The sequence below is a fragment of the Anomalospiza imberbis genome, chromosome 1 (assembly GCF_031753505.1).
Source record: "Anomalospiza imberbis isolate Cuckoo-Finch-1a 21T00152 chromosome 1, ASM3175350v1, whole genome shotgun sequence".
In the NCBI taxonomy this organism is placed as follows: domain Eukaryota; kingdom Metazoa; phylum Chordata; class Aves; order Passeriformes; family Viduidae; genus Anomalospiza; species Anomalospiza imberbis.
The window spans coordinates 122,739,616-122,868,665 of NC_089681.1; the positions used below are offsets into that span (position 1 = coordinate 122,739,616).

At 39.3% G+C, this 129,050-nt stretch overlaps 3 protein-coding genes and 2 long non-coding RNA genes across 5 annotated transcripts; 3 read left to right on the forward strand and 2 right to left on the reverse strand.

The window, feature by feature from the left end:
• Positions 1-60,568: 60,568 nt before the first annotated feature.
• AGR3 (anterior gradient 3, protein disulphide isomerase family member) lies at positions 60,569-69,616 on the forward strand. Its single transcript, XM_068209675.1, has 8 exons — positions 60,569-60,739; positions 62,399-62,528; positions 64,794-64,857; positions 66,132-66,184; positions 66,824-66,900; positions 67,158-67,221; positions 68,185-68,268; positions 68,994-69,616. The coding sequence occupies exons 2-8, from the start codon at positions 62,423-62,425 to the stop codon at positions 69,041-69,043; spliced, it is 498 nt and encodes a 165-aa protein (XP_068065776.1). The 5' UTR covers positions 60,569-60,739; positions 62,399-62,422; the 3' UTR covers positions 69,044-69,616.
• An 8,195-nt stretch (positions 69,617-77,811) lies between these two features.
• Positions 77,812-83,976, reverse strand: LOC137483391 (uncharacterized). The gene is made up of 2 exons (XR_011004457.1): positions 83,776-83,976; positions 77,812-78,063 (listed from the first exon to the last, which is right to left on the reverse strand). It is a non-coding gene; the product is annotated as an uncharacterized lncRNA (long non-coding RNA).
• Positions 83,977-94,165: 10,189 nt separating this feature from the next.
• On the forward strand, positions 94,166-99,498 carry AGR2 (anterior gradient 2, protein disulphide isomerase family member). The gene is made up of 8 exons (XM_068209791.1): positions 94,166-94,284; positions 95,978-96,115; positions 96,434-96,497; positions 96,571-96,623; positions 97,546-97,619; positions 98,004-98,067; positions 98,491-98,574; positions 99,171-99,498. The coding sequence occupies exons 2-8, from the start codon at positions 95,986-95,988 to the stop codon at positions 99,218-99,220; spliced, it is 519 nt and encodes a 172-aa protein (XP_068065892.1). The 5' UTR covers positions 94,166-94,284; positions 95,978-95,985; the 3' UTR covers positions 99,221-99,498.
• Positions 99,499-103,702: 4,204 nt separating this feature from the next.
• LOC137485326 (uncharacterized) lies at positions 103,703-104,782 on the forward strand. Its single transcript, XR_011005279.1, has 2 exons — positions 103,703-104,397; positions 104,431-104,782. It is a non-coding gene; the product is annotated as an uncharacterized lncRNA (long non-coding RNA).
• TSPAN13 (tetraspanin 13) lies at positions 104,598-120,940 on the reverse strand. The gene is made up of 6 exons (XM_068209782.1): positions 120,759-120,940; positions 108,554-108,721; positions 107,359-107,439; positions 106,414-106,527; positions 105,976-106,086; positions 104,598-104,801 (listed from the first exon to the last, which is right to left on the reverse strand). Exons 1-6 carry the CDS (start codon positions 120,819-120,821, stop codon positions 104,727-104,729), a joined length of 612 nt encoding a protein of 203 aa, XP_068065883.1. The 5' UTR covers positions 120,822-120,940; the 3' UTR covers positions 104,598-104,726.
• Between the last annotated feature and the right edge of the window lie 8,110 nt (positions 120,941-129,050).

Genomic DNA, 129,050 nt, shown 5'->3' on the forward strand with positions numbered 1-129,050 from the left:
TTCCTTAAAGTAGTTTTAGCATTGTCTTGAAGCTTTCTTATTAGTGTAGAGTGGCCAGTCTTTCCCACATGAAATTTCCCTTAAACTCAGGCAAAGTATTTCTGTGTTTATGGCAATGTTCCCTCTCCATAGACAGAGCATTAAGACAAAACCAAAAAGAAATCAGCCTTTGGAAAAAGAACCTCTTGCAAAATTATTGCTAAAGAATAGTTAACAATGTACAGAAAAGCCATGTGAGCATACTCCAGGCAGAATTATGCATATTTTTCAGATTTATAATGCCTTCTCTGATGAACCTTAAAAATCTTGGTTCTCCATTTGTATCCAGGCTTTGAGTCAGCAATCAAGAGAGAATAATTCAGAACTGACATCACAAGCAACTTCACAGTTTAATGTCAATGGATGACAGGGAAAGGAGAGGCTTGCATCAGGTTTTCATCAAACTGTCTTTAGAACTTATCATGGGTTTCTAAACATAGGTCTGACCAGCCTCACATTTGGCACCAAGTGCAGCCTTTCACAGTCTGCTCTGGAAAAGATTTTAGTGACTTGATTTCTTCCTTGTTAGAGGCTGTAACCATTTTTAGGTAACTAATGAATATTTTTATCTGACCTTCTAATCTCCAAGCGTGTTACATGCCAAAAAAATAAGATAGGGGAGAGAATGTTGCAAAAGAGACTATTTCACTGAAAATCAGAATCACTTGCCAAATTTCACTCTAGATTAAGTTCTGCAATATGCCAGAAAGATCAGGTAGACAGGCACCAGTATGATTAATTTTCCTCCTATTGCCTTTTCTCCATCGAATGGACCACTGAGGTCACTAAACTGGCATGTGTAAGCACACACTTTGCATGTGTTAACTGATGTGTTTGTCAACAAATCACATACCTTTCACCATTAGCTGGTGTTTGGTCAGCCATCTTGAGCTACTCTACAAGAATTAGTATCAGATGAATGGTTTGCTTTTGTTTTTCCATCCGTGCCAAACTGAAACGGGTAAAGAAGATTCAGAGTAGAAAGGGAGTTTTGTTTACCAGATCTAGTGTACAGATTTTAGTTCGTTGAATCTAAACTCCCTTGAGTATCTCTTGGATCCAGAACCATTTTGAGTACTTCTAGGTTTTGGATCTATTTTTATCTAGGATCTTGCTTATAGATTATGACTAATGAGAGGCATTCATACCCCATACCTGCCCTCTGGTATACTGATGTGAATGTCACTGGTGCCAGCTGAAGTTTCATCCAGATTTCAAGGAATGAAGGGTAAGCTCTGGCCATTGAAATCCCTTGGCAATTTAAGTAACAACATTAAACTGGTAGACAGCTCAGGTTCAGAATAAAGGTTTGAAGCATATATGAACTGCTTTTTATTCCACAGTACAATGAACATTTTTTTTTTTCAGAGCAGTAAATATAATCCTATCTTCTATTTAAAGCATGCAGTTTATTATCTCATTTTTCCACTTAGATTTTTCTATGAGGTCTCTTAATCCATTTCACTGAAAAGGGGATTTAGCATGCGTAGCAGATATCAGATTTCCTGATAGACAGATGGATTTTCTGTTTTTTTTCTTTCATTAGTGAATGCAAAGCTATTTCATTATGAAACCTTTCATAAGTGGGAGCTGAATGAAGAGCTTTTCTTTTTTTTTTTTTTTTCCTTTGACTACTGTACAAGAACCTTGTGTCTACAAGTGTATTGGAGAAAGATCAGAGAAATATTCATGTAGTGTCACGCATATGTACAAAATTTCTAATTGATTAATCACACATTATGCAAACCTGTCAAACACCATGTTAAAATGTATCCCAGAGTTTCAAAAATGATGAATTATTGTTAATCCTTCTGAGATTCCCAAAGCAGGTAAAAGATGATTGAATTACTCTTCATGATGATTATATAAAACAGGCTGTATCTCACTTTGAAAGACAAAAATCATTGTTTTCTTCAAGGACTTCTCAGTTACAATCCTCAGTTATAAACCTCGTAACATGACTTTTTAAGAGGTATCAAGAAGCTAGAGATTGCAGGATGTCAAATAGAGAGAGCTGTATAGGTTGTCCCTATAGGAAAGGAAAGGAACAGCCTTTGTAACCACCTGAGCAGGCACTCAAAAAAACTGACAGAATTGAAGTATTGACCAAAAAAACTGACAGAATTGAAGTATTGACCTAAGTGGCTTTTCCAACATCAGGCAAAGACCCTGAAACAGTTCAGCTGAGAGGTCTGCCCATCCAACCCCACAACTTAAGCAGGAAAACATAATTTAGACTATGCTACAATCTATCCTAGGGCTCAGAAACCTCCATATTGGTCACACCTTCCTTGCAATAGTTCCTTCCAATATTACAGTGTTTTATTGCAAAATACTGTTTTTTACCATATATCTGCATCATCCTCCTTCTTTACACATGGTCTTAAGATAGTTGCACTGTAACTTCATTACTCAGTCACTCACAGAAAACTTTTCAGATCCATACCCTAAGAAACACCGAAACCTGCTTTTCTTTGGCCTCAAGTTGCTGTCTCTGCACATGTGAAAGTAGGGAATGGAAACAGCAGTCTCCAGAGGAGTCTTGCCAATGTAATTCTGCCTCCTTTGGCAGTGTCAGCTGTCAGGTTAATAAGGTAGAAAGAAAACAAAAGAAGGTGGAAGAATTTATTTCATCTCTCCTTGAAAATTTCCTGTAATTCAGGGAAGTTGTCTCAGCTACAAATCTAGAGTTCATAAATCCTCAGCCACACTCGCAAGTGACTTCTGTAATTCTGACCACTTCAGAATGGTCAACACACAGCAGCACGTCTGACAGCTTTGGTAGGAGAAAACAATCCTTCAGTCTTTTCACAGAATTATTTCAGTCAGTGAGACTAGACCTAAGTTCTGTACAGAACCACAGCAAATCTCCCATTTGGCCACAGTTGGGAAGCATCTGCACAGGAGATCTCTAACACCAGGATGGCCTGCTGTCCCAGGGCTGCAACTCATAACAAAAATATTCACAAGGTTGAAAGGTGAAAGGCCATGGGGGCATTCTGCATGCCTTAAAAAGCTCAAAATGGGGGAACTCTGGGGGAAATTAATTGGCAAGGAGTGCAAGTGGTTCGCCAGGTGTCCTCGGCAGCTCACTGAGCAAATATCTGTGTCCCAGCACAGCTAGGGATCTGTGTTTCAGATGCCTTAGACTTCCTTCCTCCCCACAGCCCTGCTTCCAGAAACACAAGGCAATTCCCATGAGGAACTGTTCAGAACAACTCAAATGCAACACAAGTTTCAAAAGCTGTAATTTAACGACGTCTGCTCTTGTAGGCCATGCCCAAAAAGGGGCTTCTGATGATACAAATGGAATGACTGAGTGCAAATGATTTTTTTCTTTCTGCATCAGGAGGTGTCACATCCCCATCCCCCAGATGGCCCAAGCAAGGGGTCCTCTCCACAAGCAGCTTAAGTTTCCCAACATCTTTGAGGAGAAGGGCTGCTGCACCTCAGGGTGTGGGCAGCTCCCCTGTGTGCTGCTCTCCAGAGGGAGCATTTCCACCTTCAGCTCCAGTCAGCACAGCAGCTGAGCTGGAAGGGAGCCACACACCTACAGATGTGCAGGGAAAAGATTCAAAAAGCAAAAGAAAAGCCAAAAGCAAGTTGTAATTCTGATAATGCTTGTGGAGTGTCTGATTAATGACCTTAGAAGTTTCAGAGCAGACAGAGTTCAGGACAAGCTTAATTTAAATTTAGTGCACAGTTCAGCATAATTAGCAGCAAATAATGAAGAGACTCCTGGTCTGAAATTCAGGGATTTGGACTGCTTTTGCATCACATCACTGAATCACCTGTTTATAATTTGAAGTCTAACAACCTGATGACATTTTGATGTCTCTGTAGTTATTTGGGGACTTTTTACATCTCTAAGGTATTGTACCTAACCTTTTCCTCTAGCTTTCTTTTAGCTCTCTAGCAGAAAGATATTCTGCTAGAACATTTTCATGATCCTCTCCTTCAGCAAAAGCTTTAACACTTTCTTTGAAACAAGCCAATACTGAAAAGCTTTGCAGTACAACTTGTACATAATCTTTAGTTGAGCATCAAAACTAATTTTCAGGTGAATTTTCAGATTACTTCAGATGATACACATTATCCAGTTCTAGTTTACACTAAAAATCTCTAAGTATTTTTTTCCTGAAAGAGAGTTTTCTGCTTGAGAAGAAGAGTTTGGAGATGGTGAGCCTTTTTTTTTCTTTTTTCTTTTTTTTTTTTTTCTTTTTTTTTTTTTTCTCTCTTTGATGACTTGGAGAGCTGCTAACTGGAATTTTTTCCATAGCTTTTGGAGAAAGAAATAGGAAGAAACTCACACTGGATTGGAGCCTGTATGACTCAGGTCTAAGTTTTAGCATGCAGCACATGCATTATCAAACTACACATCCCATAAAGCATAGTTTGAGACTGCCATGGCAGACTAGAATTTAACAGAATGGGGCAAAGGGAATGGCTATGTAAAAACCACTGAAGTACAGCTGTATGGGAAACTGGACTGCACAAACTGCTTACACAGTTTGCTTGTTTTAACTCTAGGGTTACTAACTTATCTTTGGCTTCTAAATAATTAAAACTTATTTCAATTTTCCTTATTTACTATACCCTCTAATTTAAAAAATGCCCAGCTTCAAAGATGCTGATCTAATGAGGGTAGAGTGTGGTGGACATGTACTACTTTGCTTCCAGGTACCCTGGAGGAATCAATTTGTGTTTACATTAATTTTTGCCCAGTTTGGTTCCTATTCCACTTCCTCTGTGGTTGACTTGCTCTGTGCCTGTGACAACAATCAATGATAAAGACAGACTACATACAATTCAGCTGCAGACTTAGAGAGAGAAAAACAGAGAGTAGGAATGCACACCATTAAACCGGTTTCTGGGAAGGTAACCCCATCCCTGTCTTATTCTCCTCTCCTCACTTCCCTGGGGAACAATTACATTTAAGAATAATCCCCTGTCTTAGCATATTTGATCAAGGAAAATTAAATTAGCTGCTTCCCTGGCTACAGTTTCTAACAATATTGTGAAATTCTCAATGAAGGCTCCTCAGAATCTCTTCACGCATCTTGTTAACTGAAAGTCCATGGTTTACAACTGCTAACCACAAGAACCAAAGTATGCCAATTAGCAAAAATGCCTTATCCAGAGAATATGCATAACTGAAATATTAGACACAGATAATTACTACAGTGGCTTATACTAAGATGGAGGTTTCCTGTTTTACAGACATACCAAAAGGGTAGTATTTCTTCTCATGGCTTTTTGCCTTGTCACAACTCTAGTTTCTGAGGGAATGGGATGGGTGGACAGAGGTTTACAAGAGGCCTTGGCAATTAAGCCAGTGGTCTGGGCAGCAGAGAATAATGTGATGAAATAACCTTTAGAGAGTCCTGATCCCTACTATACAAAAAGAGACTTCAGGCAAAACAAGAAAAAAATCCCCAAAGATTTTAATAAGATGTAGTTTGTGCAAATTTAACATCAGAAAGGCAAGGACATTGAAGAACAGCTAGAGAAATCCTGTAGGCTAGAAAAATATTTCCATTGTTAGTAGGACTGCTAGGCTCTATGCCAGCATTAAGCCAGACCATGTCATAAGTAGAAAAAGAAATGGGGACAGACCCAATGCCCCCCAAAGTCATGGTCAATATTTTGCTGATTTCAAGGTAATAGGGCTAATGTAAAAGTGCCCTCCTTAATGAAATTTTAGTTTTACTAGCACACCAGCCTTTTACCAACAATTTATCCACCTGTAATGATTTTTTAGAAACATAAAGCATAAATATGTATAAATAAATGTATTGTCAAATATGGCATGTTAACAACTACTAAATATATATATAAATACAAATAAAAAAATACAAATACTTTGGTCTGTTTAGTCTGAAGGCATTACATCATGTCTAAGAAGAGTGGCTTGTTTTTTTCCCCCAAGATAGCATAAATATGGTGCACATAGCAGCAATTTTGGTACCTATACAAGACTACAATACCAGGATCAATAATCTAATATTGCCCACTGGAAGGTGAAGCAAAGCAACCTGGCTCCTAGGTCTGAGTCACGTAAAGCAATGCCTGTGGTCTGGTGCTGGAGTAGTTTAGGAGTGCTCAAGGGTTTCTGTATGCCATGGATGTAGCCTGTTGCTTAAGGGGCTTAAGCATTACCTTAAGTATTTTAGTATTCAAAATGAATGGGGAAAAAAAAGCATACTCAAGGATTTTATTTTGATTCAAATTGTTTATGTGTGCATTTGATTCACCAGTAATTAGATATAAGAAAAGTCAAGGTAAGCTAAACAAGAGTAATAAACTGTCTGTACTATTCTTGGACTTGCAATCTATATTCACAGACTAGGCTGAAAATCACCTAAATAAACACATCTGTTAAGCTTACATTTTCCAGTGATAGCCGTTTTTATGTTGTGAAATGTGCTTGATGTGTTCATCTTACAAAGACCAGTTTCCAATTTTTTTTAATGTGTAAACTGACCTTTTTCCTGTTGGCTCTGTGCTGGCCAAGATATATTTCATTTAATATTGGCTAAAGCTAGAAGTAAAATGGTAAAATACTCTAGTGGTTTTATATGTACATTGGAAAGAAAATACTGTGAGTGTTGTATGAAGAAAAGGACCAAAAAGTTTAGCCCCATAACATATCTTCTCTAGAAGTCACATATGTTGCTATAGGTCACTTTGGTCAATAGGTAGGAAAGACCTGAAATACTGTTTCAGACAAATACAGTTGGCCTTTCAGAGCTCCAAGGGAAGATTATCAATTACATGAGGTGATAATACAGACTCAGGGCCAGAGTCAGCACTGGCACATAATGCAAATCTATCTGGGAGCACATCTGTAAGCATTTGTGCCTCTATGATTCCTCCATGTAGAGCAATCAAAATATCCAAACATATTCCCTTTGAAATTAATTCCAGACAGTCTCACTTACCGTCAAGGAACAATATCAGGTTCCTCACGATGATAACAGAAACATGGCTGGTGGGGTGACAAGTGATGTTGTCCTGCACAAGGGGTGACTACAGAAGGGAGGAGGTACTCGAATTTCAATCCCTCTCTTGCAGTGGCTTTTTTTTTTGTTGTTTTTCTGGATGTTCCTACTGGTAGCCACCCAGCAATGTACAGCCCATCATCTGCACAGTTTTACTCTTCCCTCCTAAATTTGGTGTCCAGTAGCTGGGATCAAATTTCAGAATTGAAACCTTGGCAAAGAGTTGAGAAGGCAGACATAGATTTTTTTATACCTCTGCCAAGCACAGAGAGGCTGACCTGGAAAAGGTCAAACATCGCTTCATAGGTGAATATGTGAAGAAATAGTCTTTCATTTTTATTTTTCTTGAGAACACACCACCTGTATTGTGTGAATGAAGAGACTTAAATTATTAGATATCCTCTGTCCAGTCATCATCCCAGTAACTTCCATCTAGTCAGAAACTGGATTGAATGTGCAATTGGCATCTTTGCTGAAGAATTGCACCTTATACACTATTTGGTCATAGTCATGACAGCTTATTTTTCCTCTTAACCTCTCAAAATTTGACAAGGTTGCCATAAAACACCAATATTTAATTATGTCAAAAAGAGGGCATATGTGTTGTGATGTGAGAGATGTGCTGTCATTAAGTACCTAAAAATGACCTCATAAACTCACCATTCCAGCCATATTAAGATCAGTAATAAAATACACTCATTAGATCACAAAGGATAGACAATAGCCTGAGATTAAAGTGCTTTAATCCCCCTGCAGTACAGCAACAGCAGCATTTAAGTTTAAGGTCATCTGCTCTTTATGAGCCTTGATATAATATTTATACAAGTAAATACACCAGAGAGTACGACTAATACTGATTATACAGAGCATTCTGTGGGATTTTCCATGACAAATGCTGAAATGAAGATATATTCACTTATTCTTGGAACACATGGGACACATGGACTTGTCCAAAATTCAGCAGAATTCAGCAGGCAAGTCACAGAAGCAACTCTGGAGTCATGTTAGACAGTGATGCCAAGAACTTAAGGCATAAACTCTAGCAGGATGTATCAGGATGTCAGATCAGTACAAACTTTAATTGACAGCTGTTCTTCATCTCTGCCTCACACCTCTCACAAATAATGCCCTGATAAATATTGGAGAGACACCTTGGTTCTGACACTGGCAGCACTTACAGTGATGTGTAATTTCTCTTAACAAAGCCTAAAAGTCAGGATGCAGGACAGATCCTGAGGGGCAAGTGTCACCTTGTTTCAATTGTTCAGGTCCCCCACCTGAAATGCTGAGGACTGGAGCAACAGAGATGCTGAGGAGAAAGGGCACAAAAATAGCATGAGAGCTGAGAGCTGCAAGTCTTCATCAGAGAGCAAGTAGGAATGGTGATTGTAGGTCAAAGACAGCAAAATGACAAATGTGCAAGGACTGAGACCAAAACAACAAGAACACAGGAAATAGTAAAGGCAGCAAATATATCAGATGAGGCAAAAGCTGGCCACAGAAAAAGGAACAGGGTGTGAGTCACAAACTTTTTCTCTGAGACCAAAAACTAGATAGGAGGAAGGAGGTAGACACCCAAATGGTGAGAAAACAATTCCAAAAACAAAGAAGGAGGAAATAAAAGGAAATATATTTTAGATGTGTAATTTGAAAAACATTCAGTTTCTCAAGTAAACAGTTAATTCACTCTTACATGTCAAATCTCTCCACTGCAAACATCAGAAGTGGAGATGCTTTGTGGAAGTGGAAAAAAAGCTTTGTGATTGTGCCAGTTTGATAAATTATGTGATTTGCACATGCTAGACATGAGGGAAATGGGCAACAAAATTTTCCCCGAAAGTCAAAATATTCCATTTCAATGGTTTTATGAGATAAGTACTTCTTTAGTGTTCAAAGTATCTTTTTTTAAATGTTCCTCTGTTTTTCTAATTTGACCAGGAGCTATTTTTAACCTAGTTTCCTTGAGAAAATGGAGGACTTCTATTTTGGATAATCCTTCATGGGACGGATTTTACCAACTGTAAAAATAGCTCACAATTTCTCCTGCCTATGCAGCCAGAGAGTAGCAGAAACCTGCATGAAACTACTTTGCTTTCTTCTTTTAACTGCTGGTGAACTAAATGGAGTAAAAAATTATCATTCATTCAGTTCTATTTCAGAAAATTTCTAGCTGATTCTTTCTCAACAACCCTTTTGGGCTCCCGGTGATGTTGTGATTGCGTTTGCTAAGCTCTGGTGAAGGCCCACAGATTATAAACTCTTTCTGACAAGGGATCTCATTTATTTTCTGCTGCCTGGAGTTGCCTTAGGGCTGTACCACGTGGTATGGGAGGCCTGAAAGATTGCTAAAGCTCCCTTTCCCAGAATTGTCTCTGTTTTGTTACATAATTTAACATAAACACAGATTCCATAACTTCTGAATGTTTGGGGGAATTTTTTTCTCTGTTCAGAGTACTAAAAAGCTTTCCTTATTTGAATTCTTAAAAACATTTCGATAGCATAAACTGAGATATTATGAATGTTCCTCTTCAAAATTCATTTTTATGATGTTTTTTACTGACAATTAAAATAATAAGCAATTGCTTCATACTGTTGATGGCTGCTTCCAGCTTCTTGCTCCAGGAATATAACCATGCTCTACTGAACTGAGAGCCTCAGGTTCAAAGCCAGAAGCAAGAACTGCTTTAATAGCTCACCTCACAACACATTAGAGCAAGAGCTTTATCAAGACTGGATTCCTACATTTGGCTTGAATAACTTGACAGACTCCAGTCTTGAAGCATGTTAAAAGAAAAAAGCAACAACTCACAAAAAAAGAGGACGAAAGGTTTTTATCCCCCATCTATTGTGGGATACTCTTTGGATTGAGACATTTTTCTTAGGGACCTCTACACTTTGCTCTAAAACATAAAATTGATAAAATGCGTAGGACTGTGCTCAGCAGCAAGTAGCAATTACGAATGCAAGAAGAAAAGCATATATTAAGATTCTATAAAATAAAAATTGGTCATCACTTATTTAATGAGATTATTTAATTATGTTCAATAGAGCTACAGAGACTTAAATTACAAGAGAAAAATCTTATTTTCATGTTCTCCATGAAAAATTTTCCTTCCAAAATGCTGAATTTGAAAATGACCATGCTAAAACCATATGTTGAAAATAGATGTTTTTTTAAAGAAAAGTGGTTATGCAGATAAAATAGGCTGTTATTTAGTGTTCATAAACTAGTAAACACCTTTCTGGGAAAGCTGTTGCTGCTGAAAGGCATGGCAGCAATACAGGGGGTCTTCTAACTTTTTTAGTTTTTATCAAAAAATTGTAAAGGAAGTACTGCGAAGCAAAAAGTGCCAAATTTTAGACAGAAATAGTAGTTAAATGAAGGTCTATAGGTAATGGCTCACAGCCATTGTAATTCATACTGTAGTAAAAAGTGTCATGTCTCAGGAAAACTCAAAAAGAAAACAGATATTTAGGACATGATAGTGACATATTTTTTTCAGGCTAGTCAGACTTCCAAATATACTTACATATATTAATGCATATATATATATATATATATATATTTGCATAAAGATAATTTTACAAGAAGGAAATCTGGCAGTGTTGTCCATTGAATATTTTTTGTCATATTTAACAATCTGTGTCTGTGATTGCACACAGTATTTCTGACTCACATCTTGGAGCAACAGAGATTTGTTCCCACTCATGGTATCACTATTCAATTTTCTGTTCCCTATTCAGAGCAATGAAACCCTATCCATGCCTCATATTTTTACATTTTCTAATTCCTGTACCCAGCAATATGGGTAAATATACTCTTCTCAGTATCTTTTCAAAACTTTCTTCCACTTTTTTCTCTCATCTTCTCTCATACAGTGTTTTCTTTTATATTTTCTGTCAGTGCTTTCCTCTGAAAGACTAACAGTCTTCACTCAGTTCCTTCTAAACACACATATTTCCTGGGAATGTCAACAGTAATCTCTTAGAGACAGAGATTATTTAATATAATAAATCTGCACAACCTGAGAGATTAGACCCTGGTCTGATCATTCCTCACATTTTATTTATGTGCCTCACCAGCAATGTTTATCTCACTAAAAATGTGTAATCTAATGGAGTGGCCTTTAAGGTTCAAAAGGCACATAGTCAGTACAAATACTCTAAAAAACACAATTATGGTCTACATTTTAAAAAAGAGTTTGTGATTGTGAGACTCCAAGTGGATGACAGTTTTCAGAACAGGTGGTCCAGCCAGCTCCACACCAACATGGATGCTTAAAATGAGGTAACAGAAAGTTGCTAAGCATTGAAATTTAGGTCAGTGTGACCATAAGACCTGCCATTCAGCACACTGCAAATAAAAAAGGGAAAAATACCTCTCTTGACCAATACAAACAATTTCCCACAGTATAACAAAAGGCATATTTTAGCTGTAATTGCTGAAGAATAAAAATACAAAATAAGAAAAAAATTACTAAAAAGAAAGAATATCATCTCATGGCATGTGTAACTACTGCATTTTAGTATATCTTATACTTGGACTCACATACTTAAATGAAAACCTTTTTGGGGTTTGGGTTTGGTTTTTTTCAGTAACATTTTGAGACCTAGATTTAACCCTGTATATTAATGCTGGAGGATCATTGGGCTACTGCTAATGAAAGAGGCAAAAGGAAAAGCTTGCTATTTTATGTGTCTGTATGTTAGGGATATGCACATAAAAATAACATAGTTTTCTGCCACAGGCCAATTAGAAACTTTTTTTTCTTTATTACTTTATAAATAAGTTATCTCCAGTTTATGGAGAGGTAAACATGACCTGCCCATATAAGAGATTTCACTGGATACCCTAAATGAACCCGTTTCCTCAAATAATTCTTTTTCAGCTTCACAATAATTTTCCTGGTAAAATCATAGCCAGACATATGAAGACACTGGGAAGCACTACCAAGTATAAGTACTGCAAAGTCAGTGGAAGAGTTGGTATTTGCCTCAGTAAGTGCTAACCAGTCCCATGATCAAGGGCTCTGTAACTCACCCCCAGTGCTTTGCCACTGCTAAAGCTGCTGGAACTGTGGTGCCACACATCTTTTCACTGTCCATAGAGAAAGCTCATCAAGCAGACCCAGATGATTTACATGCTGAGACATGGCACTCCAAAATAATAAGCTATAACAGTAATTCATTTAGCACTGTGACAATTCTGTCTGTGAAATTAAACCAAAAAAAAAAAAAAAAAGGTGGTGGTTATTTATAGATCATCTCTAATCCACAGAAGATCAAGGCACTCACCACTTTTTACAAATTGATTTATAAATTGCATGTCAGAAGGATAATATCACTTAGCAGTAAAACCTCTGGAACAGCATTTCATGGAAGAGAAATGCAGAACAGGGTATAAGAAGAAATACACCCATTTAACAGCAGTGTCAGTCCATGCTGTGCCAACTGGCATTTGCCCAGGACTCCAGAGCTAACCCTCCTAATCTTGTAAGAGTACTAGAGCATCCTAAAAACATAATGCCTGATATTTCACCCAAAATATGAGAAAAAGACTAAAAGTGCAGATTATTAAATATCATAGAACACAATTTAAAACTCCTTTTCTTTCTTACCTAGCTAAGTGTCCATTATATCAAAATATTTTCTTTCTCTGTGTACACACTCTCATACTGCCCCCCACCACTCTACTTCAAGGTGGAAGTAGGTTTGTTTACCAAACTGGGATGGGACTAATTCAGCAAGGATTAATACCTCTTAAATAATATTTTACAATCAGTAAAATTAATATCACTTATCTCTTGACTTCTGAATCAATAAAATTATACAAATGAAAATCATATTTTGCAGGAGATGCACAAAAAGCCTAAATTACTTATTAACTTGAAGACAGATTATGTAACAGCTATTTGTTTATAGCATCAAGTTAAAGAACCAAGAAAAATTTTCTTTCTTCTTTGTAAAAATATTCTCTTATATCCTGATTTTTAAAATATAGAAACAAAATGCCCTGTTTTTCATGGAAAATGTTTCAATTTTTAGAGCTAGATTCTGGCTCTATGCATTTCACTTTTTTATATAAGAAATTAATCACCTGAAGAAATCTGTAAGGTGCTCAAACCTTCGAATAAACACTTTCTAGCAGTCAAATGTTATATTTCTCCCATAGCATTAAGGGAAGTCCAGGGACTAAGCTTTAAACATCTGCATTGCTCCTTGTGTATGGAAAGTATAACAGCCTAAGTGCAGAGCCAATAACAATATACTGCTTCTTATTTGCCAAGCAATGCTGGCTATCATCAAAAACACACCTTTAACGGAGTAGCTGAAAGGCACAGATCCACAAATGCATTCAAATAAAAATGGGATAAGGAGGTGATTGGGCCTAAATCTGTTCTTCATCATCTTATGTCCCAGATGAGGTGAAAGACAGAAACACTGTGCCTCATTCCCAGCTCTTTTTGACTGGGGACATACACTGGTTTACCTCTAGCTCCAGAGCCAGATATGTCAAAGTCAGTGCTAATGAAGTGTGATCTCTTTCCTTCTTCTTGCCTACACAGCTGTTTGATTAGGAGACTTAGTGAGGAAATAGACCACAAAGGCCAAGTGTGCTCATCTCTATATGTCTGCCATTAACAATATGCTTCAAGCCAGGCTCTAGGGATTTCTTATTGGTGGCAAAGAAGACCACATAAAGTAGACAAACCAAACAAGCTCTTTTTCATCTACTGTCTAGTACCAACTGCATAAACAAACATTCAGCAACTCAAGTTCTCCACTAATAAAGCTCTTCTCACTGTGATCACCAAAAGTGTTAATTCCCCCAGCATCCAGGTGCTGCACACTGATAACTTTGCCTTTAAATTCTCCCCAGAAGGAACAAAACACTAGTTAACTCCATGAGTTTCAGAGCTCATCCTTCATTTAATGCCAGGAAGGATGTAACACAGCAAAGCTGGGACCAGCCTGACTTTCCTCAAAATGAGATCCCTACCATGCAGCTGTGGTTTATTCCATCCCTCAGGGCTGACACTATCCTGCTGAGGACTGTATCTACAATACCCACAATTTATTTTAAAATGGCATGGTGTGCACTGGCAGAAAATAAATTCTCTGGTGAGGGTGGAGGCCAGAAAGTATTGCTTTATCAGCTCAACAGTAACACCACTGACTGCACACAGCCACAATTTGGTACTCACACTAGCCAATCCCACACATATACATGAACAATGCATCTTTTATATGCACCTTTTTTCTTTACAGGCTTGATCTTTATTTTCACAGAATCACAGAATATTCTGGGTTTGATGGGACTGAAAAGGAGCATTAGGTCCAGCTCTTAAGTGAATAGACCACACAGGGATCAAATCCATGACATTGGCATTATTGGCACCATACTCTAACCAACTGAGCTAATCTCTTTAATCTTACCTTTAATTATCCTTCCTTTTCCTCTTTTAGCTGGGCTAAGATTTTCCTTCTATCCTGTTTTCTTCCCATCTTGCCTTAGGAAACACCCCACTCTTACAAAATTAAGCCGAACTTCCAAAACTTGTAACCTTAATATACACTGTCTAGGATTGGATATTTTTACAGGCATCCAAACATTAGCTCTTCATCAGTAAGTTCTGTATTTTAATCTCCCGGGTCTGCAAAATTGTGTTGGAAATTTTGCAATAGCTGTCTTTCAAATTTAATTTCTTGTACTTCCTTTTTTTTTTTCTTTTTTTTCTTTTTTTTTTTTTTTTTTTTTTTGCAATAAGATGGGGAGAATGCTTCAGCATAATATTTATTTCAGTGTATCAGTATTTTACTTCTGCTTCTGATCAACACTAGAAAATAAGTAGTGGCAGACAAGGATATATAGTAACAGCATAGGTAAGGAAGAGAAGAGGTCAATCAAATTTTAATGAGCTTCAGAGAAGATCTAGTACACATTCTTAAAACTACTGTTGAAATTGGTTCTTTTTCCTGCAAGATCTTTCTAATATATTTGTTTCCAGTGGTTTTTTTGTTTTGTTTTGGTTTTTTTTGTGTGTAGGCTGTGTGACTGTCCACTACTACTAAACAATTCTTTTGCCAAGCAATCTGCACTTGAAGGTAGCGTTCAGAGTTAGAGGGTGGACAGTAAGAACCAGAAGCCAAAACCAAGGCCAAATCTGAGGTGAAACAACTTAGCCATGCCAGGCTAAGTTGATCTCAGAGAGACATAGCCTATTCCCCTTGGAGCAGCATTCACTTGAGCCACTGGATAAATCTGTTACACAGAACACCTGAGTACCTGAACCCCATTGTTTTTTCCTCTGTGAATTATGGAAGATCTTTTTCCTCATCTGTCCCAAGAGAAAAAAAATTGCAATCAAATGTTTAGCAGCTGTAACTTCACTAAGCAGTGTAAGATGGGTCCTGTCCTGCATGGTGTGAAATGAACTGGTGTGTCTCTCCTCTAAGCACCACCTGATGAAATACTGATGGAAGGCAGTAGAGGAAACTCAGGCAGCACATCTGGGAGTGGCAACCATTTAGGCCACACATAGTAAATGTAATTTCCATTACTTTTGGGACTGTAAATCTTACCTTCTCAATTAGTGATAACACTGGAAAACCATAATCAAACCCAGATATAAATTACATTAAATTAAAAGGACCTTCTGCTTTTCTGTTTCAGTAAATGTTTTGGATCAGTAAAGCCAACTAGAAAAAACTTTTTGACAGAAATTTGGGAAAAAATCCATCTTGGAAATGTGGTAGTCCCTGTGATAAACAGAGGTATGCTTAGAAATGGTGTCCCAGGGATTTCTACTGATGTACAAATTGAGACATTTGTGTCTTAACAAGAAAAACAGAATAAAATTGCTGGCTTGTTTATTTAGAGCTAAGTGGAAAGAACAAATTAAAATGAAGGTGAACAGCATCCAGTGATGACAGAAGCAATTTGCCAAGTGTGATAATTATGCCAAAGTTACTAGACACAATGGCAGCACTCCACAAAGCCTGATGACAAACAGCTTCTTCAGAGCTGGTACATTATTTAAGGCTCCCAGACTGACAGGAAAATGGAGGGGGAAAGAAATGAAAGAAATTTTCACATTGAGTTTCAGTTAATTAAGAGCAGAAATTTGGGGGAGGAAACAGTCTTACCTTTTGAAATGTCACATACCCCTCTTTAGATTATATTATGCACAAAGGCTGAATAAATATTCTTTTGGCACCTGGAGCCAAATAATTACTCTACTCAACAAATAGTCTCAGTGCTGTTCTATGTGCCTTAGAAAAAGTTGAATACATGTGTTCTTTTTTTTTTTCTCCAGCATCAGCAATGAAAGTAAAACAAAAACATTAAGCATTTGTGGTCTATTCATTCTGGAGAGGAGAAAAAAAAGGAAAAAAGAAAAAAGCAGATCACACTTCTGTGACTGTAAGATTGCTAGAAGGAGCTGACTGTAAAAAGGAACCTAAAGATCTGGCAATTTATAAGAAGTGACCACTTCCCCTTTAGGGGCTGTCATCATCTTCTGATTTACTGAGGCTATATCAGACTAGAAATAAGCCCTCTACAGTAGTTCCTCTCTTTGTTAGAATCATCAGTAACAAAATAGTGATTTTCAGTATCCATTCTAGTAGTCATTTGTAACTCAGTGTTTGTAAATGCTTCATAAGCCAGAAATTCCAGGAATTGCCTCAGAATCTATTTGCATTACCCTTTGTATCATACACCACTGTTTCCCCATTTCACCCTCTTAAAAATAACACTGTGCACAGTCCAACAATTTGCTTCTATCATATGAATGCTAATAAAGACTTTATTAGAAAAAATAGATTGAGTGTAGTGATTGCTGATTACTGACTCTTAGGGGAAACTTTGCCTGAAGTTTTAAGAACTTGCCTGTAAATTCTTGGAGGCCCTGATCTAGGAAAACATTCCTGTACTGAAACAATTCCCATAATTGTGATGTGTTAGTTAAGCATTTGCTGTTGGTTTTTTTTTTTTTTTTTTAATTTAAATTTTCCCATCTGCCTAAAAGGTTTGCTGTTGTTCATCCTCCAGAGGACCTTGGTTTAAGACAATCAGTTGCTTGAGTCTGCCCTGGCACCCAGCTCTGAGATCCAAATGTTCCTCTGAACACACAAACAGCTGTGGTAAGGGATTATTCTGGGCTTAGCAAGTGCACTGCACATGAAGCTGATGTAGATGCTCAAAAAATGTCAGGAAAGCCGTCAACTTCTAATAAATAGTTCTAGCTAGAGAAGACTGCTGTGAATCCCTCCTTTTAGCTTAAAGCACAGTTTCAGCAGTGAGGACAGAGAATATAATTCTTCTAAAGAAAGGCTTTTCTGGGATGCATAAGTGTGTAGGTTGAAATTCCTCAACTAAAAAATTACTGAATCCCAGGATTTCCATTTCATCAGTACCCTAAGCATATTACTGTACTGCAGAGTCATATTGCCTGTATTCACCCCACCCTCAAACACACAGGAAGAAAAAAGCAAGGCCAGATGATTCCCTCAAAAACCACGACATGGGGCCCTTAGGTTTGACAGAGAAGCCCCAGCTATAGATCACAACTGGAAAAGTCCTTCTCCCTCCAGCCCAGAGAGAGAGGGAGGTAGGCACGAGGAAAGGGTTCCCAGCTCATTCTTTTCTGCATGGTTTCTCACTGCAGACCATACCACAGACTCTCCTACAGCACTGGCTGAGCAGGTCTTGTTAATTAACCATTGTGCTAAGGAGGGAACATCCCTGCTCTCCACTTAGGGGGTGCTTGACAGCTGCTGCCTCTCATCATCACATGGGCACAAAGATGGCTCTTGGTGTTAGTTTTTCTCAGGTAACTTTCTTCAGCCTATAAACTCTCTCTTGACAGGGTAACTAACACAGCCTGGCTCTGTGCCTGGTCATCCTCAATCACTTCCATAATAAGCATGATTTTTTAATTTTTATTTTTTTAATAATGTGAGAGGAACTGCAAAGTCATTAAAAGGTATAGCTTCCTGGCACAAATTTAATTATCAATTCCATCATCTGAGACCACATCTCCTGTGATTGCAGTGTCACAACAGAAATGCTTCTGCACTCACATCTGATGTCATGCAGAATTTGAAAGAACATATCTCTCATTTTATTTGCTCTAGATTCACAAATTTCAGACCATCCAATCGCTGCCTCAAATGTTTTGTTTTGATACAACCTTTTTCTGTTATAGTCTCTTAACTGTGCTGTCCATCTTGTTTTCATAGCATACATCTTCTTGACTTTTTTTTTTTGTTGTTCTTCCTGAATAAGTTCCATACAGTCTTATTTGATTTTCAAATTAAAGTTGATCTGCCAGCCCTGAAAACTATTAAATTTCCATTTAAAATGTGGATTTTAGTTACTGTGATTATCTACATAAAATGTTTTACATGCATGTTTATAAAAAACTGGCAAACAAAGGTATGCTTTTTAACAATTCTGAAAGTTCCATATTTTCAGATTTTTTTCCTTGCATTATTTTAGTGGCAGAACAGATATTAACTCCCAGCCCAGTATTATGTAATCTCTAGAGGTCAGAAAAAATAGGAGATGCAAACTTAAACACACACACACACACACACATGCATTTCATATTCCCATCCCAGAACATTTACATATGATCTTTAATCAAAATAGTCTGCCATTGTGGACAAGTGACAGCAACACCAAGAACACAGTAAAAATGAGTAAAATGTGGACACGGGCAACACAGGGATCTGCCTTACAATATAGACAGGGAAGGACATTAAAAATTATTATTATTGGTGGATGTTTCATTGTAGTGAATTCAAGTTTTACAGAACTAAAGTGTTCTACCCATACTCAATCTGATTGATTCCTGTGAGGCTGATTCTGCTCTTGGAAAAGTGGAAAGACCCAAGTAATTTCCTTCTTCATGCTAGACTTTTACATTCATTAAGCTCAGGTGTTCTTACCACAGAGATGAACATGAAGCAGGTTCTTACCACAGAGATGAACATGAAGCGGGAGCATCTGCTCCTGCTGCACTGCTGGGATCATCAGTGTGAGCCCCAGCATGGGGTCTCAGTACCATTTAGAGCTGGTACCCTCCTGCAAGTGGGGGTTTGGATAAAGTGGACCCTTGCTCATGTCCTTGGAAGTCCAAGTGTGCTGCGTAAGCAAGTATCTGTGAGAGCAGCAAATTAGAAAAAAAAAAAAAAAAAAAAAAAAGCAGGGAGTGAGAGCTGTGCATGTGAGCTACCTGGAGCAGTAATTGGAAATAAAGAGCTCGAATGTAGAGTCGGCGGTTTCTTGGTAAGAGGGGAGTCACATCTCAGGCTCATATCTCTGCTTCCTACTAAGGACATCTGGATCCAACAAACAGTTTTTTCTCAATTTTTTATTTGTCATTAAAGTGGCCTCAATGCACATATGCAGCCCTTTTCACCTCTTCCTGTGCTCATGTTCAAGAACAGTTTGAAATCTGTCACAACCTGGAGGAAGCTGATTTTTGTCATTCACTTTGGAAATAAGTACATGCTACATTGCCAGTATTTCTGCTGTGTTTTGTCTAGATATAAATCTGGCCTTGGGAAAGCCTAGAGAACTTCAGAAATATCTCAGATCTCTCTGGAGACCAAACAAAAAAAGGATGAGTGATTTATATCTGGTTAATTTGTAGAGCACCTTTCACATTTGGCTGGATTTTCAAAACACATGCTTGTGGTTTTTGCTTGAGGAATCTAGTGGGCCTGGTGTTTCTTCTGCTAACACAAACCAATAGTGAAAACACATGAGATTACAGGACAGCCTCCATGCTTTTAGAGTTTCCAATTACTCTTTCCTGATCTCTCTGTCCTATAATGGTCTCACTTAGAGAGTAAGGCAGCAGGGAGTAAGGATAGCCAGAAGGGAATGAGGTTCACTTGAACTCGACTTGTCTGTCTGAAGGACAGGCATTGAGCTGATATTCTTACCGTAGATTGCACTATTTTCTTCTCAAGTGCCTCTCTCCAGCTGTAACAGAGCCCTTCTCTTGCTGACTTCTCCTCTGCCCACTTCCCTGAGCTCCTGTTCCAAGCGAGATTGAAAGAGGAAGTGCTGAAACAGCAGTGCACTTTTCTCACAGTATTTCTGGATGAAGCGGAAGCAGCAAACACTGGAAATCTGTCCTGTTTTGCACTCTGTAAACAACTTATACAGCAACATAGCTGGGACCAGACAAGTTACAAATATGAGCATAAACTTGCAGACATCAAGGACTCCATGATTTATGCACACATTTTACTTTTGTTTCTCAATTTTTATAAACAATATTTGTCTTCTGAATGAAAAATATTAAAAGGGAATAAATCACAATCTAAAATCACATTTTTATTTTTTTTTTAAAGGAGGAAAAAGACCTGTCCATTTTTTCCTCCTAAAACATACTTTGATATCCCTGAACCCAGACCTAAAAATTGTGCACCTTTTTTTTTTAAGTTTTGGTGCAAATAAACATAGCTGGGTTCTTGCTGAGGCACAAAGAGCACGGTGTAAAGGGTTACAAACTCCAATCTTTTATTTATATAATGCTTTTATATCTGAGTTATGTTTCTTTTCCAGCAGTGCCATATTACTGATCGCCAAATTATGAAGTCATAGAATATGCTGAGTTGGAAGGGGCCTACAGGGATCATTGAAGTTCAACTCCTGGCGCTGTACAGGAAACACCAAGAGTCACACCATGTGCCTGAGAGCACTGTCCAAACACCTCTTGAGTTCTATCAGGCTGGTGCTGTGACCACTTCCCTGGGGAGCCTGTTCCGGTGCCCAAACACTCCCTGGGTGAAGAAGATTTCCCATACCCAGCCTAAACCTCCCCTGACACAATTTCAGGCCATTCCCCTGGGTCCTGTCCCTGGTCACTAGAAGAAGAGATCAGTGTCTGCCCCTCCTCTTCCCCTTGGGAGGAAGTTGTAACTGCAATGAGGTCTCCCCTCAGTCTCCTCTTCTCCAGGCTGAACAGACCAAGTGACCTCATCTGCTCCTCATATGGCTACCCCTCAAGGCCCTTCACCATCTTTGTAGACTTCTTCTCTAATAATTTTATAACTTGCTTACATTGTGGCACCCAAACCTGGAGACATCACTCGAGGTGTGGCCGCCCCTGCTCAGAGCAGAGTGGGACAATCCCCTCGCTTGCCTGGCTGGAGATGCTTCCCTGATGCACCCCAGGACAGGGTTGGCCCTCCTGGCTGCCAGGGCACTGCTGGCTCACCAGGACGCCCAGGTCCCTTTCCCTGGCACTGCTCTCCTGCCTCTCATTCCCCAGCCTGTCTGTACATCCAGGGTTGCCCCATGCTAGGTGCAGAATCCAGCACTTTTTTGTTAACTTCATATGGTTGGTGATTGCCCAGTCTTCTAATTTTTTGGGGTTTCTCTGCAGGGCCTCTCTGCCTTTGAGGGAGTCACTGGCTCCTTCCAAATTAGTGTCTTTGGCAAATTTACCTTCCAGTCCTGCATCCAAGTCCTTTATGAAGATGTTGAAGGATTCTGCACCTAAAATGAAGCCCTATGGAACCCCACTAGTGACCAGTCACCAGTCTGATTTAACCACATTTACTATAACTCTTGGCACCCTACCTGTGAGCTAGTTGCTCATCCATTGCATGATGTATTTTTCCAGCTGCATGCTGGCTCAACATTTTGTCCATGTTTTTGCAGTCTCAGATCTTCAGTATTCCCTGTTTAACTGCCATTGTATGAAAAAAATTGCTCATATCAGGCCACATTTTCTTTGACCCTGTGTTATGTTTATTTTCCATGAAACAGATTTTTGTGACTGATGTTAATACCTACATGTTCTTCATCCAGTTAGGAAGATAGTTTCCAGCCTTAGCAGTTCCATAGAGTTGTGCCACGCTTTCTTCACAAGCCATGGCAGCTTTTGTCCTGCAGTCCAGTATTTACAATACAAACTTAATTGTCTTTATTAGCCATTATATTTTTCTTAACAAATTAACATTTCAAAGGCTTGGTAATTCTATTTACAGGGCCTGTTGTGGGAAAAACAACCTCCAACAAATAACTGAATTCCTCAAGCTCAATGCAATCATAATTGCTTGATACAAGGTACAGATTGCCTTTGTGTTTTCCTAAATGGGATTAATGCTTGGAGGATTCAGTAACTCCTCATTAGCAGGCAAAATGATTGAGTGCAACTGACTTCCAAATAATGGCTTTGGTCAGATTATGAGTGTGCCAGAGAAACATACACCCTAAATGACTGAAATAGTCCTTTCAGATTTCCCTTCTGTGCAGACCATAGATTTGAAGGGATAATAGACTCTCAACTAGCATAATTGCGGAGTATTTTCTTACCATCTCTGGCTAAGAATCTATGTGGGCTAAGCAGAAAGGCAAAATTTGAATTTCATTTCCTGTCACTGCAGAAGAAAACTGTAATACTGTGGCAATTATCACAAAAGAGAGATCCTAGAGGCAGACATGCTTTTGTGGCCCGAGCAGACCTGTTCCCCACATAATAGCAACAGCCTGTAATGTGTTTTAGAATTGCTATGGAAGGAAACAAACCAAAAAAAAAAATAATTTGGCACTTAAGAGGACTCATGCTGCTATTTGTTTCTTACTGCTTGAAGCATTTTATGTTTACATATTGAAGGAAAGCTGAGTTCTATGCTTTGATAAGGCATTATGCACATCCATTATATAAAAATGCGATGGAGCCAAACAAGGATTTGGCACGGAGTCCCTGATCTCTTTTTTTTTTCCCACCAGTGATTAATGATGCTACCAGGGGTCTGATGCCAGGATTTTTTTTCAGTTTCAAACCTCTTGCCAACTTTTAAACTCAACAGTTTGAAAGCTTCCAGAAAGGTGACTGAAGAGCTCTTAAGTGAGCCTCTCGGGGCAAATCACCATGGCATTAAGTGCACGATCCAGCTACCACTGAAGGCAATGAAAGTCCTATCATGGACAGCAAAGGAGGCCAGATAAGGCTGCTGTAATAGGTTTACTTCCACTTCTTAAGCTGCAACCAACATGCCTCCAAACATAACCTCTAAAACAAAAATCTTAACGGCACTGCAGATGCAAGAAAAATTAACTTATTACAACTTAAAACTAGAATGTACATTTAAAATATACTTCGTGGTTTAATAGTGTTGCTCTTATTAAAGTCCTTTATTTACCCTAGAAATGTGCCACTGAGTTTTGCTTTCTTTGCTCAAGATGCCATTGATCTAAAAAATAAAGGGGGTGTGGGCCTGTGGTGGTGGGGGAGGGGGGTATGTCCTCTTCACACTATGCTGTATCTAACCAGCACAATGCTGCTAGCATTCTGAGAGGGTCCTATGACCTCAACTGCACCAAGGATATGGAGGAAATACATTTCTTTCCCACACAGATTTATATTTTAAGTACTGCTGTACTGTAATTGAAGTGCTTGTTTTTTATGCTCTGGTGATTTCCAGCTGCAGAATGGAAATAAGTCAGGCACTTCAAGGGGGTGAAATTATTTACTCAGTGTCTTCCTATTAATACACATCAAAAGATAAGATAACTAAGTGATAGTATGCAAGGATATTGCATAAACAGCTTTAAAGCATTTCTTGTGAAAGCACTATGTGGTTGGACTAGATAGTGCATTTGCTTGCAGGCAGCTATGTACTCCAAGAAATTTCAATAGGTCAAAAATTAAAGGGCACAAATACAAAGCTATAAAATAAAGCCTAAGCAAAAACACTTCCTATTTGAATAGATACTTTATCAAAAAATCTGTAAGTTTCAGATCAGCTGAACAAGCAGAAAAACAAGGAGCTATGTCTAGAGAAAGGAAAATCTGTCTTACAAAAATCAGAAAAAACATCACCCCCTACCTTCACCTCTGAAAAAGATCTCAAATGTCTTATATGATTCAAAAATATTGTCTTGATACCATCCATAGACACAGAAGTTAACAGAGTGTAAATCTGTTGCACGCAACTGATTTGTCTCTCATAACAGAGGGGAAAAGGCCTACAACATGTAACTGCTGGGTATTAAATTCTTTCTTGTCACACATGACTTTCAGTTTTGTCTAGTTTCTCATTTTATACACCATTGCAAAGTGCTAACTGAGGGAGAAGGGAGTATCATTAAACAGCATTACTACAGAGCCAAGGAAAAAGGAACTCAGACATGAAATTTCTCTTTAGTCTCTGCTCTTGGTAGGATATAGGATTTGTAATTAGTGCTCCCCTTTGAAGGGTTAGCTTCCTTCTTCTCTGCTGGGGGATACAGGAAATGTGCATCTCCCCAGAGAGAGTTGCAAGAGTCTACCTAGCACATGGAACAATATAATATAATACTCAGAGAGGTGCAGCACAGACTTCCTTAGGGTTTATTAGGTTAGGCAAAGCAAATACTTTGCCTTTGTTTTGAATTGAGAGATGCTTTCATTTACCTGGAAACTTTGTAACTACCCATGAATTTTAAAATCTGTTTGACATAGTTTGAAATACGATTTAGATCTAAGTTTTTTGGTGGGTTCTTTTAGAAATTTAGAATCAGAGAGAAATTTTCAATTGGATGGTAATTTTTAATCTCCTTTGAAATTATCTACTTTTCTGGTTTCATTCCAAACACCAGTTAAAGAGAATAATAGTCCAAGCAGAAAGAGGAGAGGAGAAAACAAAAGGCAAAAGGCAAATAATCAGTTCAGTAGCACAGAACATTTATCACTGTGTTGGCAACCTGTGAGACTTTTCATCAAAATAATCCAGTCTGTTGCTACACTCTGCCCTGTTTTTCACATGTGCAAAAATCGTCTTTTGAGAGCACTTAACGAAATTCTCTCTTCTATGCTTATAAGCTTTCTGGAATAATAGGAGATTGCAGTTAAAGAAAAATCTTTGTGCGTCATTCATTATCTTACTAATATTTTACAATGATAAAATAATTTATTAAACCACGATTGGCAATTAAATTATAACTGACAATCATAATAATTTGTAAATACATTGCTCTTTATTTATGCTCAAAGCTAAGGAATATATATCTTAATCATATACGGTATTGTCTGACACAGAATTTTCTGGAATATTTTTAAAAGTGTGGGTGGTGATGATGATTAATGCAAAAGACACAAACAGCATTCTCCAAGTTTTTCTCTCATAGATTTAATACTTTCATGTCCAAACATGTCCACTGATGGGAAAACAGGAATTTATGCTGGCTATACCAGACCATAGCTACACAAGTTCTGTAGACTTGTATTTGTTGTCCCAAGCCAGCAACTGTGGGGGAATCACTGGGAATACAAGATGTGAAGGTGGACATGAATTTCAGTGCCTGCTGCAGAAAGTTGCATTAAAGTTGGTTAAACTGTGAAGTTATCTCTCAGGAAGAGCATGTTGGTCACAGGTAGAGACAAAAGCAGGGCTGGAAAATGCAATTATTGCACCAGTCATCTGTAAACTGCCAGAATAGGACTGTTAGGTGAGCAAGCATGGATAGTCTTGTCCTTTGCAGTCCAAATCCCTGTTGCCTCAGGCAGGATACCTGGGTCTGGCCACTGTATCAGAGCTTCTTCCTCAAGGAAACCAAGGTGCAGAGCAGGAAGGCTGGTGCACTCACCCACACCTGCCACTGTGAATCACACCCAGGTCCCAGACCCTACACAGGGCATAAGAAGAAACCACGCTTTTATAGAACAGAGAAAATTTATTCCCTGTTGTCTTGAGACTGGAGAAGTGAAAAGTGCACTAAAGGTTTACTCATACCTATGCAAAGCATGAGCTTAATGGGAGCTGAAAGCTTTCAACATCTTCCCAGAGGCAAGAATAAAATGCTAGTTTAGAATGCTTGGCAGAATTTGCCCAAATATAAATAAATGTGACAGTGGAGGGAACTCTATTTACCAGTTAAGATGAGTTTGTGCCTGGACTAGTCAGGCTAAGCCCTGACCTCTGGGCCATCCAGACCATTAACCTCCTGACCCGTACTCTGACAGCTCCTGCTCCCACCTCTGTACCTACAAACTCCTGTGCAATGCTGAAGTTGAGTTTCCTCCTCTGCAAGGCAGGATGGGGGCTCACCCAGCACATCCAACTCTTGCAGTCTGAAGAGCACCGTGATGGTGAACACCTCTCACTAAGTGCCAAAGTATGTGGGCACCTTAGGTCTGTTCCCAGAGGGAGGAGGCATGGCTTGGCCCTATAACACAATGGAGAGAGAGTACCCACATGCAGAATCCCAGCAATGACTAGCACTGACTAGCATTAGCTGGACTTAGCGCTAGCTAAGCCCACCAGCTTAGGCATCTGCCCAGCAATGATTCATCATTGAGCCAAAGGTTCATCAGGACTAGTTTCTGGAGCCAGGATGAACTGTAAATGCGTATATATATGAAATGGAACTGGGCTTTGTCAAGAATCAACATCTGGGCTATGCTGTGAATGTGCAGCAGATTTACATTTTCTGTTTGTTGGGACTGGTAGTGTGCACTGAATTATATAGAAACAATTCTATTTCTCAGATCCTTTCTCATAGTTCCACCAAAAATATTGGAGCCCTCAGCTCTTTGTTATTAAAACAATTCACAAAATTGTGGGGATAATGCACTTACTCATCTAATCTGACATATTGTCTAATAAGAAATGAATCAAATTTTACATAGTTCTTAACCTATGGCCACCGCCCATCCCAGCTTGACTAAGACAGTCCTGATTTTGGTGGGAAATATCTTCAGGGCAGAGACTAAAGGAACAAATATTTGAATGCTGCAAACATGTAAAACACATGATAGTGAGCACCACGTGTACCCTGGCTCACTACTTAATGAGACACTACTTCAGAGACAATAGACTGAACTTAATTAAGGACCTGTACATTCAAAAAAGGCAAATAAAACCAGATCCAAACTCATAATTTTTGACTGAGCAAGACCAGGGAGAAATCCACTTGGGATTTTCTGACAAGCATCTGGAGACACCCTTCACACAAGTGACTACAGAAAAATTTTAGGGAATTAAAAATACTTTCAGTGAAAGTTCATCTGCAAGAATCACTGCCTCTATCCACATATTTAAAATCTCCCAGAAAGAATCCACTCTGAACAATACTCTCCAGCCACAATTCTAAAATCCTGCCCTGTCTGCACTGGCATTATTACTAATATTTTTTTTTCCAAAAGAGATTATTATCTTCATCATATTAACCACAGATATCTCTCATGGTACAGACTGGTTTCTGTTCCACCCAAAATCTCATTGCCACTACACCTTATAACACACTGCCCAACTGTAACAGTGTATTGTCTGTTTTTAATGTATTTGTCCTTTCACATATTTTTGGACTGTTTTCCATCCTTGCTTACTAGAGAGACAACCAAAGAGCTGATGTAGCAAGGACCAATCTAATAACACTGTCACAATAGTAATTAAATTAGTAATTAAAAATATTTTTTTATCTCTCCAATATTGATGGTACAGAAATATTTAAGAACATAGTCTGAAAATTTTTTTGTTACAGAAATACATTGCATATTGTTCAAGATGTAGTACTGAGCAGACTAACCTGATTGTTCCTGCCTTTTCTGAGCTATATAATATAAGAACTTGAAGCTCTCATGACCCTGAACTTCAGAAAAATGCTATATTTAGCACAACTTTACATGCCAAAATCTTGTGTATTTACTCAATTCATCTGTAATGATCAATAGTGTAAATTTATGTCTTAGTTTAAAGCTGTTAACCTTTAAATCCCCCCAATTTTTTAAGCTGAATAAAGGTTGAGACCAATCATTTGAAATCTGATTGCTTAGCTATACCCTGGGCAGTAAACCAAATTTGTTTAATTTTATTTCAGTCTTGAGAATTTTGGTCATCAAAGTGTGCTTCAATAATCATGTTACCTTTACATTAGAACAGATGCTTCTAATTTTAGGACTAAAGTACTCAGATGAAGCCTTTATGCCAGTTAAGTCTTTATTGAGACAAAACTCCAATTTATTCCTTTAAACACAAGGCAGCATAATTTGTGAGAGCTCTGAAGGAGGAATCAGAGACTGAGCTAGCATTCTACACTGGAGTTTTTCCTGCTTGTCAATGGACAACATCCACTATCTAAACAGAAGATTCAGTAATGTTTTTTAAATCTCTGGGGGGAAAAAAGGTAACAATTTGCAGGGATGGGATTCATTTTTTACTATAAATTCTGAGTAACATGTTAGCATGGAAAACCTGAAGAGCAGTTTCAGCTTCTTCCTTTATTGCTACTTTAGCTGCATGGCTCAGAGATGCTGAGGAAAAAAGTTAATATTTCGATGGGGATAATAAACGTGAAATAATAAAGATGCCATTCTAGCAAGACAGGTTCTTATTTGCAGAAGTTTAGAACAAATACCACAAACAATGCAATCTTCACCAAGTTCTCAGCCTTTCCATGAAAATGAATCACCAAGACAACACTACACAGTTTTTAGCCACTTTTGACTCTTCTTGTTTTGTGAAGTGTTCATATCTGCAGTGCACATCTAGCAAATAATTTACTCAATAAATTGCTATTGCACCAACCTCAGTAAAAGTTTTCTCTCAATCATAAGTCAGTTGCTCAGGCTTATATTTTGACATTACAGGTGAGTTGTGCACAGCTGTATATTGTATAGTAAAAGTTAATTTGGATATAGTTGGAGTTGTCTTGGATGCAGCCTGAGAAAGGATATCTGCTGGAACCCAGTGCCCCCCTGTACGTTCACATAGGCACAATCACCTCAAAATATTACAAATATAGCAAAGTCAAGTACTAGGAAAAATGGAAAAAATATAGATAACCTTAATCTGTATTTGGGTCCTTCCTATGGAACCACTTAATGACCAATAACATAGAAATCTGACAGCATAAATAATTTGCTCTTCCATAAAAACATTGCACACTGTAGAGTGACAAAGACTGCTTCATGTGCTGAACAGCAAATGAAATGCTAACAGTGGTCTTCCAAGAGAGGTTCTGTGCATATAAAAAGTTGAGAACACTCTAGTGAGGAGGAACTCCTGTATGAAAAGCAGTGCATCAGCTAATAGTTAAAATAAATGAAAGCAATTTCCCTCTTTCAATGCTGCTTTATCACGAGTTAGATAGAGTATGATAGTTTCAGAAATTATGTTGGCCAGGATTATTTGCATAACCCATGTCTGCCTCGAAATGAGTCAATTCTATTGAATCAAGGGTATGCTTGGTTTGATTTTAACTCCACAAGGTACAGTTCTCTTTTCAGGTCTGTCTTTATTTTAACTCCCACACACAACTGTTATGGGATCCACCTATCATGTGGATCCACCTTTCTTAGATAAAAGTTTTCTGCAGTTTAGTCTTTTTAGTTTTTCCATTCAGGTATGACAGGTCAATACCACAGGATATTGCTTCAAACAATCACATTAAATGTGAAACCATATGAGAATAATTTTCTGAGAGATCTTTGGAGACATATATATATAGGCCTTAAGAAATCCAGCTTTTGACTTAAAGTGAAAAAGAACTAATTTCCTGAAAACTGTAATGTTCTGTTACAGTCCTTATCTCATCACTCTTGTTCATTTCCAAGAATAGATACTAGACATTGTTTGATGTGATAATGTGTTATGTTTATAAGTCTGATATGAATCATCATAAAGAAAAGCTGTGGCACCAAACTGACTGCACCCTGTACAAAATCTGGCATACAAATAAATCTGCTGCCATCAATTTGGATTATGTCACAGGAAATACCAAATTTACCCACTTACCCACTTGTAAAATCAAAATACTTATCTGGATTATTTGCCCTGAAGTGATTGAAGCATGACAGGTTTTGATTATGTGTTTTATCCTGGACCTGTTCCACCAAGAAAAGCTAGTAGGCAAGAAAAGGCACTTTCTGAGGAGCTACATTCTTAAAAAGATTTAGTGCAAGCAAGTTAGAAATGCTTTTAGTCTCACACAGAAGTTAGGCAATGCTTGTCGCTGTGTGTTCATCAACTGTCACACTTAAGGTTCAACCGATGGCTGATCAACACCTATTGCTAGGACCAAACAGGCAGTGAAAACGCTGGAAAGCCAGTTGAAACACTAAAATAGTGTAGACATCAGAAAAAGCATCAAAGAAAGGTTTCACATTTTATTTGCTAGCAGCAGGTGCCTTCAAAACAGGGAAGAGTCAGAAAGACTACAAAGGCAACTTTTTATTACAACACTGTTTGTCAAATGAAGTTTCCAACTGATTTTTATTAATAAGGAGCTGGTTATGAGATTATACTGCAGCAAGCTGAGTGCAGTATTCCATGTGAAAATGACTTTTAAAATAAGATGGGAAAAAAATGGCTGGTATCTGGCTCCCAAGACAGTTATTCAACTTCCTGGCAAGACGAGGTTGATATCTACTAGCTGTTAAACACTGTACACTTTCACTATGGTGACTGCTGGCACCATAGTTATGTGGTTCACTAGACCACGGCCCAGCTCCAGCTACTGTCATGCAGACCTCCCAATACACAGGCACACAGCAGGCAGTCTCCTCGCAAGGGAAGATAGATAGAAATTGAGTGAATAAGAAGGTAGGACAGAATGAGCTGGCCGGGGACAGGGGATGGCCAGAAAAGCCAATGACCGTCAGCCTGCTTGCCTACAACCAACCTTGATTTTATTTTCCCAGACTTTTCTTCCTCTCCAACCTGCCTTTATCCCTCTCTTTCCCTCCCCTAAACCTCCCATAGTAAACATTGAATGATCCCAAAGTACTCTTCCCCTGCCTCCTGTAACATGTCCCATACCCTTAGGCAGTGTTTCCAGCAGTCCAAAGAATGGTCTGTGGACCAGCCATCATCAGTGCTGAGTGTCATCGCTGGCATATGGGGCTGGAGGCCCTGCTGAGACAGCCCTGGGAGAGACCATGTCCCTTTCCCTGACTGGTGTCATGTCCCTGGGCTTCTTCGTGCCTGTCAAGACGTGGGTTTTATCACATAACCTGGAAAAGGACTTCTTCCATACTTGAATCCAATAATTTTTGTGGCTCGGTTTTGTGGCTGAGACATGAGGGGACTTTTTAAATAATTCCTAGGAACTGAGAACAAATACTCACCTCGCTAGTCTATGGCAAGTCCCTGAAGTCAGCCTTTACAAAGCAACTGGAACATTACAGGCAAAAAATTCACCAGTTTAGACTGAATCTTGAAAGGGGTTTTGTCATTGTGAACACAATTTGAGAAGTCAAATATACCACAAGAGACCTGAAGCAAAAATGTCCAAGGTCATGTTCTCACACAAGGAGTCCCACAAATTAGAGCAAAAGCAGACAGCAAGATGACATTTGATGTTTGAAAAAAAAAATACAAGAGGCTTCATAGTTTATGTCTCTGTGCCTGAGTTTGCATTACCATTCAAGTATGCAAAACTTGTGTAAATACAAAAGGCATCAGAGTTGCTAGGTCAGGACAATTACTCCTATAATAAAGAGCAAGATTGCAGTAGGAGATTACCAAACTACTCTTTTGCCTGAAAGCAGAAGGAATTGCATTAGTTTTGGTAGGGATCTGTAGGTCACTGTTGTAAAGACCTGCAAATTTGTATTAGAACACTGGGAATCAAGAAAACCTCACTGTTCCAAAGTCTAAATAGTTCAACCACATGAGCCATTGCAGCTGGTTCCCAGAATATCCCTCTGCTGCCTAGGCCACAGGTATGGTAACAACTCTTGGCTCCTCTGAGGCAAGCATCACATGCATCAGATATTACAAGCCTCCCACTCCATGCCCTTAACATGGAGGCAAAAGCAGTAAATAGTTTTGGCTGCCTTGTCTCAGGCTATTTTCAAATGTATACAAATTTACTTCCTGTTGGTGTTCAATGGCCCTTCCACATCTCCTTGCAATGACATCCAGAGGCAGTTTTTCCCAGACAGCTCTGGACTGGGCCACACGGGTCTGGATCATAGACATCTTGTAAGTATTTGAAATTCCCTTGCATAGCAACATCCACTGCTAGTTAATAATCCTTTTATATTTTTTGAGAGAAAAGAAGGCAGGGAGAGGAGTACCTTCTCAGGAGGCTCCGATGCTTGGAGCCACGTGTATGATGCACCTGAGCCTTTGTTATACAGGAACACTCAAACTGTGGAAAATGTGAGGCTACTGCATACTGCAGTATCCCTCTTCCCCATATCCCTACCCTCCAAAAGGCTTCTCAGTTGTCTAGACGGTATGTGACATGCCTTGGCATCCCCACAGGCTCTGTCCCCATGGTTGCACCCCATGGATAAGCAGGGACATCTTGCTGGGGCTGGTGCATGACCAGGTATTGCTGCAGAGTGGGAGGACAGCCAAGGCACATACCTGGGAGGAGCTGAGTCACAGAGAGAGAGACTCCTTGGCTCCTAGGTGCTGCTGAACAACACATGTTGTGGCCCTAACCACCTTTCAAAATGGTCCTCAGCCCCCTTACACTATAAAGGTAACACACTTCTATTGGTTTCAGCATGAGTTCACCTACAAATCTGTCACAGTGAAAGCAGTGGGGAAAAGCTCTCCACTACTTTGGCCAGTGAGATATATCAGAAGGAAAATTAATATTCCTTCTGTATCCTCTCTCTATCTATGTGGCAACTTTACCATTTGTATAGAGCCTCCTGAGGAAGAAAAGATTCCTCCAAATAGTAATGGAGGGAAAAGGAAAGGATAAAACAGGATTTTTTTTCTCCAGGAAATATGTAGTTTCAATAAAATTCTTACACAAAATGTTTCAGTGTCATTAGTGCTAGGAAAAATCTCATCTGTTTTCAAAGTAACCTCCAGTTCTGTTATTATGGGGGGTTTTCATGTAAATTGTTGTAAAATACTGTTGCTGTTGTGAATTCATCTTTCTTGCAGCTCTGGTAGATATCGGCTTGGGGCCACCAGAACTCCTCTGTTTGAAGTGCATTACTCTCCATTTTGCAAAAGGATTTTCCATTATTGTAAGGTACATTTGTGTTGCAGTTAAAGAATTTCTACCCCGAGGTAGTGTCAGAATGGCATTGCCCAGAAATGCAGCCATGACACAGCGATGGTCTTGCTAAATGCTGAATAAGAAATGTTAATATGCTAGAGTGCTGCCTAGGGAAGGGGAAAGAGCTGCACCATCTTGTACCCACTGTACAGTGCACTGTCAGCAAACCCTCTTCTTGCTGTACTTCTCTGCCTTCAGTGGTGTCTTTGTGTGCCCTTAAAATCTTTTAGCCCAAGGTGTAAAAAATTTATGTCTGATGATTTAGACTCAATATGATCTTTTGTTTTCAATGCTCAAATGTTCCAGGAGCATTTTCCTAGAGCATCTAAAATTATTTTTAAAAAGTAACTCACAGCACACCATTTCTAGGTTCCCCTTTAGTAAAAATACTAGAAAGTACATCCCAAAGTGCTTCCACTCATGAAACACACATGAAAACAATGTAATAATAACCCAAGAAACTGTGCAAGAAACTTTCCATGCCTGTATACCTCTTCTTTGAGCAGAGGAGCTGAAGCGGTCACCAGCTTTACAGTTTCACAGATCCCTCAGATTCACAAGGAAGGGTATAAGAATTCCCCAGGAGAGTTTTCTTTCTCAGTTGTTGCTTCTTTCTCAAAAATGTACACCCAGCTTTATTAGTGATCAGTAATCACATATAAGTCACTACATAAGGTTGTCAACTTCACACCTACAATCCCAGTCCCTTATGCTGACATCAAAACCAAAAACTTCAGTCACATGATCTACAGAGGCATGGATACCGTGAGCCACTGACCAGAGGTAAGGTATTCTGGACTATGAAGTGGAAGAAACAGCGGTGAATACGAGTGTGGGAACGCCCCAGGGAGTGCTGGCACTCTGCCGCTGACACACAGAAAGACACTGCACTTGCCTTGGGAGTCCCTGGCCCCAGAGAGCAGTGGTGCTGAACTTCAGCTGCCAGAAAGCAGAGAGAAAGTAAATGCAAGGTTTGCCATTGGCAAAGCCATTGATAAATGCTATCTTTCTGCATAGGAGTGAATCACAGGCAATGTAAAATTCTGTACTACAAGAGACGCATGAGGATTTTCACAGCCTCATTCAGTGACTCTCTTCCCTCTCTCAGCTCATGAGCTGTATTACAGAAAGTTTCTGTATTTACACTATGCTTTATCCCCTTGCTAAGCATTCCCTGTTAGCCACCTTAGCTGACAAAGTACTGAATTAAACAGATCAGAGGTTTGACTGACTGTTGCTGTTCTTATGATGCATTCTCACCCAGTTTGTATCACTTGCCCAAAAGACAAGGGTCCCCTCTCCCTGGCTCTTGCACTCGACAGATTGTCAGCCCCTTGCTAAGTAGTATTAACTGACCTGTTGGTATAGCAGAATTTTGCACTCACATTTTCACAGAGCAAGACACAAAAAAATCATCGCAAAGCCTTGTGAAATCAAGCTGACAGCTCCTATAAAATCCCCTCTCAGAAAGCACAGTCTATATCCTGACCCTCAGAAACCCATGACAATAGTATTGAACTAAATATTCTAGCATTACCTCTATTTAATTTGCTTTTCACAGTTTTCTGTTACAGAACGCATGGTGATGCACCTATTTGGTCATGAATTCCCAGCACAAGTTTAGCATGTTTCCTGTAGTTTTAAGACTACTCTCAGCTGGCAAAACACATGGCCAAAAGTACCTTTTGGGGAGATGGACTGAAATGCAGAGGCCCATTTCTTTGTATTCATTCATCTAGAATGATGTCTCCCTGCAGACCATCGCACTGACTGCAGCCTTACCTCGCCTGGAGCCTTGGGGGAAAGATACACAAAAATCCCTCCGACATCCAGATGGTGCATTGAGAGGCTGGAGTGAAGAAGAGCTCCGGAGTTCCCTGCCTGCACGGAAGCAGCCAGAGCCACTTCCAAAAGCTACACAAAAGAGCCTCTGTCACTGCTGCTGAGAAATCCTTTGAAAGCTTAGGAGTCGTGACTGGCAGCATTTCATATCTGGCCATCTTTAGGTTTGGACAAGAATGGGAAAGAAGAAAGAGATGGGAAAGGAGAGAGCAGGGGAGAAAAAAGGTAGGATCAGCTCAGAACAGCTCTGGCTAAGAGCCTGTCACAGCAACATGCATTTTGCATTACCTCATGTATTATATTTTTTGCTTTCAGGCTTTCTTATCAACATGGAAATTTCCACTTTTACTTTTGACTCTTTCAGCAGAAAGTGGGCAATTTCTCTCATCTAAGACATGTTGTAATTCACTTTTAAGAAACACAAAACTTTCTCAATGTAAAGGTACATTGTAAAACATAATAAGCCTAAACCAAGAGCATGCAGTTTCATCTTAAAGAATGTATGCATTGCTGCTTTCTGTAAGAGGTTACAGATAAACTGCAGATAAACTGATTACGTTTGATTATGAATATTCCCAGGTTTAAAAAAATTCTAAATCACTTCTTAGCTCCTATTGTGGCATAGTTACAAAATATTTTTACCTCTCTCTATCTTGCTTTTTCTACTTACAAACCATACATTTGTCTTTTTGAAAACAGTAAAAATGTTGTAACTGATTCTTACTGCTTACAGCAGTAAGCCTTTGTTCTTTAAAGATGAAAAACATTCTAGAAGTTTAATGTTAAAAAATCGGTTCCCTTAAGAAGTTTTCCTTCATGACTCTCAACTTCATTTTTCCATAACATAGCGAACAGAAAACCTTTTTTTTCATGTCTCTGATTGACTGTTCTTCTGGGTATTTTTGTTATTCTACCTTATTCAAGTAAATGCCTTTTAGTGTAGCTGCAGTGGCATAAAATGACTTGAAAAATAAATTAAGGTTTCATTATTTTAAGCATTCATTAATTTTAAGCTTTCATTGATTAAGCATTCATTATTTTTGAATACAAAAATAATCAACAATTCATTACTTTTAAAATATTTTATGATTATTTATTCTGTTATTTTTCTCTCTTTCGCTTTAAAATGCATAACTTTATTCTTATGAGCTAAGAAAGAATCGTAATATTCTATTTTAGAGGGAAAGTAAGTGCTAAGTGATCAGTTTTAAAAGGATTCAAGGAAATACTCTTCACATCTAAAATAGGGATGGGGCATGATTCACCCAAGCCAAAGCAGGAATGGTAGAGAAAGAAAAAAGCTCAAGAATTTGTGATTCTGTCACAAGTTTAAAAACTTTTAATCTTGCTTTTTGGAGCGTGTCAAAATGTCACTTTCTTGCAAGCATGCTTCCCAATGCTTTCAACACTTGCACTTTTGTCATAAACTCATAGGAATTCAAAATCTTATTCATTACTTTACTATTACAGGCTCTCTTATGAAAAGCTGGGCACAGGGACTGCTTGGCCATAGTATCTGATGGCTGCATGCAACTCAAAGGTGATGATATATGTCCAGCCACAAAGCCCTGCTGGGGTGCTGATGTGCCTAAATACCCACGCAATGAGGCTGTGAAGGGCTCAGCTGCCCTCCATCTCATCCACACCCTGCTGGAGGGGTCCCAGGAGGCCACTGCCACACTCCCCTGGATATGAGCCACCTTTCTGGGAGCTGCCAGTCCACTCCATCCTCCAAATAGCTGGTGCTGGTCTGGCTGTGGAAAAAAATGGGTGTGAAGGGAGGAACAGTAAGGAAGGTTGGCTATTCCTAGATTAGTGCTTTCATTTCACACTAATATGTGAACCCCTCAAGACAAAGGAAAAAAAAGAAGTGAGAAAAATATTTCAGCAATTTCCTCTTTCTCCTACAGTTCAACACAGGAAAGTGTAATAAAACCACCTAGTGATTAAATTAATGGGTGAGGATATAGGGATTTTTATTTTACATACTTAAGTAGGTAACAATGAATGCTGACGTTTTTCTTTGAGGTCTAAAATCTGCCCTCAAATTGTAAGGAGTAGCTGGGTGAAAGTCTGTATTATGGGAGAGACATAGGAGAGTGAATTACCACCCCTCTTAGCCTCAGGAAAAAAATAATAAAATATTTAAAGCCTATGAATATAATTTATTTGTGACTTGCCTACAACTATTGTGCTCACTGATTTCACTTAATGTGCGCTGGCAGAGTACGTCAGCCTGGCAGAAGTGCTGCATTACGGTGCACTGACTGCATTAAAACACTGCACAGCAGCTAAACTGGGGCAGCCCTGCCCTCCTGAAATCCTCAGCTGGCCCCCACGACCCAGGAGAGAAGTCAGCCCCAGAAGAGGGAAAGTGCAGGCAGGCTGCCCTCCACTGCACACCTGCAGGAGACTCCATTTGTCGAAACAAAGCCCCAGCAGCTCCTCCTGCAAGGGGACTGGCTCTTACCCTGCCAGGGATATTGTGCCCCTGGGAACAGCATCTCAAGCCCTGAGCAGAGCCACTCTGCTTGCACAACCAAATTGTGCTCACATGAACATAACTTCTTGGTTGCATTAGAATGATCAGACAAGTGAACAAGCAAAACACAGCAGCCATTGAAAGAAGACTTGACAGGGCTCAAACACACCCACTACCTCTGCCGTAATTGTCTTGATGAGGAAAGAGAGCCATGACTGAAATCCACCTCACCAGCACCAAGTCAAATATTTGCCATCTTTCCAGGCAGATCCCACCTGGCATCTGATCTGGCGCCAGCCAGACTTCTGGATATCAGCTGATGAGACATCATAAAAACCCAGAAGCAGCAATATCTCATATGCAAACAGGTACTTATTAACATCTGCCTGTTGTGTCTGACACAGTGCAACATGTCCTGTATTCTTTCTGAAATAAGTACACTCAGGCACCAAGAGCTTTTGTTAAAATTATCATTACTATTAATAGCTAGGAACATTAGGGCACTTACCACCAGCCAGTTGCATCCCACCCGAGAACCTCTGCTGGGAACACAAGGTGGGTGGCTTACCTCTCCTCTTCCTCTAGGACTTTGTTCTTCCTTCTCATGACTATTCAAAAATCACGTCATCATTGCAAGGTTCTATTTTGCTCTTTTTTTTTTCATTTTTACAATGAGTATTCTTTTTATTTTTTTCCTGGTCTCCTACGGTATACTTGCTAGACTCTGTTACTCTGAATGGTCAGACAGAAATTTCACCCAGACAATTATAGCGCCCAGTTCCTGCTGAAAGTTTAGGAGGCAAAGATAATTAATTTCACTTAAACAGCCCAGGACCTTTCTCTTGGATTCACAACATTCATAAATATTCATAAAAATCATAAAAGTAGTGTTACTTTCTCTCTTCTGTCCTGTATCAAAAATATAACCTAGCTTTTACATAGTCATTTTAGTCACAGCACTTTACATTGCAGGAATTACTAATCTTTTTTTGAGGTGCAGGAAAGCTCAGTGCAGAAAAGCCAAGTGCCCTGCCCAGGATAGCCAAGCTGGTGTGACACATACAACAGTGCAACCCAGATCTACAGCACACAGGAGCTTTTCTCTGCAGCACAGCAGAGCTGCAACAGGGTCCCAGTCCTGAAGGGTACACAGAATAAATAAATACAATTTTCCACTAACACTCTAGGCATTTCCTGCTATTAAGCTGTTTTTTGGTTAGCAATGCAATGTCAAGAGATCAGTTTTAAAAAGTTTGGCACCTAGAGCCACAAATAGGCTCAAAAAGATGCTACCCAGATTGTCAGAGGCAAATAACACATCTTACTTTATCTTGGCTTGCCCGACTGCCTAGATAAAAGTTACATCCCTAGCAGATGTCACCCAAATCAAAAAAGATTGTTCTTTACTATAAATTCCCATTATTCCTAGCATATGGGATTAAGAGCTGTGATAAAGAGCTTTGAGTCTGACTGTGGGAACCATATTTTTTTTTGTCTGATCTGAGCAACAGCTGACTTCTCTGGACTTCTCTCTCTTTTTCATCCAAGCACCTAATTGTCTTGGGAAAAACGACCTGTTATCAACTTAAAAAAAAACAACTGCTGTCCAGAACAGACCAATAAAACAGAATTTATATGAGGAGCTGTGGGTTTATTGGCCATTGGTTTAAGATGTTTGTCCTATTTTAGAAGAGTATAATTCTTACTGGGTTTTTTTCCCCCTGTTGAAATGACTATTAACTCCATTGTCATAAAGAAGGAGCTGCATTGTTTAATGTGGCCGTTAAAAAGGAGGTTTATAGATCCCATGACCACAAGGGTTCACTCGGGTCTCGTAGTAATTAGTAGAAATGGATGTACAGCAGCAGTTCACAACATGCTCTTGTTTGACCCTTTTGCCCTACATTTTCGACCACTTTGAGATTGCTTCATGTAATGTCTTTAAAAACTGACCTTCATTGCCCTCTGCTGGCTGCTCCATTTTCTCACTGCGCCGCTTCTCGCGGCGCGCAGAAGACAGGATGTGCCGTGGCTTAACCCCAGCCAGTAACCGAGCTCACGCAGCCGCTCACTCACCCTCTCCCACTCGGTAGGACAGGCAGGAGAATTTTAAAAAGACAAGTAAAAACTCAGGGGTTGAGGTAAGTCCAGTGTAGTGATTGAAACAAAGATAGTACAATAATAGGAACAACATTAAGAATAATAATTACAATAATAGTGATGGTAATGATGATGATGATAATGATAATGATTGATAATGATAATGATAATGATAATGATTAATAATGATAATGATAATGATGATAATGATCATGCAAGAGAGGGAGAGAAATAAAACCCAAGAAAGACAAATTCTGCAAAAGAAAATTTTTCACTACCCACTGACCAATGCACAGCTTGTCCCTGAGCAGTGACTAGCTCATCCCAGCCAACTCCTCCCAGTTTGTATACTGGGTATGACATTCCATGGCATGAATATCCCTTTGGCTAGTTCAAGCCAGCGGTTCTGGCTATGTTTCTTCCCAACTTCTTGTACAACTGCACACTGGCAGAGCATGGGAAACTTCAAAGTCCTTGGCTGAGGGTAAGCACCATTTAGCAACAACTACAATAACAGCGTTATCAACATTTTTCTCATAACAAACCCAAAAACACAGCACTGTGCCATCTACTAAGAAAATTAATTCAGTCCAAGATGAAATCAGGACAGATGTAGCTGAACAAATTACAGTGCACCTGAAGAAGGCTGCTAGACATAGGATCTGTCTCGGGGACTGCCAGCAACAAAGCTGTGGTCTAGCCTTGCTGTCTACTGCAGCCACAGTACTGAGCTTAATGCACAGTTGCCTATAGGTATATTATAGCAAGCACACTACCACATAGGGCAGAGATATTTTCTTAGGAACAGCTAGTAAATATTTTTATAACAAAATAAAGTTGTTTAAAAAAACATGTTACTTCAAACCTGTACAATAGAGCCTTCTCTGATAATCCAGTGAAAAGGCAATCACTGTACCTCACTAATAAATGTGAAAAACGTTTCTTAATGCCTGCATTTAAAACAACTGTATTTCAGAATCAGTGTAAAAATAGTCCATTTCTGCAATACCATAATGTGCCTGTTGGTGTTTCAAAGGAACTGGTCAGGAAACACTGCAGAATGCTAGCCAGACCTGGGTTACTGTCTCATGTCAACACTGAAAGGTATTTGTTGGTAATAAGGTGATTTATGTGAAAGGTAGCTATGGGGAAATCCAGCCTCTTGTACATGCATTTTCATGAATCCAGGGAATTCCATAATTGGGCATTTGGTTCACAGGGAGAGCTAAGGGCCAAAGTAGTAGTGAGCATTGAAGCAGAGCTCGTCTCTTAGCAGTAAAGAGCATTATGGGCACCGGAGGAGTAGGTACCTTTACTTCCTTTGTGGTTGTCTTTATCACACATATTTCTTGAGCAAGTACATCTTTGCTGTGCCTCCTCTCATGAGCAGCTAATTCACTAAACACTGAATAAACTCTTCCTTCATACAATCTCCATGTGCTTAGCAGGTGGTGATATCACATTCTGTAGGAAGCTGGCTTTGAAAGAATGATGAAAATCCCTGTTCTCACAGAGATAATGTAGCTCATGACTCTCTGGCTTTTTTTTTTTTTTTTTTTTTTTTTAGTCATATCCTTTTCCTAGAAAATAGATCTAAGATTTCTTTACCAAATAAAAGATGTCATATCTGGTAGAGCACCACGTATGCATTTTTCATGAAGCAGGATGATTATATTACAGAAGTTGAACTCTACAGGTACTTTGTGTAGGAAAATTATTTTAAATTAGGAGAACAGGACATTCTGGATGCCTTGGATTTTCAGCAATTAACAGAATATCACAGTGCAGTGAACACAGCCAGCTGTGTAGCAGAGTTTTATTTTTTTTATTAGAAAGAAAGGATTACATTAAATAATAAAAATAATAAAGAAAGAAAGAGGGGACAGAAAAGACAGTTATATGAGTCATGCCTTGGAATGAAGAAGTGGGTATTTCTCTTGTTCTGCCTGAGTTCCCCTTCAAAATTAACAGTGACAGTACCCTGTGTTTTTCTTTGATATTGTTTGAAGACTACACAAGACTGCATCCATTTTCCCACAGCTCATCAGTTGATTTTACCAATGCTGTCTATAAATTTCAAGCAAGTTGCTGGAAACTCTCAAGACTCTTCTCGGTCTGACAGGTGAGATAAGATTTTCACATGAGATCTCCAAATTCCTTGTGCACAAGAAATTAAGAAAAGTCCCTCTGTGTAGCTGTCATAGGGCCTTTTAATGCCAGATACGCCATTTCCTTTAAAGGAAAGAGAGAGGCGGAGATTGCTCTTCTATTGATTTCACTTTTCAGTAACAAGTTTATATGGTGCCCTGGCTCCTGTCCCTTATTTATCATTTTTGAGACTTAGATCATTCTCGACCCATTCGTGGGTATTATGCCATAAGACAAAAGACAGGCTTTTGGTTGGAGCAATAGATGAGACATGAATGGCAGTTTACAGAGAAGGTGCTCAGCCTGCAAGGACCTTCCAGGCTTCCCGAAGTCTTTTCTGAAGACCTTGTGAATAGACTCCTGGAGAATAATAAAAATCTCTGTTGGCTTCCCAACATGCCTCCAGTCAATGAGCTACAAAATGAAGTCATGAGGTTAAACCTTCATTCATCTGATTCCCTATGGTCTAATTTGGCTGTTAAATCTGCACATCTTGAAGGAGAAAACAGCTGTACTCAGTACTGAGAGCTGCATGTGCCTAGAAATGTGAAATATTCTCTGCTCTAGTTCAACAGACTCTCAGGTTTATCTGTCTGAGGATGAGTCAGAAGTGAACAGCACAGTGTGGGCAGAGGAAGGCTCCTCAAAATGAGGTAACACTGAAAGTGGCTACAGTCAATTCTTCAGTATCACAATGGTTTCCCACCTATGACTCATCTGTCTGTCTTGCCCTAACCATGTATCTGCTTCATAGAGTCCCAGAAGGGAACACTTCTCATCATACACCTCCTGGGTTTGAAAATAAACAGGCAGCGTGACCTAATGCTTCATACCCAGGACAACTTAACCTTAAGAAATTATATCCTTGAAATTATGTGCTCCTGGAGATGTTAGGAAAGGCATGTTAGAAAGCTAAACATCTATCCAGTTATCTGATGTTTTGTCTTTACATATTCAGGATTCTGAACACTGACTGGAGTTAAATGCCAAAATTGAAGTAAGATGCATTAGGGACTTTTTTTAAGAAAACTGAAACATCTTGAAGAGTTGAAAGTAAAGCATTTACACTCCCAGGAGATAAGACAGCGAGACTATAAATTCTTCCCTGTCATTAGAACTGAACATTAGAATATCTGTCCTGTTCAAGAAAACCCACAGAAATGGGAAATGTCATTTATGAATAATTATCCCTTATTCTTGGCTCTTACTCACGTTACCAAGCCATCTGTAAAAATGGCCCCACCCCCATCAGAGCAAAGCAAAAGAAAATTTATTTTTGACAGGATGACAAAATGTCAGGAGGGGTCCTCAGCAGGATCCCAGGAAACTGATTAAAAAGAAGACAGACTTCTTTTTAAAATTCTATGAAATCTGATTTTCTACTGATATCCCATGGCTTTTTCCTATTCCCCATTAGTCTGGAATGGAAAATGTTCAAAGGATCTTGCCGTGAATATGCTTCCTATAGAATAATGAAAATCGCTGCTTCCATCTTGAAAGCAACGTGAGCCTGCTATACATTAAAACAACAGACAACAAATGAAGTTTCCATGCAAGTTCTGGAAAAGGGAAATGTAAGCTCACACTCATCTCTCCCTTGTCCCTTTTAATGTCAATTCATGAAAGAAATGCAGAAAAAAACTGAGTGGGGGATAACAAGTCTGAGGAAAAGTTTCTGAAAATTCTGGCTCCTCTTTAACAAACATCAATTCAAAAACACATCATTAGTTCAAAAGAGACCCCATCCAAATCAGTGAAATCAGTGGGAAAGCTCCCAGTTGGCTTCAGCAGGTCTGAGTCAACAAAAATGCAATTAAAATGCTTTTTTGCGTTTTTCAGTGAAATCACTTTTTAAATAAAAAATTGCTTTTTAATGCAAAATAGCTTTTTACAACAGGGAAATTGTGTTGGGACCCCTTGTTTTCATTTATGTGCTTTTCTTTTTTGGCAGAGCAGGCTAGAAATAAATATATTTCATCTCTCTCATCCCCCAAACTTTTTAATTTAACTTCTTCATTTTTTACTGGAAAACAAACACATGACATGACATGAAGTAGAGGTAGGTTCAGGAAAGTAATACAGTGATCAGATCAGAGGCCCACCTGGAAAGCTGGATGCCTACCAGAAGTAGGGGACAAATGATCCCAGAGGAAGTGAGCTAAGCCAGTTACCTTACTTTTTTCATTGTCCCAACAAGTAACTCCTCTCTCCATTGCTTTTTTTGATGTTACACATGAGTGGATTACAGAAGTGCAGAAATCATACTACATGGAGTCTAAAAAACTCAGAGAGACTTCAAATATCTAGCAGGATTGCTAGATCTGAAACAAATACTACATTTGAGCAGAAGGAGAAAGCATCAGCTGTTCCTTGGTCAGCTATACAAGGACCACACATGGTCACCCATGACAGCCTGAAGAATTCCCCTTCATCGTTCTTCCCTTGTCTGTGTATTCAATTTTGTGGAAAACATTGAAATACTGGAGGATCACCTTGCTGAGCTCTGTAATTTTGTTCTTCAATGAAAGGCACCACATATACAAAACTGACCCGTCTTTAACAAGTGAAACACACTTGCAGAAATGTTAAAGTCCTGGCTTCCTAAAAGTGTTCAGAGAGGTACAGTGGTGACAGTTATCTATGTGCTTTTAGACACGCTCTTATTTAGAAGGAGAGGATAACCAGTTGGATTGTTTTATTTGGTGTCCACTCTGCAGACCATGGAGCACCCTATTCCAAAGTCAGAGGATATTTTCTGAAGGAACAGCAGTCTGTGGTCAGGCCACACAAAAGTTGATTTATCTGAAGGACAACAGCCAAAAGAAAGGACCAGTGCTGGAGCAATGAGAAAATTGTAAGGAGTAAGAAGCAGCAGAAAGGGGAGCAGCAGAGAGGAAATCTTCTGGACTGTCCACAAATTCCCACCGCCCATCCTCCCTGTACTTCTTGGGGTGAAGAGGAGGTATAGGAGGTAGAAATTAAGGAGTGAAGTAAGTCTGGGGAAAAATGGGCAGGTAGGGGGGAAAATACTGATTTATTTTTTGGTTTTGCTTTTCATTGTATAAATACATTCCCATTGGAAATAAATTAATTTTTTCCAAGTAAGGTCTGTTTTGCCTGGGATTTTAACTGGAAGTGATATACCTCAACAAGAATTTTAATTCTATTTTCTCTCTCTCTACTGTTAAGAAGAGGAAGTGAGTGAGCAGCAGTGAGCGGGAGGGTGTCTGGCTGCTGGCCATGGTCAACCCACCACAACTGAACCTTTTTCTGTAGGTACAGGCTATCAGTTGCACTGCATGGCTGACTCAAAGCTCCAGCTAAAACATGAGTTCCTTTATTCAAGATGTTTCACACATAAATCTCTTCTCAGTCTTTGCCGCCACAAAAGGCTAATAAGATGTAAGCTAAAGCACTAAGAAGTCATCTCAAAAATGTATTAATGTCATTATTTTTCACTTTCCTTTCAACTCTGTGCATGTATTTCACACTATCTGGCCATCCCCTAAAGAACAGCCTTCAGCCTTGTGTTTAGCATTACTAAAATCTGGAGTAAGAGTGTCTTTCTTTTCTTTTCCTCCCTTCCAAATGTGCTTTAATTAGCAAAGTCTTCAAGCCTTGAGAAAAGATTTACTGCATGTCAGCACATGAATTCATGTTATTTGAGTCCATAACACTTTCACTGTTAATTCATAGCCATAATTTACTACATTCAAGAATCCTATTTGTTTTGCTAAGTACTGATGCATAGTGGCCAAACACATTTGCTGAGATCTCTGTTTAATGACAGGGTTCATGAACAGAGCTGAGAGTTGGGAAGCTCTGGTGATCTGCAGCATCTGAAGACATTATACCCACAGAAAGCAGGACAGATCCTCAACATTTTTATCACACTCAATATGTCTCTGTTCTGAGTTGCGTTTATAAATCCACTTAGGTGAGTAGTTTTCACTGCAAGAGCTAAGATAGGAATTAAAGCTTCACACCTTAACCCACAGTAAACCAGGTTAGGACTGGCTATCTGGCAATCACTTTGGAAGGTCAGAAGTGTCTGTACTTAATGCCAGCTGCACTGCTCCCCTTTGAAGTTATAAATTATAATTTCTATAATTATAATTTATATAATTATTCTGTTAATAATTATTAACAGAATAATTATATATAAATTATTCTGCATAAATTATTCTGTTCCTGCTGCCTCCTCTTTTGCACTCCTGTAACAATCCTTTATTTCATGTGAGAAGAAATAGCTCTCCATCCAAACTGACATGGACTTACTGACTGGAACAAGGTCTTTGTCACTTTTCAAGGTAAATCAAGTTTCTGAGCTTAAGACACAGATCTTGAGACTAAATGGGTTGTACAGGTAACTTCCCAGTATATACTGGAAATTTCTGTATTTATTCAACACTGTAGTGTTATGTTTCCTGAATACTGCCATACATCTTAAAAAAGATGCAAGATGATTATATTTTCTGTGCATAGAGAAGTATGTGAAAAAATGTTTGTTTTCCATATGCAAGAACTCTATGAACTGTTTTTCTGTAAATGCCTTCAGAGTTCCATGACCACATGTGAAAATGTTTCCTGTCATCCCTTCATGTTTCCTATAAAAATCCAGTGTGCTACCACAAATGTCAAGAATGAGGCCATATAGTTTCAATTACTTGTTTCAAGAAGATGCCTTTTCAATCACAACTTCATACTTAAAGGGCAGCTGCTTGGGTCACATTACACGTCAAGAGGCAGACTTCATGATTATTGAAATTTTCTGTGTGTGTAAAGCCTCAGAAGCCAAGGAAAACCAGACTGCCTACATAAAAAAGCATTTCATTGTGAGAATTACTTCAGATACATAGGCTACCACCGAGAGGATGGAAATCTTGATAAGAATATCCCTGTACTGGACAGTTTCTTTTCATTTGATATGTATCACTATGGCTAGAGCTCCATGGATCTGCAGTTACACTGTGCCAATGTTCCCAGCTGAGTCAAGGGAGGATTAATAGATATGAATTCTTCATGGCCAAAGGCAGCACCTTCTAAATTCAGTGAAGTCTCAAAGACAAAGAAGAATTTAGGATGAGATTGTTTTTTTCTGTGATTTAGCTAAGAACTTAAAAAATTTAAGCAGCAGGCCTTGTAGATGGCCATGTACATGTACTTTTACTTTTTCGGTTTCTTCCATTTCAATCTAAAAAGCTCATTCTTGGAGTCAGAAGGGTCTGGAGGGCATGCATCACATTAGAAACATGAGACACTAGTGTGGTAGAGCTAGAAAATCTTGCTGAGGTACACCATATAAACCAAATCTGCCAGGAAGACATGGATTTGTATTACTTAACCTCTATTAGCTCATTAATAACCTCCTGAAAAACTGGGATAACACAGCCTGGCTGCAGAGCTTGCTGGTGAGGTGGCTACAAAGGAAGGAAGGCTCCTTTTCCTGCTTGTAGTCTCTAGCAGAACTGGGGGCATCCATGAACAAAGGCTCTTCTGCTTACTCAAAATTATATTCCCTGCAGACCCACAGTGGACTTCTCATTAGCTGAATAACCCCAAAAGCAGAACTCTTCTTTGCCTGTTTCTCACCCTGCCTAAATGTAAGGTGTTTCTGTAAAGCTGAAATCTGCCCCACAGGAGCAGTACAGACCTCCTTCTGTAGGTTTCCTTAAAACTGCTCATTCGTTCACACAATGATCTAAACCAAGAGCAGTACCAGGGATCTCCTCCACCTGTGGAAGGATGTGGGAGAACTGACAGTAACCAGTGGCATTAACAAATCAACTCAAACTTTAAATCCTTTTATTTAAAATTAAAATAATCCTTCCTTCTCTCATAATAAGATTTTTTTTTTGAGCCATGAAAAATGTTGCTTTTTGCATCAAAATATTGCCATAGTTCTGAAAAGAAGTCCTGTCTGGACATTTTTAGACATACCTATACTTGATTCATCGCTAAAAAAAAAATTAGGGCACCTTGTGGTAAATGCAGTTTGGTTGATACAGGTAGTGGTTTGCAAGACTTGTCTTGCACATCCTGTTCTCTGAACCAAAGAAGAATGAAGCAAAGCTAGCTATAAAAAACTTCAAACAAGTTAACTTTTTGTAGTAGGAAGTGTACTTCTATCTGGGGTGAGGCAAAACTGGCTGCACACAGAACTTCCAGGCAACACTCTTTTCCACAGATTTCTGAAAAATACTTTGCCAGTTAATCTCCATCTCATTAATTCAAGTGATTTCTCTTTGTCTTCTCATGCGGTTCCTTACCTGCATTGTATGCTAGAAGCTCATATTTTTATACAGTTTGTATTTAGGCAATTGTTTTTATCACAGCCATTGGTCATGAAAATACAAAGCAATCATTCAGGATGAAGTTTTCACACAACAAGGGACAAATTAAATTAATTAAACATTTCACATTGAAATCTACTATTACAGTTCATCTGTTATAATAAACAGTAATAGTGAAAATATTACTGCTATATTTTTAAACTTTCCAGAGTTTCCCTGAAACTGAACTACAACATAATGTGCCATAAAAACTCCCATGGACTTTACATCTGTGTCAGAACTGTTCAGTGAAAGCTCTGGTGGTCATAACACTGACTGTGAAACAAAATTATAACTGGAACTGATAGATACTATCATCGTGACACTCAATATTAATAATGTATTACAATTTCCCAGGGGCATAAACATACCAAAAATACTGTGACATCATAACATATAAATGGGTATTTCCAAAATAATTTATGAAAGTGATAGTTCAAAAGCAGTGGAAAATGCAGTTCCTGAGACTTATCATGAGCCTAACCAAAAAGTATCACCACAGAGTCACAGAAAGGATAGCTCAGGCAAACATGGGGGAATCTATTCAAACCAATATTACACAACAGAAGATATACCCACAGAAATTATAAAATATTGATTAGTTGGTAAAATGTGACATGAATATTGAAAGATTTAATCAATTCCTTGGAAAGCAAAATATCAAAGTCACAAGGACAGAGATTCAAGAAGCATTTCCAGATGTCAGGGATAAGAAGCATGTGAAGCAAATGGTAAATATGATAAAATACCATGAAACATATTAGGCAAGTGAATGAAATAAGAGATTACAAGAAATCTACATAACTTTTTTGGTTTGCTTTTTTTTAATTCATAGAAGTTGGTCAAAAGTAACCTACCTTGGATCTTTACTTTTAACGTAGAAAAGATGAAGCATTATCAAGATGTTCACTCATTTTAAGATGTTATAGAGAAGATGCAGGAAAAATTTTAATTTTGAAAGTGGCATTCTCAATCATTTCTTCACTGATGCAAATTATATAAGAACAGTAAGCAGAGGAGGTAGGCACCTTTCTTCAGTGATAATTATCACAGAAGAGGTTCACATGTCTGCGTTTATGGCTATAAAAGATATCGTCTTATGCAGTAATCCTTTCAGATTGAGAATAAAAGAAAATATACTCCCTTCTAGTCCTGCACAGAGACAAAGGAAATGCAGAGCCTAATCTTCGCCTGTTGTGCAATTGACTGCACCATCCGTGCTTCCCTCAACCCACCAGCTTCTCCTGGTCTGGGTTATTCCTACAGTGTCATGTGATGGTGAACATGCCAGTACTACGTGTACTTCATCAATCACCACCTCATGGCCTCCTCCACAGCACAGGTGACCTCACTGGTGCAGGATGAAACTCATACTGAAAGAAAGAGGACATGGGTAGAGACTGGGGAACAGGAACCTGGTGCTGTGTTTTGGTGTTGTGGTATTGCAGGCATTTCAGAGTTGGGAGTGTTGTGCATGAATAATGTGACTGGGAGAGCATAAAGAACACTTGGAACCTTTTTGCATTCCAGACTTCTCTTGTGTTCATTTTGGATAAGCCTGGAGAGATGGCTTGAATAACCTGAGTTAGGTTAACCAAAACCATAATTTTTTTGAATTAATTACTGCACTTGGGGAAGAAATATTATTATTCATGCCTCCAGAACAGAGAAATTACAGAATCACAGTATAAACCAGTTTGGAAAAGACTTTTGAAATCTTTGAGTCCAACCTGTGACCTAAAATCAACTTACCAACTAAACCATGGCACTGAGTACCTCATCAAGTCTTTTTTTAAACACCTCCAGAGACAGTGGCTCAACCATGTCCCTGGGCAACCCATCCTACTGTTGAACCACTCTTTCTGTGAAGAATTTTTTTTTCTAATATCTAGCTTCATCTGCCCCTGGCACAGCTTGAGGCTGTATCCTCTCGTTCTGACACTGGTCACCTGGGAAAAGAGAATGACCCCCACCTGACTCCAGCCTCCTTTCAGACAGTTGTAGAGAGCAATAAAGTCCCCCTGAGCCTCCTTTCCTCCAGGCTCAACAGCCCTGGCTCCCTCAGCTGCTCTTCATGGGGCAGTTGTGTTATTTCAACACTGTATTTAGGTACTGTGAGTTTGTTTTCTGAATTATTTAGGAGTCTCTGTGACAATCAGGTTATCAGCAGGGTATTGGCACCCTGGCAGCAAAGCACCCAGCAATCTGAAATTTGGCTGGGGTATTTGATATTTTTGTTCTCTTCAAGACTTTCCATTATTTATTCTGCTCTTTATCTCATACAATAGCTTTGTCCAAATGTTCCCCTGTTATTTTTCCTTTGTGTAATTTCTCAGTGGTTTTGAAAATACTCATTATTTGCTGTGTGTAATGATTAAGAAACAGATCAAGTTACATAATTGTCCTTATTTCACAGATAAATAAATAAAATTTCGACACAAAACTCACCAAAGACATTCTGTGCAGTATTTTCATAAAAAGCAAAATCTACTACCAGACAGTAGTGGACTGGATGAAAAAATGATGCCATGGGGAGACCAGTATATCTGCAAAAACAGGCCAACTGGGTATTTGCAGTAGACTGAGGTGGCTAATTCTACATAAAATTCTTTTTTTTTTCTTTATAATAGCTACATTTATACATTTGCAATAACATTTCTCTCAGTACAGTTAGTTTACTGGCTTCCATTATGCCTGCTGAGGGGATTTTTTCCAGGTTTTTGTGTTCTTTGTCATGTTAAAAATGCTTTTGAGATTTACCTCTGGGACAAATTCTGATATATATATATATATATATATATATATATATATATATATATATATATATACAGTGACTGATTGATTGATTCACAAATTCATTTTCCGTATGTGAGACATGAGAATATCCCCGGTAATTTTAAGAGTTGCTTACAGGTTATGCCATGGACAAAACAGAAAAACAGTTTGGTTCTTCTCATTCCCAAGAACTTTTCATACCTTTAGGGCATGGTTGTGAAAAGAGATTGTTTGTGGATGCAATGTTGCTGACTTGAGCTTTAAATCTTTAATTGTGAACTGCTAAATCAAACTGAGAATTTGCCTCTAGGTCCCTGCCTGGTTTTAATTGGATAGTTTTATTCTGTGGTTGTCCTATTCTAACCATTTCTGCTTTTCCACTCAGAGCATTACTGCTGGTTGTTGTGGGGTGAGAAACTAGATATGCTTTGTTCTGAGTCTAATTTAATGTGGTTATATTTCTGGAGTTTCATGACATTCAAAAACAAAAAAAAAAAAAAAAAAAAAAAAAAAAAAAAAAAAACCAAAAAAAAAAAAAAAAAGAAAACTGCTGAACCTGGGATGAGCTAACACACTGCAGTGGGGTAGTCTGGAGGCTGAGCAGCTTTAATAGCAACTCTGGTGAAAAAGACTGGGGTCTTGCTTGGCAATATGGTCTACATGAGCTAGCAGTGTGCTCTGGCAGGGAAAAAAGGCCAACAGCATCCTGGACTGAATTAATAAGGATCCTACTACTGGTTATTCCCCTTTGCATGGCATTTATTAGACAGCATATGTAAACCTGTATCCAGGTTTATTTCACCAACTAACAACATGAAAAATGAAGATAAACTTTGTCAAGGGTACGTAGAAAGATGCTGCCGAGAGTCAGGAGCTGGAGCAACTGACCCATAAGGAAAACCAAGAGGATTTGGGCTTGCTTAGCCCAGGCAAAAGATGTGTTAGGAAGAACCTAACAGAAATTGTTGAGGGGTTGGAAGAAGGAGGCAAGATTTTAACTGGGGGAAGAAAATGTAAGCTGGAACAGAAAAGGTTCTGTCTGGATTCAAGGACAAAAGAAAAAGAATCTCTGAAGATAATTTAACATTTAATTAGGTTACTGGGAGAAGTAATGAAAACCCTTTCCTGGAAGGTTTTCAAGACCCAACTGGACAAAGTCCTGAACAATGTGGTCTGAATTCAGCGTTAAATCTGCCCTGAGCAGGACATTGGACTAAAGACCTCCCAAAGCCATTTCCAAATTGGATGTTTCTGTATTTAAACACCACTAACAAATTTGGAGTAAGTTAGGAAACAGGAAACACATTTCTCTTTAAATAATTGAAGAAAACAGTGATTTCTCCATTTTAAAAAGCCTGCTTTGGAAAAAGTCAAAATACAATGACCTCACAGCCAAGAAAGAGAGTTTTGTAAGGATGAGAGGAAGATAAACGGGCAAGAAATTGCTAGGTTTTAGAGCATCATCCTGTTACCCAAATGCAATCTCAGAACTGTAGCCAATGTGGCCCCTGTGGAACGTGTTCGCTATGGTGCAGGCACTAACTGATTTTTTCTGTTGCTGTCATGACTGTTGTCTTTGCTTCCTTTTTAATTTGGTGGATATTGTCAATCTAAGAGACCTCCCTTCAGTAAGAGCCCAGGGTCATCTTTCTGTTCTTGAGGATAGGTTCATTCTGGTCGATGGTTGCTTCAGAGGCTCCTCCACCCTGCTCTTTCTCTGTCATACACAGCAGAAACATGTGGAATAGATTTCCCTGCACAGCTTTAGTACAGATGTCCACAGTGCACACTTCCATAGCTGAGCTGGTCAATCTCCATCAAAGTGCCTCATTATCAATAGAAATACAAAATCTTGACATCTCTACAAACCTATTTTAGACTTCTTTATTAGAAGGCACCTAATCGCAGTGCATTTGCCAGAGGGAAAATCCCCATGACTTTTGCATCGTGCTCATATTGGAACAGGGTTTTTCATCCCACCTGGAATAAAAAGCATGGTCAGTTGTTCAGTGGCACAACTGCTGGATGCTGTGGCATCTATCTAGCACTCCCATGAAATTTGTGGCTACTGGCATGCTAAGCTAGAATTAAATCTACATGCAAGAGAAGGAAAAAGTATTTGTAAGCCACCAGCCTTCCCTCACATGGTCCAGGTCCCACTGATGATGGGCCCTGCCCATTACCTCTGCAGTAACACTACATTGCAGACCTTGCCCAGCCTTTGTTGTAGTTTGTGCTCTTATGACAAACAACAGACATTCTTTTCAACAAGTTTCCAAAAGTTCATTAATTTCCTTTTCATCATGGAAATGCAATGTGGTAGAAGCTGAGCAGAACCCCAGCATTGTTGCAACCCACACGGCACCACAAACCACGCTTCCTGGCACATTGCACCAAAATCTTTCAGCTGAATACCAGTTACAATATTTTACATATATATGCAACAATAACATATTTTTCATTCAATCAAGGGAAAAAGATGAAGTCACTGGAACCTCTAATATCATCCTTTATGCAGCATCACCATCATAAATAACAAAGAACTGTCAGGTTACACCTGTCTACTGAGACACCTCACTAATTCAAGCAAAAGGTTACCCCTTATTCTGAAAAAAAAAGCATATGTGGGAATGTACCACAACTGGAAGTTATTAGGCAGGCCTTGGGAATTATTGTCAGGAGAATATCAGTTAAACAAGTGTATGGTGATAGCTAGGGCATATAATAGATTCATATAAGTTAGCTTCAGTATTGGTAACACAATCTGTTAAGTAGGTTTTGGGTTTGGGTTTTTTTTTTTTGAGATCTAACATTTTGATGTTGTTTTGATGTACGTGCTAAAGAAGAATGCAGATATAATGAGATCTTCCAAAGATGTGACTGGAAAGATATCTAAAGAAACTAACATCAGCTGATAGGAGCCAATCTCCTAGGGTGTCTTTATCTGGTACCTCCCATCCGGATCCCATCTGGCTTCTCCAGATGGTGACTTAGAGTAGACTTAATCCATATGTTTGCAGTCATCTCTGTCCCTCTCCATTGCCTGAAGAAGTGGCTTTAGGGAGACCAACTGCTTTAGGCTAGGCATGGCCTGACTGAATACTCCTAGAGAGGAAGATGCAAGATGTTCCAGTTTTCCCCACTGGCCTCAAGGCCAGCTCATCCACCTCTTATAAAGATTGTATAAGATGGAAGAGGCACTCATATAGAAAATTCTTTTTACAGAGGCTAGTGACAGATATTTCTGCTCAAAGTTTGAGTCACAGAAATTGGAAACAATTCTGGAAGAAAAAATATGTGGATGTCATAGGATAGATCATATTAAGATTAATCATTAGTAACTAGTACATTTAAAAAAATCTGTAAAAGAGGCAAATGTGACTCAAGGAGAAGTAAGACAACATATTGTCAGAAAGACAGTAGCTGCACAGGCCCATGTGTGGGACTGTGTCTGTAACATCATGGTACACCTCTGTTCAGGAATTCTGAATGCCTGATGGAATTGATGCAGAAAAGTGCAACTAGATGTGGTAAATGAAGGACCTCAAAATCCTTTCTTTGTTCCATCCAAAAGAAAAAAGATCAAGCTGAGATGTGATTTCCCTACAGACATACTTGAGAGCGAGAGAGACAGAGAGAAAGAGAAGCAGCATTTTTGGGCAATGCTGGCAAAAGAACACTTGATCAGAAGTTGCCAAGTGTAAGTTCAGGCTAGTTAAATCAGAGTTTCTCCAAAGGAGTCAGTTTCAAAGGCAGGCTTGAGAAAGAAGAATGGCAAAATTCCTAAATAATTTTAATGCATATATAAGCAGGATATTATGATGTGGCTGCCTCCAGGAGTGGAGGACAGAACTTGATGACTCAGTTCTATGTTTCTGTCTGTCTCCGATTAATCCTTGGCTTTATAAAAGCAACAGCAAGAAAATACTGTAGCTAGAAGCTAATCTGAAGCTAAATTTTTTTCTACATCAATTATGTGGGCTATAAATGTAACAACAAAATAGCAAAAGGTTTTGCTTGGCCAGGCTAAAAATATATTCCACACTAAAAACAAACTGTTACTCAGTGGAAACCATACTGTGATAATTAACAGTTTTTAATGGCCATGGAGATAAAGAGAAGCAAGACCTTGGATACCTGTCAGCATTTCGAGATAGTCCCATATATTTTACATGTTTGCCATCTCCATCTGTGCCACTCAAAGTGAAATTGTTTTCAGTTAGGTGATGCTAATTTCACCCTGCTTCTCAGATTGAATTGTTGAAAGAGGAGGCCATAGAAAGCCATAAAGTTTTTGTTTGCTTTGGGTTTTATAAAGATTATTGTTCAAGTTTTCTGAATATACTAAGTATATAAATAAATATATAATACTGAATATAAAAAAATCTATCAAGACTGCAGTGAACAAGCTCAGCTTTAGGGGAATGGCTGAGCACCACCAAAGGGGTTAGTGCAGGCACCTCAGGCTGCAGCTCTACAAGCTGCTCAGGTGAACAGTTCTGCATTGAGATGGCCAAAGCTGAAGCCTTTCTGCGGCTACAGCAATATGGTCTGCTCTGTCAGTGAGGAATGATCTGCTAGAGCCCCTTTTGAGCAACTGGCTGCTGGAGATAAACATTACTGCAGCATGACATGTCCACAACAGAAGAGAAGCTTGTCTGGCTTCTTCAGGAGAAGCCTGCCTGGACACTTGCCAGACACCTCAGTCCCATGTTCTCTGATCCGGCAGAGACACTCAAGAGCATGCCTAACTTCAAGCATATGAGTGGCCCTATGGACATCAATGGAGTTGCTAATGTGCCTAAAGTTAAATATGTATTGAGTGCTGTGCTGGAATGGGACCAAGGACTCAGAAACTTGCAGGATCAAGGTTTGGCCAAAGATCAGAGAGTACAAAGGGAGACAAAAGCTGAGAGATACTGAGTTGTTCTCGTGCCCTCTTGTGTCAGTCCTTCAAGGAAGGAAGCCCTGGAATAAACCCCTTAATGTAGTAGAAGGAATACCTGTGCAGAAAGCTGAAACATTGAAACTCATTTTTCAGCACACAGTGTATTTTGCTTTTTAGATGACATTACATTTTAAAGCAGATATTGTGATGTCACTGGAGAAAAACATTGCAAAATCATTGCAGCAACAGGATTTCTTTCAACAGAGGCCTGGTTGACTCACTCTCACAGCTGCAGCAAAGTAGTCCAATGTGTTTCTGGAGAGCATTCTTGCTTGTGAAGTCTTTATTGGGACACTCTGACTGCAGGGAAATGCAGCCGCTTTTCATTTCTTGTGGCAGTCAGAAAGTTTCATTGAATATTTCTGAGCTCTCAATCTCTTCCAAAACACATGCTGAATTTCCTGGCTCTCTTCCTTAAAATCTGGTCTGGGTTTCTACCCCTGTCACCTCTCAAATTACTTGGTGTGCACATATACTAAAAAAATAAAATAAAAATTTTTACTTCTTCAATATTGATTTCAATTTTATTTTCAAACTTTGTGAATTTTTGTGTGCACTCATTTTTATATTTAAATTATCTGTATTCTGAACTTACCACTAGAATTCAGCAAAGCTGAAACAGAAAGATTTGTCCTTTTGCTATTAGTAATGCAACACTGCCAACTAGAGGCACCCGTGCGGATCAAACTTTTGTCGTGTGGACCACATGGATAAACTTAAATGGATTGCAAACCTATAAATATTGAAAGATCATATTTGCACTAGAGGAATCCCACCCAAGTCCTTAAACTACAATTGTACTTACCTATCATTTCCTTCAGTATGTCATTTATTGAATCCAAGCACCACATCACATCATCCAGAAATTCAAATAAAATCAAGTCTGATAGCAAATTACTTTGGGTTCCTCAAAGAGTTATGGAGCCATTTTAACAGCTTTTGGAAATACATCTCCACAAGACATTGCAAGTATTTAAAAAAAAATTAAAATTGTAACTTTCACAGTGAACTAAATTCTAGCTATTTTCTCAACTCATAATTTCAATAAGGCTTTAAAATTTATTATTTCTAAAGAAAACATAGTCTATTCAGGTGGTCTAAACCACAATTTTTGTATAGGTTTTCAGCTCTGTAAGGTGGCATACACTTTGAGGACAGTGTTCACAGCTGAAGGAACAATATTGAAAATAGAGAAAACGTGTCCTTGACCAGAAAGCTCAGCTACTGCCTGTCCCGTGTGGCTCCCTGATGTGTCTGTGGCTGTTAATTCACAGTGTGAGAGGGGCCAGAGCAGAGCTGTGGGTGTTTGTGCTCCAGCACAGAACAAGGCTGCCTGGGCCCTGCAGCGCTGTTCCCTGGCATGCCCATGATGGTCAGGCACAGCAGCCCACAGCTGGGCAGCGCACGCAGCAAGAGGGAGCTGGAACGGAGAAGGACAGGGACCTTCTGCAGGTCCTCATGCCAGCCCAGGTCCAGCAAAGCCTTGGGGAAAGACCCTGGGGCATGGGGTGTGCTGTACCCCTCTTCTGGGCTGGCAGTGTGTGCCCTGGGCTGCACCAGCAGCTTGGGAGGCCAGAGCGGCTTCCCAGGCTTCCTCTGGCATGGCTAGAACCACACTGTAAGAGAAAGATCTGCTGGTAGAAGAGAAAGAAGAGAAAGTCCTGCCTGCCAGGGCTCTCACAGCATTAAATAAACAGTCCAGAACAGTTTGTACTTTTGGACTGAAGGAAGGAGCCAACAACATCTAGAGCTGGTTTCCTTTTATTTACCAAAACACATTTATTCCGTAAAGATCAGCAAAATCCTTGAAAACTAATAAATTACTTTTTTCCCCTTACAGTCTTCAAAGCTTTGTATCTATAAAAAGTTCTGAGAAATCTGAGAAGCCTAGAGGGCAGGAAAATAATTGTGTTGAGAAGTGGAAGCCAACAGACAGTAGTGACTCACAGAGGCACAGAGCTGCAGAGCAGCTGAGAGGTGTCAATGAAGCCTGGAACCAAGTTTTCCAGGGGCTGTACCACAGGGCAATTTAAGGATGGAGGGACCAGCTTCCAAAAAAATGCAGAGAAAACCTTGGAGGGGTTGGAGGTGACAGTACTGGAATAAGTTGAAGGCTTAAAAGTGAAAGCATGGACATTGGCCTGGAAAGCAGAGAACGCTGTTTGCAGCCAGTACAAACCACTACAAAAAGTAATCCAATAAATGCTTTTCCAGTTATAGTATTATGCTTATGTTCCATAACAATGTCTTTACAGGAATACAAATCTAAAAAGGTGCAATGGTTGAGCGAAAGCAAGCAACTGGTTTGCAGATAACACTGAAGCAATTTGTTCACTTGAGCAGTACCTAGAGTTCTCCTTTTAGGGAAGGGGGTTGGGGGAAAGTCCATCTGATGTGAATCAGTTTCTAGTACCAGAAGAACTATTTCCACAATTATGACTATTTTGAAAGACACACGCACAGAAACAAACCACCATGTCATATCTAGATTTCTTTAAATTACTTTATTGAAATTATCCAAAAATTGATTTTTGGCTGTCAGTCAAGATATAAGTCCAATGTGCAGGGTGTTTCCACTTATTCCTTTTACTGTTTGGCAGTGAAAGCTAATGTCCAGCACTCTAAGCCCCAAGAGTAGTTCTCTGCTCTGGCACCATGTTCTGCTTGAATGTGCACTGACATCTAGACTCAGTCCACACCAAATACCTGTGTTAAGAGCCAGAAGTATCTCCCATCCATGAAAATATGTGTTCTGTGAAGTTTTCCCATATTGTTTACTGTAAAACTTGTTTGGGCATTTGTGATGGTGCATCTCCCCACTCCAGGCCACACTATGACCTCTCTTTGTGATCTCCTAATTACAGAGTAAGAACTTCATCAGCAGCCTCATTTGTGCAGCATTCTGTAAAGTAAAATTTAAAAGTCAGTCTCACTTACTGTAAATATGCTACACATCTGAATACTTACCTAGATCTGCTGCTGCATGACTCACACAAAAGCAGCATCTTGAGAGTCCAAGTGCCAGTTATTCTGCAACATCTTTCTCTCTCTAGAAGTCAGTTTTTTCACATACTTTATTGCTGCCTTATTCTGCCCTACTTTTAGATAGCTATTACATCTCCTAATTTTGACTTAGATATAATTATGTGTACACAGATAACCCATGGTTGTATCTCCAAAACTAATCTTTAGAGTGGAGGAGAAAAATGGAAAGAGTTTCCACCACCATTACCCTGGAGATTAAGCTGACCAAGTTCAATGAGTGGGAGCACACTGGTGCAATGAGGGAGTACAGAAGTGTGTGCTCTACATTGCAGAGATTTAATTGAATATTTGGCTGGTAAATGCTGCTGCCCATGTTGGTGGTTTGACTACCAGGCAGCATAGATTGTGCCTGGGATGTAGCTCTGGCTTCACACTCTGTTCATGTGTGGATGCTGAACAGAAGTAATCAAGGACGGGCAGCTGATCAGATCCACTTAGCAAGCAGTGGCTGAATAGGAATACTGAAGGCATCCAGCTTGGATTTATAAAGTATTACATGTCACAGCGCATTTTGGGGAGGGGGGGACCCCCTAGGCTGTGAGTTCGCTGGTAGCAGCAGGCAGGCAAGGAGACTCCACACGGCTTCTGAGGGTGCTCATTAGATGAGGGTTTATTGGGGGTCCCACCCCCGGGAGGCAGCATGGTTTCTGAGGGAGAGGGGAGAAAGAGGAGTGAGGGGGTAAAGGGGACGGGGAGAGAGGGGCTGAGAGGGCACCGGCCAGGAGAGCTGGGGAAGAGAGAGAGCACCGTCCCCCGGCACACTGAACAGGGAGATTCAAAGTGGGCGCGGAACAGATGGGACCAACGGGATTAACAGACACAGGATACTGCAGGGGAGGATCACAGGCTTGGAATAAACCATACATTTTCGAGGGGTGAGACAGAGTATGCCATTTAACTAAAATATAACACCACAATTACAGTCATTTTCTTTCAGCATTAAACTTTAACTACATCTTTTTGACCAGAGCTGCCAATATCTCTAGCAAAATTGACAAAGGCTGAAATTCTGACCTTCAAATATAGAGACAAATTGCTGAACATGATCCTGCTAAAGGGAACTCTCGGGTAGCTCAGCACTAATTTCAGTTTATTTGATTGAATGTCTACCCCTTTACATCTTAAAATAATAAGCCTGTGCCATGAAAAACACAATACCTGGGAAATAAATAACACAATATCTCAAAATTATTTCCATAATTTTGTAAAAAATCAATATTTCTAAGAACAGTAACCATACAATCCATATAAACAAATACATGGGAGAAGAAGCAAAAGAGGATTGATTCAGATTCCCCTCCAAAATCTATTCAAGCAGGAGGAAAAAGGCGATCCAGTTCATTCCTTCTTTATGCAAAGGTGATGACTAAAGGTGCTTGTATTCATCAAGTTCAGTAAAATTATATCAAGCATCATGTCCAAAAGAACAGATATTTTTAAACTACAACTCCCAGGAGCAATAATCAGGTGGTTTAAATCATAGTTTTTAAATAAATAATTTTATTTCCCTCTCAAAAAGAAAAGAGAGTTTGTTTTATTTGTTAATTACACTTCTCTACACAAAGTAACCCTTGTGTCTTCCTATTAGGTTCATTCCTATCTTCAAGCACCAGTGAACTCTGCCATTCTCTGGGAACAAAAGCACCTCCAGTTCCAGCTTTCACTGGTGGTTTCTTTTTTCACTGGACATAAGCCAGACTCACACCGCTGGGGGGGTGTTACCAGACACACACAAACCACTATTTATTTCCAATCCTCATACAAGACACCTGATACAAGCCAAGATGAAGAGAAATGCAAGGATTCAGTGTATAAGCATGGGAACTTGCAAGAGAGAAAATTGGAGGCAAGGCAGAAAAGCAAGGGGGAGGGTGGAAACACATTGTTTTGGTTTTCAGCTCAAAGGTTCCTCTCATTTTTTCCCAGCTGAATGTGCTGTTGCTGCTACACAGAGACCTGGGCAACTCAGGTGTTCTTTGCTTAAATCACTGTTTTTTAACTAACAAATTCCAGGAAAGGACCTTCAATCAGGAGAACTGGTTGCTGTTGGTGAGCAAGTATTTCTCTTTCTTTAGTAAAGCAACGAGGTTTTGTTCACAAATGCCTTACAAGCCTAGTTATGCAAAAAGACAAATGATAGATGTATAGAGATTAGCTAGCAAATGTTTGTTCTGGCAGGGAATTGAAGGCAACCTATGTGGTGTTGGCTGTCCTTATTTTAAGTGAATCAATTAAATAACATTGGAATATGCAGCATCAAAAATATGAAATATTAAATTTAAACTGCCTACAGTTACTGCCCTCTTAATTTTCAATAGGATAATCAATTATTAAGCTTCAGATGATTTTATCTGTGATTTAAAGAGATTAACGCTTTGATTTTTTTATTCATACATCATGAAAGACTGCTTCTTACTACAAAATTACAATTTTTTCCTAGCTTCTGCATATTTTAATGTACAACTTTTTCTCCAGCCAGCCAAATAGAATTAATTTCTCTAATTGAGATTGCCAGTTATTAGAAATGGAGTTTTAATTTGTTCACAAGAAATTTAACTGCTAACAGTAATTCTGTGATGTAAAGAGATTCATAAAAACAGTACTTTTCATGACTCTTGGTCCTAAAAAGTATGAAGTATTTTCTTTTGCCAGTGCTCAGGGCTGCAGTTCCATACTAACATCAATTTTAAATGCAAGTTAGAGATTTTCTTTATCAGTATAGGCACAAATGTCTTGGGAGATATTTTTTTTGGCGGGGCAGGGGTGGATGGTCATTGTTATTTTTGTTCATTTGGTTTGGGGGTTTTTTTATTCAAGTCAAAGTAATTTCTCAGTGAGGCATCCTGGTAGCTCCTAAAGCTCAGCCTCTGAAAAGTGGAATCCCCAGTAAGATGACTGAGTGGTATCCTGGCCTACATTTTTTAACTCAGTAGAAACCATCTGATATCCACCTGAATATCAGATCTTTAATGCCTAGAAGTGATTGTACTGGAAGAAAGTAAACTTACCAATTAAAAACAATTTGGCTTTGTAATGCTTTTTCTCACCTCTTGCTTTTGTTCTCTGACTTTTATCAAGGTAAGAAGTTACTGAATTTCTTATGATGATCTTGGCCAGGAAGAGAATACTTAACTACCCAGAAACACAGATGCATTGTTTTATTCAGAAGGAGTTGAGCTGAAATTCAGTGTAAAAGATGCAATGAAGAATGGGAAATTTTTAAAGTGGAAACTTAAAAATTACCACTATTTCAACATTTTGGAAGGATATGACAATTTAAAGTGTATTATACTTGTGGCAAATTCTTGCTAATCTTCCTACTTAATTAAGAAGGATATTATGAGACATATTTTGACAAAAAAGCTCCAACATAAAAAGAAATAAAAATCTCATGCGGTTACGTTTCACTGTAATTAAGAAACCTGGAGCAGTGTCTTGAAATTGTTGTGATCCACTATTACAAGGTTGTACTAGTTCATGAGAATCACATGAGAACTGTACCCTGCAGCCTCATTTTAACTGCTGAAAGTAGCATTGCACAGTAAAATTAAGCACCTCCAGTTTGCATCTTCCTCACAAAGGCAAGGATTTCTAGAAAAAACCAAAAGTGTCTCTGAAGTACAGATTGTTAGGATGCCACTAACATATTGATCTACACTGCAACAAGTGACAAATCCATGTGACTAAAGCTGTTTCTTTGTTTTCCAGTTTCCTTGCATTGGAAAGGAAATAATGGTCCATTCTACCTTGGCCTTGTCCCTCCTGCTAATTGCAGTCAATTCCAACCTTGCAATGGCAATTAAAAAGGAAAAACGAGCACCTCAGACACTGTCAAGAGGTACTGTATGTTCACTGAATGTAGTTATCTCCTTACCTCACCATATAGACCAGCAAATATGTTTATTTTGAATGTATATTTACAGAATGTGTATCTATATATATGAACACACACCATATATATGAACAAACATACATAGAATGCACATATATACTTACTGAGGTATGTTTTCTTTAGTGTTAAGTGATGCTCTAATTAATATATGTTCTCATTTCACATCATTTGACTCCATCAGTTTATTAAGCATATGACTGAGGGCCTCATGTAGCCTGAATATTTTATATAACTCATAGTGATCTAACAGAAGCAAATAACCTAAACTAAGTCTCTCAAATCAAGATATATATGTACGACTATCAGTGAAAAAATATTCTCTCATATACCATTTGAAATATATGTTATCATTGTAACCTGCCATAACATCAGTTGCTATGGAAAAATTTTCTACAGACTCATTTTTGTACACAGAACGGTTTGAACCATTGCTGGGGTTTCCTGCATGACTTTTTTTTTGCTTTTCATCACATATCCACTGCAAAGCATGACTCTGTGTAATTTACTTCCCTATGGTACATAATTTTCAACCTGAATGTTAAATAAAGACCCTGTTTTAATTTATTTATATCTAATCAATCCTTAGAAATACAAGCAGAAAAACAGCTTAGCAAGCCCTTTTTCCCTCCCCCATCTTTCTCCTCCTTTTGGGACTATTCAACAAAAAACAAATGTCTTCATCTCTCTTCCTAACTGCTTCTGTAGACCATGTAATGCCTGCAGGTCCCACTCAGGATCTGAGTTTTCCCTATCCTGGCAAAGTTGCACATCTCTCAGACATTCCATCTGAGCCTAATTGCTCAGAAACCATTTGACAAAATCATGCACCACCTGGACTAGACTAAGAGAAATTTCAAAAATTTTTGCAAGTAGTGTCCCTGGGGAAAGGTTACTATCAATCTGGGATGTATTGCCTAGTTTGCCTAGATCAGGATTTATTTTTTTTTCCCAGTAAGCCTAAATGGAAAAAATAGATAACAAAATCTTTTACATTATGTCCAGTTTGGAAAAAAAAAAAAAAAAAAAAAAAAAAAAAAAAAAAACAAACAAGCAAATTACAAAGTAGTCACAGAAAAAGGTGTAACTTTTCAAATTCTGATTTCAGGCCTATTGGGATGCCTTGAGCACTTTACATGTAATTTTGACAGACCAAGGGGAAATACTTAAATGTGTTGCAAAATGCCCCCAAAATGCTGACTTCTGTGTGCAGTTACCTGCTTCAGGAGCTGACAGCAGCCAGGGTTGGGAAGGCACTGGTCAGCATACCAGAGTCCCAGCACCAGCCAGACAGACCTGTGTACTGAAAGAAGACATGATCCAGAAGCATCACAAACAATTGTCCTGTGAGAAATCCAACAGCAAATCTGGGCTGGTCCAAGCACTGTTCAGACAGCAGAGAAGAAATAGAGCTTTAACCTGGTCTTAGGTCCAGAAATGGAGAAATGAGAATGAGAATTGTAGAACACTTGTCATGAATGGAGCCACGCTGCCATACAGGGATCTACTATGCAAGGGCTGCCCTCCTTGGGAACTGAAGGCATAAAACCAAGTGGACAATTTGATTTTTGAGATCTGCATATTCCCAGCTATGGATGAGCTGTGGAGCTGATGTTTGCTAGGATTTTGTTTCAGTAGAGATTTTTATTTAACAGCCATTCCTTTATTGAATTCTTTAATTAAATGAAGGGCTTACAACTTCAGGGATTGAAGTTACTTTGAAGTTACTTTGGAGTTAAGTGTATATTCCAAGAAAGACTGTTCTAATGACATTCATATTAAAGCTGATCTTATTTGAGCTGTCATATTTTATTTTTCTCTTGTTATATGCCAATTTCTCTTTAATTCCCAGGATTTACATGAAATGCTGAGCAGACAGAATGAAGATGGAAATTACTTGGGTGCTGATTTAGGGACCTCAAGCATTTAGAAAGATAACTAACAAGTCCGTCAAAGGACTTGAACTGGATATGCAACCAGCTGAGATTTTGGGGGGTTGGGTTGTTTGGTTGAAGTTTTTTAACCTTTTAATGTATCTATCAGGAGATGTTAAATTAGCATATTCACAATGTTAGAGAACCTTCGACTAAAACCCCCATTTTATTTGCATACAAAAGTTAATACACATAAGCAAAAAAGAAAAAAGAGAAAAAAAAGAAATCTGTTCTGAGTTACTTGCCTGGCCAGCAGCTAGTCCTTTTGTTTTATTTCTAGGGTGGGGAGATGAAATTACATGGGTACAAACTTATGAAGAAGGGCTTTATCAAGCAAAGAAAAGGTAAGAGATTTAAAAGTAGTATGAAGACAAAGTTGTTATTCCATCTTGCTGGAATACACAATAATGAGACAGAACAAAGAAACACCATGAGAGCTGATCTGTAGACCACCCATTAAATAAAACCGACTCTGTCTATAAACAACAGGATTTCTAGGACTATTATGACTGTGAAGTAACATAATGGGCCAATAATGTAATGCTGTCATTTCTTTGCCACAAAGGAGGTGTTGTCATTTAAATTATCCATCATAAATAGATACCATAATTTTTTAAACTACATCTATTGTGTTTTAACATCATGTACTTATGATTACTTCCTTGAACTCTGTTACATTTACTCTTGCATAGTGATCTGCTGCCTTTGATGTTTCCCCCAACACTTTATTAGTTGGAATATGTTCATGATATATTTTCTCATTGTCTCTATAGAAATGGAAGTTCCAAGCTCAGTCTTCTCTGAGACTCAGCTGCAAATATATTTGAGAATTCATAATAATACTTATTTAAATATCTTTTACAGCTCATTGTAGATCACAATGGTGTAGCATGAGCTATTGCTAAATTGAAGGCAAATTATTTGTAAAACAAAAGACAATTAATTTAATGTACCCTGTGTGAAAATGGTTAGAAATTAACAATTCCTGATATTGAAAGCAGACCAAGCATTAATAACCAACCTGTTGAACAGTAAATATAATTTGAAAAAATATAGTAGAAATCACACATTTGTTTATGTTTTGACATCCAAAATATAAAATTTTAGCACTTTACCAAACTGTTTACAGAAGATAAGTAATGTACTATATAGCTGTTCAAGAAAACTTAAAACACAAGAAAAATTTCATGGAAAGTATTTGATGATAAACCCAATCTTATAAAATCTATTTTATTCTAATTCATATATACTATTTTTATTTTCTTAACCCTGGAGAAATTCACACCTAAGTAACATTAAATATCTATTTAACCTGATTATTTACTACCTGGGACTGAAATGATGGTGGATCTGTTGTTATTTTATTCCAGAATTTCTTACTATAGACAGCCTATTTAGACATAGAAACTCTGTTTCTCTATTTCTCTCTTTTATGAAGTGCTTATGCTCTTTTCCCTTGCTCAGAAATTTCTGTAATATTTTACAGAATGTCTACATGGTTTTACTCTGGGTTAACATCAGATTAAATGCAATTTGCCTTTTTCAGTCTTCTAGTAAAATCACCCATCTGAATACATGTCAAATGACCTAACTACATCTTTTATTATTATTAATAAAGTAACAAGCCACTGATGGTAATTCATCATTTGGAAGACTGTCAATACTGCCAAGGTAATTTTGATTTTTTTTTGTGTGTTAAAATTTTGTGAATACTTTTTATAAGAAACAGAACCTATCTATATATTTACATTGCACTTACTGAAAATTATTCAGAGAAACGGGTAAATGAAAAGTGAAAATTTTATTACCATTATTTACAAAAACTCTGCTATGAAACTACATAATAAAGAACATGAAAAATTCTCAGTGCTGCTGTACTGCTACCCCAAATACAGCACTCAGTTTAAACTAAGACGCACAGATTGGCTACTGACTCACTGAACAGATTTAATATTGTTTAGCTCTCCTGAAATGGTAACTAAAGAAGGAGGCAAGGACAGGGCTGCTGAAATTGATCTAACAAGAATTTTCTGAGAATAATGCACTTTTGTCAAGCCAAGACATGTTATCCATTGAGACAACAGGCTTCATAAATAACAGAAGAGAGCTTCCATTTTCATAGCCAGAGGTTGTACTGCCACAGGCCAAAGAACCCCCAAAAGCAGTGATAGAGCCCTTAAGTGTCTCCTCAGGAATGTGATTCAGCAGAGACAGGAACAATGTGGCTCAGTCTCTGGCCAGTGTGGTGCCCAAGCACAGATGGAAAGGCAGCATTTGAGATGGATTTCAAAGTGATCCTGTCTTTTCTAGCACTGAAGAAAGCTTTCGCAGAAAATGAAGAAATACAGGAAATGGCCCAAAATAACTTCATTATGCTGAATCTCATGGTATGAGGGGTTTGGAGCGATTTGACTGGTATCGTTGCATGGTCTGTGTTTCCTCTTTCTTTGTCTTTTTTTTCATGTCATTTTAGATAATATATCTGACATTTTAGTTATTTAAGTAGAGAAAATTGTGCATGTGTATTCAAACATGAGCAGTAACTATTTGGTTTTATTTTCTGGTATAAGGTTATTCACAGGTGGTACTATTTCAGCAAAATTTACAGAAATATTTTAACAACTAACCTTAATTTTTATACCAGCATGAAACCACAGATAAAAATCTGTCACCTGATGGACAATATGTGCCTCGAATCATGTTTGTAGGTATGTAAAATATTTATGTATCATCAAAGTTGTTATATCTGAATTCTGCCACTGTCCTCCTTTGGGGACATCAAAATTATTCATTTTGCCAAAGGAAAATCTCTCTGCCTCTGTTGTATACTTTGACTCTTGTAAACTTCCTCAGATTACAGATATGTCCTGGAGGGCACTTACTCGGGCTTGAGAGCAAGATGTTTAAAAGTCTCTTAATATCTGGACTTTTTGCTCTCCATGCTTCTTGCTGGTTCTGTTACAAGACAAAGTTTACTGAAAAAGTCAAATATCTGACAGAATGTAGATGGCTATAAAGTGGACATTACCACAGAATAAATCAATAGTCAGTGGCATCCAAGGATTTATCCCATTTTAAAGCTGACTTCTGGAATGCACCAAATTAATTATGCCCCAGAGTGCCTGTTCCTTCTCACTCACTGTACAGGGAGCCTGGAGTGACTCTGTGATGGCATTCAAAGTTCAGCCCACACTCAGACAGAGAGCAGTGTAGTTACAGCAATCAGTAAATTAATAATAAACTTGGAAGGGTAACTGAGAGAAGAGAGGTTCACAACAACTTGTTCCCACTCTGGGTTTCATTCTGAAGGCTCTAGGTAAGTCATGCTATCTATTGCCATTGGTAGGCGTGACCCCCTCTATGTGTGCATCTGGTCAGATTAACCTCTTCTGATGTAAAGTCAGAACCTGTAAAACAGGATATTTTTCTTTAAATATGAATGACATGCATGTGTAACCTAGCACTTAAAAATAACTGTGTACTAGAAAAATGTGCATTAGCTTTTGTTCAGGATTTCTCCAAGTAAAGAGCAGTTGTTTGGAACAGAGCGTAACAGCCTCGCAACTGCTGCATTGATGAAATCAGAAACAGGGCTGCCAAAGTAATGCCACGCCATCACCCTCAGCTGTTGTGGGAATGGAAGGCAGTGTTTAACCCAAATACTTTTTCAGACCCATCTCTCACAGTAAGAGCTGATATCACAGGAAGATACTCCAACCGGCTTTACACTTACGAACCGCAGGACATGATGTTCCGTAAGTGCCCTTTGTCATGTTACTCTGTATCTCACGTTGTAAGCAGCCAGATACCCCCCATCCTGATCACTTGTGCTTGAGAATCCATTAGGATCTCAAAGTAAAAATAAATACCATGTGAGAGCATTTGCAATAAATTATAATGGTCTAACCTGTTCCAGCAAAACAATCACACACATTGTCCCATTGAATTTATTGGGACTACTCAAGTAAGAAAAATTGAAAGATCATGGATGAGAACCTTAAGGATCAAGATCTGAGCAGTTTTATGGAGAATGGTGAATGTCACTATGCTCAAAATTATCTGACTGTACAATGTAAATAGTCTGTGGTGGGAAGGAATCAGTAAAGAAATGCAGGTGGTTGTGTCCATAGCCCTAGCAGCCATATATCAGAAAGGAATGTGATTTTTCAGGTTGAGCCAGTTCTTACTCTATGCCATCTATTTGACACCAATGCAGTATCTCACCACAAATACACACATCACATCTGATTACCAGCTTGCTGTTGAGAAATGAGGGAGTTGAAAGGATTCTTGTCAAATCCCATAAGTTAAACATTTTGATTCATGAAATTTTTTACTTTCTGTTTTAGTAGCAATCTCTAAAATAAAATGTTACCAGAAATCAGTTTCATTGTGAATAATTTACTAAATCAAACTGAGTTTTTTTCATTTGTACAAATGTACTTCTACTAGATTTTCACAGTTCTTATTTTTTTTTCAGTAATAGAAAACATGAAGAAAGCACTACGCCTCATTCAGACTGAACTGTAACCAGTAACAGTGAAATGACCATAACCTCTATGAGGTGAAGCTGCACCTCTCTGTCTCTACTTGCAAATTGAATTTTTACCAAGCAGATTTGGTATACCAGATTTAATAAAAAATGTATGTGTACAACTTGGAGAACAAAAACAGAAAGACTAAAGAACCCATTTAGAAAACATGAGTAGAAATATATTAAACACTTTGAAATTAATTATCTAAATAACTGAAAATTATAGTTTTAAGCGCATCAAATTCAAGCTGTATTTTAGCAATCCAGTTGTGACTTTGTTAGGTCAGCTATGACTTCTGAAGAGGAGTTATAAACAATCTTTTTGATGTCTATTTGCAATTTATTACATGAGTTAGTATCTGCATCTTGCCTTCCCATTTTAACTTTTATTGCAAGAAGCTTATTAATTGTTAGTGTATCCCTGCTTTACACAGTCATTTCTCATTATAGGAAAAGAAACTTTGCTGTCAAATCAGACAGGAAAGCTCATGCTATAAATTTTGGAATAGCTTACATAGGAAAAAAAAAAAAACAAACCCACAAAAACAAACAAACAAACAGGAAAAAAAAAAGACCCAACAGTGTTCTGGGCTTAGCTTTCCTCTGTATAACCCTTTAACTTTTGTTGTGGCAGCTGAAAATGGAAGAGACTGAGCATGCAGTCTCAGTAAGGTGATAATAATCAAAGGGCAGCTACATGTTTTGCTGCAATGAAGATGCAGTGAAGCAAGAGAGATGGAAGGAGATAGACCCAGAACTCCAAACCTGAGGCTAAGTGATGTTTGTAAATTCTGGCATGAGAAAAATGAGGAGGTTTATCCTAGATCTTTGCATTTAAATGTCATTTCAGTCATGGGAAGCTCATCCCAGGTCATTCCCTCTTTTTCTGCAGCATTCCACCATAAAGTTGGGAGCTTATTGAGGAAATCTAGACATACAAAATCTTGGCAAAATTTTCACAGGATTACTGTATGCAAGGGTGGACACCTGTTTTGAGTAAAAAGCTAAAGTCAGTTGAAATGGTTTGCTATCCCAGCAATGTAGGTTTTTGTTAGAACAAAATAGTCAGCAATTCACCTGCAGCAGGAGCATGTATGTTATGTTACATGTAAAGCACCTGTGTCATTTTTCTGTGCCACCTGTGTTTGCTTGATGTTGCCTCTGTACATATAATAGATGAGAGAAGGATCTCTGCAGGAAAGCTTTGCTAATTCACAATACCTAGTATTAATATGTCATGAGTGAGTTATATTGCACATATCCACATCTTCGTAATTATGTAAAATTTGGATATAAGCATATATTCCAATGGAGTGGAGATAAATAACCTGTACACTAAGAGAAAAAAAACATTATTTCAGTAATTAGAAGTGTATTTTCTTTACAATCAGTATGATGTTTTTAACCTATGGGAAAAATGCTAGAAGTAAAATTAAACTACAAATCTCATTCCTTTGATTTGTGTTGAGCTCTACTCATTTATGTCTTTATCTGTTCCAGATTTGGCAAGATTTCCCTGTCTGTGGTCATACCCTCTTTTGATCACGCCACAGATGCTCTGGAGAAAGGAATGCAAACTAGCTGCCTGAGATGACCCAGGGTAGCCACGGCAGCCATTAATCTTCCTTTTCTCCAGGCTAAACAACCCCAGTAGCCCCAGCCACTCCTCATGAAGCTTTGTGCTCCAGAACCTTCACCAGCTCCACTGCCCTTCTCTGGACACGTACCTGCCTCATTTGCCTTCCCCCAACTCTTACCCAGAAACACTCAACCCTGCCATCACCATCACCAGGCTCTAGGCCACCAAAACTCCCTAACATATGGGGACACCCCACTGCCTCCCCTTCCTTGCCTGTCCCTTTTGAAGAGTTCATGGCCATCCAGTGCAGCACTCCAGTTGTGCCAGTCAGCCCACCAGGTTTCCATGATGGCAACCTACATCAGTTTTCCTGCTTCACAGTGGCTTCCAGTTCCTTCTGTTTGTTGTCCATGCTGTGTGCATTGTGTAGCTATGCTTCAGCTGGGCCATTGATCCTGCTACCATTTTGAGGGGAGAAGCCCTAATTCCTACATGACCATTCCCAGGCACTTTGTGGTTTCTAACTTCAATAACCCTTGTGTCTTTGCTGCCACATGGCTCTATCCCCTACTTCCACTGAGAAAGACCTCCCTAGCACACTGTCCCTCAAACATTTGTGTGACACTACCAGACTTAACTCCAGGGAACCTGGTTTTATCCCCTTCCCTCTTCAAATCCAATTTAAAATTCTTCATTCCTTCAGTGGATCCATTCATAAGCAAAGAGGTGGCTGTCAAGAATGCACAAAGCTGGAATCCCAAAAGATTTGTGATATAGGACCACAGTCCAGATCTTGCTTGATCTCAGGAAAGCTTAACTTCATAATCTCACTTCAGTGATGTAAAAGGAAATAAATGGTAGAATTACCATTTATTGAAATTGTGGAAGAAACAAATAATTCAAACATTAGTCCTGGAAGGCTACTGTTGTTCTGTTTATTTTTGGCATTTGATATTGAGCCAGCAGACAGGAAACAAACTATGTGAATTAAACTAAATAAATAACCAAATTTTCAGAACAATGCAATGATCACTGACTTAATTGTCAGATGAAATCTAGCCTTTAGATTTACACTGCAGTGAATGCTATTTTAACATTTGAAGAAAATCCAAATTCATTTCCAAAGGTATTGATAATGATTGCATCTGTTACCTTGAACAGTATTTCCTGCTGTGGAAGTTTGTAACAGTTTTAACAAGCCACTCATTCAATCAGAGAGAAGCCAATTTCTAGAGATGTCACAGACACATGAATTATTCTGTGTCGGATGAAATCTCTTTGCAAAGTAAAGGGGATTTCATCCTCTACTTTCCCCTCTCAAATCCCCATAAGTACCATGCTGAAATCTGTTCCCAGCCATAGCCTTCAGAAATGGGACTAAATCTTTGAGATTCTTAAAAACTCAGATCTAGTCCTTTTGGTGGAGCTAGATATTCAGGTAAAAGACATCCTGTATGCTCATTTTTTTTTACTCACAACTTAGTTCAACACTCATCCCTAAATTTAGAGCTGCTACTACATTTCTGCCTTCTTTTTAAAGACTCTTTTGCCAGGTAATATTTCTGCTGATGGAACAGAAACTCAGATCTCAGATTAAAGTCTCACTGCTCTTGGATAAAATAGTAAGCCTGTAACTTGTTCAATAACAGATATAACATGATTCTTTTCCCTCTTTTCCTCTGAAATGAATGGCATGATAGTCTGCACCCTATTTTATTCTTTGCTTTTTTGTTTGCACACCGCGCAAATTTATTCACAATATTAGTGGGTAGATTTTTATTTATACTCTTTACTTTCCACTTTCTTAAGGAAAGAGTTGGACTCTGTTCCTTTTGTTCCTTGGTTATCTGGAATTGAACCAACCAGGTTAGAGCTGAAGGAAGAGAATGAAAGACTGAAAATGCAAATGTGAGAGCAGAAGTTGTTTTATGCAGAATAAATTCATTCACAGTAAAAGGACCAAGAGATGAGAAAACCTACCTATGTAGACTGTGTGCTTTCACAGAATTCATAACCTGTATTCTCTAGGTTTAGATGTTAACATTCACATGGGCATAATGTGGCATCACCTGTAGAAATCCATGTTTTATACAAAAAGATTTCTCTGAGTTTTGCATTTGGTATGAACACAAGATATTCTGGGAAGAAAAATTACTGCCACCTGTTCACATATCCATCTCTGCTTTACTGTCTGGACTTATCTGGTGTAATCAGACCAAGAGTAGACAAACAAACGTGGACTTAACGTCAGTGAGGTGAGGCTCAGGAATCTGAGAACTGACAGAACAGGATCCTCCCCTGTGTATCCGTCTCAGCGCAGAAAGGCGTTCCCTTTTCCAGGCAGATGGCTGATCTATTGGTCTGTGGAGCTAAAACATTTTCCCATGTGCAAATATTTGCACCTGACCAGCACAAAAGAAAAGGCACCATACCTTTGTGTACCGTGGAGGTGACAGACTGTGGGACACCTCAGCACTTAAATGCAAAAGTAACTTGATCTTGCAGAATAAGACTGATATAATTAGGTTTGTTTCGTGTACTACACGTGTTCTTACCAAAGGCTGACACAGAGAAATTTCCAAATGCTGAGGTGTCCTCCACAGGATCAACCAAGTCACTGATCTGCTTCCTTTTGTTTGTTCCTTTTTTCAAATGGATATAGAGATCTACAGTACAAGTCAGAAGGAAATGAATAGTCTCCATGGCAATTAAAAACTCCAGTAGAGATTCATCAAGTCATCCTTTGTACATGTCTAAGCCTGACCTCTGAGAAAGTGAAAAGATACCATACACAGTAACTTTTCAAGTTCATAAGACTCAAAGGACAGCACTCCAGATGGAGTGTGTTGGTGCTTTGACTGTGTTATTGTTTTAGGAAAGAGCCTAAAATGGCTTCAGAAAGATCTATTGTGTCTTCTGCTACCTTTCTGAGGTATCATTCATTAATTCTTAGCTACATGTCCCCAGGTGATTGTAAAAGGCTGGCACACAAGAACCCACCCTGCTATTTAGCACTCAGCCAGCTGCAGAGAGACAAGTTCACGGATGTATAAAAACCACCAGCCTCATTGCTTACGTTCACATGCAGGGAAAAGAGCAGTGACTGCCTGGAGAAGCTACACCCCATAGTGAGGAATATTGCATAGGATGGAGAGAAAAGTAGCCTTGCTCTGCTAAGGGATTTATTAAGTAGTTGGGGCTGTGATTTCACACAGTTCTTGAGCATTTTTATCAGAGCATAAGAGCAGAAGAAGAGCATGCATCTTCCAGACCTCCACTGCTTCACATGGAAGACAGCTCCACAGCCGATACATCAAATTATTATCAAACATTTTCGCATATACATTCCTACTGAGGAGCATTCTTGCCTTAATTGAAAAAATATTCCCTCATGGCCTCAATGGCTTAGTTCTCAGTAATTCATATGCTCTCAACCTTGACAATTAAAAAAAAAAAAATCCTACATTTCATAATGAATTCCAAAAGGGAATTCAAAGATTCAGAGCAGCAGTTGCCCTGGACCTGGAGATTAAATCTTTCCTTCCTTGGAAAAACACCCTTTCTTATTTACCTACCAAACAAATTAATACTGAGGGAGTCATAGTCCAGTAAAAATGTATTATGGGCTGTCCTGCATTCTTGGACTAAAGATATGAGATGCGGAACAACTCCATTAAAGAGAAATAAACCTTTAGCATTTGTTTGGTTGTTGTTTATAAAAGCCAAGGAACAGCTCTATGGATATCTCACAGAGAATTTTAAATGAATAAGCATTATTTCATATGCTATTTCTAGAAGGCAACAGTGCAAATGTGAACCTATCTGAAGTGTTTATGAGGTAGCCACTTTATTAATACCATCAAGTATGGCCACTGGGGATACCTTCAGGCTGCCTTTCCTGACCAAGTGTGTTGACTGCACAGATGGTGAGCTGAGCTTGTACAGCCCTTGGTACAGCTACAGGGCATCTCTGGAGCACAAAGGACCAAACATCTTAAATGCTAGGCAAAGCTGTATCCACAGGCAGCTGTGCTGCCTGAAGGTGTTCTACCATATGGAGGCAGCATTAAAGAGACTGACAGCTCCTTTGGTTATTTACCCTGAAGTGAGTTGCAGGAGCTAAGGATGTTTAGCTTTCCATATTTTTATAGAGAAGGAACTAAAACACAAGCAGGTTAAGATCACACAAAAAGCATGTGGCAGGTCAAGGAAGTGAGGGTGCCTTTAGCTAGCTAATATTAATGGAAAAAAAAGCAAAAACTAATTAGCACCACCTCTTTCTGACTGTGGAATCTGTTCTATTACTCATTTGAATTCCTGAAATTAAGGGAGAAAAGGCACTGTGCTAAGACAAATGAAAGAGAGCATCCACAATTTTTTAACCAACACATAAACCACAAAACCTTTCCTTCCTGCACTGAAACAAATCAAAGGATACGTGTCCTTTGAGAGGATGACTCATCAAGAAAGCTACAGAAAACTCTTCCTGCTATATAGTTTCATAATATAGTCTACTGAGCCATAAACCTAGAAGAGACAATGTCTTTGAGAAAAAGTGAATTCCCAAAATATATTTGGTGAACATAATTCCACAGTTCTATCTACAGCACTAGAGGTTTTTTAGTAGCTACGATGTCACCAGGTGAAGCTGAAATTCATTTAAAGAAGAAATTGTGGTTCCAAGTCTGACAACAGCAAGTGTTGCCAGTGCCAGTAAATACTTTGGCATTACACTATATGTATATTTTAGTAATGTAGGCTCAATATGTTTGTGGCAGTATGCAGATAAATCATGGAAATATTCAAACTACATAGAGATTACAGGGGCAAGTTGCCAAAAGTTGCCAAAAAGATGTCGGGCTCATAGACACATTTTGAAACAGCAAAGTTGAAAAATGTAATAATAAATGTAATTATAATAATTTAAAACAGTGCAGAGAAAAATAAAAATCGTATTTGAATACACAGTTTGTGAAAGTATTGTCTATGCTTGCTAAATCAGGAATAAAAAATATACTTCTAGGGGTATTTCACTCATGAAACTGTAGATTGCTTTGCATGCTGATAGAGGGGTAGGGGGAGTACAGGTGGCAGGATTATGACTCCCATTCCCTTTGTGGGTTAGCAACACAACTGAGTGCTTCTCTATACTGTCTGCCCACAGACACACATGGCATGGGCAACAAATGGGAGGAATTAGAAATCTGCATGCAGTTGCTGGGCTTACTAGGACTCTAATGGAAGTGTTCAAGGCCAGGATGGGGCAGGCCCTGAGCAACCTGGTCCAGTGGAAGGTGTCCCTGACCATGGAAGGGGCTTTGGAAATAAATGATTTTTAAGGTCCCTCCCAACCCAAACAATTCTCTGATTCCATGGAGTGAGGACAGAACTCAGTCCCAACAGCAGCACATATTGCTGGCATGAACGCATTTTCCCCTTTTGGCCATTATGCCCCTCACATGGTACTTGAGGTGAGTGGTTACTGCACAAGTAAAATGCACTATTCCTACTCAACAACATTGGCTCTGCCTTGATGAAGGGAAGCAATGGTAGCTGTCATCATTGCTCTTCTTGGTTCATTTTGACACGTGATTAAAGAATAATCATAATCCCTTGACTGTTACGAGCTTATCTGAAGTTTAACTAGTAGCTAAATGCTAGTTAGCCTTGTACAAATTAAGGGGAGAAACTTACGTTTCAAGGGCACAATATCCACTACAGCCTAAGGCAGGTGGCAGGAAAAATAAAGGCTTGGCACTGTATCTACCAAATGTGAAGCTAACTTCTATTTGGAGAACAACAATTTCCTCAGAGCAGAGCCTTGGCCCTCAGTGTGCAGCTAGTTATCAAGTCCTGAAGTTTCCTTACAAGTTATTTTCTCTTATTTTAGGAGTGTTACTCCAAAATCAGATAAACTGTTAGCATGAAGTGCTTTGGTTTGAACAGATGCCCGAATTCCCTACTGATACTTGAAGGGAAGTGTGCACAATCACTTCCTGTGATTTACCTGCACATCAAGTGCTTTCATGCAATGCTAGTACATATTTGGAATATGTTGTCTCTCCTGTATTGGGTATTATTTTTAATAACTGATTTTATTATCTATAAGATGGATATAGACTTACTGTATGAAACATCAAATATATTGCCAGTGTGATTATACTGTTACATTGTGAGTAGTTATAATCTTATGTTATAAAAAGCTTGATATAGAAAGGCTGCCTCCTCCTGGCATATGTTCTAATCACTTCTTTATGCACCTCTTCAGGCAACAAAAAAACATCTCTAAATATCCTCAAAGTTACCAAGGCACTTACTGTGTGATCATTACAGAAAATTTTCAAACTCATCTCCTATATAAGTTAGACTTAGTAAAACCAGAATAGAAGGGCAGATAGAAATTAGCTTGTATAATAGATAAAGGACAGCTTTTACACAGTTGAAGTGACAATGCTAGGCAAGAGTAGATTCTGAATGAAACACAGATTTCTTTGTTAATTGTAAGTGCCAATTGATGAAGTGATAACTTACATAAGCAACTTATATAAATGTAGCCATTCTACACATTAAACTTGAAAAATGTATTCTCTTTTTATAGCTGTGTTATTTCCTTATTTCCTTTTCCTGTTGACAAAACCACTTATACCATATGGACCTAAAATTCATCTTTATGCTTCAATTAATTATTTGGATAAGACAGCAAAAGGGACTATAGGTGGGGATGATAATTTAGCAACCTGAGCTACTAAACCAATTTATTGCAAGACATTGCATATTAGGGAACATAACAATGATACACTTCTTTCATTTGTTTTTAAAATGTGTACATGCATCTAAATTCTCCTGGTCATTGTTAACTTGTCTGCACAAAATGTTTATCCTCTCTTGATTTAAGAGGAAAAACATGAAAGAAAGTAAGACTGAATTTGGAAGACAGTAGAGAAAGAAAGGATATGCCATTCACTGAAAAATTCCTCTGTATATCATAAATTATATTTTCCTGAACTCTAGCCAGAATTAAGTCAAAAACTAAAACCTTGAGGCTGTCATTCTCTAGGAAAAAAACATGAGTCAGCTGTCAGTGGCTGCACGGGGAAGGGAGGGTCATCAGTGACAGGTATTTAAGACAAATATTGCAACATACAGTCTTGTCCTACTCACCAGAAGATGGAGTGACACAGGCTGTAAAGAACAACAGTGCAAAATGCGTCTTTATAGGCTCTTTTCTCCAAGGAAGAAAAAAAAAAAAATGCATCAAAGAGAAGCTGGTCTGAGCTACTTTAAACTGCTATTTTCCAGAATGGATTTCCTAGGGAAGGAGCTCTGGAATCTGACCTCCCCATTTACAGGGATTACACATTGCTCTCTCTATCTCTCATATCTCCAGGCCATGCAGCTTCCTTGTGTAGGCAGTTTGTGCCTATGTCTTGGTCCTTTCTGGAAGGAAAAAGGAAAGGGATTGTGGGCATGACCAAAGGAAGGCCACCTGGATTAACTGAGCTGGTAAATGAATCAAAAAAGTCAAGAATGTAGCTTCCACAGCAAGGGGTATAAATAAGGAAATACTTCTCCAGTGAATTTCTCTCATAAGCAATTAGAAAATTATTTTATCTTCAGGGCACATAATATAAGTAATATTCATAAATGAAAGGAATTTTCACAGTGAAAAACTGTTATAATTAAAATAATTATTTTAGGTAAATCTATAGGTATTATAGGGGATTTTTTTCACTAAAACAGCACTTTATGCTTTTCTGAAATATAAATTCGATTGCACAATTAAAATAACCCAGAAATGGGCATGTATCCATGACAGCAAACTTCCAGCTCCTGCATAGAATTTTGATTGTTGCTCAACATTTCTTTGTCACTGGTTTATTATATCACTGATTCTATTATCTGCATTTAGAGATGCCTCTTTCTGAAACACCTATGAGAATAGAAGTGTGCCAAGCCCTTCACAATGCAGCTATTCACCGTGGACTCTGCTAAGCAGTCACTCGGGGTTAGTCATGTCAGGAATGGTTGCAATTGCTCCTACAGGGTTTTGTGGGAGGTTTTGTGGGACAGCATCCCTTCCTACACTACAGGAAGATGACACCATAAGCGCGTGTATCAACGCCCTGATTTCTCATTTCCTCCTCCAGCACAAAAATGCATCCAGGCAGGAAGAGCTGCCAGTGACACCCTCCCATTTTGGCACAGAAAGCACAGGGCAGCTTTCTTCCTTTTTCACCACATGATGACTCCTGTGTTTCATCGAGGACCCTGTGCATGGCGGCAAAGCCAGCCCAAGCTCCCATCCGCTTTCCCCTTGTCTCCAGCATCCACCCAGCTACGCAAACAGGGCAAGGCAGAGCTGTGTTCCGCTGCAGCAGCTGCCAGCCTGCACAGCAATGCCACTCCCTCTGCAGAGGCACAGTTTAAGCTTAATTTCCAGAGTACATCTATCCTCCCAGGTTGGTTTGCACAAAGTATTCTGTGTCCCCTCATTCTTTTCCACAGATATAAAACCTTCACTGAATGCACAGCAGGGCCTCAGCCTGAGCAGTGAACTTAATGTGACCAGCTCAGGGATCAAAGGTCTTACTGCACATTTACAACACAAAAAGAGTTGTCAAACAGTATGACAAGAATGATCAAGCATTCAAGAATCGTTCCCTATCACTTTATTTGCTGTTTCCTATGCTCCCTCAAGACCACAATATTACAGGGGCCAAGAAGCCAGAATATTAATCCTCAATAATCAGGCAAGAAGGAAACAAATAGCCTAGGTCAGAATGACAGCCATGCCCCAGTGTGGGTATATTTAGGGGCTTTGTTGAATGGACTACCATGTGAAAAACCTCCCAGTAGTCCTCCCAGCACAGCAGCTTAATGCAGTTGTTTAGTCTCTCATTTCTGAGCTCCTCACCACAGGAGCACAATTAGAGACAGAACAGAGGCATTCCTCAGGCTGGGCTGGCAGGGCTGACCTCCTGCCCTCCCCTTCACCAGGGAAGCAGTGATCTCAGAGAGCACCAACCACATCATTGACATCACGCTAGGCACTGTAATGAGACAGCATGTCCTTTGTCAAGGGGCAGATTCATCCAACTTGGCAGTCCCCAGTCCCAGACATGGCTTACTGGATCTGAATAAATTCACACAGAGAGGAGCAGGGTTGCCTGATGACCACAATGGAAAGACCCTCTGATGGACAGTCTTGATGTCACTCCTCACAAAAAAAAAAGCCAGAAAAGTCCATGAGGTTTTTCAGTTTTGCAAGTGAGTAGTGGTCTTAATAGATATCAAATGTTTAAAATGACCACCATGAAAGAAGCTTGTTTCCTGTTCCCAAATATTAATTGAAAAAGAGACCTTCTGCATCACTGCTCTGGCAAGACCCTTTGTCCTTTCTGTAGTCTGCACATGTATAGAGGTAGATAGATAGGTATATAGGTAGATAGATAGGTATATAGGTAGGTAGGTAGATAGATGGATAGGTAGATAGATAGATAGATAGATAGATAGATAGATAGATAGATAGAAGTTTTTAAAATGTAGATTTGACAGACAGACACAGCAATTTGAAATCTATGGATCAGATTTTAATGGTACATAGAGATTTGCATTTATCAAAACAGTAAACAGGTATAAAAGTACACAAGATTAGGGACAGGTCTGAGATTTAGGACAAATTATTTAAGACTAATCAACCTAGAAATAATTGCTTAATACTAAAGGAAGTTCTTTGCAACTTAAATTAGCAGCAGTTTGACAAATTTAAACCATCATGGATAAATATAGCATGGGTATATTTATTCCCTGAAACTCTTCTTGAAAACTTCAAGTCAGTCAGGAATAGGCAGGCAGCCACTCAGAAGCTGACACGTTTTCTCTCCATCAGTAAAAGTGATTTGAAAAGGATTTGCACTACAAGAATACTCAACAGATTTGCTATTGCTTAGCACAACATACTGCAAATAGAACATTTGCAGCAGACATTATCTGACCTAGGTCATCTCCTGATTAAACATATATAGATTGGAAGAGATTAGTCATTAAACAAAGTAGAAATACAAGCCAAGCTACTGCTTACACGAAGAAACTATATCCAATTAGCTTTGCAAGTGAGCTAAATGCAGGAATTAAGAGGAAGGTAGTTCTAGGACACTTCCGCCAGCACATCCTGTTCAGGATGCCTGAACACACACCTGCTACACCCCTGCAATATATTGACTTATATTTCCATATTCTGTGCCACAGGGACAGTATTTCAAAGATTAATAAATATCGACATCACTGTAATTGGGAAAAATGAAGGATTAATTTAAAAACTTGAGTCAGTAACAAAAAGTCCTGCCACATTGTTTTCAAACGAAGAGTTATAATCACAACACATACATCATCATGCTCCCAGGTCATTCAGGGAGAGGGCTGAGATCTCACTCTAAGCTGGTGCTTCTCTTGAAAGCCAGTCCCCAGGAACTGGACAGGAACCAAGACACAATTGAGCACTAACGCATGACACACAAGCTGTACCTCAGACAGCTTAACCTTAAAACCATGTCTGGCAGAAGAGAAACTCTTCATATAGACCTGGCAAAGGAAAGGCTGTTGAGCACCATGGCAAAGAGGAGAGGGGAAGTTCTTCAGTGACTTAAAAGGAGCTTAGGAACGAAGTCACTTGGCTAAGCAGTTAATTGATTACCCATAATGGTGAGCCCGGTGCATTCATCTGTCAAAATAACAGTATGATCACTTCTCTGTCCCAGATAACCCCAGCAGAGCTCAGGCCAACTTTTGCACAGTATTATATCAGATAAGCTAAGATTTACCACTCAGAAGGAGAAGCTTTTCCTAACATTTGTGTGTCTATGCTGTGACCTGCCAATTCCTCCACTGTGTGTACTTACAACAACACTCTGCTCCAGTAGCTCTGGCATAGGGGACTCCATCAACCTCACAAGCACCCTGTGCTCTCACATCTCCATTTTTATAATTTCTCTTTTTGTTATTATAATAGTAACAGTTTGCCAACACAGTTTCACTGACACAGTTCCATAACTGCATTGATCTATGTGAACTAATTTTAGAGCTTTACAGTTGGTTATTTGATTTCATCTTTGGAGGCATAAATGGCAGACCCCCAATGAAAAACTGAATTCGAATTCAAAGTGTAGATGTCATATTAAGATGACCCACAAGAACTCTGGAATGACCCAACTACATATCCAAAACAAACTCCTTCAGAATGGTAAAAGCTGTAGTCATTGTGCAGTGCTAAACTCCTAAACCATGTTTAACAAAGTGTTTCTAATCAACAAGAACATCAGGGTGACTCAGTAGAAAGTCACAAGTAAATTTAGTAATGGTAGGCACAAAATGCAAATCTGGGTTGTAGATTCAAGTGTTGAGTCCAATATTGTTCAGATTTCAGTGTCATTGTGTCCTGAAGTTGCAGGTTGAATGAACAGCAATTTCAAAAATTTGAATCTCTTGCTCTAACAATTTTTAAAGCCTCTTTACATTTCAAGGAGCACTTAAATTCTCCATTTTACTCTATAAGGCAAAATTCTGCTATCTGATTTTCTACCAGGAGTGGGAGACTCTATGGAAAATTACAAATTTCATGTGTTATGCTACATCTTACCCCACTATGTAACTATGATTAAATTGATTTCATCTTACCAATCTCCCACCAGATTGTTCAACTGGTTAAGTCCTTTCTAAAACATAGACTTTGTAACTGACTCATGCTTTCACTTAGAGAATTATTCACACTGTGGATCTTCACAAGTAGAAACAGCACAACCAATTCTCTGTGAGTCTCATTTTGGGAAGTGAAGCCAAAATAATTACTTTTTCTAAATAAATTTTTACTTCAATGAGAAATTTTGCATAAAATCTACTTTTCATATCCAAACAGATTTTTCTTTTTTCTTTTTTTTTTTTTTTTTTTTTGCAAAATTACAATTTGACACAGCAAAAATGCAAGTCTTTGATCAAGCACTTTTCTTTAAAAGTTACTTTTTTGTTTAAAATGTTTGGTTGACAACAAATAACTCCCTGGATCCCAAATCACCCCTTCCAAAATGTTTGCCTAAATCATCGTTTTCATCCTTCTGCAGAAGCCTGACAAAAAAAGATTTAAAATTAATGAATGAAAAAAGAGTGGACTGAATCAGACTCCACTGTTATTTTGAAGTTGCATGGTGCAGAACCTGTGAATTGGCCCAAGGACTGGGATAGCTTCACCAAAACTAAGAACAAGTGTTACTACTCTAGCCTCCAAATATGTGTTTATTTTCCAAAATATCAACCCTGGCACCTGTAGCAAATGGGCAAAGAGATACTGGTGGGTCTTTCATTTATATCTTTGCTAAATTCAAGACTTAGCATGAACTGGAGAATAACAAAATCTTTAAAACATAAAATAATATAACAAAATCCCCAAAACTGTAGGGTGGAGCTTTTGTTTGCATTTAGGTTTATATCCAATTATTTTCCTATTAGAAGAATTGCAGCAATATTTTTGGTACAACTTAGCTGCAAGGTACTGTTCAACCAGCAGATTAAACCCAGCATTAACTTTCATCCCTCTCAGATTTGCTGACTGCGAGCTGCATTCCTGCATTAGGATGCTGTCTCCAACACATTCAGAATGCAAAACCATCTTGCATAGAAGACACAAAGAGAAAGTAAAAGGGTATCTTCCTTCATGTATAGAATAAACACTTTGTCATTTATCTGTGTAACATTTAAACCTCATTATTGTTCTACGCTACAGGTAGGTTTACTCTCTCTCTCTCCCCTCTCTCCACTTCCCTAGTCAAACTAAAGGAAGCAAGTAGGATATTTTGATTATTAATTAAACAAAGCCACTCCCAATTGCTATGGTGCCACAGAGCAGAGAACCAACACCCAGGGCTACTGCTATTAGAGATTCCTGCTCGCTAGCTCTGCAAGTCGTTGTGGGCGAGACTTATACACAAGGCAGATTTCAGTGAAACTAAGCAAATTGTAGAGCAGCACTGTTCTGGGACTGGTTAGAAGGCTTTACAGAATTCAACTCCAACACAATGTATCTTCCACTTGAACCAAAGCATTTTATCTAGCAGGGTTTCTATATAAAGCAGTTTGCAAGGCGAGCTGAATTTATCATACCAGCTGATACAGCCAGAAAAAGCAAAGGGTGTTCAGTTTGAGATTCACTTAGGGCCTGACTTAACATTAACATTCCTGTAGAAAAATTAAACAATGACCTTTTGACAAGTGGCCAAGAATAGAGCTTGACTTTAAAATTTCTAGAAATAAAAGTAAGACAGATGCATATAGAATTTGGAAGCTGAAGTCTCTCTGCTGAGTGTGAACCAGATCACTGTATGAACTCACAAAAGGTTTGTTTGCTCACCGAACAGGCCACAGGAAAGAAACATGGCAACATGGTGCGCTCTCATGAAGGCAAAACTCTTGAGACTTTCCGGGGGGGGGGGTCTTTGCTAATAAATTTACCTTGCTAATATAATCAGGTACTGCAGAGCAAAAGGAGTAATTTTTCTTTACATGAGCAATGTTAGTGACAGGAAGAAAAGCTTATGAATGTACAGTAAGAATAATACCCCTGGAACAATTTTGCTTTTTAATTTAAATTACCTGTAAACACAAAGCACCAGTTTCATTTTCTTCATACCTTTGTGAATTTAACACTTCTTCTTTTAAATTAACATCTTTATTCTTTGAATCTGACCACAGAAATATAGAATATGCTGAGTTAGACGGGACCCACAAAGGTCATCAAAGTTCAACTCCTCTCCCTGAACAGGACCCCCCAAGAATCACACCATGTACCCCTTTAAGCATCTTTAGTCTTCAAGACACGTGTCAGTTATCTGAAAAAGATTTGTTAAATTAAACTCTTTTTCCTCATTTCCCAAATCCAAAGGAACTAAAAAGCCTGTGAGTAATGTAGACCCAAGCTCTGCTAGACAAATGCAAATTCAACAACAAATGGCCCCACTAACTTTGTTGGAGTCCTCACAATGTCAAGGCATCTCCCAGAAACTCTTACAGCCTGCAACTGAAATAGTTAAAAGGTAGAGCTACTCATATCAGGAGTTTTAAATTTCTACATTTTCTCTATTTAACAGAAGAAAATGAGGTGGTTTTATTTCACAACCAATCTGACTGAGTCAAGGAGACAGTTGGAAAATTCTTATTATTATAGTGCATTCATGCTTAAGTTTCATTGACATAGCAGTGTCAGTCACCAAAAGGATGGTCTCAAAGTCCAAGATGCAGTTTGCTACTTCTTACAGTAATTCTTAGGCTTTTATGATGACTCTACTTTAATTTACCAGCTATAAGAACGTTATTTATTTTTTAGACTGAGGCAGGACAGTTAAGACCAAAAAGTAGGGCTGGTTCTGCATAACAGCTACACGAGAAACAAAGTCAAGCAAGCTAGATGCTGATCTCATGCACACATCTGTCACCAGAGGACACAATGAAAAACGACACACCACAGCTTTGGTCACCATGAAGAGACTATTTTATTTTTTCTGACTCCAATCATTTATAATTCTCAAAAGGTGCCAGTGGATTGGAAGGTGGACGTGCCACCTCTCCAACAACACTGGACAAACTACCAGTCTATCAAATTTCTCCGCCTCTATGAAAGAATGCAAAACAATAGGTTGTTTACAGAAAGTTGTGTGAGAAAGTTCTCTACAAGAATGTAAATTCAGAAGGCTTTAGAAAATCCTAAGAAATCAGGGCGCCACACATCAACCAGGAAGTTGGCAAGGAAATACAGGTGTGACAATCTTACTGGTCAATAGAAAGAAGAAATAGAAGTGTAAGGAACACCTCTCAAAACTATGAAGGCATCTTTAGCTGAACCTACCATCTGATAGATTATTTTTCTTCTAAAAGACGATGAAAAAATAAAGATTTTATAGATCATGCCAAAGGTCTCAGCTCCTAACCATAGAGAACTGCTCTGCACACACACACAATGTGATATTTGCAATATCCAAGTGTCCACATGAAGCTCATCCAAAACTGCAAATAATTTTTAGCTTTTTAGGATCTTTAGTTAGAAAGTACAGTGAGCTAGAACAGATAGTGGAGCTTATAAGCTGATTACAGTTTATTATTCAATCCTCATATGAACCAGGTGAAAGTAGTGCCTATCTTACAAACCTGTAATGAATATAATAGAAATAACTACTGACTCCCATGCCTGTGGTCTTTTGGCAGGTTGCAGCCACATGAATATAGCACTGAATAATTGCTTCTCTCCAAATAACTGACATAATCTACATTACTGCCATCCATTACCTTCAGTTTGTTTTTTAACTTTTTTATAAGATATTTGACATTTAAAACTTAGGATCACTGGAGGGTTCAGCACTGTGTCCTGAACTAGCAAATTGGATTCAGCCCTGCTAACCAGCCCACCAAAGCAGCAAACAGAAGAGCTCCACAACAGCCAAGCAAAGACAGGCATTTTCCTCCATTCTTCCTGTGTTGCTGATTTATATTCCCTTCACTCATTCCAGAAAGGAGGTGGGTGCTACCAGCTGGTCCCTGGTTACTTCTGCCCAGCAACACCTGCAGAATGTAGAAGGCTGCTGGTTGCAGCTCTCCACCAGCTGCCTGTTTGCTCTGCAGCTCCAGCAGCTGCTTGATATGAAATAGGAGGGCAGGAACTGAAATCCCAGCCTGCTGGTATTTGCTATGAGTCAATGCATTCAGCTTTGAAAACCCAGCTAGCTACAGCAGGATAGCTACAAGTCTCTCAACACAAAACAAGAAATTATGCTTTATTTTTTATTTTCATTCAGACATGTTAAAAGCAGAAATGGTCAGGTAATTGGTCAGGCTCCGAACAGGTAATTGACACAGGAGCTCTAATATATGCATTTTTACTTATGTATGGCTCCTCATGTAGTGATCTGCTTTCAGATCACACTCACATCTCCATCTTTTTCCACACAATTTTTTGGCACACGGAGATTAGGCTACCTGTGACTTGACTATATGGGAATTCCCTGCCTCCCAGGGAATCTCCAAGTGATACAGCTAGATACGGGGAACAGCTGCATGCAAAAAGACCTGACTGCTTAAGCTTGCTTCTATTTCAGTCATTGTCAGCTGCTGGAATGATCTTGTGGAGAGGGAGGGCAAATGAGAGACGGGTGCTCTGTCCCAGCTCCTGTGCCTCTGCACCAAGCATTGCTGAAACATATATCAGCCTTTTGACCACTAAGTATTTCACAAGATTTGAGATAGCATTGCTTATGCCACCTCCCAAAAAAAACCCAAAAAAAAACCAAAAACAAACAAACAAACAAAAAAAACTTAAAAAGAGCAATTTAAAACGAGCATTTTGCATTTGAATGCCAAGATAGAGCCACGTTATCATCAAGCCATCAGCTGGAGCTGTGCCAGCAGGAGAATGGGAACACCCATCCTCTATCAGCTCCCTGTGACTGATACTGCTTGTTTAGTGTCACCACCTGCGGGGGTGTGCATTTCCAGACCATGACGTTTAAACAAAAATTTAAGTACACGTTGCCTAAAGTCACTCCAATTGGCTTGAAGAGCCAGCTAGCAATCCTGAAAGGGACATTACAACTGTATTTGTACAGTGTATGACCCACACTGTAGTGAAACATGAGCACCTTATAGGTAAAAGTTAATAACTATTCATTACTGTTCCAGCAATAATATTCTAACCTGTGATCATGGTATGGCATTTTTCCATTAATTTAGCTTATTTTGGGCAACAGATCAGGCATAGATGAGAGTAGGATATATGTGGGTTCCATTATAAGTTCACCTTTGTACCATTTAACCTTTCTTTTGTACATACTACATATGTAGATTCACCAAATAACAGAATTGTTGAATTTGGCAGGCACCTCTGGAGACTGTCTTGTCCAAGTCCCCTGCTTAAAGCAGGGTCACCTACAGCAGGTTGCTCAGGTGAATTCTGAATGTGTCCAAGGATGGGGATTCCACAACTTTTCTGGACAGCCTGTTCCAGTCTTCTATCATCCTCACATTACAAAAGGAAAAAAATTGACTTTATATTCTCATGTAATTTTCTAAATTTCAATTGACTCTCATCCTGTCACTTTATGTCAGAGAAGAGTCTGGCTTTTCCTTCTTTACTTAGAGTCAAAGAATCATAAAATCCTTTGGGTTGGAAGGGACCTTAAAAACCTTCTAGTTCCAACCCTCCTGATACAGGCAGGGACACCTTCAAACTACACCAGGCTGCTTAAAGCCCCATCCAACCTGGCCTTGAACACTTCCAGGGATGAGGCATCTACAGCTTCTCTGGACAACATGTCCCATAGCTTTACCACCCTTTTAAAGGATTTCTTTCTAATAGCTCATTCAGTTTAAGGCCATTATCCCTTGTCCTATTCCTACATGTTCTTGAAATAAGTCCCTCTCCAGCTTTTTTGTAGTCCCCCCTTTAGCTACTGGCAGAGGCTGTAAGGTCTCCCCAGAGCTTTCTACAGGTTAAAAGCCCAAATCAATCTCTTGAAGACATGGTCCAGCCTTCTGATCATCTCTATGGCCTTCCTCTGGACAAGGAGGTCTCGACAATCAGGTATTGATACACACAGATGAGATCCCCCTGAGCCCTCTCTTCTGCAGCTGAAGAATCCTCGCTCTCTGAGCCCTTCCTCAAATGACAGATGTTCCATCTTTTCACCATCTTTGAACCCTTTTGATGGACTTGTTCCAGTATGTGCATATCTCCTTTACTGGGGAGCTCAAAACTGGACCCAGCACTGTGGATGTGCCCTCACTTTCTTTGTCCTGTTGGTAACACAGTGGTCTGCAACACATCATTAGAATACTGTATTACAAAAAGAATTAAATTATGTCAATATTTGAAGACAAGGATTGTAAGTGAGAAGCTTTCAGAAGTATGTTCAACATTCCACATTAGGAAGCACCTCACAGCATGAAGCAGCTGGAATGGAGTGCTGTGTTTTTTCAGAGTTCATCTTACAAACAGTTGAAGGTTAGGCAGGATAAAAGTATTCTTTCCAACCCCATCACTAAGCATGACCACTGAATAATGGCATTAATAATCAAACAACAAGTTTGTTGAACAACTCTTTGAAACCTGACAGAAGAGTTATCCCACCACTTCTCTGGTTAACTTGTGGTAAACTATTCTCCTCACAAACATGAAAAAACAATCCCCACACTTCCCCCACAAAAAAAAAAGCAAGGGGAAAAATTTAAAAAGTAAAATAAGCAAAATAAGAAGGTGAAAACATAGAGGATTTTATACCTGGTCTACATCTGGAGAGTTAGTTTTACAACTTTGTGGCTGAGACACAGATGAAAATAAAATATTCTGGATCTGGAAAATCCAGCTCAGAAATGAGACTGCTAAATCCCAGATTTAACCTTGACAAGGCAACTAGAACTGCCCAAGCAAAGACCCCCACCCAGTTCAGACTGAAGCAGAGAGAGAAAAATGGTACCATGGCATGGACGTAGTGAGGATGTGGTGGAACATCTAAGACATGGCACCTGCAAGAGCTGCTGCAGAAAGGACTCGGCTCTGAAGTCTACTAAAACTGTGCAGTCTGTGTGGCTGACTAAAACTGCACATTCTGTGATGAATACGCAAGCCAAGGCAATGTCAATAATTTGGGAGAAGATGAAGGGTTCTATGGAGCACATCATGCAGGCCTGAAAGTGTCAACACCACGGGGGTCTGCATAGCTCGGAGAAAAAGACCAACACTACCAGGAAAGAGAGAAATTCAGCAGAACAAATGCATGCACTTCATTGCAGAGGTCGTGCTGATTGGCATATTGGCCCCAAAGCAAAAGCAATGTTAAAAAAAAAGACATTAGCACACAGGCAACAGTGGGGCTAAGAAAGCAGTTGTGTCAGTGGTTTCAGCTGGAATTTCACTGAGATGTGTTTACTGCTCATTGAAAAAAAATTAAAAACCAGGATGGAATCCTTCATCTTTATTTTTGCAAACTTTCAGGTAAGTTAGCAAGAATAAAGAGAATAAAGAGAGTCCCATGCATTATTATTTAAGGACCATGAATTCTGGAGTCAGGTCTGGGACATCATGTCACTGATACTCACCAGAAGCCAAAGGTTTTTGATCTTTGAGGCAAAGCATTAGGAAAACTAAGAGGATCTGGGTTACAGATAAACAGACATAAATTTGAAATACGAACAATGATTACAAAGGAACCCTACAGAGAGATCACAGCAAGGTGGCAGCTCTAGGAGACTGGCTGAATTATGAACATTGTGGCTCAGTTACTGACATGTAATAGAGTTTAGCATCCAAGGACCAAGGCAGGCCAGAAACAGAATGAGGCTTAATTAATAGAAAGGGGCTAGTTAAAAAATGTCCATCTGAGACTAAGTACAAAAATAAGCTGTAAACTGTTCAAAACATAAATTTTTCCCCACCATTCTCAAATATTACAGTATAACAAAATAGGAAACTGCTGGCTCACAGATTTCAAGTTATAATGAAAATTGGGTATCAGTTACTCAGACAGGGAAGGAGTCATTGGCTTTAACTTTGCAGTACAGCAAATTTTCTGGTTTTAGGTAAAGCTAGTTATTTTAATTCATTAAAATGCATTTACTTCAGTATAAATATTTCAGACAGGTAAACAGTCTTTTTCTCAGGCTGTGGTACAACCCCAGCTTTCCAATCCCTCTCACCACAGAATTCCTCTTCAGTCATTCACTGCTTCCTTGTGGGATGGAAAAAAATTTTTCAAAGTTAAATCTAAATCCCACCAGGATCAGGCTTTCTCTTATCAAACACAATGGAGCAATTAAGTTCCACATATACTGAAAACCTGGAAACTCCTTGGTGTAATAGACCATGACAGTTTCCTTATTGTTGTGAAAAGGGCATTAAACAATACAAGAGCAAATACATTCAATATGGGTCTTCAAATGACTTAGTGATTTTAAAATGTGTCATTCCCCAATGCCTTCCAGACATCTCATCACATCAAGACTCAAAACAAAGTATGGGATAAGAACTGGCTACATGACAAATCCACATCTTTGTCTAAAAATATGTAAGGGATGCTCCATGCTTTTTATGACAGCCTGTATCAAGTGCTGGCGATTTGTATTATAAACATCCACATGTAAGTGGAAAGAAATGCCTCCAGAGATATCAAAATCCTCATGGATTGCTCTTTTGTTTTGCAAGCAGTAATTAAAGAGTCAGATTATCTTATTTTAAATCCTTAGCATCTCTTCTGCTAGCCAATTTTGAAAAATATCACCAATAAACTGTAGGTAGTGCAAGTTAATTGAGTAATTTATTCAACTAAAAAGAGGAAAACGTTGAGCTGACGTATTTTGGAAAACCATCATCCTTCAGGACAAATCATCAGATTCCTAGCAAAAATTTACCTGAGCTCCAGTTACCAGCTTGAAGTGTTCAGCAATAGAAATCTGCTGAACTTTTGTCTTTCCAGCCATAGATTGAAATGTGGCTTTGTAGTGAAAATAAAGTAGACAGGGAATGGTTGAACCATGGCCATCCAACTCTCAAGAGAATGTCGGGACCACTCCTAAGACTTCAGCTTCTCCTTTAGTAATGCTTTCCATTTGCAAGTGTCAGCAAATATTTCCTGGGCCCATGTGAGAAAAATCACTTTTTTCCCTAACAGATCACAACTGAGCAGGCCTGGGATTCAGTGCTTGCTCCAGCACAAATGCCTATTACACAAATAAACACTCTTGGCATGTGTGACCAGGAATATCAATCGTCAGGGCATATCGCAATCCAGACAGCACCTACCTATAATAGTCATTAAAAGGATTTGAACTATTTCAGGGCAAGAAGGAAACAAAATGGAACCTGCATCTCTCATAGGTGTAAGAGGGTATCTCAGCTCCTAAATTTTGGGGTATAAGGCTTTCTGGAAAAATTTAGTCAAATTTCATCCGAAGAGCTTTCAGGTGATAAAAAACCTGTATGTGGTTAAAGCACTGACAACAGAAATTTTACCGGTTCTCAAATAAATTTTGTTTGCTTTCAACCACTATATCTTACAATATACTACAACTTTAAGAGAACTGGAAGATTGATGACTTCCAGATCTGTCTGTCTCTGGCTTTGACTCAGAGCATTGCCAGTCTGGGACTGACTACACATCTCCTTCATTTCCTCCCATGTAAATTTCTGATATTTATTCTAAGCAGTAGGTCATAAGACTTGGAAACATGTTTATTATGAAATTAGGAGAAATGCCTGAATTATAAAACTTACGTATTGCAAAATACAAGCAAAAGCAAAGCACATCAGAGAATGCCTTCAGAACAGATGTAACATCATCCACCTGAAGCTGTGCAAATTTCTGTATAACATAATGAACAAAGGCACCTCAGAGCAGGGGAACCAAAAATATATTAAAAATCTGATTACTAGCTTTGTAAAGATGTTAAATATTAACAGTAACAGGGTCTACCAGATCTTTATAGAAAAAGAGGAAAAACTTTCTGGAATAGTCCTATTTGGTTTGAAGCTCTCTGAGGCAGTTCCTGCAGGATTTAGTCACTGAGGCAGAGAAAGTAGTCCATTATAAAAGGCCAGAAGAAAACTTGGCAGCTGGGTACTGCTCAGTCCCAGGCCCAAGCAGGGAGCTGTGGGAAAGGCCGAGCTCCCCTCTCTCTTCATTGACAAGGCACAAAGCTGGTTTGGAGACAAGTATAACTATCTGCATCGAGGTCACTGGGTTTGAGCTGGCAGGGAAGCCCCTGTGAGTAGCTATATTTGAATTACTGAGACTCTTACAGGAAACAGTTCTGCCAGCGTAGAACAAGGCTATGTGGAAACAGGCTAAGATAAATGCATCCCCTGAAAACAGGAGAAAGCAAAGGTGCAAATGAAATGAAGATACATCTAAGGCTGGTGCCAGGAGCAGGTAGGGGCTTAGCTTTGGGGATGCATTTTTAGACAAAACAAATTTTTTTTTATAAGGTGTGTGAGTGAGAACCCACCTGCTTATTATCTCTTCACAGCACCAGACAGCAATTAGAACTTCTTTTACAGGCTTTAAAACTACCAAATGCTCTTATGTGCGGCCTGAGAAGAGAGTCAGCAAGTGTGTTAAATTACAATTCTGAATTGTCTAAGCTGAGACCAAAATGGGTACCCAAGGTTAACTTCTACATCTGCACTAAACTGGATTTAGAATGTAACCTAAGTTAGAGTGGTCCCATGTCCAAATATGGACCTTGGAGACTTCTTTTGGTGTATGTTTTGGAAGAAAAGCTGAATGGATGTAGTTTGGATAGACAATATAGGAGCAAACAAATTACATCTGTAAATCTTCAGGGACAAGTGCTGGAGGAGAAGGAGAAATTTATATACAAATTCTCTCAGGAAACATACTTATTTCATGAAAGATACAGAAAGGGCAGTTAAAATGTCTGATATTCCTGGGAGCTTTTGTTTCACCCTTCTAATACATCAAGCAGCTAAGCAAAGCATGGTAGAACTCAATAATTTTTTTTTGCTTGAGTTCACCATCTTGCTTCTGCACTTTGTTTTCCTAATTACTATTCATTTAAAAAAAAAAAAATCAAATCCACACTAAGATCTAAAGCTCTTAATTCTCTTCAAGCATATTTGTAGCAAATGGGTGCTTTTAGCAGCCATCAGACAGCACTGTGAATTTCAAACAGGAAAATCCATATCTGATGGATTTCATCTACCCAGCTCTGAAATGTTAAGCATTCACTGCCCATGAACACGATTTTAATCTCACTGAAATACATGAGGCATGCAGCAAGGAGAACATACCATAGTTTCAGCATCCATTGCTGAGGACAGACTTGCACTGAGGAAGGACTGTGTGCAGTCAGTGCAGCAGCAGGAATGACCATCCAGGTCTCAATTTTCCTGAGCACTGCACTGTATTATACGTGCATCTGAAACCTAAGATGATTAGGGTTCATGCTGTAGTTAAAAATAAATGTCTACACAACTAATTAATTGTGGAATTTAAATTAAATGTTGGCTTAGATCTCTGCTTATGAACACAGTTTTTTAGTATAGCTTCCAAACACATTTTTGTGGAGACCTTTACAAACTTTTTTTTAGGTTTAATTACAATTCTATGTGCTGTTATAAGTGCATGTGTGCACACATATCTGTACAATGTGCACAGTTATTTATCTAATTAACATCCACAGTTCTGAGTCATCAATATAACTCTTCCTAAGGACTAAAAGAACAGCAACCCATACTGATTTTCCAGCCAATCAAAAAAAGACAAATCACTTTTCAGGCAAATCAGGAGTCTTGATTTAAGCTTACCTGTACTTGGATCTTTGCCAATCTTAAAATCACCTTTCAAGAAATATCCCAAAAGTCTACAGAAATGTCTCTGAGCTTTAGATACAGTATCTGACAGGAAACGGTAATGTTATTTAATTACAAAATTAACTCTGAACGTTTTGGTAGGGAAAAACTAGAAAGTTTAGCTCTTTGAAAGTAGTATTCAAATTCAAAGCTTGTGGGTGGAGTTGGGGTGTGAAGGTGCATAAATAGGCAGTAGGAACAGCGGCATTCACACTGAAACCAGGAACACCTTCGCATCCTGGCAGGCGTCTGGGAGAGTAAACAAGGTAAGGCATTGCACAGTCCCTGCTTCAGAAGGTACCCAGGGGAGCTGTGAGCCCGAGCTAGCTGGGGATGGGGAACCTGATCAGTGGAAAGAAAAGACTGCAGCAAAGCAGGCACAGTCCAGCACAGCTTGTTGTGAAGGAAAATGTCTATAGTCTATAGAAATATTGGCTTTGCAGGTTTAACAAAAAAAAAAAAAAAAAAAAAAAAAAAAGAAAGAAACAGGAGTAGGAGTAGAGGGGTTATTTTGGAAAGCTTTTCAAAAGTGCACAATGTCTTCCAGAGGCAGTTTTTAAGGAGTTTTTAAGGTTTAATGTTCCTCTCTCTTTGCTTTCTGCATGCTGCCTCCACAAGAGCCTAGTGTGCCTGATCTTCAATTTCCTGGTTGTCCCTTACTTTTTTATTTTATTATTTTTCTTTTTCAAGAAGCATTACTTCTGTCATACAGCTCTAGCCAAAACAATTCTTGAGGCAACGCTGACAATCCAGAGTTTAATTGAACTTCATGCAATTTTCTTCCTTGCCAAAGAGACTTTTCTTGGGGAAGAAATGCAGTCTGCTGCAAAAGTTGTATTTCATACCCTTGAAAAAGGGACTCTTTGGATGTTTGAGCTCTATTGGACATCCCAGTAGCAAAGAGCATTGTATGTCTCATGGAAACTCAGTTTATGTCTCCATGTCTCCTCCTGCAGTTCCTACCTGGAAAAACTCTTCTGTTTTCCTGGAGCTCAGTTTTCATTGTCTGAACTTTAAAAACAGGTAGCTGGTTGTGGTGGGGGTTGTTTTGCAGGCTTGTTTTTTCTCTCTCTCTCTTTTTTTTTTTTTTTTTTAATGAATCTTTTCAATGTTCTGTAGTGCTTTTAGAACATCTTAAATTTTCTTTTTGTACCCCTTATATTGGTTCCAGTTTCTAGGAGGAAATGTAATGAGAAAACATTAGGGTCATGTTGCTGAAATGATTTTCCCCTTCAGCTGAAATGCTGATGAGCTTTCCATCAGACCTATCTCATCTCCAAGCCCCAGCCTGGCCCAGGAAAAGCTCCCTGCTTTGTGCTGCTTCCAGCCCCAAACTCCATTTCAGTTTTCACTGGGCCACACATCAACCCCTCCCAACTCTTTCTGTTATACGTTCTCCTGGGTTTAAGGATTAGGTGATATTTTTAAGGAAAAAAAACAGGATTGGAAGCTTCAACAACACCATTAAGCTGTGTTTATGCTAAAGTTCACTGTAAAGCCTAGCTTAAAATTTTTGATTTCTCATTTGAGTCGCTCCCACAGCAAAATGGGGGAAGAGCTGAGACAAATGAACTTTTGGGCACCTGCAGCTGGGTTACTCTAGCACTGGGAGCTCAAGGTAGAGCTGTGAACATATTAAGACTTTTGGAATTGCTGTAACTCTGTTACTTTACTGAGCATATTCAACATATGTAAAAAGAAGAGAGGGAAGTTAACAAACACAGACATGCACATCCTAAAAGGGCCATAGCCCAATCCTTGCGGGCGTTTTTGAGCAAACCTCACCCCGTGCCCCCAGGCGTGGCCTGGAGCCGCTCCTTCCAGCCCTGCCTCACCCCGCTGCGTGTCTGTGACCTGACCCGCTGCCTCAGCGATCCTGTCCTGACCTGCTGCGTGCCTCACCGCCAGCGCCCATCGGGAGGCACCGCAATGACCCGGAGTTTCTGCCACCTGTTCCAGGAGCAGCCATGGAGAAGAGTTACGTGTCCATATTCTTGCTGCTCATTGTCATCTCCTGTGCTCTGGCAAAGGATGCAGGCAAGAAGGATTCAAAGGACACTGCTGCTAAGCTAAAACTGCCTCAGACACTCTCCAGAGGTAAAAAACAAACAACTGAAAAAAAAACTCTCCACCAAATTTTTTAAAAAGTGCAGTCTTGTGAACATTTAACTTCATAGTTCATTTTTAGAACTATGCCGTTCTAAAAAAATACATTTTCTTGCAACTCGTTCTGCAAAAGCTGTTCTAGTACTTGCTAGCACCCCCTCCTCCTTCACTCCAGCTGTAAAGCCCTCTGGCGGGGGGTTTGTTCCAAGCCCCCTCGGCAGAGGTGGCCAGGGGCAGGACTCGCACCCGGGGTCCCGGCCCCGCTCGAAGGGCGCTGTCTGAGGGTGTGCGTGTCCCCTTCCCTCGCAGGCTGGGGAGACCAGCTCATCTGGACGCAGACCTACGAGGAGGCGCTTTTCCGGGCCAAGCACAGGTACCCGCCCCGCCGCGCCCACCCTGAGCCCCCCGTGCCTCCCCCGCTCCTAACGAGAGCTCTTCTTTTCCAGCCAGAGACCCCTGATGATCATCCACCACTTGGAAGACTGCCCACACAGCCAAGGTAATCTTTCTGCACTCGGGAGGAGGAAAAAAAAAATTGTTTTAATTTTCTGGAAAAACTCTGCTTTAAAAAGAAAAAAATCAGCCACCGTTTTGCTTAAACCTTAGTGAAGTACCAGCTTGCACAAGCATAGGGAGCGTTTTTCAAGTTGCTGTACCACAAAGGTGTTTTCCAATGTGTAGAAATAAAATAAAAATGGTAATTCAGTATTGCATGATACCAAATGGATATAGAAATGAGCACAGGTCGGTAGGGTCTGACAAATCTGAATTTGGTTCACAGCACAATCAGCCAAAATCAATAGCAAGACCAGTAGCAAGAAATAACAATTTGTCAGAAAGACCATATTCAAACCATATCATCAGTGATTGAGACTGAATCCAGCCAGGGACTAAAATCAATCCAGGCTGAAACTGAGCTCTTCCAGGATTTCTGGTAACTGCACTCTCTTTTCCTAGTGTCTTTGAATTTATCTGAGGGCCCTCCTTCCTGCAAGTCAGTCCACATGGCAAGATCTTTGCATCCATCCATAGCTCCAGTAACTGCAGAAGGGTCTTTCCAAAGATTTTTGTCTGAAGCCATGCATGCTGTATTATCAGGTGGTTTAAGATCTGGGGCCAGAAATCACAATAGTAGAACAGGAAGTTTGAAGGGTCAAATGCTCAAATTCAAACCTAAGCAGAGAATTTGAGAGCTGGCTGAACTCTCCAAAGGAAGATGGGACATTTTGCACTACTGTAATTACTCTTTAATGCAGAATAAAAATGAATGGATCATGTTCCAATGGAATGAACTGAAAATCTTTGCTGCAGTTGTAAACTGGAAATTCTCTTTTTGTTTCATCAGTTTGAATTTCTTTTTGGAGGACAATGTATTTCAAGGGCATCCTATTCATTTTCTTTCCCATTTGTTTCTACTTTAGCCCTCAAGAAGGTCTTTGCTGAACACAAAGATATACAGAAACTGGCTGAAAAATTCATTCTCCTGAACCTTGTGGTAAGTTTCCTAATTACACTTAATTAAGTGAAAGCGACAAAGTTCTGCTTTTAATTATGGCTTCTCTAACTTGAGTTTAATAGCTAGGGTTGGCTAGGAAAATGGCCACTGCTGAAGCATAACAGATTTCATAGTAAGTATTTTTCATTTGTAGCTATCATAAACTCAGAATGCAAGGGAATGTGAAGTTTAATAATAACATGAACTCCCAGCAATTTGCAATTCCAGCTGTTAAAAAACTAAAAAACTTCATCCCAGACAGAATCTCTTAAACTGCAAAATGTATTATTTGAGCTGTATTTCATAATACAAAGTACAGTGAAGGAAAAAAGTGTTTATGTAACATGCCCTCCTTGACTAGGAACCTTCTCTATTTTCTTTAAGTATGAAACCACAGACAAGAACCTTGCACCTGATGGCCAGTACGTCCCTCGGGTTTTGTTCATAGGTGAGTACCTCAAGCATCAAAGCTGATCTCAGAACAGAACCCCTGCTGCACCATGCATCTCAAATCCTCAGGCTGATTAACAGGAATTTATTTCATGACAAACACGAAGGTTCAAGCTGGTTTTGTGGATCAAATATTGACTCAATACCACCCAGCTTCACAGGTCCAGCATTCATCCCTCAATGGCTGATGCCACAGTCACTGGAATGGGTAGCTCATCCCATTCCTAATAAACTTGCAAACACAACATTTAAAACTGAAATGTCAGTGACCCCTTTTAGAACAATCGCTTAGTCAGCAGAAGCAGATATGCCTCACAAAAACATTTAGGAAGCAAGCAGGAGTGCAGAAAGCTTTATTTCCTTTTATTTCCTTCTGCTTGAAGGTTAACTTCTACAAATTCTCTCACCCTTTTTCCCCCAGATCCTTCCCTGACTGTGAGAGCAGATATTACTGGAAGATACTCAAACCGTCTCTATGCATATGAGCCCTCTGACATTTCGTTGTGTAAGTAGAGTCTTCTGACACATTCTGGAAATATTCTGAAAGCAGTTGTATTTTTCATGCGACAAGGAATAACACCAGGCATTTCAGATTCTCACAGTCAGTACTTGCTGAAAGACATTTAACCAGGATTAAAATGAAACAGGATGCTAGACTTAAACTCAGTGAGATGAAGAAAATTATGGCAGAGCCCTGGAGCTTTAAGCATCCATCTGTTTTAAAAGCAAGCATACGTCAGTAGGAACTTGCATAATTCAGCAGCGCTCACTGCAAGCAACGGTGAGAACTCATACATAAGTCCCAACAGGCCAGGTCAGGAAACCTTATGGGAGCGGGAAAAGATGTTTGCTACAGCCATCCCTCACTGCTGCACAGCTCCAGTCTCTGCCCATGTGTTGGCATTAATGAACGTTCCCACCAGTAAAAATTAAACCCATGACGTTCACAAATTGCTTGGAAGAGTAAGTGCATCTGAATCCCTATAGCAATAGGCATGTGATTAAAAGCTTTAATAATAATGACATTTTCTCTGAAGCATTTTTGGTTGCTGGCAGAGGAAGTTGCAGCAAAAATAACATGCATGAATATTTCATTTCTAGTGTATTCAAATATGCAGAAAGCGCTGAAGCTCCTGAAGACTGAACTGTAAGAGGAAGAAGAAAGCCCTTAAATATTATGAAGTCTTATCTTCCATCTCTTCTCCACACCTTGATACTGGTGAAGAGACTATTTAGAGTGATATTTAGTGATGTGTAGTGATGGTTTCAGTACATAAACACTAAAGTTTTACATTAGCACTTTTGTACTGGGCAGCATTTTTAAAAGCTGGAGGCTTTTATTTTAAGGCGTACGGAAGAATACTGTATGATTCAACTGTAAAAATGATTTTTTAAAAAATAAATTCATTTCAAGTGTTTACATACAAAACATTGCTGTGTTTTCATTTTTTTCCCCTTATTTTCATCTACCATTATAAAAAATAGTAAAATCATTGTGCTGCTTGAGCCCACAGCTTGCATTTTACATTCAAGCACTTTGGGAGGAAAAAGGCTGCTGTGGATCAATCCCAGCCAGCAGCCCAGCCCCGTACAGCTACTTTTTCTCTCACTCCACTCCAGTGAGATGGGAAAGAGAATCAGAAGATTAAAAGTGGGAAAACTCATGGGTTTGGATAAAGACAGTTTAATAGGTAAAGCAAAAGCTGTGTGCACAAACAGAGCAAAACACAGGATGAATTCACTGCTTCCCACAGGCAGGCAAGTGTTCAGCCACCTCCAGGAGAGCAGGGCCCCACCAATTATAATGGTGACATGGGAAGACAAACACCATCACTCCAAATGTACCTCCCTTCCTGCTTCCTCCCCCAGTTTGTATGGTGAGCGTGGTGTATCCGCTTAATCAGCTGGAGTTGGCTGTCTCAGCTGTCTCACTTCTCCTGCAGAAGGTGTACTTGCTTGGCAGGGTAGTGTGAGGGAGCAGCAAAGACCTCGACTCTGTGTCAGCAATCACAGAAAACAACCTTGTGTTATCAGCACTGCTGTAGCTGCAAATCCAAAGCACAGCACCACACAAGCTGCTGTGAAGAGAATCAATTTCATTCAGCCAAACCCAGCAGAGGAAAGCAGCTTTTTATCTCCAGTTTCAGCAGCTAGCTAAGCTCTCTATTACTCAGCCTACTTTATCTCAAATTATTTCCTAGTAGCACCAGCCTATGTGGAGCTTTCATTATCAGCCCTTTCTTTACAGCTAGGATGGCAAAAGTGAAAATCTTTCACAGAAAAGTACTTGAAACTAGAGAATGGGATTGTTTGCATACAGAGCTTGTTTTTCTTTTGAACTGGCTGTATTTTGAAGTGATTTAAGCTATGACTGCTTCCCTTAAAGTGTCCCTGCTTCCATCAGATTTCAGTAAAGCCTTGAGATGATTAAGAAAGGGATACTCCATCGATTACTGGCTGATTTCATGATTGCTTATTTATAAGCCCAAAAGGGACAAGAGAAGTCAGAACTAAAATAAACGCTGCAGATGAACACCATGAGAGTATGCATTACCTAAAGACTTACACAAAAAGGAGACTTTCCAGCCCCAAATACCTGCTATCTCTGAACTCAGCAGCAGCATCAGTGAGAAACACTTAGGTCAGGACCATGCCTTCACAATTTTCTCAGCTCTTTGGAACTAACAGCTATTACCATTACTGCCACAACTACAAGAGGAAAATGCTTGGGAAGGCAGGACAGGTGAGAGAAGCAAGGGTTTCAGCTCAAGAGAATCTCTCAGCAAAATCAGAAGGGAGGTACTTGCTAAAAGGTCTTTGGCAAGCTGTGTGAACCCTGCCTACCAGAAAACCTCAGGTGGTACCTGGAAAGGGTCCCAGGCATGGAATTCAGCATTCCTTCAGCACTTCAGTAAGATGTTATTTTCTATTGCAGCATCCAAAAGACACAGGAAAAAGAGATGCAGTGGGGGGGCAGAAATGGTCTCTAGAATCACTTATCAGTCAGGAAAAAATGTGGTCATATCACTTAGCAGAAGGACAACACCAAGGGAGGCCAGAGCAGCTGGTTATCAGAATTATCTTTACTTACTTAACCCAAAGTACTCTTGCTACATCTGTGTGACATAAAGCAAGGGTTGCCTGTGCCATCATGTTTTACAAAGCTGTTTCTATAACTCTATGGAAGTAGCATCATTTTCTTAAGCAGAGGTACTAATGCTATGTATAACATTCAGTAAATGGATATGAGGCATAACTACAAGAGTCTACTAATGTACATGCCTAGATGCAAATACACAAGTTAGTCCAGCCTGCAAGTGTCAAGAAATGCTTTTGAAACTGAAATTCTTCTTTTTTGCACTCAAGGCTATGCTTTTCTCATCTAGTTTTCACCACAACCAAATCTGCAAGACTCTTAATAAATAAATGGTTAACTTAATCCTGCTCTTTTAATCCTTTTTTCTAAATACAGATATTTTTTTGGGCTTACAAAGGCTTCAAGCCAAGCTGAGATACTTAAATAGCCTTTTTCAATTTCTTTGGAAAACTTGGGAAATCACTGCTAAAATACATATGACCGTTAGATAACCCAAAGTACACAGGATGGATATGCGGGTTTTAAGAATTCCACTGGCATTCAGGCAATCTTCTAATTAATTAGGTCTAAAATAATAATGTAAATTAAGAACACTAACACATTCCTATTCACTTGTCAGCTATAGCTTTTAAGGTATGTTTTTACAGATATCACTTCAAGTTATACAAGCCTTCCCTTTTGTAATAGTTACTTTCATGTGAAAGGTGGCAGGTACTGTGCAGTAGTATCAGGATGTTAGTAAAAATCTGGATTCACTTTCTCACATAGATGGAGAAGAATTAGATTGCTTTATAGCCAATTGTTTTTATACGATAAAAATGCGTATGCATTTTGAAAGAAGACATCTTTCTACATTTTTCCAGAATAACCAACTTGAAGAAAGCATTTCAACAAACTAAAGCCAAAAGGCATCTAATGCAAGCAGTAAGAATGCTCCAAGTTAAATCACTCCATTACTGTGACACTGTGCTGCTGTAAATAGCTTTTAGAAAATCTGGTTACAAAGTCCAAACCTCAAGCAATCAGGTGAAAATTAAAATGCATCTCTAGAAAACAACAAAAAAATCTTTGAGAGCTGAAAATGCTTTTCAAGAAGAGAAAGCAACAAAATTCAATGACAAAACCCACCAAGAATAGGTAAAAATAACTTTTTTAAGTGCTCTAGTTTGGCATGTCAGAACAATATGGCATTTCTTGGATACTCAAATGAGTCAGACTTTCTCTGAGGCAACACTCTTCACCTCCTAAAAACAAAGTCAGACTCATTGTGTTTTACTATTCCCCTTCAGAATCAGGTTTGGAAAACAAATCCACACCTCTGATTGGGAATTTCAACATTTGTGTATGTGAATAGGTTTGTTTAACCACAATCCCAAAGAGACAATGTATACAATAGAAAAACTTTAATCATTCCATACAATCCACTGATCCATCTTCTGACTACTAAAACAAATTCACATTATGAGACATGAGAGTTTTGGAAGTGGTAATATTTTCAGTATTTTTGCATTAGTGCACATTTAACTCCAGTATAATCTACCATATTTATGAAACCAGATCCACCCAAAACTAAGCACTACAAAAACAATCATGAAAAAAGTCAGAATTGAAGCAGCAATGTTGTATTATTTGAAGCTTCATTAACCCTCTCCATATGACAACTCCTTGGATTTATTACTGTAATGCACAAAACACAGAGCCTGTGTAGACCAGGAAAATGAACTGTTCCTAAAGGCAGCCATGAGATCATCACTGTCGTCTTGACATGTATGGGGAATGGCTGGAGAGAAACTGAGGGCAACAGAACAGCAACTGGGAGAAGAAAACCACTGTGTACATTTTATTAGACTTCAGCAGGCCTGAATGCTCTTAAGGTATTTCAGCACATGAGTGGGCTCTTAACCTGGATCTCCAAGTGTTTGAGCCAGACACAGCTGCTGGGTAGGCACAGCAGCAGCTCCCAGAGCAGCTCCAGGAGAAGGTGCTGACCATGGATGCTGAAAATTCAGCTACACCTGAAGAGAAGCAGTTCTATAGCAAGTTCTTGACATCCCTCTGCTTTCAGTTTATGCTCTTCCCCTTCAAAACCTCAATTCCTTCTTCAGAAGCACTCAGCTCATGAGAGTCTGAAAGTGCTCTGACGGGCATGTGTTTCAACTTCTTTTTGCCTCCTCTGCGGGAGTAAGGAGAGATGTCTCTGGTAAAGGGTGACTGACTGTATAAGAATCTACTTCTGTCTGCCACCAGATTTCCATTCCACCTTGCTCAGGTGCTGTATTACTTGGCAGAGGGCCTTTAATACTCTTCCCCTTTTCTTCCTGTAGACTTGTCTTTCAGGCTACAGCAACTGCCTACCCTGACAGCAGCAGCAACTGAGTGAAGAATGAATGAAGAAAAGGGAAAGTGCAGATCTGCAATCAGTATGATTAGAAACAAATGGGATATTGTGCACCTTGGGTGTTTAGATGTCTGCTGTTTCAGCTGATGCACCACTTCTTTCACAGGCAGCAAGAGGGATCACCCTTTCCTCTAACATACCATACTAACTTGAATTCTTTGTTTTCAGAAAACAAACTACCGGAAAGCTTTTTTTTTTTGTTGCCTTTTTTTTTTTTTTTTTTTTTTACATGTCATTCAATCTCTCATGAAATCAAGACTCTTATCTGGATGACACAGAAATATACACTGCTGAGTTATTACAACAATGACTTTACACCATCTAAAAAAAATAGCTGTACAACAACTTTCCAGACATCAAGTTTCTTGTATCAGAGATGACAGACATTGATTGTGCAAATACCAAATCTCATTCACTTGTCAAGGGAAAAAAAGTTTCAAGTTAATCAGCTACAGATTACATTCTCCTGGTTTTCTTCATTCATTGTTCTCATAATTACAATATTCATTGACATTGTTTTTATTCTCAATAAAATTCTAAAGCTACCAGAAAACCAAAACAAACAGGAAAGGGGAGGGGTGAAGACTACAGTAGTCATTAACATACACTTATGTGCACTATAGAAAATAACATCTCTAGCTTCTATTTTTACCTTAACAGGAAAGTGGGAGACAAAAAAGTTTACTAGAATACATTTTAAAACCTAAGTAAATCATACCAAACCATCCACCATGAATTTTTATCATTTTAATGAGAATTCATATGAATTTTTGAATTTTTGTAATCAATGAATACAGCAGAAAATACCTCTAGGGTTTGGGGTTTTTTTGGTTGTTTTTTTGTTTGTTTGTTTGTTTTTTTTACAGCAGATAACCCAGTAGTGCTATAAAACTCATTGTATAGAGTTTACCATAACAATTAACAAAGTCTTAAACAGCAGTTCAACTCTGACCAGCTACTGAATGCACCCATCTACTTTAAGATAGAGATTCTTAGAAGAAAAACAATAGAAATTAAATATGAAAACTACACATTTCTTACAGGACTTGTGTTCAATATTGAATAGATGTAGAATACCTATTATGGAGAAATACCAAACTATGTAGAATCAGTATTTTTAAGTAGAGGGTGCAGAGAGAAGATTTAGTCCTTTATAAACTAATCAAATAAATGCACTAGGGTTTGCACGGGGATCCTTTTGGTTCCTGTATCTGTAAGTCAGCCAGACTCCGAGAATCTGAAAATAAAAACCAAAGATATTATTAAGCAGAGGGTCTCCATCCCATCTTCTAGTTTTATAGAATTTGTTTTAAACACAAAATCATGACAAAGAATTTTCAGTTTAGGATACAATTTTAGGATATTTTACTGTTGCTAAAATTGTACAACCACACTCCATCTTTCCTAATTAGAAAAAAGAATGCACCCCCTCTCTCTGAATAAAATCATACCCTAGCAACAGAGAGAAAAACAAAACAAAACCCACAAAACTACGAACAAAAGCCAAACCCATATTCACAATGCAATAAAAAATTTCCCATTGTTACAACAAAAGTTAAATTATTCTTCTCCCCTTCCCAAATGATAAATACTCATAAAGCTGCTTTTAATATAATGATAAAAAAATCCTCTGAATTGTTTCCTTTTACCATTACCACTTAACTATGCAGCTATTCTTGTGCATTTTCAAATCTTGTCATTCCCCCCAACTACCTTCCCCCCTCCCAGCATCTTCACATTTTTAGCTGAGATCAGTGTGATTCTGTTTAAGCTGCTCTATCTCTCTTCTTGCTGTCATATGTACAAACCTTCTCAAAACTGCACTAAGGAGGAGGAAGAGAACTTTCACATGCTCTACTCTGGGACTAGAAAAGACCTGCTCTGAGGATTTTTATACTCCAATCAATAAAGCAAGTTATGTATCATCATGGTACTAAAGCAAAGAGCCAACAGACCTTCTTAATTTTAACCTACTGTTTAAAATACAGTTGACTCCTCATGCAACTCTATATTTGCACTATAGGTGGCACCAAAAAAAAAACCTCAAAGACCTTTTGTGCTAGAGTGGGGAATAGGTGGGAAGAAGAAGGAACAAGGTAAAGCAACAGCACTCTTAGTACTGTTGGAGAATGGTACACTTGGAACAGCTAACTTTCTGAAAAGCTTAAACTTTACAGCACCACATTTTAATGCTGAGGTTTGTTGTCTAAATAACAAAGTTGTAAGCAAAGCCTTCCTTCTGATAGACACAGGTCTGTCAGCAAGGTCATAGCTTTGAAAAAGTGGACCTAATTATCCGATTCCTGAGACTGGACTGAGGTTTCCTGTAACAAACCCCCTAAAATTATGTTTCACAAAACAAAGCTTTGAAAGTGGGGAAAAAGCACTCAATTTTCCAACCACCCACTCACCTCTGTGAAACTGAAGAAGAGTCCTATTCCACCGACAAATCTCAGCACCATTCCAGAATATTCTTCCATTATCGGTGCACATGGTCTACAGTGGAGAGTTCTAAGACAATCCTGTAGCAGAAACAGTGAATTGCTTTCCATTTGCTGATGACACTTTGTTGTTTGAAAGCATCGAGTTTGCTCTAGAAGAGACTGCTACCCATGGACAAAACTACAGCAGTTTTAAAAGACTCCAAGAGTTCCATGCGTATATATAAATGACAGTGCAGTACAAACTTTGCAGGGTGCCCTGTAATTGTCTTTCCAGTAAGTTAAGAGTTTAGTATTTCTATGACAACTACATTACACATCTGTTAAAATGCTGCTTGCTGTAACTATGGAAACATTTTTGAACAAATGCAGTATCAAGAATTTACGGTTTTTCACACTTGAACTTACAGCGGCGCAGGTTTCATTTGGATAAAAAACTCTGAATCCACAACAATTCAGATTTCTCTCAATATCTGTTCTTGCGCTGTTGGTGTTACTCCATCCCACCTCTAGAAGTTCACTCTAGAAGCCATAAGCAAATACATATTACAATAATTGAATTGTTTTACACTGCAAGCCAAAATACAAAATCTAGTTGATAATGCCCTAACTAAAGCCTTTAGATCTTGATGCTTAACTGGAGAATATGAATATATTAAAGAATGACTGGAGTGTCAAAAGAGGCTGTGTGGCCAACGAAAGAACAGCAGCTAACAGCAGCACGTTCATGGGTATAATTCTTTTCCTTCCTTGGTTTTTGCTAAACCTGACAAGATCACTAGTAAAGGGACATGCAACTAATCTGGCTGGGACTGCCCAGGCTATACACAAAAAGCACCCTCGCATGCAAAACTGATTATTTAGTCACTGCGCCCTCACCCACTTCTTATGCAGTGAGAACTGGTCTCCACACCACAGGGAAGACTGTTCTACTTTCACACATAACTGCCTAATGTAGTTATGATCTTTCCAGTTACACAAGAACAATTCAAGGACTTTATCAAACTGACACCATGATTACTGTGTATTTCATCAGCTTATCTGAAATTGCTGAACATGAGATATATTCAAGATATCATGCTGCTACACCTGTGACCATAAACTAGAAAGGAAGCTTAAAAAAATCAATATAAAAAGTCATTTTAGGACCCAAATGTATTTCTTTCTAGCTACCAGATCCAAGTACTGACCAAGGTCTATCTCGTCTTTAATAAATAGGACAATGCTGATTTTCTTAAAATATGCTCTGTCCCCATTTTATGAAGGACTATATACAAATACATGTGCCTGTGTATATATATATTTATAGTGTTATGCTACAGATAAACTGAGAAAGCAGGAAACGTTTCTTACCTGCTGTTCCTCATTTAGTGCCAAACAGGCACAGGAGACAGAAAACTGGACAATAAAGACTAGCAGAAGAATAATCATGTACTGGAAACAATCAATAGTTAAGGATATACTCTCAAATTAATTTTGCTTTTACAACATATGCACCTAATGGTATTACTTATTTCAATGGATAACAGTAAGTCCTTTGAAACAAAAGAACTGTGGAAGCAAAATTCCAAATGGATGTGGAAAAGATGACCTAAATAATGTTCCCAAAACCCAATCACTATGTATTATCTCTTTTTGGCTACAACTATACATAGGTGGTATTTCCTTGTTAGGTATTTCTTGCCTATCAAGAAAACATGAGCAGACAGGTCAATAAAAGGAGCTTTGAGAGCAAGATCTCCAGCCATTTCCTCCAGCTTTAGGGACTCATGTAATTTCAATCAATAAAAGGAGCTTTGAGAGCAAGATCTCCAGCCATTTCCTCCAGCTTTAGGGACTCATGTAATTTCAATATATTTCACTTAAATAAAGTAGTAGAGAAAATATTTTTCTGGGTATTCCATATTCAGATTACTTTTTTTTTCAATGACAGAGTCCTGTAATTAATTACAAAAAATAACTTTAGTGTAGATTATAAAAAAAAAGGTAAGAGTTGCTCTTGGAACACAACCTCACACACTTTTGTACTACTGCATCTGAAGATGGTATAAAACAAAAAGAATAAACTTTGATACTAAATATCGTGTTTTGAAAGTTGGCGAGTATTTTCAAAATTTGGCTGCCGTATTCAGAGGCAGATACTTCACACAATTTAGCTGTTTGTGAAGGTCAGTTCTTATTCACAGACCACAGAAGTTAAACATTAATAGTTCACCTACTTTAGCCCCGTGTAGGGCTGAGCACACAGTATGAGGCACCTGTGACACAGTGAGCTACCATAAAAGCTCTCAAAGAATTAAAATACTCTTATTTTTAAAAAGAGATGTGAATACTTCTATCTTCAGAGCAGAAACAATGGAGGGAAAAAAGGAAACTGAAATGAAGTTAAATGGGAAGGAAATCTAATTTAGACTGCACTTGACCAAAGTAAGATTGTGAATTTCTGTTCCCTTTCTGAAGCATCTCCCCCAGCAGTCTCAGCTGACATAGGAGGTTGTTTACACGGCTCAAACCACGCTGCAATCAATGCAATGCATCAGAAGGATACAAAGAATAGCAATACTTGATGATGTTTCACTGCACCAATCAATCCAACTAAGGCAATAAAGAAGAGGAAGACTCCTACTGCAATTACCACTCCAACAACTCTGAAACTAGAGATGAGGCCGAAACCAATTCCCCATGCTGCAATTCCAATCAGCAGCAGGCTCACCAGCTGGAGGGAAGAGAAAACTCAAAGTTAGACTGCATATTAAAACAGGCTCCCACACACAGGTAATTTTTTTACATTAAAGTTGTTTTTAAAAAGGTACAATTTTTCTTTCTGGTGCAAAGAGAAAAAGCACAACCCTAAACAAACCAATTCTCCACATCATTGTGTGCGATGCTGCATTTTTGCGACGTTTCGTTCTTTTCCCCAGCCCCATGCAGCTCCAGAGAACTTGGAATGGCGCTGCTTGTCGGCAGGACTCGGGGACACCGCTTGCTTCCGGGCGCTTCTGCGTTCCGCGCACCGGGGTGGGCTGGCCGCATTCTGCTGCCGGGTGCGAGGGATGAGACAAAGAAGGAAGGAATTGTCCACTCTGTCCACGTGGTTGGCTAGAGAGTTTTATTGGTGCATGGAGCTGCAATGGAGAAGCGCTGCTGCTCTCCAGCGCTGCGTGGACAAAATGGCGGCGAGCAAAGAACGGAGTGGGGTTTTATAGGGGGCGGGCCGAGGGAGGCGCAAGCCCCCCTCACCCATTGGGGGCAGGCTACGAGGGTGTGACATGGACTGGGGTGACCAACGGGGACGCGACAGGGGCGGACACAGGCTCCGGGGCGAATGGGGTTGCGGGGCTGGGGTAACCGACAGGGAAGTCTCAGGAAGGAGCAGGGGGTGGTTGCTGGAGTTGATCTGGAGCTGGACACCATGGGGGGAACAGGGGTGTACAAAGGGGTACACAAAACTGGCTAAGTAATACATATCAAAACCCCTAATCTGAACCCAAAATCCAGGATGCAACAATTGTGTAAGTAATTTCAGTTCCAGATGTTTTAAGGCATACATATTCTTCCACACTGTTACAACTCAAACTACCTATAAGTCAAGCCATGTTGTACTATCAGTGACTGACTAGAGACACTAAACTGTAGATCATAACATAGCTGACAAATAAGCTAAAAATCACCAGCTCTAATTCAGAGTGGTGTAAGAACCAAAATTTCAGATCTTTTGTTAAACTGTGGCAGTATATTTAAAGAAAATAGAAGATACAGCTGCACAGGTCTGAATGTGTAAAAAAGGGCATTTTGCCAAAACTTACTGTAATCAACTGCATTAATTAATTAAAGAAGTTTCTACATACTTGATAATGTAACACAACAGTTAACACGGTCACACAAAAATACATTTCAGATCTGAATTTCAAGGACTTTATGCAGTAAAACAATAAAGGCATCCTGTCTCCTCTGCATATTTCTTCAAGAAAATAGCTCTACTATTAAGTGAATCCTATTTTGATACCCAAAACACTTATGCTGTTTCCTTCCTTTTAAACATGGTATTCAGGGAAGGCAGGCAGGAATCTGCCCCAATTATTTCACAGAGATTTATTGTTGATATGGGCAGGAAGCTCCAGCCTTTCCTGTTTCCACAGCAAAAAAACACAACCCCAAGAAAAAAGAAATTCCAACATGAAAAGCTGCAGAGAAATCTGTAATGAAGTCCAGCAGGAGGGAAGCAGCAGACAAAGCCAATCCAGATGTTCAAGGCACAAGATGCCCAAGACTCTCTGGTTTGAAACAGACCTACATGTAACATTACTCATTAAATTCCCTGTTAAATTACACAAATTCAATGCAAGTTTTAATTTTCCAAAAATTCTCACCAAAAAATACTTGGCTTTATAGCTATTTAAAAAAAATCCAAACCAACAATATAAAACAGTAGGCACTTAGTCTAATTCAGCTACGTGGCTTTGTTTAAAACAGGTATAGAGCAAGCACTTACGCTTGCTCACCATGTCCATTCAAACAAGGCACATTCTCATGAAGCACATTTTACTGCTTACCCAGAGGCAGGAAGAATTAAAAAAAAAAAAAAAAAGGCAACTTCCAACTTAAAACTTTAGTATACTTACCCTACAGCTGGGAATTCTTGTTGGTATTAATGCCAAATACATCTGTATACTTTTTCCATTTAAATACATTTTAGAGGACTACCTATGTAATGCAGCTTTTGAAACATGGAAATCTAAGATAACATCAAGAAAGCAAGTAAAACAACTAGAGATGCTCATAAAGATCTAAACACAGCAGGTGGATTTTTTTTTGTGTTCACACAGGAATGCATCTCAAAAAACTTTTTACCAAAAGCCAGTAATCCACTCAAGAAATTCAAGAGCCTGCAAGAATAAAAGCAGGATATTTGTCATACCTACACATCTCTTTTAACACATAAAGAGACAAAAAACAATATAAAATTCAAAGGAATTTTTCAGTACCAGCAGAGTTTAGGATGCTTTCACATTTGTCTTTGTTTCTCTTAAACAAAAAGCTTAAATTACCTCATTTATTTAAAACCAAAATAACAGGTCAAGGTGTCATGAATCAAAATTACAGAGAAGACTGAAGAAAAAAATAAAATAAAACACCTTGGATTTTACACAGACAAATTTTCTGAATCCATGCTGTACAAAGCTATCAACTTCCCAATACCAGAACATTAATAATTAGCCTAGCTAATTAGACAGTTTATTGCAAGACCTACCTTTTCTGATCTATGCCCACTCACTTTATTTCACTGTCTCATTCCACTGGAAAGATTTATTTTTCCATGTAAGTACCAGAAGCAAGTAACTAAAGAAACCCCATAGCCCAATTTCCAATCAAGAAGTGCTGTCTGACATCCCATGCTCTGCATCAGCTTCTAAATACTGAACTCACACTTCCACTACATAGGTCTTTTAAAAAAATCTCATAAGCATTGACAAAGCTCAAGTTATTCCACAAAGAAGAGCAGATGAAACTTTGTTCCTAATAGTTTTCCTCAATACTTTTCTGTCTGAGGGCAAATCTTTCACCAATCTGCCTCCAGGATACCAAAATATCTGTTTGTTCAGCTCTTTTTTCATTTCATAAGAGGTCCAAAAGCATTAGATGAAATTAGTTTGTTCTTAGAATACTGAATTCAAAGCAAGAGACAAAATCTGTGCCTCTAAGACCTCCTGGATAAGCACAGTTTGTGAGGTGCAGGGTACCAATTGCTTCTTGATGCCATTACTGATCTCATCTTACATTAATCTGATGATACACACATAAAATTATCTGCATGACACCAGAAGCATCCTGACACCATGGCACAAAAAGCTTTTCTGGTAGAAATACCCACATTTGGGATCTAGAAAAGGTCTGGTTTTCAATCAAGTGGGGAAAATAAGCCTCTCTGGATTGTAAACCCATTAGTGAACCATTCAAGTTTAGAGCTATCAATCTCATTTTCAAGTGTTACCTGCGTAATACCAAGGCTCTATTTTCTTTCATTTGACAAAATTGTCCATTGTCCAATTCCTTAAAACATCTGGAAATACAGTGTGATCACAGTAGCTCTGGCTGACAAATTATATGAAAATGCTGTATCTAGTCAGGCAGATCCATGATTTGGATCAAAATCATTACTGGTCACTCCTTTCTTGCCACTTGAAATTGTGGAAAATTGACTGTTTCAAAATTGAAATGGAGACTACAGATTTATTACTCACTCCAGAAAGTGATTTAGTATTAAGTTTCTGCCTCCTCCACATGTTTACTGAAAGATGAAATTATGGTTATTCCTTCATATTCAGGTTTGGCATAGACTATCTGAATGACAGGAATAACTTTTTATAGTTTTTTAGTGTCATAATGCAAAAACCTAAAGTAAAAGCACACTACTACAAAAAGGAAAAATAACTTAAGCTGTTTTGACAAGAATTTTTTCAAGTCCGTAAAACAATGCAAGGCTCATAGTGCTATGTAGTGTTTAGCCACTGGAAATGACCACTCAACAGTGTTTATTCCAATGCTTTGATATTAAAGGATTTAAATGCAATATATTTAAAATTGAAGCTGCTATGGCTTTACAGTATAATGTACTCAAAACAAAATTAGTGACCCTAACCCACTTCAAATGAGTAACATGTACATTCTAAACATACAAGCTTTACCTACCCACAAAAAGGTCAAGTATTTCAGATAAATGAAGGAAGAAGGACTCTCTACAGAGCTGCTGAATGTCACATTTTATTTAACTGAGACCACATTTCATGGCAGCAGAAGCCTCCCAAAGTAAACCGTGTCATCCTTGGAAGACTGAATTATCTGTGAAATCTCATTTTACCTATATGAATTTATTTACACAAGGCTAGCTTTGGTTAGCAACACTTAAAATATTTGCTTGACATATTTAGCAGAAATATCTGAAATCACAGTCCAGTTTTTATTGATTAGGGCTAATCCAGTTTCCCATAGGAGGGTTGGAGAAATGGCCTGTTAGATTGAATGGCCACAGGCCACACTGCTGAACTTGAAGAGCAGTAATTGATGGCTCAGCATCCATCTGGTAGCAGGTAAGCACCACCAAAAAGGCTGGAGCCAATATCACACAATATCTTCATCAACAACCTGAATATAACACAAAATGAATTCTCAGAAAATATGTGGATGATAATAAACAAGGAGGAGTGGCTGACCCTCCAAAAAGAGATTTAACTCAGATATTCCTTGATAAACTTGAGGAAAAAGCCAAACTTAGGAACCTTGCAAAATGAAAAATTGTGCTCCTGGGTGCTTCAGTGGAGCCTGAGATCAGACCAGTTGAACAACAGCCTTAATGAGACAGATATGGAGATCAAATTGTTTGTCAGGTTGAATACAAGCCAGGAATCAGCTCACACTGCAAACAGGGAAAGCAAGAGTGCAGTCAAAGGAAACACAATGCTGGTGAGACTGAAGCTCAAATACTGTGTTCTATTTCAAGTCCCCTAGGTGGAAAAGGAATTTGAGAACCTGGCAGGAGTCAGTAAAATGGCATACAGACTTCATAATGAAAGGTTTGAGAACAGGTGATGGAGCTGGGTTTCTTTAATATGACAAAGAGGCTGCCTAGGGGAAATCACATACTAACTAAAGCTGAAGGCACATTACATAAACATGGAAGCAAACTCTTCTGGGTATCATAAGTAACAGCTTGGGAGCTCCAGACTGGACATTAGAAAACACACCTGCAAGGTGGTTTGGTGATCTTTGTTCTCAGGGGTGTCCAAGACTCCGCAGGCTAAGCCACAGATAGCAAGCTACTGTTACTCATAATCCTGAGTAGGCACCCGGACTGATAAGCCCCAAAAATGCCTTCCAAGCAACACTCCCAAACACCACAGCCAGCACTTTGATCATGCCACTCTCTCCACACCAAAAATCAAAGTTTTAACAGGTAGATAAGATGTGGATTTAGCATTGACCAAGGACTATCTTCTCCACCAATTCAAACCCTAGCAACCTTACTTAAAGGCACACACACAAATATAGGCTTAGCATAATTCAATATATAAATTAGCAATTTTGAAATTAAGTAAGTGCTTTACCAGAACAAACCTTTAGGCAGCACAAATTCTAGGTGAAGATCAGTGGTTTTCCCAGTGAGATAGGAGTATTTCTACTTTGGAGTAAAACAAATGATAAAAAAAAAATCAAGCATATTGTCAGTAGACAAAACATTACTCCAATGTCAGTATCTTTATAGGGAAAATTTTAGGGAAGATTAAAGTTCAAGATCAGTGGAAGAGATCAGATGCCAGTTTAGGCAACTTCGCTTTTTAATACACATACATACACACATCTGAACTTCAGAGCTGTTCCAAATATAACAGTTTCCCTAATAAATCTCCAAATTTGCTCTCTTCTTTAAATCCAAGTTCTCCTGTGCACATAGCTGCTCAATTCCCTCCTTCCTGTACTGGAAAAAACATATTTCTTTCCAGAAGTTCCCCTTCTGTACTTACGTGCAAGTTTATAGTCTACATTACAAAAAAGAAACAAAGATTTCAAACTATTTCTCTGTACAATACCATGAGAAACAATTCAAATGCTAAAACCACTTCCTCCTTCCTACAACAGCAAGCCACCAGCAAATCTGCTGTCTTGACTAAGTGGCAACTCTTTGGTATTTCAACTGGACTGCTGGCTAGGAAGGAAGTCATATGCAGAAGCTGGTATTCCCACTGCTTCCTTACCACCTCAGTACAAACAGGAGTTGGTAAAAACTACACATCAGAATTTAAATTTCATTAACTACTGACTCCCCATTCCTAGGTAAAGAAATTATACAGCATTTATTCTCGTATCAGCAAGGGAAATATTTAGAGAATAGCTGTCAAAGTGAATTTGGAACAGGAACTGAAACCAGAGAGATTACACAAATTATGAAATACATCCTCTCTAACCTCTCTCCCTGCATGTAAGTTCATATTCTACTACTTTTAAGGGTGTTTTAAAATTTAAATGTCAAATGGCATATATACTGAAGGCAGAGGTTTCCACCACTCTCCCCTTCCACCTGGGCAACCATTTCTGCACAGGCATAGGGAATCTAGAAGACAATTCTGATTCTGGCACTTAATTTAAAAACACCACGTTAAAACAACAGGCAGTACATAGTGGTGTAACCATAACCTTTAGCAAGTTAAAATGAAGCTAAATTGTTTTCTATCACAGCTGTAAGCTACTCAACCTGTAAGAAACTTTATTTCCTTACAGTACTACTTCAGCTTTACTGAGAGCAAAGGAAATCTCTTGGTACCTCCAAAGGATTTCTAACAGAAAGCAAAACCTTCCACCTTTACATGACTTACTTAATGAGGGATAAGTAGTCTGATAACTGAACAGCCTTGAGACACACAGTGCGAAACAAGCAATTTATGTGAAAGGCAGCATTCCTGAATCCTATCACAAAAGCCTGTTCTTTCAGTTTCAGGCCTTGTAAAGTTATTCACTTTATTGGCCATGTAACAAACTATTTACACACTAAAATGTCAGTTAGATTTAACCCCTGCTTAATACGCTCTGGTCTTTGGAAATGGAAGCTTTCTGCTGTGCAGCAGGAACAATTATGTTCTAAAATGTTTTCTTTTACTTGCGTGTTTGTTCATTGTTTTTTAAGAGGTTATGAAATGTTTTCACAAAGCCTGGCGAGCGCACAGATCCTTCTTCCACACATCGTATCTCCTTCAACAAAAAAAAAAGAGTACAAAGCCCCACAGTTAATGACGTAAGCTACAAGGCCTCTACAGGGCATTTATAGGGGTTCTCAATAACTGTTCTGGTTTTAAAGTGCCTACCTGTACCACCAGGATGGCTGAAAAGACCAGCAGTTTCAAAACACACCATGTTCCATATACCCTCCTCCTCTGCAACCTGTCATTCTCCTCTTTCCCTAAGGACAGGCTGCCTTCTTAGCTCCACATGCCACTGAGCACTCTGCACAAGACAATGAAAAGCCAAAACCCTCTCCCAACTGGTCTAGGACCCAGCACACGTCTCCATTCTGACCCACCACCACAAACTGCTGGCACTTTGGCTATAAACTGACGCACAGTATAGCTGAGGGGCTTTCCAAGCCCTGGAAAAAATCTTTAAATATCTATCTGTATTCTTCTTTAAATATCTATCTGTATTCTTCTTCTTTAAATATCTGTCTGTATTCTTCTGTGTTTTCAAGCGTGAGCATAGAAACCTTCCCAAAATGCCTACGAAAATAAAAAGGCCACAAGACTGACAAGACCAACATTAGCTTCCTTGACCAATACCTGGGAGCTTCTGTACCAGTTTTATTTACATGTCAAGACTAGAGAGGCCAGCTTATACTGCCATCTTCAAAATGTTCTTGAGAACAACACAAATGGCTCCAAGGCAACCTGTCCCATTTGCTGAGCATCCAGTCATAACAATGAGGGAGACCAGCACAGAACAGACTGGTGCCGGGCAAACTCTTGATGCTGCACACCTAAATGCTGACCAGAGCCTGTCAGACAGGGCAAGCAGTGGGTATTTTATCTTACAGTTGAAAACAAACTTAGGACAAACCAAAATGGAGCTGCACTCAGAGATAGCAGACTCACTAATCAACTTGAAAAAAATCACCACTTGAGGCAAGAGCTGTGCTTCTCTAACTCCTGTCTGCTTGTACCTGGCTCTGTGCAGCCACTACGCCAGTCAGAAAATATCAGAGAACACGAAGACACGTTCCCTTTCCCGAGGGAAATCCCGATGTTCACCCTGCCTCTAACACCAAGTTTCCCCTATGCAGCAAAAAGATGAAGCAGACAGACTTGCATGGAAGATGCTACATTCCTCTGCATCAGGAACTCTGAAAGTAAGACAAACATTATTATAAAATATATTAGTAATTAAAAACTCTCTTAACATCTTCAAGGACAGGTTGGATGAGGCTTTGAACAACCTGGTCTAGTGGTAGGTGTCCCTTTACATGGCAGAGGGGGTTGGACTATCATGATTTTGAAGTTCCCTTCCAACCCAAATCATCCTATGATACCAAGAACACACAGTCCAAATCTGAGAAGTTCTGTACTTATTTTTGCGTATTTCCATAATACAGGGAAAGAAAGTTTGATAAAGAGGGCAGAAAACCTAAATGCAACTTCAATAATTACAGCACCCAGAGAACAAGAGACAGTGATAGGAAAAAAAAAAACAAACAAGCCCAAAAAACTTTTCAAACACAGTGCTTTGAAAATGGATGCAAAAACCATTTAATAGGCAATCAAAAAAAAGAGGTTCAGAGAACAACGCAATATAAAAAGTGAACTGCTTTGATAAAGTACTTTCTAGTCTTACAAGTAAATGTGGATGCTTTTATCGAATAAGCTTTGTGCTACTAAAAAAATACACACTTCTAATGGAAAAGGTACTGTATGTTTTAATTGAAATCAAATGGCTGCTCTAGGTGTAAGAAAACAAAGCCTGGTCATCAAAATATGAGATGTTTACATGCTGCCAACAAACATTTCATGTTTCCTGCTGCAGCAATAATTAAGTAGCTGCTTGGGTGACAAAACCAACCATACCACCCAAATGAACAGTCAGTACTTTTTTTTTTATTTGAACATGTAATCTCATGGCTCACCTACTACTTCAACTTTTCACCACTAGTTAGGAACTTCCTTTTCCTCTCCAAAAATCAGGTATGAACAAAGATACTGAAGATTTCCTTAGAAGCTTAAGTTGTAAGCTACAAACACATCCCTGAATTTGGATTAATTCTGTGGACAGGCACTTTAAACAGTTTGTACAGATTTTTCATTTGATGGGAAATGTAAATATGACTGACTAAATAAAAACTAAATAGGTCAGATACCCAAAATCAGTATTTTTAAGGTTCTTGTATTCAGTTCTTCCATGTAAGGCTTTATTCTAACAATATACATCATCATGTACTCAGAGTCAGTAAATAGTCTCAATTATTTTTTTCTACTCTTCCTCTACCCATAAGGAACCATACTGAAGTCAGCAAGACTCAGCATAGATGCCAGAATTACTCATACAAAATAGATTGAAAAACAGAATCAGGGCCTAAGGACACTAACTTAGGTCAGGAGAAGAACCAAAAGTCATCAGCAAAGTAACATCTGAAAATAACATTAAGTGAGCAATTGGGTTAGTGGGTTTCTGGTTTCTTGCCTTAAACCAGTAACTGATTTAGTACTGCCAGGACATATATTTTTCTTGGTGTACTACTACAAAAAATCAAAAAAGGCAGTACTAAAAATTTTTCTTAAATTAACCTCCAATATAATATTTTATCTCAGAGTGTTTTAATGAAAGGCAGAATGTAAATTGAAACCTCCAATATAAAGTTTTCAGGGTTAATTCTTGTCATATAGATACATCAGTGCTGGCTACAAAATCATCCAAGAAGTTTCATCTATCCCTTCTTACCACCACTATTCCCTTCTCACCGTTTATTAGTGAATCAACACTATTTTAAAGAGACAATCATTAAGTTATTGATCTGACTGGCTTCTGTATTTTTTTTTCCAGCTGGGAGAAAAAAAGTCCATCATTCACTGTGCTGCTTCAATATTTTATTTCAGGTTTCTGTCTAAACAAGGAACAGAAAAGCCCACACACTTTACTAATCAACTCTACCAGGCCTACTAAGCACTTTAAGTGTTATTTCTCCAATTATGAAATTAAAAGCATTAAGTCTTGTAACTTGTCTATAATTAATAAACAATACTAACAATAACAATTGGATATTCTTGTAACTGTCATTTAAAGACGTCATTCCTTCCCTTTAGCAAAAACATATGTTTTGTATAGGTCAACTGACACCCACAAAGTAAAGTCTACTCAAGCAGACAGCAGAGATTAAAGTCGTAAATACTCTGTCCAGGTACCAAAGACAGAACTACAGAAGTCCAAAAGTTCAACCCACCCTTGCTAAGGCCAGATGTGCCCAAAAGACCTATCAGACTCATTACACCTGGTTAATATTTGGCTATATGACTGTAGAATTAATGATGGAGTCATTAGAAAAAAAACACCTGCTGTCCACATGACATTACAGTATTATTTGTGCATCCATCTGAGAATGATCCAGATTACTCTCACTCTTCTGTCACTCAAGGAATAATAGCAATAATGACAAAAGAAGTCTTGCCTTAACTGAAAAGCAAATTATATATATAACACACCTATAACCCATCTTCTGGCACAGGAAAATCTCATGAAAAGCTGACCACAATGATTTTCGGGGGTCCCTTTCAACCTCAGCTATTTTATGATTCTGACTTAGCTCCATCATGACACTCTACATCCATTAAGCTTACCTTCAACTACAGACACCAAACACCTGTCTGCTCTCCCTGTTCTGGCTGGCTGTAGCCCAACAACACAACACATCACAGGATCCAGGCTGTCTTTCAGAGGGTAGGCTGCGCTGCCTAAGCATGCTCCAAACTTTTTCAGGAACATATTTCACTCAAGCTCCTCCAAGGATGGAGACCAAGTAATAGTGCAGCCTCTCCTACAAAAAGGTTTCTCTTCTGCTCTGTTCTGAGGAAAGGAGGGGTTGGGTCATCTTGTACATGCAAGAACATCCACCAATTCTGGCTTCAGCACAGGTGCTTCCACACCCTTTCGTGCTCCATCCTGGTGAGCGCCATCGGGTCCAGTTACTGCCAGCTACTATTTGTTCTGATGAACTGCGTTAGACCTGCTTGTTCTCCAGTCTTGTTTTCAGCCCAGAGCAGGCAGTGCTTTTGGAAAAGCACAGTTACAACTGCCCACAAGTACTGGCTGACCCCAATTTCAGTCTGCTGAAAGTCACTCCCAAGCACAGTTGTTAAACTTGAAACATTAGAGGACATTCTACCTCTCCAGATGTGCTGTGAGAGGAAGCCATTACACTTACTCTCGTTTCTTGTTATTTCTGAGCTCTTAAAAAGACATAGCGAGGAAAAAATTTCTGTAGCTACACCACAGTTGGGGATTTTTTTTCCTTCTCTGTTGAAAATAAGCCCTCCAACATGCTGGAACAGAATCAGGCACCTGCCTAGAGCTCCCCAGCAAAGTAATTTATTTCAGTTTAACATCGTATTTGTTTTCCCCCCCGCTCACGTATCTTCCCACCACCCAGGCAGCCCGACTTGGTAACGCCTTGGTCCATCCCAGGGAACACCGGGGGTGCGGGGGCCTCGTCACTGACCGAACTGCACTTATTTGGGCGCTAATGCTTGGCTGAGCAATAACAAAACAAACCCTTCCCTGCTTCACGCCTGAATTGGTGCAGCGCCCTTTCCAGACGGAGAAAAAGGGCACCGGCGGGCCGGGCCCCCGGGCCGCTCCTTGTAGGAGACGAGCCAGCCGCCGCCGCTCCGGGCGGGCAGCGCTCCCGGGCCTCCCTGGATTTTGATCCCGAGCAGCCACGTCCGCGCGGTGACAAAGCCCGGCCTAACCGCTGTCACCCCCTCACCCCTCCCAGCCCATCCTCCCGAGCCGGAAGCCGCGACCGCCCAGCGGCCGCAGCGCGGACCCCCCGACCCCCGCGGCCACATCCTGCCGGGAGAGGCGCAGCGAGAGGCGCAGCGAGCCCCGCCACGCCACCTCCCCAGCCCAGCCCAGCCCAGCCCAGCCCAGCCCAGCCCAGCCAGCGGCGGGAGCGGCGGGACGAGGCAGAGCCCGCGGCGGCGGGCGGGCCGAGCGCGGCGGGCACGCACCGTGTAGAGCAGGTTGAGGGCGCACAGGCAGTTCTTGGAGCAGGCGAAGCCCCCGCACGCCATCGCTCCGCCGCCACCGCCGCCCCGCGCGGCAGCCGCTCCGCCAGGAGGCCGCGGCCCCGCCCCCGGCCGCGCGCGGGTGCGGCCGCAGCAGGTGAGCGGCGCCCGCTGATTGGCCGCCGCGGGGCGCAAAGGTAAATGTATGCAAATGAGGGCTGTGACGTTGGCGCCGTCACCCGCTATCCGGCGGCTCGCGCTGTGCGGGAGGGGCCCGTTCCACCGTCCCCGGTCCCCGTTGCTGTGACGACACGAGCCCCGGTCCCTGTTCCCCGTTGCTGTGACATCACGAGCCCCGGTCCCTGTTCCCCGTTGCTGTGACATCACGAGCCCCGGTCCGTGTTCCCCGTTGCTATGACATCACGAGCCCCGGTCCCTGTTCCCCGTTGCTGTGACATCACGAGCCCGGGGCTCGCCCCCGCCCGCCGGACCCCGCCGCGGCGCCGTTCTGTTCCCCGCAGGAGCGGCGGCGCCTCGCCGGTGATGGCGCGCCCCTATAACCCGTGGCCTGTGTAAACCCAAGGAAAACATCCAGGGATTTACTTGTACGGACGTGAAAGTATTCGGAGAGCTGGTAGTTCTACCAGCGCTTCAAAGCATCAAGGTTGGAAGGGACCATCAAGTCCAACCACCCCCCAGCACTGCTGCTGTCATCTTATTTCTATTTTTAACATATTTTATTTATCTATTTGTTTATTTTTACTAAGTCATCTTTCTACTGCACCATCTTTCTACTTACATATTTGTATATTTCCTTAGTTTGAGGGTTAAATATTTTCAGTTACAATTATTCTGCTTTACAAAACCTTCCTCCTGTATAGATAATTTCCTGCTATTCAGTACCTAGTTTTTATTAAGTGTTCGTTTTTGGCTTGAATGGTGTCCTGGTTCACTCCAACCATCCAAAATCCTATCTTCACAGTCCCCGTGGGCTGCAGCCTGCTGAGAGATGCATAATAATAAATACAACAGATCTAATATCTGCCAGGTATTCCAGTGTGGACATGTGTTGCAGGATTAGCGTCCAAGATAGTTCCCTGTCTTTTTTGCTGGGCTTCACAAAGAGACGAGGACATGCTTGCTTGTTCCTCCCTTGGGATGCCCATAAGGGTACACGGCACAGTAGTTTTACTTTATCAGGTTTTGGTGCCAGAGAACTTGTTTCAGTTCCTAGTAAGCAAAGGAAGCTGCATCTGCTTTCTGATGAATTCATGACAATTCTTAATAGGAACTTGTCGTCAAAACAGTTCAGGGAGGAAATTCCAAAAGTGGGGGTTTTTTTCTGTAATTTGGCTGGCCTTCATCTGCTAAGGAAGCCCCAGCAGGCAAACAATCCTTGCCAGCAGTGAGACGTTGAATAGCAGCACACTTTGTCTTTCCTAGCCTGTCACTCAGAACTTTTCTTTTTAGTTTTAAACATCTTTTTCCATGCTCTTTGGTATTTTGCTAGACTTCTTGAATTAAATACAATACACTTTTTTTTTCTCACACAATAACAAAGACTTGTTGCTTTTCTATTGATGTATATCTACCTTTCTAGCTGCTTGATGGACAAATCAAATTCAAATTCTGCAATATTTGTGACCACAAATTAAATCTGAATGCTCAGCAGCTGCTGAAGCTTTATGTTTCTTTGGTTCTAAACTTGACATCCCTGCTGCTGAAGATTTGTGAAGTGACAGGAATTGTTAAAAATCTGTTGAGATTTTTTTTTTCTCTGATAATTAAACTGACTTAATATTGTGGCTAATTTGGCCTATTGGGAATGCAGATTTACTGACTGCAGCTACTGCATTACTGGGCCATGCTTCTGATCCTTTGGGCCCAACTCTGGCAGAGCATAAACCAATTATAAAAGTCACTTGTTTCAGTGTAATTTTACTATCAGCTTTACTAACCAGTAAAGACAGGTTTCAGAAATTGTCCACTTGATAGAAAAGTGTATTTTGGATATATGCCCTTTCCTGAACACAAGGAGCCATCAGCATATCAAATGTTTTTGTTGGATTTTGTTGCAAATGCTAACATCTAAAGTTACCGTGCCATTGTTGCTTTGGTTATAGTGCTGAATTATTCAATATGATCATCCACTGCCCTTGTCTTTAGAAGATCTCTTTCACTATTAATTATTAAAAGCTGTACCTTCACTTTCTTAATTAATGCTGGTGTTTCTTATTAAAGGACCCAGCTCCTACAGCCTGTCATGGGTGGGAAGTACCTTTTACGTGTTCACTGCTTCATGTTCAGGTAGGCATCTAACCATGTGTGATGCAATGTGGTTCATACCCACCTCTGACCATAAACTCTGGGGCATAGTTCAGCTGATGTATGACAAATGTAGCAGGGGTCCTTCCTCCATCCCCCTTCCAATTTTGTTCACAAGCTATAGTACAAACTTGGAATAATGTGGTTTGGATTTAAAATAACACTTTTGGTGATACAGCAGTCAGCTGTGCTGATGGCTGTAATTTCTGATGGTGGTCAAGAGTGTCTGTGCTCCCATTTCACATCAGGCTTCAGCACTCAGCTTGTATTTTGGCTGGAACTAAATTGGCTCAATTATTTTAAATGGCTAATTTTGACTTGCTAGTTGTGAAAATACTCTCCTGCAGTTGGAGAGAAATCTGTCATTCTTTGTAGGGAAAATATAGATAGCAGTACTTTGATTTTTTTAAGATTGTTTAAGTACCTGGTCCAAGTGAGGGTCCTAGGTATTTGTCTTCTCAGCCCTTGTCTTTATAGGGGATAAATTCTGCACTCCCAACTGTTACACACATCTTGAGCTGCCTGACATAACCAAGAGCAGAATACGCCTTTCCTATTCTTTCCTCACTTTTTTGTCTTTCTGGTACTTTTTCTCTGCTTCCTTGCACATTCTTTGTTCTCCTGCCCTTCTATGGTGTGTTTCAATGGCAGTGCTGGCAGCAGGAGGAGCTATGAACAGTGTGGATTAGTTTTTCTTTCATGGGAAACTGCAGTGGGGGGAGAGTACACTGGGCACTTATAATGCTGCTGACATGCACTTACAAGACAGTACAAAAAGTAAGTGTTTCTGCAAAGGGAGAAGGGAGTGGAAGCACAGAGTTATTGGGGCTCAGTGCTGGTACACGTCTTACTAGTCCAAAAAGCTTAAAATGGAGATGTTTGGGTGGTTTATTCTTAATTTCCCAGTAAACTCACATCAGTGGTATTGTTTTCTGGAGGATTGCTGCATAAAGCCTTTTACTGTAACACGCTAAATGAAAATTCAGCTTATAGCCAAATCTGTTCTATGTCTGTAGGCTGTGGCCTCACATGGGGACTGCTGGTTTCTGTTACCTATTATGTACCTGAAATCTAAAGGTCTGTGTCACTTCTGAGGCACAAATTTGAAAAGTGAAGGCTCAAGTATGTACAAAGTTCTCCTAAAGTGTATGCTATTGTCTTAAAATTAAGACAGTGGGACCTTGTTTTTTACTCTCTACTATTATGGAGTCTCTAAAATGTTGTGAGAGAAGCATTGTTTGCCAAAATTGATTTTTATAGCTTTATTTTTCCCAGGTCTACAATAAGTCATTGACAGCACTTTAGGTATTTCATTTCACTCTTTGTCTTGTAAAGTCATTTTCTTCCCCTCGTTTGTATAAAGTCTCTCATGCACATCAAAATCAGGGAGGAGGAAAGTAGGGTTTAAGAAAGCCAGGTGTTTCCAGGAGTCCTATTTATTGTGTACAGTTGACATATTTAGATGTTAGTCTTGAGGTAAATAATGTATACACACAACAAGACAGGGTTCCAGCTGGCTTTACTTGGAATAAATAAAGTGCTTATCCTTCCTTGGCAGTTGACTATTAAAGTATGTTCCCGTGCCAGGTTAAGTATGCCTGAAGTTTGGTGACGACCTTAGAATCTGTCAACAAAGGCTGTGAAGTAAAATGCTGCTTATCATCAATCGTTTTTCTCCATGGATGTAGAGTTTCCAATGTCATTTCTTGTGTCACTGGGCAGGAAAATCTGAGTCATCTCAGTCACCTGAACTGCCTCAGTTATTGAGTCATGTCAGTTAGTGACCTTAGTTGTCAGTAACCTATGACTGAACATATGGAATCAATTAAACATACACTTAAAATGTTATTTGCTGTAACAATCAAGATTTTTTTTTTTTCTCAAATTCAGCGCAAATGTCCTGTGGACATACCCCAGTTATTTCCTGATGTGTTAGTAATGAATTGGCTGTGCCTTGGTGTTTGCTTGCAGTCATGAAATTCTCCCTGCTTCCTGGAACAAAACCACTTCCCAGCAGTGCTATTGCACTTGTGCCATCCCATCGCCAACCTTAAAGAATCCCTTTCTGGCACTAGGCAGTGAGGAATAGCATGAGTAGGCATAGCTGTTGCATGGATCTTTGCTGTCTTACAGGTTGACACACAAGGTGTTGTGGTGCTGGTTTCTTGTCAATGATCAGTACGAGCCAGACACAGTGGAGAGGTGAGCCTGGCATGCAGAATAAATTTGTCTATGTTCTTTGGATTGGAGAATCTTCTCTGCAGAGAAGAAAAATGTACAAAACTGTTTGGCATTTTTATTTATTTATTTAGTGAAGTGGAGCATTGTAGATTGAGAAAGGGAAATTAGGACAGGAAAATAGGCCATTTAAGTAGTGTGGCTAGAGAAACCCACAACTAGGTCAGAAATTAGCTCCTCCAAAAGCACAAAGACATAGCTCCTGTTCAGTTTAATAAATCGAACAAGTGGTTACAAAGGACATAATGGTTTGTTCATCTTTGCTCTTGGAGAGACAGAAAATGAGTGTGTTCTTTGACAAACTTTCTGACCAAAATCCAAATGGCATAAAGCTCTTGGATCGAGCCTGGGAAGTTAAATTGCTATTAGGAAACTACCTAGAAGGGCAACTTTCTCAAGCAGAAGCAGCTACAGGCAAGTGCAAAACTGTTGTCCTGGATGGAGTGGCTGTATGCCCAGCTTTGCTTTTTGAGCCATTCTTTATGATTCCCACCAGATACACTGTGCAGTGGTGAACAATAACATTTGAGTGTAACAATAGCATGTCTCCTTGTTAACTTAGTTGATGCTCATTTATTTTGAATTGTCTCATTAATAGTGCTTGCCAGAGAAAATAGGCAAAAGTTTGTGGACAGGTGAGGGGGGAAAAAAAGCAAAACTACAAAACAAAGAGCTAGAATAGCCCAAGGACACAGACTTTAAAGGGAAAATGTATTTCAGAGGCTAGCCTGCTTAAAATAGTAAAAGAGGCAAATACTTATAAGTTCAGAAGCTATGTCTTGGGATTTCTAAAGATCTTAACTCTAAAAATCGCCTTTCATCACATTTAAAATCCATTCTGAATTAAGCTGATAGAGGATTAAGATAAGGACAGTTTGTTACATCTAATGTATTAAAGAAACAACTGGAAGCTGAAAATGGCAGTATAATGGTATTTTGAATAGTAGTACATAAAAGACTTGACCGAAAGCCCGGTCCATCTATTCAGGACCCGGATTCAGAAATGTTCTGAAATTGGGCTGCTTTTAGTTAAGCCTGGAAGAGAAAAAGGCAGAATTCTACATCCTGGAAGTGAAGTGGTCTAGGGCTTCCTTCAGACAAATCCAAACTTACTTGGCCTGTTATGTATAAGGCACTTGTGTGTCTCTTTGCAGAGGCAGATAACTAGCAGGAAAGTAGCCTCTGGGAGACTGTGTATCATACTTTATTTCCATGGGAAGGGGATCATGGCAACATGCTGGTACCTGACTCACTGCCACATCTGTTCTTCAGGTCTGAAATAAACCCAGCAAACTTCAATGGCAAATATAAGTTAACAACTCTGTGATTAATATGACATTTTAATGCTTGTGGACTAACACTATGGTGTAAGCTGTGGGAGAGTAAATAGCTTTCAGATTAATTGCAGGTTTTATTGGGTTTATGTTATGTCTGCTGTGTGTTCTCATCACCATTGCATCCTAAAGAGTTCCTATTTATCACATTCAGGTGGAAATCATTGCATTGTCAAGGGAAAATGGATACCATCTGCTGAATGCCCTTCCAGGTGATTCCAAGAAAGTCTAAGAAGCAGAAATCCTATCTCTTTATAAGTACACAGCAGAACAGAAGAGGATGGTTTAACCAGGACCTTGTATGGTGGAAGGGTGGGGAGTCAAGCTTGGTATCACAAAGGAAATTTAAACACTGCAGTTCTGATGTAAGTTGATTTGCTAAGTGATCATCACCAGGTGTATGTCTTGGCTGTGTCACTGTTCCTCCTTTGTATGTGAGCTGTGTTGTGCCTGTCACAGAACCATGGAGAACACAGGTTGGAGGGGACTCCTGGGGGTCATCTAATCCAACATTCAGCTTGAAAGCCAAAACAGTTTTCCCAGAGAGACATTCAGAAAAATGTTGAATGGCTCTAAGGATGAAGGGCAACCCCAGCTTGTTCCAGTGGTTGAGTACTCTCACTGTGAAAACCTTTCCATTATCAGAATTAACCTTGTTGCAACTTGTGGCCATTGTCTTGCTCTTTTGCTGCGTCAAATGAGAAGCTTTGCTCTGTCTTCATTCTAACTCCTTTCTGGAGTCAGAAGAGTCTTCCTCTTTCTGGAATGGAAGACTGCAGTAAAATCTGCCCCCAGCCTTCTTCTATGTAGACTAAATAAACACAGTTCCATTATCATTCCTACGTCATTTATCTAGGAGCCAGAACAGTATTTTTTTTTTTCCCTATGGTACCATGACTGGTACTTTCCTTTGATATCCTGCTAAAGAACAGGAGAGAGAGAGAGAGACATTTCATCCAAATCAGCAATCCCCCAGTGAAACAAATTCACAGGGCAAAGAGAAAGACAGAATGCCAAATTTTCGTGTCTGTTATTTCTTTCTGTGGTTTCTGTAAAGCACAGTCAGTGTTCTCACCCTTCTCTATTAGCATGGCTTAGCTGTGGTAAAGTTAGCTGCTGTGTTCCTTTGGTGAGGTAAGAACTTTACAGAAATAGATGATTTGGTTATGAGCAAAACCTTGAAATCATGAACAGTAAATGGCTCAAAATTCAGAAGTTAAATTTAAAGAACCCAATTTCTTTCCTAATATCAAATCTTAAATCAGTGTCATAAGTAATTTAGACACCTGACATGCATTTTGAAGCAGTTGGTTCAGTGATAATGCTATATGCCTCTAGCATGTCATCTTTCTTTAAAATATCTCATTAGAATAGCCTCGCTTCTTTTCTTGCAAACTGAAGACCTATAGCTGTAAGCTGCCAGTAATGTGAGTTCAGCACTTCTGAGCGTGCGTGAGGAGCATGTAGAAAAAGCTACAGCTCTTTAGTTAGGAAAATGACCTGCTGCTGCCAGCCAGCTCTGCTGCATCACCACCATCATCTGTGCGCAAGCTGGGGACAAGCTGGGAAGCAATTCCATCGTCTGGTCTTCTCCCTTGACGGCACTAAAAGCCTACCAGGTCCTCACATAAAAATTTAAAGTTACAAGAGTGCTCAGGAGTATGTTCATCTATAAGAACAGCTCTTCATTTTCCAGTAGTCTTCTTGCAAGCAGATGACACTAACAGCAGAATGGGTATCTAGTAACATGGAAATAGAAGAAACAAGCCTTGTTTGTTACTTGAAGTGTCAGATGGTAACCCAGGGTTTGACAGTGAAACCCTAGATTCTAAATTCTCTGCTTTCTCTTGAGCTATATAAATCCAGCTCTAGTACAGTGGCAGACATATCGCTGTGAAAATCAGCCCATTTGTATTGGTGTGGAGTGCATTTCTGGCTTTATGTAAGCTAAGAAGTATATAGGCTTACACATTTAAACTTAGCTTCCTATTTTATCCCACAAGTTAGCTGCTTATGGAGTCTACTGCCAGTGCTTTTTGCTATCAGTGCCCAAACATCTGCTTTAGGGACAGTACACAAGCTGACAGTCAGATACTGGTATCTGCAATAAGTAATTAATCCCTTAAGCACACATGAATTTTCTGTCAGTCAAATTGTCTTGGTACAAATTTTCTAAAATAAAAATAAAGCTGATGGGTCATGGCTTATCTTTCACCAAAGTTTCTTCTTGGCATCACAAGATTTGTCTCTTTTTACTATCTGGCTTCCCAGTTTAGGGTTTGCCCTTTTGAAACTATGGGTTTCTGTCAGTGCTGATCAAGACAGTCATCAGTTGAAAATGGTTTTATATTAATTGGCCAGGTATTAGCTTTGGTTTGTTCTTTTTTTCTATGCAGTT

Excerpts from the sequence above, each read along its gene's own strand:
- AGR2 (XM_068209791.1), top strand. The coding sequence starts at position 95,986 with ATGGAGAAGAGTTACGTGTCCATATTCTTGCTGCTCATTGTCATCTCC. Across the intron at positions 97,620-98,003 it reads TCATTCTCCTGAACCTTGTG|TATGAAACCACAGACAAGAA; the intron begins GTAAGTTTCCTA and ends ATTTTCTTTAAG. Across the intron at positions 98,575-99,170 it reads GCCCTCTGACATTTCGTTGT|TGTATTCAAATATGCAGAAA; the intron begins GTAAGTAGAGTC and ends TTTCATTTCTAG.
- TSPAN13 (XM_068209782.1), bottom strand. The coding sequence starts at position 120,821 with ATGGCGTGCGGGGGCTTCGCCTGCTCCAAGAACTGCCTGTGCGCCCTC. Across the intron at positions 106,528-107,358 it reads CACTAAATGAGGAACAGCAG|AGTGAACTTCTAGAGGTGGG; the intron begins GTAAGAAACGTT and ends TATGGCTTCTAG. Across the intron at positions 104,802-105,975 it reads TCTTCTTCAGTTTCACAGAG|ATTCTCGGAGTCTGGCTGAC; the intron begins GTGAGTGGGTGG and ends TTTTATTTTCAG.
- AGR3 (XM_068209675.1), top strand. The coding sequence starts at position 62,423 with ATGGTCCATTCTACCTTGGCCTTGTCCCTCCTGCTAATTGCAGTCAAT. Across the intron at positions 64,858-66,131 it reads CTTTATCAAGCAAAGAAAAG|TAACAAGCCACTGATGGTAA; the intron begins GTAAGAGATTTA and ends TTATTAATAAAG. Across the intron at positions 66,901-67,157 it reads TCATTATGCTGAATCTCATG|CATGAAACCACAGATAAAAA; the intron begins GTATGAGGGGTT and ends TTTTTATACCAG.